The sequence below is a fragment of the Lutjanus erythropterus genome, chromosome 19 (genome assembly GCF_056507025.1).
Source record: "Lutjanus erythropterus isolate fLutEry1 chromosome 19, fLutEry1.hap2, whole genome shotgun sequence".
Taxonomy (NCBI): domain Eukaryota; kingdom Metazoa; phylum Chordata; class Actinopteri; order Lutjaniformes; family Lutjanidae; genus Lutjanus; species Lutjanus erythropterus.
The window spans coordinates 5,169,471-5,313,649 of record NC_139335.1 but is presented as its reverse complement, the minus strand read 5'-3'; the positions used below and the strand labels follow the sequence as shown (position 1 = coordinate 5,313,649).

Genomic DNA, 144,179 nt, shown 5'->3' with positions numbered 1-144,179 from the left:
GGAGGATGGTGCGGATGAACTCTTTGTTCTACATTTAGTTCTACCTATTTTGGCCTTAGGCGGTTATACTGACTGCACAGAAGTTGTCGCTATTATATTGTTACTTTTTTGCATGAGTTAGAGATGCATCTTGGTGGTTTAGCAGCTGTCACTGGCCCTGTCAGTGAGACTTTGCAAGTGGTCTTACATTCATTTGCCTACATTAAAATAAAAATTATCAGACTGAATTGTCCTAGAGCAGACCTGGGCCAAATTTGGCACAGAGGCTGGATGCGCCCCGTTGAAATGTGTCATGTGGCCCGCGAGGCCATCATGGACATGCCAAAAATACTGTCTTGCAAAGACAGTCAGTTGCATTTTGCTTACTATTAAACTGTTATCAGACCTTTATTTTGAAAGGCATCAGTGCTGTGTTCACTGGTAATGATAACAACCTGCATCTTTTATATTAAACTGTAACTTTATTCACTCAGTGCTGCACATCCATGTTGTTTATGTTGTTGTTCTTCTACTTTTGCTGCTACTATTCTTGCAGCCTGTATGCAGCATGCATGGTACACTGTAAAACATCAAGTTTTGGACATTTTCTACAAAATATTAGCCCATAATTCATAACATAGCAACTCAGAAGAGGTGACCAACAGTAGAAGTGCCCTTTATAGAGCACTTCTGACCATTCCATTATTAGAGATCTGGCCATTATTAAGACCTTATATCATTTTTGTCTGGCCCACGGCGGCCTGATCACTTTGTCATGTGGCACCCCATGAAAAATAATTACCCACCACTGTTTTAGAGTATTTTAAGAATTTTGAACATAAATTAGGGGAGACTGGGGATGGCTGTGACACTTTTTGTCCCAACACCTATAACTCCTTGAATTTACTTTAGTACTTTACCATTTTTACTAATTTCTAGCCTTGAATATTGATTCAATATTGATTCCTGATTGTTATTATTCTACAGAAAAGCACTTTGGATATATGCAATCTTTATGGTTTACTTTATGCAATGATATGCATATTGATAAATATATAATTAAAAGTTACAAAATTTTGTGTTTTTTGATTTTTTAACAGAATAGATGCATTAATCTCTCGGGTTCAAGAATATACAGTATTATTGTTTGTCAAACTTAACCTTAATTTCATTGACTGTATATGGATACATATTTGATATGTATGTGAACTCCAAACTCTCAGTGTCTACAGTTGCTCATACTGAAGCACACTGACTGTTTTCATAACTTAAACCAGTGAAAGACCAACCTTTGACCTGCAGCAATATAATGTAATTACTGCTTCATAATTAAAGTGTAATGTGGTGTGTTTTCCCCTTTTCTTTTTAAACTGGCACTAATTTATACACTGAGGCACATATTGTGCAAAGAGCCATTGTGTTAGCCATGCCTATACGCCCACACATAGTTCATTCATAATTAGGCTGCATATCTTAATAGCTCCAGTTGAATTGTCTCACTTTTCTATGTGGATTTCTTTACTGGGGGGAGGTGGAGGTTGAGTGGGTCTTCCTTTATGCTTCATCAATATTTGCATGTTTGATGACTTACTGTGGTAGCGGATGAAAAATTAAGCTGCTAGGCTGATAGATTTAAGAAAATGTGCATTTTATAATATAAAATAAATCATTTTATCCAAAACAAGAGCTGTCATGAAATCTTCCTCCTGTCAGTGGAACATAGACGGCTGTTAAATAAATCAAGGTGTTTTCCTGCCTGGTGCTCTGGGTGCTGTGCGGCGCTTTAAAACAAAACCTCCATTGTAAACTTGAGATGTTTGAGACCTCCCACTTCATTCCCCGGTCTGCTTAAAAATTTATCCAACGCTTGTGCAACTACCTGCAAAGTCACACCACAGAGGCTCTTTCCCAGCCCAGACGTAGCGGCAGCCCTGTGCATGAATACTATGAATGAAGTTGGGACGGGATAATAGTGTAGGAGGACGGAAGCGGCCTCTGGGCCTCATCCCGGCATCCATCTCTCTGCTATCAGTCTGAGAAGGCTGCCCTTCAAAGCTCTCAGAGGGTGAAGCTGAGAAGACATGCCGCTGGATAAAGCCGGCGGCTCTATTGCGCCTGTCATCTGACGCCCATCACCGCATGCTTCCTGGAGCAGCGATAAAGATGGATGAGCTTGCCGCGCAAGATCCCAGCCAGCCATATCACAAGTCGGAGTGACGCTGATGGAGAGCTTGTTGAAGAAGATAGGAGTGCTGCCTGTATCATACAGGTGTGTTTACTCCCTCTGTTCTCCATATGGATCTTTTACCAGGCTGACATCAGTATGTAGCTGCTCTTTGATGCAAAAGGTCTAAATGTTGGGTGTGCTGGTAAATTGGCACTTCGTTTACCACAGTGGCCACCAGTAATATGATGTAATTTAGTCCCTTTTTAAGGATTTTTAGGCACTAAAGGCTCATAAGGCGAATCTCCATCATCTCAATGCAGAAAATGAGAGCTACCTCCCTGATGCAGCTCCAATTTGAGCATAATTTCACATAAACATCTGGCCTATTGCAGCTGTAATTGAACACACTATTTTCATAGGTGGCTTGCTTTTTAAAAGTGCTTTTTGTCCCTCCAGCTATGATATGTAACTCAAGTTGCAGAGACAAAATGAGCTATCTATTACAATGAACCAAGGAATCTAAAAAGGGAGGAAGAGTCATTACATCACCATAGAACATTTTGTGCTGCAGACTTTGGTACCGGCTCTATTGAAGCTTATGGGAGATGCGATGTCAATGATGCTATGTGGAGACCTGCAGCAAATAAACAAATGTGCACATTAGGTAATATCAATCAGTATGTTGTTCTCTTTCCTGTTTTAGAGGCATTTCTTCATCGAAGTTTGCACAGTGTAGATATGTTGGGCTTTAGTTTACTTCTCCAGGCATCTCCCACAGGCTTCATTAGAACTGGCACCAAAATCTGGCACCAAGCAGAGCATGAAATGATCTATAGCAGGAGTGTTCAATTAATTTTTAAAAGGGCCAGATTTGGAAAACACAAAACAAAAAAACAAACAAAAAAACTAACAAGAGGCCAGACATTTAAATTTACTATGTCTGGCCTGTAAAGTTAGGAATTTAATTGTGTATAACCCTGTTTCTTTTTTCTAAAATTTTATTAGTTATTGCAATTGGAAAAGAAACAAGAAGAAAGAAGAAAAAACAATGCACCTTTGTAGATGATAGTAGGTTGTTGTTTTAATAGAGGCAATGTTGCATTTTTCATTCTAAGATGTTAACTGCAACACTGACTTTATTAAAATAACAAACTACTATTATTTAACATATTTTTCATTCTAAGATGTAACATATTTCCTTAATGTCTGATGACATATTAGGTCTATGATTTAGTACAATAAATATATTACATATTTCTCCTTCAAGCATTACTTAAGTGTTACGTTTATTTTATTTAACATGGACATAACATAAGTATCAGAGCAGCAACATGCAATCATGCACAAGCACCAGATGCAGTGTATTTAGTGTTTGTAGTGAAACACTAATTTACAACACCTGCCCACAGGAGGCTTATATGATTTGTACAGTAGCCTATATGATTTGTACTCTCATTACAAAGTGTTACCAATTATTCATCTCACTTTGTTATGACAAAAGCAATCATCCACAATGACCCGAGCAGCTGTTTTCTGTGAATTGAGAAGTAAAGTTTGCTAATTGGATTTAGATGATTTATCAAAGGTGTTTATTTTTTTTAAATAAATACTGTACAAGTGGTGGAGATGATTTAATCGTTTTCAGGGACATATAAACCGAACAATACTTGACGAGCTGGCTTGCTGTGAATGGCTTTGTATACGTGTGTATCTGTGCGTATACAACACATTCCAGGCTAATAATGAGAATACAACAGTATTGATAAGCTGCTTTCTGTCCACAGAACATCTGGCCCGACCTTGTATTGCAGAGCCAACTAAATAAGACTGAATGATAATGATGTTTTTACTGGCCCCAGTGCCCACATTAATCTCTATGAGCAGGTGCTCACACAGGCAGGTCTGTGTTTACCTTTGGTTTGTTAGCATTGTGCTAGTCATCTAACTGCTGTCTTAGGGGAGCAATGTTTATTCTCCTCACATAATGCACTGTGTATACTGCACTGTGGCACTCTGGAGCAAGCAGAATTACAGACCAGTACTTGAGACACACAAGAAAAGGGACCAGTGAAATGTTGCTAGTTTTGGTCTCCTCTGCAGGAATGTAGTACGTTAGAGCATGTAGTATATTTAAGTGCAGAGAAGCTTGATTTAAACCTCAGATCAGGAGTTAATTTTACCTTAAAACAAACTTTGTACATATGATCTTACAAATGGAAAAAAAAATAGGTCCACCTGTAGTACTTCATGACATTAGTTAAGAAGGCTGCAGTTGCACAATGTGTAGTACTGTGGCCTTCAGACAATGTTGTATTTACTGTGTTTGTAAGTGATGATGCACAGCAAAGGTTTTCAGACTATAACACACTTGAACAGTAAGCAAGGTCGGTCTGATGGAGAAGCTGAATCCTTGAACAGCTAAACATTGTTTTTTGGTTTGACTTGTTTTGATACTTAAAAAAAATTTAATATTTGTGCTTCATGTCTGAGCATTATTTAGCAATAATGCATTTAATAAACACCCATGCTTTAATAATATAAATGGATACAGAGCTGAGCCAACAACCTTTTTTTATTTTTAACAAAGGTCTATCTTAAAAAGAAGGGCTATGGTTTTCTGAGCTACATCAGCTCTCGCACTACAATCATATAATATGGAGCGCAGGTTGAGTCTGCTGGAACAGAATCAACAATGCAAGCACCCATCGTTCTGGTAGTGTGTGATTGTTCAGCGACAAAGAAAGTTCAGTGGTAAAGTCTGTAGTCTTTGGAGTCCAAAGTGAACATGCAAAAAAAAAAAAACCAAAAAACAGATCAAATCCCAGCTCGATTAAACATAGAAATACCTTCTCTGTTAATCCTAGTACAAACCCTTGTCTTGTTGAACTTTGAACAACTAGTAGCACTAAATCTAATTAGAGTGGACTTAATAAATAGAATCAAGCAAACAACCTTTCTGTGACCAACCCTGATTATTAATGAGCTGAGTTATCATGGCACTCAGAGCTACAGCAGCTTTCACACAATCATTTTATATGGAGTCTAGTTGAGAACATCCCCTGGATTAGAATTAACAATTAAACCACTGTCTGTCAGTTTCTTTTTAAAAAAAAAACTGACTAGTCAAGAGACAAAATAACTAACACCAGTTAACCAGTTGAGGCATCAGGGCATTTCGAGCTACCTCAGCTCTCTGTTCTCTGTTATAATTTAATATAGCAATAATCATATGATTGTGTATTTACAGAAGATTTTTTGTCAATAAAACATTGATTGACATTACAATATGCAGAGTTTTATCTTTTCCAGCTCTTTCGGTGACACATCATTTAATGTTTCTCTACATCCGATCACACAGTACAGATTGTAGATATTCATGAGCTGCATACATCCAAAAGTATTGCAAATTTTAACCCAATTTTGAATAAATCAGTGTGCTTGTTTACATCCCTACCATTATGTGATTATAAGGAGTTGGTTCATCGAGATAAGCAGTTGGTGGCACCAGTTCTCCAGTCATAAAACAATTAAACTATTGCAGAAAAAGACAGTATTATAGAGTCATGGGAGTGATTATGACACTGTTAGATGTTAACTGCATTGACTCTTTTTCAAAAGAGAGTTTTTTATTTTAATTTTGCTGTTTCAATCAACCTTATAATGAGATACTTAAACCTCTACAAACTGGGTAAAAGAATTTAATACTGATGCCTCTATTTGACCCACATAAGCAAAACCAGGTGATCTGCAAGAAGATTGGTTATTTCTATTTATTCTTAATTCATGCCACTGGGTCACATTCTCCATGAAATTAGACAAAACAAGCCTATGTTTACATTTTCTCAGGGAAGTTACAGTGAGTAGTATATTAACCTGTTAAAATTAATTCAGCGGGAGGAGATTTTAATTTGGCTACTTCTATGATGTTATATTTTGTGGTTATGGTGGTGGAAACATGACCACTTTTGTCCACAGGAGCCTCCAAAATTAACCAAATATTAAAGTTCCCTGTAGTAGCTTTATAAACGTGTCGATAAAACTCTGTTTGTGTTGTCATGGTGACTGCGGAACCATAAAACCATACATTTCCAATCAATGGAGAGGGGAGGGCGGGGTGGAACTCTGTGCCTGTCCTGGTTCTGCCAGCTCACTGTGACAAGGAGCCACATTAATCAACCCCATCCAGCAGACAAGGGGAGAGTCCAAAATTAACATGTCACCAAATTTAGCCCACTTTCCCCTCCGCAGGAATACCCTGTCCCAAATATCCCTCTCTGTCTCTGTGAAGAAGTGAAGAAATCCTTCAGTAATGTGAAAGGTTAAGGTAATATAAAGAATAATTTGACTCTGGCACTAGAATTGAAATATATTGCTGAGCATGTACTAATTTAGTAAGGTCATATTAATTTATTATGAAAAGCTAATTAAACAGACATTAATCTATTATAGCTCCTTGTTTGACTGGCTGATCGCTGCAGGCACATGAGGCCCAGACACCTCTGCAGAAAACAGCCTCTTTTCACACAGGGAGACAAAGGAGCTTGCTGTATTGATTTGGTATTGCTTCAAGACACAGAAAGATCTCCCCCCTTAGTACTCTTTTTTTTGAGGGGAGAGCATTGCAGCAAATCACATAACATTGTTAGAGAGTGAGACGAAAGGATTACCCCGTTAGGATGCGGTAGGGGAGGATTTTGCACTGGCGATGCTGTGATTTGGCTCTCATCTGCAGGCCACCGCTCTCATCCCACTGGCCGATACAAGATGTAATTTTGTCACACCAGATTGAGCACCTCTCCGTCGACCCGATGGGCGGCCGGCACTCTGTTAGTTATGGTGACAGAGAGTGCGGCAATTTATCAGTCCAGGCGATTTCTTAAATGAGGACATATTGGCAGGTGGCCAAGCAGCATGAGACGGGATGGGATGAGGGCTTCACGTCTGCTGCAGCCAAGAGTGCTGAGGTGATAGCGGACATCTTCTCTGGTTTTAAAGCCAGCCAAGAGCATCCTTTTTTCATGCACTAGTCAATTTTGACATTTGAGTCTATTTTGTTTCCATTGCCCATCCCTCTTTCATACTAGCTGAAAGAAAACATCCAAAATACACATTTAGGTGTTTGTTTTACTACCCTTTCCACCATAAGTATTAAATAATGCCCCATTTGCATATTTAAACGTAAAAAAAAAAAAAAAAAAAAAAAAAGTGTAATGTAAGTAATCAGCAAAAACAGGGGGGTTTCATCATCATGTCTATTACTTAAAATCTTTTCACATGTAATGCCTCGCAAAATATGTGGGATTTTACAATATACATGTTTCGATTTGAGTTTTTCTTTATAGCACTTTAAAACACCAAATGTCCCAATTTTATTCCCATTCCTCTATTCTGGAGATTATGCAGAGGGATTTAATTATATATCAATCATAGCCATTTTATTTCATATGAGGGTCAACTTTCTTGTCTCACATACAATCACACAGAATTATTACACAATCAGAGTGAGTCTCTGCATTTAACTTATCCTGGAATCAGGAGCAGTGGGCAGTTTGATAATCACAATATTCAATTAGATAATGCATCATTTGCATATTTGTCGTAAGTAATCAACTGGGGAAGTTTGATGTTGATATATTACATCTCCACTTCAGTAGCACTTGTACACCAGACTTAACACTTTTTGCAGAGTAGTTTACTTTCATATCATTCATACTAATTTCTTCCTTAAAAATATGGCAAAAACTGATTTTTCTTATGGCTGTTGACAGTATTTTCTGATTTATGGAGCAATGAAAAGAGATTTCTAAAATTCCCTCTGTGAAGAACTTTGACTCTAATATGTCAGCCAAATTTAAATGCATGAAAATTACTGTAAATTTAAAGGTAAAGATCAACTTCAACTACAATCATACGGAGTACAGTCACACAGTGAGATTTAGTCTCTGCATTTAACCCATCCTGGAATCAGGAGCAGCGGGCAGTTAGTTAATCTGAATTTTTCAGTTAGATTATGCATCATTTGAGTATTTAAACTTTAAATTAAAACAACAACAACAACAACAACTTGTAATACAAAAAAAAAACAACTCATAAAGTAAGTAATCAACTGGGGAATTTTTATGATGATATTTATTAGTTAAAATCTTTTACCATAATCACCTGTAGTGTCATGCAAAATGTGTTTGATTTTGCAAGACATATTTCAAAATGAGTTTTTATAGTTTTTATTGTCTGAGCCAGAAATCTCCAGTACTTTAGCACTTATACACCCCAAACTTTCCAGTTTTGTTCCTGTCTATATGCTGGAGGTTTCTACAGAGGGATTTATTTATGATGACAGTCTCGTATTTGTGGAGTGATAAAAAGAGATTTTCAAAATCCCCTCTGTTAAAACCTTTGACTCTGATATGATGACAAAATGAACCAAAAATGTTGAACCTGGCTTCATCCAGATTCCTGCTCTGAAAATGTATGTAAATTAGCACTAATTTGAGGGTAAAGGCCAACTTTATTGTCACATAATCACTTTGTACTATTATACAATGAGATTCAACCCATTAGGGGCAGTGGGCACTCAGATAATCAGAATATATCATTGCATATTCAAACATACATCTCACTGTCTTCAGTACAATTTCATGTCTTAATGTAAGTTATTGTGATCTTTATTAGTTCAAATCTTTTACCTTGATCACCTGCAGTGTTTCCCCTAAATGTGGGAAACAGGTTCAGAGTTGGTGGGGAAAAGATGTGAAGTCAGTAAATGTAGTCTATGTTTGCAGACATTTGCATTCACTGCATTGTCGCTAAACTGCACGCTGGATGCATTTCAATTAGAAACAAAAACAAGGCCCTGAAAAACAGCCACTGTAGAAATACAAATGATAAACAAGGACTGTCATGTAGAAATATTCCTGTTCAAATATGATAACAAGACATTTTTCCTGTATAAATCAATAAAGTTGGCCTGTTATCAATTATAATTCTTTTTGCTAAGGATGCAGTATAGCTGCAGTCAAACAACCCCGCCTCGGCCACATAATGAGAGATGGGACAAGCTCACTGATTAATTTATAACAAAAGAGTCAACAAAGGAAAGAGCACTGTATATCACCAGGTGCAGACAAGATAAGTACAGGGTCTAAATTATATTTGTTGCGATACAAACGTAGATGGATTACCTCTCTTCCCAAACAGTAAATTAAAATGCAGCATATTCACCTCAGCAGGCGCCTCCTCCTGCTGCAAAAACTTTTTTTCCCCTTTAATTTATTTGCTTATTTATTTATTTATTTTCTCATTTAAGCAGGCAGCAGGATGGAATAATAAATCGTCCTCTTTGGTGGTTTGTTAAGACTCATTAAAAATCTCTATAAAGCTTTGGTGCCAGTTGAGACTGTGTACCATGTGAATAGCCTGCAAAATAAATATTGTGCCTCAGCCATAGTTTCTTTCAGGGATTTACATTAATAAGATAGTGGGTGTGCAGTAATCAGCTAATGGCAAAGCCTGGCCAAGGAGGGCTAATAGCGGCGAGGTTGTGCTACAATTAGCTGGTGATTGCAGGCAACAGCTGAGAGACACTGGGTTTCTTCAGAGGAGGATTGAGACTTTTGCTTTATGAGAAAATATTTTTAAAGACTGTTTTGTTCAAAATGCAATGCTCTCCCCAATTTGAAAGCAAATACAGCCCAAGGTAGAATTTGCTAATAGTACATCTGTGATCTCTTTTGTCTGGATTTCTCTATATGAACAACTTTGATGCCTAGAAACAAGATCATTTTATAGAATACAAGCAGAGGTGGCAAGTAACTAAAATACTTTGTTACACACTTAATTAGATCTTTTTAGGTATCTGTACTTTACTTGAGTATTTAATTTTCTTACTTTTACACAAATATACTCTCTACTCCTTGTTTCTTGGGAATTTATTGATTAATCTTATTTTGCATCATTGCACACAACCTACCCAACACTGAGATTTCAACCTAAATGGATGGAACAGTAACAATGACACGATTCCTTGGTCTATTCATCACGACAGCTGTAACAAGACAAAAACGAAAAGACGCAACATGACAAAATAACATAAAAGACATAACATGACAAAAACAACATAACAACACATATTAAGATGAAAACTATGTAACAAGACGAAGACAAAATTGACCCAAAAAGTTGAAAATGACAAAAATGACGTAACAAGACAAAGCTGACATAAGGTGAAAATGACGTACCACAAAGTAGCACGACTTAACACAACATACTGGGTCGTAACACATCGAAAACAATGTCAGAGACATAACAAGACAATGACATAAGATGTAGTAAGATAAAAATGATGTAATGGGACAAAAATTACATAAGAAAGTGAAAACGACATGAAAGACATATGTTGAAAATGATGTACTCTCAACTCTTTTGGTTGAGTAAAGAAGTTGAGGCAGTACTTCCACTTTGACCAGAGTCTTCTACTTTAGTAAAGAATGTGTGTACTTTTGTCTCCTCTGAATACAACAGCCAGCCAACAAAGGCTGCACACTAAGTGCACTATGATCTCAAGTTTGTTTTGTTTGTGTGTGTATAGCAATAAAGAAATGGCTGTTCATTTCCAGACCTGTCACATAATTCTCGCCCATCGAGCCCTTTTAATGCAGCAGTTAAACAAAGAACCTGACTGTGAGCAGAGGACCTGACCTCTATTCAAAAGGACATCATGTAAGCCCTTGCAATAGAACAGCGTGTAAAAATAGCAGCCTCCTGGAGGTTTTTTTTTTTGAAGTCATCCTAGCTCATCCCACATTACTGCACTTCTTCAACATTTCTGTACGAGTTCCACACAAGTTCCGTTTGATGAGTGACGGAGAAAAAGAATAAAATGTTCAGGGAAGTGGAGAAGTTGCTCTGAGCCCGGTTGTTCAATGCACTGTAAACATTTAGAATCAGAAATAGAAAGATTTTTTATTTAGAGATTTTATTTCTATAGAGTATGGAAGAAATGTGCCCATTGCTCTATAATCACATCTCCATGGCAGCGGCAGGATGCAGATGCTGTGGCTGTTAGCTCCTTCAAATTATGCAACATTTTTGTTTTGAACTGTTATTTTTTCTGTTGTATTGCTGAAACATGTTACGTGCAGTAAATTTTTGAACGTTTTAAATAAAAATTCTGATATACAACATCCTTAATGTCATGTTTTTCAGCAGTAATAACTTTTTCGCTAATGCGGGTCATACCAAGAACTACCTGTGAATGTATATATCAGTTTTGGGCAAGTTACTGAAACTTAGTAATTAGTTATAGACAGTTATAGTTACTAATTACGTGGGAAAGTAACTTTTGCATTCTGATTTTATTGTCTTTATCAATGCAAACAAAGCTATATGATTTTATTGTAAGTGTATTATTTTAGTGTAGCTATATTATATCTTTTTTATCAATCAATTAAAAGTTATTAATTCTCCCAACCACCAGAGAATAGCAACAACTAGCATCTGTTAGTAAGCCCCCTGTTATTGCTTTTGGGTTAGACCACAGCATAAATTAGTAGAAGACCCACAGGAAACTGGATATGTTAACTGACCGTTGCTACAGAAGTTAATAATTAAATGATGAACAGCTGTTTGTCTGCTACGTTTGCTGTCCGCCACAGTTTCAGGCAAGACAAAAGTAATGAGCAATGAGTCCAAAAGTGGTGGAACTACAGCCAACACTGATAAATTTGCTGGTTCTGCTGCATTAACCTCATTTCTCCTTCACACCAATAAAATTTATTTCCTGAAGAAACTTCTGTTTTTTAATGCCTTCAAGTCTCTTGGTTTATGCGAGCTTGTACTGTATGTGTTTGTTTATTAAGAACCCCAGTGGCTTGTAACACCTACACTTCCAAACATAAATAAACAGTATGTGAATAAAATCAGGACCTGCAAGTGAGTGAAGAAGAGAAACTGAGGGAAAGGACACACCAGGTTAAAAGAGAAAACATGAGCAAGAAAAAGAAATAGGAATCCATCTGTTTCAGCTGCTTTTTCTTCCTTTTTTAAATCAAAGTTGGAGGGCAGACGGGTGTCGCAGCAGGCAGCTACCTCCCTGTCAGCAGGGAAGGAAACTGAATCCCCTCTTCTCAAACCTTCAGCGTGGCTTTTAAGACCTTTTGGACCTGACCTCCTCAGACCCCCCGCATTAATGCTGATCATGAAGATTGCTTAAAAAACCTTTTCAGGTAGGTGGTCACGCTTTCGATTTAGCCATTAATACAATGAGTGCATAAGAGCGTGTCTTAATGACAATCTGGGCCAACAGAGTTATAGATTATACAAATTTATAACCTGGGCATCTGTGTCACTTCGGCTCTGATTGGGTGATCTTTATTCTCCACGGTAATTGAGGGCAAGACAAAGTCATTTAATGCCAGACCTCTAACTCACCAGAGTCGAGGCTGGAGGGGAATTAAATCTATTAGCTTTGCATACATAAATTATTAAATGGTTAAGTTCACTTTGTAGTTGGTTACTTTGCATCACATATTTTTTATGTTTTTCTCCTTTAAAGGAGAAATCTGTAATATATTTGCTGTAATTTAATATAAAATGATCAACTCCAGAGTGTGTATTTTCAGAGGAATGGGCTTTTGTATGCAGGATAATGCACTTTAACTTTCAATTGACGGAAACTTGACATTTATAAACAGCTGATCAATTTACAGACTCGTCATCACTTGTCTTGTGCTCCTGCAGGACCAGGACAGTTCATCCAAAAAATCAAAAATACATATTTTTGCCCTGGCCTGTTGTGCTATTTATTCATTCAGATTTTTTTGGTATGAGTTGCAGAGTTTTGGAGATATCAGTTGTAGATGAGTCTACCTTGTCTCCAATATAATAATAATCTAACAATCTAATCTGCAGTAGAATCTACTGGAACTACTTTCTTTTCTATTAGAAAAGCGCAAAATTCTGCAACTCACACGCAAAAAATCTGGTTAATAGCGCTATAGACCAAGGATTTGGGGTGAACTGTCCTCTTATATAGGAATCCAACCAGTTGCTACATGTTGCTCCTTGAACAGCAAATACATCTCAGTTACAAATGAGATCACCAGTGAGAGTTGAGTTGATGTGCAAGAGAAGTCTACACTGCCGCATTTGATTTTCCTGTGATGAATGAGGAGAAAAGCAGGGTCAGGACCCGCTAACACCCAGCTGAGTTTCGCCTTTGCCCTCTCCTGGAGAGCCATCCAGGACATTTCAAAGACGTTACTTTTTGTTTTGCATCTCTACTCTCTGTTCTTCTGAGCTTCTCTCCACTTTCTCTCCATCTCCAGAGGGCCATACCGAGGTGGCAGAGGTACGAGCTGCGGTGCCGTACACACGCCTCACATTAAAAGACAGCGAGACGATGCCTTTCCTCCCCCAGCCCCTTTATGGTGGATTAATGATTTATTGCTCCAACTTCTCGCTCTTCTCATCTTACGTGGAGGGGGGGCAGTTTAACAAGCGCACTCGTTTTCTTCCCCCGGCCTCCATATAGTCCTCTCTCACAGAGAAATGTGCCATGGTGCCACTGTGTGCAGCACAGCTGTGACCCAGTTCAGAGACTTTTTCACCACAACGGCCTCAGCGGGGGGCACAGAAATCCTGCAAGGAAACCGAAGCCGCCGGGCAAGGCTCACACCGCCCTGCTACTCCAGAACCTCGGTCCTGCTTCTCCGCTAGGACTAGCATGCTGATGCTCACATCGGGCACACAAAATAATGTGAACGCTTCATGAAAAAGGGGTCATTTGAGGTTGCATGGCATTACTGCCCCCGTTGTGTGACCTCAGCACTCCATATGTTACTCCGCAAAAACCTCAAGAGAAAAATCATTATTTTTCGTACATGTTATCAAGCAGCAGCGTGCATCTTCAGACAACCTCTGTGGTCCGATGGATGTCTGCCTGACCGGAATGATAAAATGTTTGCCATCACTGAAATCCAAAATTTTCACAGGCTCTTGCAGTCAGTGCCGCAGGAAGCCCAAAGCGAGGAGAGCAGACTCAAAAAGTCTCCAACAAAGACTGGTTGATGGGAAATCTGGATGAAATGATTTTCCAGACTTTACCCATTGTCATATTAAGTACTATTCAGTCATTTTTCAGGCTCGGGGCAGTGGGGACCCAGCAGGGAATGCTGGCAGGGAGTGGCGACTGAATAGGCACCAGACCAACGGACTCAAAAACAGGATACAGCCACTACAGACAACACATGTAAAGAAACCAGAGGAAAATCACAAGTTCTTACTTGCAGACTGTTGCTTTATGCATGAAATACCACGCTTGATTGATGCTTTAAATCTTCACCGATTAAGAGGACATTTAAGTCCACATCAGTAAACAAATTTTCTTTGCAGAACTGTTTTTGTACCACATGTACTCTTCATCAAATTAGGTATTTGTGTAACAGAAAAAACACTTACAACATGTATATGTATGTAATCTACTTAAAGGCACAGTTTACTCCAAAATCAAAAATACATACTAGAATTATTTGCCGAGATATCAACTAAATTGCACTCAACTGTATGCACTAAAAGCTGCAACATTTTAGCTCAAGATAAACTTTAGATCTTGTTCTGAACAGTTTCATGTAGGAACTTCTTTTTCTTTCTAATAGAAAAAAAAGTAGTTCTGGTAGTTTCTACAAAAAAAAAAAATAGTTCCTACAAACTTCTTACAACATTCTGAGGATTATCTTGAGTAATTGGGTCATTATTTCCATAAAGAGATGTTACTGCTGAGTTTTTCAAATGCACTTTTTATTTTTATCATTTCCAATTGTATTGGAGAGAAGGCAGAAATCTCCACGGCAGGTATCTCCAGAACTCCGCCCACACCAAAACAATCTAGATAGATAAATAGCACTACGGGCCGGAAGGGAAATAGCCTATGAATTTTTGATTTTGGGATGAACTGTGCCTTTAAAGATGATGGTGATGGGTCTGTCTTGGTTAAAATTTTTGGCAATTCATCCTCAAATAAATTAGTGACAGTCACGGTAAGTAAGAAATCAACTTGTTTCAATCTGTATTTTGATGCCCATCAGATTAAAAATTTAAACTTTTAAATATTTCATGTTTAATCATCATATTTAGAGGATTGTGTGACCTTTGGGGTGTGCACTCTCTGACTCCTCGCTAACCCAGATCTATACGACATTTACTTTAAACTTTATACTTAATGTTTACCACTTGGGAGAAAACTTTTCAAAGTGCACACAGACTTTAGCAGCCATTGTATTAAAGCTGCAATAACCTTCAGGACGTTCTCAGTGATTATGGGTGCTTTGGTGCTGCACCAACATCATAGCCATAATCCCAGGCAAGAACATCCTCCTGGGTATTTTTGCTAGGGGCAATAACAAACTCATAATCAATACAGTTTGAGTTTACACCACTTATTTGCCTGTCGGGCGCTAATAGAGGCAAAAAGAGTATGCATCTGCTCTTAGATATGGTGAATATATCTCTGTCTCACCTCTACTGCCAACTGTGCCATATTTATGCTTTGATATAATCGGTGCACAGCATCCACATGTTATATTCCCATTCTTTACACTTTAACAAACTAGAATTTCACTGGAGAGGCAGCAATCACCTGTGAAGTGACAGGTGAACATGACATTTGCATGAATTTGAAAACAGTATTCATATAAAACAATGTTTTCGTAGTTATCACACACTTTATTCTACACATTTATAATTTACCAAACATTTTAAAGGTGGATTTTATGACAGCAGCTGATAGCCATCTTAATCTTTTACTATCATAAGATCTAAATCAATTAGTTCTAAACGAACCGCCCTCTGTGCCTTTCCAAAGCAGTGAGTTGTTTTAATCTCCTGGATGTTTCACTCTCGGTTTCTTTCTCCCACTGCACATACAGATGGTTTTTCCGTCACTAATTTATGGTCTGCGGTATTACAGTCTCTGAAATAGCTGTGAAATAACTTTTTATGAACTCATTTTATTCACAGTTCAATCTATTCAACCTGCACAATAACCTTCAATCTCCGCTGACTGTAACCACCACACATCCAGGAAGCAACACAGGCAGTTAAACAAGTTTTTATCAACTCTCGAGTCTCATTTCAAGCACAGACTCTAAAGCAGTGCTCTCCGACCTTTCATCGACCAGTTTCATAATACCTTTTAATGACACTTTTTCACCAACGAAAGCAAGACTAACTAAAACTATGTTGAAATCGACTGACATTTGCATGAAAAAGTAAAATCAAGATGAAAATTTTAAGGAGGAGCGAGTGGGGAAGAGATCCAGTCTCTGACTGAACTGCACACTCAGGAGACTCTGGTTCTTTCTCTTGTGTCCCTCTATTCTCTCTTCTTTTCCCTCTCCTTCTCTGCACATCTGTGTGCAGGAGCTCCTGGCTTCGTCCTGGACGAGCACCCGCACCTGCGTCAGCAGCAGAAGGTAGAGGCTTCTGGGATGGAGCTGCTGGTGTTGCTGCCTCTCAGCATGGGATTGTTTTTGTTCCTGTAAACCTGTTTTGCTATGTGCATTTCTGCTTGTCTTACTTCAGCATCATCTTGATTTCGTATCTTTGTTATTTGCACTTCATGTGAATAAATCCCACATATTTGGTCATTTTGGGTCAGTGTCAGAGTGTTGTTTGCCCCTACAGGACCGCCTACGGGTGGAGTGTGATAAATTAGGATTAATCTGGGAGAAAATGTCCATGAGGTGAGAGGCTTTTGTTTGAATGATGGTCATCTTACTTGTGGTTGCTGCTGTTTGTTTAGCTGTCTTTGACTGTGTAACTGTTTCATAGGTAGTAGTTTCAGTTTTGAGTACACTGATTAGGTCGTTACTAGAAACTCGGGAAGAGCCTGACACTTTCTTGTTTTGTCTTTCCTATTTTTGGTGGTGATCCTGCATGGATGCACATTTCAGTGTATTGCATTTGGCTACACTTTTGGTTTTCTGTGACTTGTCGTTTGTGACCTTTGTGTTGTGGTAACTGCAGTTGTACTTGCGCAAGTGAAGTACATCGGATCAGAGCAGAATCCGATATGAGCTAGTTATTTTGGAGTCTCATTTTGGTGCTTTTTAAAATGTCCAGTAGCTAAATAGGATTGGGCTACTAGCACTAGCTACAGGACGACCATTAAAAAAAGGCACACTGACTCCCACTGTAAATTTACGGAAAAAAGGGGCCAAAAAAATGACTTTTTTTAATTTTTAATATTATGCAGTAGTTACTGTGTGGTGACCTGTCATTCATTTGAAAAGAAGGACTGCAAAAACACATGAAAGGGGTATGTGGGAGGGGCATGACCCCGGTAAGTCCTCCCTACCGACGCTTTATTGCGCTTCCCTGTGGACAACAGCGCCCATCTCTCTGCCAGCCCCTCTCTTACCAGATCTCAACATTATGTTGGGTTCTTTTTTTGTTCTGGTTATTGATGACAACTTTAAGTATCTATGACTCAAAGCTCCAAACTTTTTTCCATGTTTTAAAATACTAGGAATGATTTTAAAATGATGAATGTTATAGTGAAATGCAGAATGGGTGCTCTGGGGCACTAAAAATTAATAAATGTTTATGACTAATTTTAGAAAAGTAATGAGATATAATAAAACAAAGCCATGAGGTTTAAATGATGTGGTATTCTTCATCTATCTGATCTAATTTAACAGGTGTTGCTCCGTATTTGGTGACCTGTTACATCTTATATCTTGTCTTTGGTCTCTTTGGTCTCTTGTGTTGATGAGAGTTGTGATTAAAGGTGTGGGGGAGCCTCAGAAGATTTTCAGATTTCAGATTGGGACCGTGGCGTTCCTAAGTTTGGGAGCGGCTGGTCTAGAGGGTTAATATAGAAGTCAGGTGTTTTGGCTAGCCCTGCCTGAGCAGTTTGTTGGTCTGGTGATTTACCACCAGGGCTGTTAGCTCAGCTGAACCAAGCTGGTCAAACACAGAGGGAAAAAAATCCCTCCCCCTGCTGACAGACCTGTTTATGAGATTGTCACACGTAGCCAGCCCACCTGGGAGCGATGCCATCAGCGTGGGATGTCCTGGTTAGGATTCTTGTTCAATCACTGCTCTTGGCTGCTGCTCGTGTTGCCTGTGGCATTTTGATTGAATGTTTTCTATTCACACATAGAACTCCCCTTAATGGCCCTTTTCATGTGACAGTGATCTATATGCAGGTAATTACAATTGGCTATGATGGATAGTGCTGTCCGATTTACCATGATTATCCTGAGATTAAACATGTTTCAGAAATTCCAAATGTCAAAAACTATTACAAGGTCACCGGAAGAGTTGGTTCTCCGCTTCTTCACATTATAATTTATTTGAAATGATACAACTGCAGTCCTAACCAGGAGCATATGAATTTAAAGATCAGCAATGTTCAACTTGTGGCTCAAGGACCAAATCTGGTCCCCGATAGGGTGCCGCTTGGCCCTGTGACCATTTTCTAATTCACAGAGAAAACAAATTGATTCCCACTGTTTTTGGTTTTTTTTCCAAGGAAGGGGAGACAGATATGTCAGTTTTGTGTAATGGAATAAATGAGGCTGTTTGTAACAGAGAAAAGGTTGATCTTCGTGTGATGGGCTCTCAAGCTGAGCAAAGTGCAGGAGGATTAGACAGTGAGCTCTGCAGGAGAAGACAAGTATTAGCTGAAGAAAAACAAAATTAACACAGAAATTCAGATAATTCTGATCCCATAAATGTGTATATCATTTATGAACTTGATGAGTTTGTTTATGGTTTGTGTTTCCATTATTTCAGTAATTGCATGATGACAGAGGTGCAACTATTAAATGCTGTAAAATATCTGATGTATAAGTAAATACTTGTACCAAGTTAATTTAGTGACTGAGCCATTTCATTTCAAATTCCAATATAGATATATCAGCCAATATTCTTTGTGCAGAATAGACAGAATATAAAATCTAAATATAAACACACATTTTTGCAATGATGCATTTACTAATATGTGTAATAATTAGAAGAAACTATGAATAAAGAACACAAATCGAGCAAAATATATGTACCTACTAACACCAAGTTGTTGCAGGAATGTACTTGACCCGTAACTTCTGCGATATGTAGCAACCTACCAAATGAAATCAAGCGAGTGTCATTGCTACCTCATCATGTTAAATGTTGCCGGTATGTCGCCCCAATGTTTCCACGACTTTTTAGAGATGTTGTAATGTTTTATCAGCGCTGCAGCAGCATCATTATATAAAGAACCGGAAACATCATGCAAAGGACATCAAAAAAGATATTACAAAAGTACCAGGATTCCTGTTGTGTTGTAACATTTCAACAATGTAACAGCAACATAACTGTAATGTTGCAGTCACATCGATACTTCACAAATGATACGTAACAATCGCAACTTTGCAGGGACTTGCTGTGTTTGTAGGGATTAAAGGTAAATTAAGAATCACCAGTTTAAGAAACATCTGCATTATGTTCTGTTAAAGAAAGAAGTTTTCATATTTGCACATGTTGAACTGCATATAGGCCGATACAGCTGTGACATCAAGCCAATAATATCAGTTGGGCATTACTTTTAATTTTTATCCATTTTATCTGATAAGTAACATTATTGTTGCTGTTTGTTTATTAACTGTGTGTCCTCCAGGCAAAGCAAGTTGAGTATCCTTGATCTAGATCACGTGATGTTTGTTAACAGTATTGTTCCATGTGCCATGAAATCGGACAGTGTGTACTTTATAAACCATGTGCGCCTTGTTTATGATGATTAAATCTCTAAGCATGGCTGTCACACCGCAGAGTGTGAAAATACACTCATCCGATGTTTAGTCAGGCAGGTTTCACATGCGGGCTTATCTGACTGACTGAAGCCTGCCAGAGCCGTGACGGATGCTTTAGAGACATGATGACAAACCCAGTGATGTGGAGTCATCTGTCATTGTCTATGAAGGAAACAAAATGGAGAAAAGCGATGAAGAATTGCAGAATGCAGTTATTTAATTATCTTCTTGGCATACACCTCTGTTGTTTGTTGTCTCTTTTGTTTTAACCCAAGTCCTCTTCTAGACCCCCGAGAGAAATTTATCTCAACTGTCATCCTGAGTAACAATTTGTTCTTAATTGACCTCCATTGTTAAATAAAGGTTATGCAGAATATAAAAAGAAAATAAAGCTCAAGGTTGTTCTCTGAAAGCTTGGCTGGGCCTGTGCCAGCCATGCAGGAGGAAGCCAAAGAGATTCCTGAACTAAGAGGACAACCGGCAGAAAGACAAGGCCTTAAAGTCTAATTGGTCTGATTAGAGGGACTCCTAAGCCAGCACTTCTGATTAAGTGGAGTGATGGAGGTGATAAAGGCCGACTGGCAGGTGGTGTTGGACCATTAAGTGGGCAAAATGAAGCAAAGTTCACTCCAGGCTGGACGGGGATCCCGTCTTATATTTTGTCCTCTACGAGCACTGAGATGTGACCATATCAGTCATCATCTTCTGCCAGATCCGGCTCCGTGCATCTTCCTGCTGCAGCAGTTCATGGACTGAAACATGCTGCGAGTGTGAACAAAAGCAAGGGCAGAGGCAGGAACGTTTCTGCTTCAAGGGTTTCACATTTTCATCATGTTAACTTGCTCAAGCAATACTATGCCCGTGACCAGAGGTAGCAAAAGTCCACACATCCTTTACTCAAGTAGAAGTACATATACTTGTGTAAAAAAAAAAGCCTGGTAAAAGTAGAAACACTGACTCAACTTCTTTGCTCAAATAAAAGTACAGTCTCTGAAATGTCTGGAGGACATTTCTACTGGCTGTTTCTGCACAAAGCTAACTGAACCTCACCTTTTCTCTGTGGTCAAGACTCTTTCTATTTAGTCCTGTTATGTCTTTAACGTAATTTTTGTCTTATTTTTTCTCTCATCCTGTTATGTCTTTTTCATCCTGTTACATCTTGTTGTGTCATTTTTCGTCTTGTTACACTATTTTAATTGAGCCATTACTTCATTTTTCCTTTAGTTATGTTGCTTTTCATCTTGTTACGTCTTTTTCATCATTACATCCTTTTAGTCATGTTACATCTGTCGTGCCTGATAAGTGTTTAACTCTATAAGGTCTACCAAGGAAATATTTTGTATATATGTTATTCTCATCCACTTAGGTTGAAACTGGTCTTTGTGTCGGGAAGGCAGTGTTTGAAAATGTAAGGATGAGAAACTACAGATATTTGTGTTAATATGTAGTAAGCAGAAGTAAAAAGTCGCCGGAAAAATAAATAGTCAAATAAAGGCTCAGGTTTGTGCTTATTTACTGCCAACTCCGTCTCATAACAGAGTTGTTGGAACCGCCTCTGTGGCTCAGGAAGTGAATGTTGGCTCCGCATTGACGATTGATTCTATGCTATCAGATCTTGGTGTCCCAGAGGTGGGGTTGGACGGTGTGAGAGATGTTAAAGTGCCACATGATCTTGTCGTGTGCGGCAGGCTAAAAAATTGTAAGTCCTTGGGTTGGTTGGTTGGAGAGTTTGCTAAGTCATCTGTTTGCTTCACAGAGAACTCAGCTTGGCAGGGAAGTTTCCGCTGCCGTTTGGTGATGTGCCTCTGCGCTCAAATCTCATCAGGGACGATATTGACATAGGGGACAGAATCACACCTAAGCAGCGTTTTTTTTGTGTCGAACTGCCCCTTTTTGCATTTTTGTTCATTTAGTTTATTTGTTGAATACCAAGTTTAATCAGCAAACTCAAGTGAAAAAGTCTATTTATCTGACTACATCAAACTAAAAAAAGCAGAGGAAAACAGTTGATCACTATATACTCACTGACTGACTGGAAAGATGTGCAGGAATCATGGATGTGGCCTTAAGATTCTTCAGATCCTACCTATACCTAATAGATGTTCCCCCATCATTATGGCCGGCTCACTTTTATCTCCCACACACCTGCTATGGTGTCCTCCAGGGTTCAATTCTGGGTCAACTTTGATTCTCCGTCTAGTTGTTCTCTCTCAGTGATATCATTCACAAACAGAAAGCCAATAATGTCAATATAATGATTCACTGTTATGCTGATGACGCTCAGCTCTACACTCAAGTCAGACCTGGCCACCAGTCCAAAATAGCAGTTCTACACAAGTGCTTTGTTGCAATAAAATACTGAATGTCAAATACTTTTCACCAACAAAACCTCACAGAATTAAACAGCATTGTACTTGGTCACACAATCTGCAAAGAGGAATCCAATCATGGCAAACCGAGGTTCAGCTAAATTCGTCAGAAAATTTGTCTTATTAAAGGGGCACTGGCACTGGAATATACAGTTCTAAGTTTCGGTCTCTGCAGTGTGCCTGCAACATTTCAGTGGCTTACAAATTTGGTGGTAGCAGGTCTTCAGGAGTGATGGAGGTGATAAAGGCCGACTGGCAGGTGGGGCTGGATCATTAAGCGGGCAAAATGAAGCAAAGTTCACTCCAGGCTGGATGCATATCCCGTCTTATATTTTGTCCTCTGTGGGCACTGAGATGTGACCATATCAGTCATCATCTCATGCCAGCGCCGGCTCCATGCATCTTCCTGCTGCAGCCATTCATAGACTGACACATGCTGCAAGTGTGAACAAAAGCAAGGGCAGAGGCAGGAACATTTCTGCTTCAAGAGTTTCACATTTTCTCCCCCAGACAATGCTTAATCATCTCATTCTTTTTCATTCTCTTGTGTTTGTGCTGCTGGACCCAAATATTGTCCCTGCACCTTTACCCACAATATGCACAATTACTGTATAATAAGCTGATTAGATTTCATTTTCCTTCGGAGGCACACCAACAAGTTACAATTTAGTTTAAAAACAATAACTTGGGAAAGGAAAGAGCAAAGGCGCCATGTAGCTCTGCAGGGCGTGTGCTGTAAATGAATTTACAAACCACAGAAAAAGAAGATTTTTTTTCTTTCAGTTCTGGTGATGTTTGGCTGTTTTGTGTTCTTTAGCTCTGAGAGATGTGTCCCAACATCCCAAAAAACTCTGCAGATACACAAAAAAGCAAATATGCACACTGTTAAGCACAAGGGACATATTTTGGTTAAAGGCTCATGCCTGAGCACTGTCAGCCTTTCTGTGTAATTTTGGGACATTAGTCTTGATAAGGAATTAGGTCATTTGCACTGAGTAAGGAGGAGGCATCGTGTGCCTGGAAAAGAGAACACCATAACTGCAGAGAAATTTAATGCTAATCCTCACCCTTCAACTGCATAAAACTGGATTTGTCGGTAAAGACAAGTGGAAATGACACTTGAACAGTGAGCATCATGTTAAATCAGAATAAGGATGCTTTTTTTCCATTCAGCTCATTTGTTGAATATTGAGTTTAGTCGGCAAACTCATGTGAAAAAGTTTATTAAGTGAAGAGAAACTCACACAGCAGAGACTCGGGAACGGAAACAGAAAACGCGACGTGAGCAGCAGCGGTGTCAGCAGCCAGTGTTTGCAGTGGTGTTAAAGCAGAACTTGCAAATAAGAGGCGGAGCAGAAGGACAGAAGGACCAAACAGTGAGCGCTGACCATCACAGTGACTCACAGGTTGTATATTTGTTGAACAGTCCACAAAACATCTATGATTCATATCAATATGATATGATGCAGAATACACAGACCTCACTGCAGGAGACGACAAGCCAGAAAATATTTTCTCCTTAGAATATGATCCAGTTTCACCAAAACCGGTGCATAAACTCATAAAATTGTTTGCTTGTGTACAGTAATCAGTTATACCCGGCCACCAGAAACTCTCTGCTCCGGCTGCGTCTGACAGACAGCAAATTAATCAAATTCAGTGCCTGTATCTCTATGCTAAGATGATGCTCAGCGGCACTGGGAGATGTAGTCTTACATAGCCAGTCTCTGAGCTAACTAGCCCACTTGTGGCTGAAGTAGCCACTAGTCAAACTGTCTGTCTATCAGAAAACCAGAGGACATCACAGGGAAGACCAGTAATTTTCTCCATAATCCATAAAATTGTTGTGCTGCAAGCGGTTTCTGAATGCACAGATTTGATAGCCGCTGCTCTCCTCTCAGCAGAGTAAATAAAAATTATGTCATATTGAATTTCTGCTGAGTGACTGGATGTGTTTGCATAACAAATTTGAAGGTATTTAAAACGTAGCCCACCACTTCATAAACCAGCCTTAATTCTGGCCACTCACCTGAGCCCATTTTAACCTGCACAATGCAACCCAAAAACAGCCCAACTGGGCGGAAAACTGCCCAATCTGGCAGCACTGCAGTGTCTGTCGTTGCGGTGATCACAAGCTCTGAGTGCCGCCCCTCGACAGGCCTCTGGGAAGTCTCTAAAAGATTATTAATGATTTCTTATAACTCATAAACAGACAGCAACTCATTCTGCGACATTCATTTGAACCCAGTGTAAAACTAGTAAACTAAAATTGCTATTCTGGCGTAGAATAGAAATTTAAAAGGGTGATTCCTCAGCTGTAGCACTGTTGTCAGAGAAGTGAGTATTTCAGCTTGTTTCTTTAATCTCTAATCAGACATCACGGTGATTTTATGATAAATGGCTGTAAATATATTACAGACTTCACCTGTGAAGACAAAAATTAAGAAGCTCCTTGTGATCTGAGTTAGTGGGGATGACGACAGGAGAAAAAATCATCAAAATTTAACCGGCAGGTCTGTCGTCTGCCTGCATCTAGACTCACATTATGGTGAGACAATATCCTAAAAACCAAGTTACACAGCTCCAGTGTTTTGCAGCCTGAGCCTGGATACAATATCTCTGAATGAAGTCAAAGCAGCGGCTCCAATCTTGTTTCTCTTCCTCTCTCTCTTTTTTTTTTAACAAACGCTGTCCACTAACCATGCGAGGAGAGAGAAGGCTTGAGAGAATCCTCTTCTCATAATACACGTCAAGTCCTTATTGCCTCCGGGTTATTAAAAGTAAACGTGATATTGACATTTCAATCACTCAGCCTTATTGCTTTCTTCAAGACGCTGACAGTGACCGCTTGTATCTGATGAAATTTCCTTCGGACTTCTGTTTTCACTTACATGCAAAGCTTATGTTGCCAGAGCAAAGGTCATCTATACTGTAGAGTCTCTGAATGCTTTCGTAGGCTGCGTTCACTCTGCATAATTAGATTTTCATGATAACTTATAGAACCAACACTTTAGAGTCTCCGGGGAAAATAATCTGCGGTGGATTTTTTTTTTCCATTTCCTATTTTCTGCCTTCGCACAACACATGCAAGAAAAGATGATAGTTAAATTGGAAATATGTCTGTTTGTGTGTTTATGAAACCCTCAGCATGTATTCCATCCTTAATAAACCACTGGTTCCTCTCAGTCTCTGCCCAGTGACAGTTTCCAAAGCTGTGACATTTATATCCAAATGGTAATTGATTCAGAGGAGGCTGTTAGTATGCAGCTACAATTTAACAACTCTCCTCTTGGGGGGGAGGAGGAGAGATCAAGCCCTGCAAAGGAGACAAGTCTTTTTTTTGTGTGTTGTTGTTTTCAGTGTTTAAGGCAGACCCCCCCTCGAGATGGGAGAAAAGATTGGAAAAAAAGAGGTGGCTTGTTTTCCACGTTTTGCTCCCCAGCACACACACAGACACACACACACACACACACACACACACACACACACACACACATGCAGTGGGATGCCGCTGAGGCTGTTATTGATTGGATGCCACTGACTGAATGGACTTTGTCACAGCCAGTACTCTCCGCTCAGGCTGCCGCGGGCTGTGTTTACTGGTGCGTCTTACCTGCTAAGCCGAGGCACCGACACCGCCGCAGACGGCGGCGACAACAACAACAACAGCAACAACAACAACAACAACAACAACAACAACAACATCATGAGGGGCCGAGAAGCTGCGGTAATCCTCCCCAGATACCGTCAGGCCTGCTGAACAAAAATAATGGCATCACATCCAACGTGCTGACTGCATGCTCGGCCCGCAAAATTGCCAGAGTTGTCACTCATGATTAGCGCTCGTGAGCACTGGCCATGGACCGTTACAATTATGACACACTTAAGGAGAACAAATGAAGCGATGATTGGCCGTATAATGTGACCTCTAGCGACTGCCGACAGGGTTCATTGTACGTCCGTAATGTGTGTTTTCTTTCAACAGCTGCTAACACCGATGAAGGTAATCACTTATCATGAAAGCCGCTATTAACAAAAAACACACCAAAAAAAAAAAGAAAAAGAGCAATCGCACCGCCGGAGGATTACTCCGTTCATTACAGCAATCCACAGCTTCTCTGGAAAAACAAACAATCACCCCGGCATTCAATTTGAAGTTGAGGCCGGAGCAGAGGTGAAACGAGTTTAGCGCCGCAGTCTTAGCTAAACAAGACAAATGCACTGTGTTCTGTGGTTTACACCCTCCTATCTAGTGCCCCCCCCCCCCCAATCATTAGTGTTGCACATTCGATGAAAAGGAGGAAATCATCAGCTCTCTCAGCTGTAAGGCCTCTGTTTCCTCTGGCATCTTTCATTACACTCCAATCTCTCTGGGAATCATGCAATCCAGCATGATAGAGATGAACAATCATGACAGCTCTTACCAAGAATCATCTTTTCTGTACACATACAAGGAATTTAACACTGGTTGTTCATTGCTCTCAATGTTCTTACACAGAAATAGACACGCAGGCTGCAACTAACAATTATTTTCACTGTTGATTAAGCTGTCGATTATTTTCTTGGTTAATCGATAAATTATTTGTTCTAAAAGTGGAGAAAATGTTCTGTCCACAACTTAAAGATATTCAGTTTACTGTCACAGAAGACTAAAGAAAGCAGAAAATATTCACATTTAAGAAGATGAAATCAGAAACTTTTAAGTTTACTTTCTTAAAAATGTACCCAAACCAATTAGGTTATCAAAATAGTTGGATACTAATTTGACAGTTGACCAGTAATCAGTTAATTGTGCTCATGATGGCCAAGGCCACACAAATGGACAGTTGAGGGTAAAACCATGCACACACTCACCTCACTTCTTTGTTCAATGCACAGGTTAGTTTAATTTGCAGTCAACCACACCCCAAACAATTCAGGTCCACACTACAGTTTATTTGAGTTATAATTTCCTTTTTTTCCTTTAGCTTTACACTGTTTAAATGGAGTGCACACATTTTCACACTGTAAGGTTAAATTTAGTAATTTTCTGTTTTGTTTCTGTATTAATCATTTTTCTTTGTCTTCTTTTGAGTTACCATGCTGGTGGGGGTGGTTTCCTCCTAGACAGATAAAAAGGTGTGGCCAAGGGGTGCAACCTGTTAAATCCTGTGGCCAGCTCATCGGGCCATACCATCTCCAGCCATGTCAGAGGGGGGTTTTGGGTTTAGTTAGTTTTTCCTGTGTATTAGTTTTAGTGGATACCCATTTTGTTTCCCCTTTTGTGTTAGTTGGTTTGGCCAAGCCAGTATATATGTTCCCTCATGTTTCATTTTGTTAGGTCAGTTTGTTCAGTTAACACCTTGTTTTGTTGCTGTCATTTTGAGTCTAGTTACATTCTGTTGACCTCTTTTATACGCCTAGTTATTAAGTTCTTGGTTTGTATTGTTTGGCATTTTTTGGGGTAAATAAAAACCCTCTTTTTTCAACAAATTCCTGTTCTCCTCTTTGCCTCACTGCTTGGTCCCTGACAGTGCTTAAATTGATATACAGCTAAGATGGAGAAGGTAAAACATGTAAAAAAAAAAATAATAATAAGCACAATATACACAATAGCAGAGTGCAGATATCTGCCAGGCAACACAAACACAACATCTGGCTGTAACCCCTTCGTAATCATCAATATTATGATTAGTAACTGCAATTTAATTACAGGTTTTTACATGTACATACAACATATATTATAGATCTACTGTATGTGTGAGTAGTTACTATTATTTGTTATTGTATGAATTCTTGGGTTATGGCCAAAAATGTGTTTGGTTAGGTAACAGTGACCTTTGACCTTTAAGAAACACGTGAAGCAGGTGTGTAAAACTGTAAAATTCAACTTAAGGGACTTCAGGTATATTCGAAATCAGCTCCCCTTAGATGCAACAAAACTACACATGCATTCAATGATTTTTTTTTTTTCACAAATCTCACACATCGCAAGCTGGAAAAACAACACTTGCCCCGCTGCAAACGCAAAAAAAACCCATCACGTTATCACCACTGTAGCATCACTCAAAGGCGTAACCTCCTGACCTTTAACAGCTTTGCGTGTCTCGCTAATGTTAGTGATTAATGATCTGGCTGCTCCTCCATGAATAGAGTTCATACAACTACGTTCAGACACCGGGAGGACAACTAGGACAACAGAGGTCAGTGTGCAGCACAACACAGAACTACTGAGTTTGGCAGATAAGTCTTCTCTGTTAGAGCTCAACCCAAAATCTTGTTGTATCTTAATGATGTAGCTGTTGTTTTTTTTTGCCATGCGGTGAAATTGTATTTCTGTTGTTGTTATTGTTGTGGTGTCTTGATGCTGTGTGGTCTTGTATCATGAATATGTCCTGTCTTGTAATTGTGTTTTTATATAATAGCATCTTTTAGCATAGAAGTTATTATCTGTTTCCTGCTCAGGGACCACAGAAAATGAAAATGAGCTTATTGCTAACTCTGGTGCAGCTAAGTAGCTGTGCGTTGTCCCTGTTAAATAAATTACTTAATTAAAAAAAAAAAAAGTATTATAGCAAACTACACATGAAGTATCAGAAGATACTACAACATAATTAATAGTCTTCAAATCAAGTGTTTTGGAAGTAACTTGTGCACAATGCAAATAGTGCGTGAAATAAATTATTAATTTTAAATACTTTTCATTTTGCATGGAGAGCAGAAATATTTCAGTTTGCTATAACGTCCCTCTTACTGAGTGGAGTGTTTGCTCTTAAAACTGCACTTTATTTTCCCACCAAGTCTGACGGCCAGATGTCTTCTCATAAATGCGTGTTTGTTCGTCACAAAACACCTGTGATGGTGTGATGCACTCAAACTCACACACACACTCAAACACACACACACACACACACACACACAGTCTGCTCCTCGACTTTCTGTTTTGATATTTACTTTGCAATCACTGCTCTCCTCTGAGAAAATCTCTGCAGGTTTTCTGCACTGCCTCCCTCCTGCGCTGTGCTTCTGTACGTTAAGTTCATGCCCTGTTTTAGTGTAACATCTCAATTACACACATTTAAGCAAACAAAGATGCTGGAAGTTTTAATTTCCCCTGACCCTTCTTTGCATTTTTTCCCCACAAATTCATCAAGTATTCTTTAAGGTGCGATTCATCCAACCACTTAGGTCCAAAATAGAAGTGTAAGTGCAGTTTATAATCCTCCTCCTATGCATCAAAGAGCAGTGAGGCGTGTCAAATAGAAATTACAGGAATGAACACAACAACAGGTCTCTGTGGCTGCTCGGGTTTATCAAGTTTGACTAAAAGAAAGAGACGGGCTTCTGAAACTTTTGACATTCATTCATCATACAGTAACAGGGCCTTTTAACATTTTATCAACCACTGTTCCACCCACAGGACACTATTGCTAGGTATGACATTCACACACTGCGAGTACTACAACAAATACTATGAAAATGGATTGTAATTAGAGATTACACCCTTGTCATGTTGGCCCTGCATGCTCTGCCTCCTTCATGCCATCTTTGGACCAAACCACAGCGGCTGATTCTCTCAAGTTTGAATGAAGCTGACAATAATCACGTTAGAATTACAGTTTTGCAAAGGGAGTCTGGTTAGTTTGGGGAAACCAATAAAATGGCTGTTTCTGGTTGAACCAAATGTATCTGACTCTTTAAACTTTCACTTTAGTGAGCCTTTCCTTTCCACAAGGATTTTTTTTTAATAAGCATGCCAGTTTATACAAAATATATATTTATGGGGCACAACTGCAGCTCAGTTTATAGAGTGTGCGCCCCATGTACCGAGGCTATCAGTCCTCTGCAGCGGCTGCCGGTTCGACTCCTGCAAGTGGGCCTTTGCTGCATGTCATCCCCTCTCACTTCATCTGTCTCTGTCAAATCAAGCTCCAAAAATCACTCCTGTAACTGTGAAAGGGGAAAAAACAACTGCCCGACTGGAAGAATCTCATCAACTGAGAGGTCTCTGACTAATGATTAGGATCTTTGACTTTCAAGAAGCAGCCCTAGAATATACAGTATTGCATGAGATGCAATCCACATTTGTCTCTGCACTGTGCTACAGTTGGGTTAGATCCTTGCTTGTGTTGCATGAGGTCTTAGATGTATGTCACTTTGGATAAAAGCGTCTGCTAAATGAAACTGTAAATGCTAAACTGCAAATTGCAAACTTGCAGCCCAGCTTACCAGAATCATACTGTAAACTAAAACGTATAGTTGATATTGCAACAATGTTAGGGTTCTGAGACACAAATTTCCATATTTTAGCAAAACTGACAGCATTTGCACAGATAGGTTAAATGAGAAAACCTACAGTTATAGAATGTTTACACTGTTTTTCCGAGGATATAATGATAAAATCAGTGCACAAATATGATTCAGTACATGATCAACCAAAGATGCTCAGATTTCATTAGAAATATTGGCTTCATCCTCTCTGTTCTCCATGCTGCTTCATTTTCCCCCAACACAGTAGATGTCAGCTGGGGTCTTGTTTTGTAATCTCCGACACCTGACTGGAGTCTTGTGCAAACAGGACTGAAAAAGTGTGGACAGGTGAGATGTGAGTGAGACCAAGTATTAATTGGGATGTGGCATTTTGAAGTCTTTTCCAGGTGAACAGTGTTTGCAAAAATGCGATTTACAAATTTGTACCTGAGTGAAAACAAAGGGTTTGTGCTTGGAGTTTTGCTTTTCATACATGAGCTTCAGGTTTTCAGACTTGTGTGTGTGTGGTTCCATCACTTGTGTGTGTGTGTGTGTGTGTGTGTGCACTGAAGAACAACTGTATAACTGACTGTAAAAAAAACACAGTTTACAACAGGCTGTAGTGTAACACAGAAAAGGCAAAGAGGCCGACTGATAAGATCATCACAGCCGTGCTTTCGGCTCATGTTTTTCATTAAGCACATCAGTGTTGGTCGGACAGTTCTCAAATGTCTCATTTGGTGCTGTTTGTGTTTCACTTGAAGGCAACATTTCAGTTTGAGAAGACGTACAATTGCTGGCTTTGAATGCAGTGTTTGCTTTTGCAGGATATTTGTGGAGGTATGGGATTGGTGTGTCTGTGTTAAGAGTTTTGAGAAAATGAGCCATGCTTTCAGAAAACATGTGTAAGCAGTTGAAAAAAATGTATATTTACTATTAAAAAACTTGACTGTCTCAAACGTTTACTCTTTTTTTCTTATTACTGTACTAATATTTAGTACACTATGTAGTTCACCAAAGTAAAAACTAATTGGAAACAAATATAAACGGTTAATTTATGTGTTTATATGGCATATATACCAGCAACACCAAGAAAACTTCTCTTTGTGTAACTTGTTTTGGTTCAGTTTCCTCATATTGACATATTCCCAGCAGGGTGTGAGGAGCAGTCTCCATGAAAAAAGGGGAGACTAAGATTTTCATCATTAACATAATATTTTGTAAATAATTCATCAGATCATCAGGATCTCTTCCACATGGGAATAAAAGTCTTGGTGACAGGTGGGTTGGCAGACTAGAACAAGCTCAGTCAGAGTGCACCGGCACCCTGTCATCACATAAAATATTATCCATTAACTGTAATGTTTTCTTCTGCCTCAAGAGAGTCTTCTAATTAATAAATAACATTTTGCAAGCAAAATTGTCAATCAAAACTTTTCTTTTCTCACCGCTGAGTAAGACCCTGGTTTATTATTTGTGCAAATTTCATGATAGAAGCCATCGCTGACTTAAAATGTGTCTCTGCTTCCTTTTTATAGAATAAAAGTGTTCATGAAATAAAGAAACATATGAATAAATTGTTTTAAAAAATGAACAAACATTTTGTGAAATGATTAAAGAAATCATTTCCTCAGATCATTTTTATGGAATTTTACTGTATTTTATGATTTGGATTGCATAGATTCATTTTTATTTTAAAAAAGTATGTTTTTATTTCAGTGTCATCTTTAATGGTGTTGTCTCCGCCCTCTGACGTTTCAGTTAATCACCCACCCCCTTCATCAGCGCTGTTATGTTTATATAAAACTAATTTGCAAATACATTTTGAGGGAACGTAAAACTGACCAAAATATGTATATGTATGTAATAGGGGATCATGTGATTGCTTGTGTATGTGCGTGTGTGAGTGTGTGTGATCATCGGACCTGCAGCTAATCTTTTTTGTGTGTACAATCAGAGGAGTTTGCTATAGGACCTCTGTGATTCACAATTTTTCACAAACCTTGAAAACTTTATTTTTTATGGTATGTTTTCAGGTTATCTCATTCTCGTGAAGGCGCTATCTCCAGAATGCTTAGAGGGAATTTCTTCAAACTTGGTACAAATGTTCACTTTGACTCAAAGATGAACTGATAAGATTTTGGTGGTTAATGGTCAAAGGTCACTATGACCTCATGTCTTCACTACAGACATTATATGAGTGTGGACAGACATGAATGTAAACTGTAACTTGACTGGTTGGTGGAGACAAACAACCGTGAGGCAGTAATTCTATTTTTTGACTGCTCTGTTTCATACGACCATTAACAGCTGACTTCTCGCTCGTCTTTACCGGCCACTAGGGGTCACAAGTGATCAGCAACTGCTTCAGTCTGAAATCCTGCTTGTGTTCATGTTAATGTTAGCAAAATTTTGCAAATCTTGATTTGATCTCTACTGGTCGCAGTCTGGCAGTTGTGGTGACATTGCAGTAGGTGCTTCATCATCTGCTGCCTGTTAGAGAGCTGCACTCTACTGAGTGACCTCTTCTAGTTAATTAATGTACCTCATAAAATAGCAAAAATATTGATACAGAACATCTTGCAATAAATCATCTTATGTTAGTGACTAGAGCATTATTCAAAAAGTCAGTAGAGCCTTGAAATACGAGATTTATTTATTTATATTTAACAGTAATGAAAATGTTTCTCAAACCTTTAGCAGAGTGGTTGGCAGAAAAGCACCAGGTTAGTCAATAATGGAATATGGCAGCAGTATGACAACACTAATGTCATGAAAAGTGATATTATGAAATATAAATTGGCATAAAATGATGCGTTACTGGGAATTAAAACTCACTTTTGAAAAGTGGATTCCGATTTTTTTTTCTATTAGTATAGAATTAAAATGATTTCCTATAAAAATGTTACACAATTTATGTATTTATTTACTTGATATTGAACACTTTGGGATCTATTTGTTCCAAAATGTATCTCACACTTACCATCCTCTTTGCTTGGTGGTCATATCTCATCATACACTTTATATGCTGATGACTTCAAAATGTTGGAGATCTCTGCAGGCCCCTGCACTTGATGCAACGTAAAGATTATAATGGCACCACTTAAAGTCGAGAGGCACAGTATGGAGGATCAAACACGCACAAGGTCGACAGGATACGAGCCACGTGGCCCCTTTAGCGATGCACAGTCATACCAAAATGGTGTTAAGATTCACTTTGCATCGAGTGTTGAGCTTTTGAAACATGTTGAGGCTGCCTGGCTCATTAACAAAGGCGACAGAGCGGACCCTTGAACAGGGCCGGTGTCAGAGGAGAGCAATTCCCCTCTGCACCAGAACTGGGGCAGACATTTTGGTTGGTGCTCTGAGCTAAACCAAATCAAGACCCACATAAAAATCCCTGATTGAAAGACAAAATATAGACCAACTAGATACTAGAGAGAGAATGTGGGGCAAATATCCGTGATACTAATCAACGTGACAATTACATGGCGAGTGCTTTCAAGAGCCTTCCCACTGCGGTGTAAAGAGCTGTATTACTTTCCCTGTGTGATTGTTTTGTGCTGTTGGCGTGGAAAGCCGACTCTGAGCCCCGGATCTCTTTGGTGTCATTCATTATTTCATTCTTCTGTGGAAATATGGTCTCATTATTCTTCAGCCAATGTCGACCCCGTCGTTACCTGTCAGTGCTTTTTGCTGAGGCCAGCTTCGCGCACTCGGAGCTGTTTAACACTAATGGACAATTCCTCTTCCCTTTGTGCTCAACATGCCATCTGATGTGCCATTTTGACTGACAGAAGAATGGAGGGCCAATTTGCAAATGCTGACTTCCAGAGCATCCAGTGTGGAAAGACATTCATCAAAAGCTCCATGCCCTTTTTCTTGTCTCCTTGTCATATTATCTGTACAGCGCTGTCTGGGGGCGCGGTGGAGTTGATCACACGTTATTTCTAAGGCCTGCATGAGGAGATCCAATGACTGGTGTAAAGTATGGGTGGGCAATTAAGGTCCACTTCCTCCTCTGTCTGGAGTGTGAAATTAGCTATGTGAGATTAAGTATAACTGAAGTCTGGAAGTAAAAGTATGAATCCAACAGAAATCATCATTGAGATGTCTCTTGAATTCATCTGTGTGGTGCAAAGTGTGCAGAAACCTGTGATATGATGTGTTTTACAGACCCACTCAAGAATCTGTAATGTCTAAAATATTTCACTACCAGAGGTGGCAGAAGTACACACATCATATACTTGAGTAAAAGCACAGATACTCCCCTCCTGGTTGACGCCTGGCAGGGATAACAATCGATTATTATTAGACGGTTGTAAAGGCCTCTTTGAATGAAAAATGTTTGTGGCTTTCTCCTGCAGCATTCAACCGTATTTGTACATGATATCTGGTGTTGTGAAGGGCCTCGTGTTGCTTTTTCCAGGCAAATACTTTCCAATATTTTGATTGGGTTGTTTTCAAAAGTGTCCAGTCTTCTTCCAGAGCTGTTCGTGCCAGTTCTGTTTTCCATTTCCTTTTGGTGCTTTCCACAAAATTACCTTTGTCTCCTGTAGGATCTTACACAATTTTGAGAAATTACTGTTTTCACTGTTTCTGTTTTTGCTTATATATTCCAGTTTCTATCTTGTCCACTGAAGCAACAGGAGACCTGTTTGTGGACAAGCCATCAACTCTAAAAACATTACTTTAAATTTAAGTGCAGCTCCGATTCACACTGAAAGCATCTGGACATTTTCTAGATTTTTTATGTCTCATTTTAGACACATTATCCCCAGAGTCTCACTTACAGAGAGAAACTACATGTATGTTCTATGAATGTGTTCAGATGACAAACACAGATTTAACTGTTTTCTGAATTCATTTACAAATGGGTTTGAGGTCCAGGAAGAAAAGTTATTCTTCTGTTTCATACAACATAATATTGACTTCTGTAATTGTTATTGCTTTTTGTCTTGTAGAAAGTGTAACATCTTAAAATTTGAGCAGATAAACCCTTGGCTTATTTTACTCATGACAGCTTTGATGAGGTAACTGTAAGGTTTACGGTTCAATTCTTAGGATTAGGGGGAAAAAAACAAAGTTTAAGAGATCAAACACATAAAAGAAGTGGTAAAAACAGTGTTGTGTGGAGCCTAACAGGCCGTGCTGAATAATAAAGTGAATACTTTGATAAAGACTGGTGGTTTGTGGCTATTTAGGACCAGTGTAATAACTTCAGTGTAGTTAAATGTTGCAGAGGGCTCAGATGAATATAATCACCTGGCCCCACTGGGGGCTTCATGGAGCCTCTCTGCTATAAAGGTAATAACAGCAGACCTTGGTCAAACAGCATTCACCTTGATCAAATAGCACTCAAGCTGGCTAAGACAAATAAATCCTGGCAGTGGTTTTAGTCTGCACACCAGATGGATGAGCTTTGACACGTCGGATAATAACTGAGTGAATGAGGACGATGGAGTTCAGGCAATGACAGCAAAGTATTTGAAAGTCAATTTGATATGATTTCCTTTCGGTGTCAGATCACCTGTCTGGGATGTTTTTAATGTGGTCAATTTCACCATCTGGTACAACCAGATTTTACCAGACTGAAACACATTTGTGAATATGATTATTTCTCCTTGTAATGCCTTTGTGGAGATGGACTGTTGCATTATTGAGAGCACAGAAAAATTGATCTGTAAATGAATTCGGCATAGGTTCAAAATGCTGTTGATCCTGGACGAAAGAAGAGAAGAAACCCAACCTGTGGAAAAAGATGGAATCACAGACGGATGACTCCTGCAATCAGACTTGGTTTGATAAAGTTTGACTTTCCAGGTGTGAAAAAGTTTCTGAGACTATAACATCTTAAAACAAAATTATTGTTCCTATATTGAATTTACATTAAAAATGAAAATTCTCGATTTTGAGAGAAAGATGAATTAAAGATAACAGATGATCAATTCAGAATTTTAAAGTCAAATTTCAGGCTAAAAGTTCCAGCTGCTCTTCATTTAATTGATTCATTTGATTTAAAGTTTAATTACTTTTTGTGTGTGTGCACAGTCATGACTGTATGCTGACTCAGATTTAAAAAAAAAAAAAAAAAGAACCTGAAAAACCTTTTTCTTTGCTTCCATTCTGGCAACAGCTGTGATCGCAGACGTTGTGTTTTGGGGTCATCACTTTCTTGTGAATGCAATATCTCAAGAATACCTTCAAAGAATTAAGTCAAACTTGGCACAAATGATCACTTGGACTGATTGAATTTGTTGGTCTGAGTTCACTGTGATCTCACAAAACACATCTGTGGCCATAACTCAAGAATTCATTCATTAATTATGACAAAATTTAACACAAATGTCTACTAGGATACTAGTAATGCTGAAGAGTAACTACTTATAGCATTCTAGTTACATGTATTTCAATTATAAAATAAATGTGGATTGTAATCTGATACAGTTTAAAATATGTAACTAAATTACAGTTACAAATCCAAGTGTTGGTGATGTGATTATAAATTCAAGCCTGATTTAGATTTGCACTCTATTCACTGACCTCCTCTAGTTTACTGGTCTTCCCAACAGACCAATTTCAGCCTAAATGCCTGGAGGACAACACAGAGACAATATGTTTTTCTTTGTGTGTCCAACGCTGCATATCATCCACAAAAAAACAAAAATGATCAAAAAGATGAAACAGGACAAAAATGACAAAAACAATGCAAAAAGATGTGATAAGATGAAAAGAAAAAAACGGTGTCCAGGATGTAAAAAGGCAAATAAGACAAAAAGGCTGAAAATGACTTAAAAGACAAGATGAAAACAACTTAAAGGTGCAACAAGACAAAAATGACAAAGACATGACAAGAAACTGATATAAAAGATGGAACAAGATGAGAACTACATAAGACGTAATAAGATGAATACAACTACAATGATGTAAAACATGTAACAAGATGAAAATTACGAAAATTATTTAGAAGACATAAGTTCAGAAATGAAGTAAAAGACAAGACAAGATGAAAACGACTTCAATGTGTAATGAGACAAAAGTGATGTAAAAGACAAAACAAGACAAAAATGACCAAAAAAAAGTTGTAACAAGAAGAGAATGATGAAAATGACGTATAAGACAAAACAAGATGAAACTGAAATGCTGAGGAAAGGTGAGGTTCAGTTAGCTCTGCACAGACACAGCAAGTAGAAATATCCTTCACAGAGAGACTTTTTTCAGCGAAGAAGTTGAATCAGTATTTCTACTTTTATCAGAGTCGTTTTTCTCACAAGTATCTGTATTTCTACTTGAATAAATAACGTGTGTACTTTTGGCACCTCTGCCCACTTGGTACCAGACAGCATCCAAATCCTTTCCACCTCCAACCTCCCTCCTGCTCTGGCATTTGATTTATAATTCCAAAGTAAACCAGCTCGGGCATATTTTCACATTTGCCTGCACACACACACACACACACACACACACACACACACACACACACACACACACAGGCAGGACGTGATTGGTGACTTGTGAGTGGATGCAGCTTGTGTGCGCACTGATGCGTGAATGTACACCAACAGCAGCGCCTCGCCTCTTACACACACTTTCTAATACAGTTATCTTTCTGTTTTTTTTTTCTCTCCACCTCCGCGAGTTATCCAGTGAAGCCTGGAGGCGTATGACCGCAGCGGTGTGGGGGGGAGATGCCGATTGATAATTAACTGAGGTACCTGAATCGGTGACGTGGGTGGAGGGGTTGGGGGGAGGGGGAGGGAGAGAGAGAGAGAGAGTGAGGAGAAGAGAGGGAGGCGGGCCGGAGAGGAGAGGAGAGAGAGGTCTTGCCTCTTGTCTTGCTGAGGCTCTTTGATTCAGTGGCAGTGGCTGAGACAACCCCGTTACCGGCCACCATAAACCCGGTAAGTCCTCACCACCATCTACTCTCTCTTTCTTTTTTAAAACCAAGTCTTTTCAATTTCCTCTCTCCCCAGAAAAAAAGATAAGTGAATGCTCCGTCTCCACTCAGGAAGTCGTATGAAAGAAAGTTTATATGCGTAAAATTGAGGCGAGTTTTCTTTGAAATTTGAAAACCTGTGCAGCTCAGAAAAACCGATTCTTCAGTTAAATATCACAATTTGTTTGTTTTAAGTGCAATTAAAATACAAAAAAAAAGTCAAATTTGTTCACTTTTTGCTGCTGAAAAGCTCCAAATAGCTAAATGGAAACTTGGGCGCTGTCCGTGGTGCTGAAAGTGTTCTCAGCTGTCCAATCAGTACAGTTTTCACCAATTGTCGATCTGAACACTTTCTTTTATACTACATGCTTATGGTTATAAAGTCCCATTTTACCAATTAAATGCCGCTCCTTTTCACAGTGTAAGCTTCAGCATACTCTGGATCAGCTGCTCATGGTAAAGAAAAGACAGATTTCCCTGGAGGACATCGGGTCTTTTCGCACGTCTCTGCAGAAGAAATCAAAGAGGAGCGAACTTTTATGAGAAAACGCGCTCTGTATCGGAAGACAACAAAGTCAGAAGATGCGCTGTGAGTGTGATGAGCGCAAAATCTGCCAAAAGTCCGTGAGTGAGAGCTTGGCACATGAAGGAGTACCTGCGATGAAGAAAGGCGCAAGAGGCTCCACTCGGTAAAGAAGAGTGACACCCGGAGAGAAAGAGAAGACAGAAGAGAGTGGAGGCCAAAGAACAAACACCAGCGCGTCCTCAAATGATGGGGATAAAGCACCTTCTGCTTCTTTTGATTTACTTAGACCCGCTGAATGTCCTGTGCGCCGCCACCCCCAATAAAAAGAACAAAACCCCGCCGCGGAGGAACCAAAGGGTGAAGGAGGTCAACGGCAGCACCACTGCGGTCCCGCTGGCCGCGGTCGTCCCGGGGAGGATCACCCAGGTCCAGGCTCCCTCCTCGGTGCAGCACGACACCTGCCTGGGCTACTACGACGTGAGCGGCCAGTACGACAAAGAGTTCGCGTGCAACAACACCGACCACCGCTTCTGCTGCGGCAGCTGCTTCCTGCGCTTCTGCTGCGCGGACCGGGGGAAGCGGCTGGAGCAGAAGACCTGCACCAACTACAACACGCCGGACTGGATCAAAACGCAGCCCCCGTCACCGGCGCCAACAGGTGATACGTACGACCCGGAGCTGGACCAGACCAACACCACCGTGTACATCAGCTGCGGGGTCGTGGCGCTCATCATCGCCATTGGGATTTCTGCTAAAGTTGCCTATGATAAAGCCACCAAGCCGCCTCAGGAAATGAATGTGCACAGGTAAGAGTTTGCTTACATTTTTTCATAGAGGATGAGCAGTCAAAAAGCTGAAAAAACATTTTAGAATAAGTAGGGGAGAGCAGGGGCCAAATATAAATGGGACCGTTGCAACATGGACCATTTCTTTTGTAACATGGATGTGAAAATTGTCCCAGTCAGATCAGTTTTAAACTAGAAAAACTGATTTTTCACGTGTGAAGTAAAACATACAAAACGGAAATGTTTTCTGTTTTTAAAGGGACAGTTCACCCCAAAATCTAATTATTTTACATCTTATGTGTAGTGCTCTTTATCCATCTAGATCTTTTTTGATGTGAGTTAAGAAGTTTTGGAGATATCGGCCGAACAGATGTCTGCCTGATGGGACTAAATGGCACTTGCCATGTGGTCCTCAAAGTGCCAAAACTATATTATAAAAATCAACAACAATGTCCCTTTCCAGAAATCATGACATCCACAGACGTTGTCGTGAACAGTTTCATGCAGAAACCATTTTCTTTTCACTGGTCAACTCTACTTGAACTACTTTCTTTCTGAAGTACAATCTACTGGAACTACTTTCTTTTGACTAGACAGAAAGTAGTTCCTACAAGGGACTGCTCACAGCAAGGACTGCGGAGTATCTTGAGTCACCGGGTCATAATTTCTGGAAAGAAATATTGCTGGTGAGTTTTTCTAATGCATTATTTTGGTGCTTTGAGCACCACAAGCCGAGTTCCATTTAGCCCCATTATACTGGAGAGAAGACAGACATCTCTATGGTCGATATCTCTAAAGCTCAGCAACTCACACTAAAACAATCTAAATGGATAAATAGCACTACAAGTAGGCAGTAAAATATGTATTTTGATTTTGGGGTGAACCGTCCCTTTAAGGTAATTTTTGATCAGCTGAGGACTGCAAATATATATCATCCATAGACCTTTCCGTAGGCTAAGTATCAGTGACGGTTTAATTTATCATGCTAAGCTATCATTGCAGCTCAGGTAAAGCTGACAGAGACCTGGGAGGGATGAAAATAACAGGGTGTGACTTTTGTCCTGCTGTTATATTTCTTTGCTGGAAATGAGCAGGGTTAGGCTGTGGTGAAGACCAGGCGAGGTCTCACCACTCTATATGTGTGTGCTGGAGCACGTCAGGCTGTTTTATGTGAGGCACAGCTCCTTCAGAGGTGATGCTGTTAGGTGAGTTTGACGCATTGGACATTGGACAGACAAATGCAACTTTTAAAAGGTAGAATCAGTGGGGTTTGTCCGAGGTGTTAATTCGTAAACACACCAGAAGGATAGTTTATTGTTGAGTCTCATTAACAGGATGTCTAATACCCACATTTTGGTTTTGTAAAGTGTCCAGAGCACAGACAAATAATGAGAAATCCAGTCAAAGGGCAGGGTCTCTGCAGATACAGACACACTTCTAGTGGGTCTGAGTCTATACACTGGAAAATGTTGCATATAATGCCTTTAATATAATGAACTGATTTGAGAGTAATATTATCTGCTTGACGGCATAACTAAAGCATTATTGAGCATTATAGGGCGGAAATATTAAGTACTTACATGTGTTGTGGTTAATTATCTGACCATTACTTTTGTCCCTACAAAGAGAGACAAAAGTAACAGTGCACAATGTCAGTTTTTGGTCTTATTGTGTCCAACTCATTCATCCAAAATTCTAGAAAAGGGTTGGTATTGGTAGAGAACATATGTATGTTGTTCACCATGAAATGCAGTTACGCTAAATAAATGCATCTGTGTGCAAAAGAGTAAAAAACCAAAAAAAAAAAGTAATACCCTAGTCCCTGCTCTCCCCTGCAGAGCACCATAAAGGTTCCAGCCTCAAGTGGGTAAATGGGATTTGGGGCTACACCTACCCATGTATCACTTGAGGTGTGTTTCTGGTGTGCTCGCTGCATTACTGGCTTATCATTTTAGTGAAGACACATGTTGAATTAATGTTGAATTTCACTTTAAATCAGACTGCTTTAAACTGGAGAGAAAGAGCTCATGCCGTCACATAACGCTGCACATATCTACTGTTTTCGTGCTCCTTTGAGCCCAAAATAAGAGTGTTCCAGTACATTTGGACCTATTTTCCAAATCTTTTCTGTGTCACTTACCTCCATTAGTCTTAAAGGGGCAGTTCACCCCAAAATCAAAAGTATGTATCTTTCCACTGACCTTTGGTTTTATTTATCCATCTAGATCTTTTTGGTGAGAATTGCAGAGTTTTGGAGATATTGGTCATAGAGATGACCGCCTTCCTTCCAATATAATAAAACTAGATGATACTCAACAACAGTGTCTCTGTCCAGAAATCATGAGCCAGACACTCAAGATAACCCACAGAACTTGTTGTGAGCAGTTTGATGTAGGGATGGGGGAAAAAAAATTAGATGAACTAACTGGTGAAATGTAACGTGTGACGTAAGTGTTTAAGTTCTGAACTAGGCTAGCTGGCTGAGCAACTTCAGTTGGATGCAATCTCTTTGGCACCCCATGGCTTAAAAGCGAGGCTGTGGAAGTACTTGAATAAGAGCCACACTGTATGCAAGTTGTGTCTAACTAGATTAAACTTACTAACATTTTATTAATGAACGTTGACAGAAACAAATTCGTCATTTTTTAAAATTAGAATAATTGCAAATAGCCTATACTATGCTTTAAAAGTAGTCAGTAGTCAGAGGGATAAAAAAATCAATCACGTACATCAGCGATGTCAAAAATATCAACATATCAATACATTTGATTCTGAATATTTGAAATGCTTTCAATACTCATTTTCCTCAGTATTGATCCACTGGTAACAGCCACGCTTTGTTGTTCTCACTGACAGCAAGTTCACACACACACGCTTCAGTGCCCACATAGCCCCGCCTCCTCTGGCTATGGTCAGAAGTAAAGTAACTTAGATACTTTTGTGATCAACACAGCACTATTAACTTAACTCGATTTATTAATTATAGAATTTTGATATAGTGTTCGACTGATAAAATCAGCCCGATATCGGCCTGTCACAGATATATCTGTCTACAACATTACTGGCGTATGTGTTGTCCAGTATGCGCTTTTGTCGCAATTTTGAAGGATCGCTGCAAAAAATGCATTTATGTATAAATTCTATGTTCTGTTCAAAGACTATTTGCTAATATATCAATATCGTAATGTTTTTTCTACTCCCTAAAATTGGCACCGGCCACAAAAATCCAGCATTTGTCGGGCCAACCGCCAACCATATCATTGTGCGGAATGAAGCATGCATCGACTCATGGATGATCTAGATAGCATGGTGAATCATTTGGTGGATGTAGATCGGTAGAAATAAAATAGTTCCTTTGATGCTTTGAGCACCACAAGCTGAGTGTCATGTAGTTTCATTATACTGGATAAAAGACAGACAACTCTAAAGCCAATATCTCCAAAACTCAGCAACTCAAACAAAACTATTTAGATGGAAAAACGGCACTACAGGTAAGGGGAAAAATATGCATTTTTATGGTACTGTCCCTTTAAAATGAAAATGTGGTGACTCAGCTGTCTTATAGCAGCCTACATAACTTACAGCCTCAATATCACGGGTTCAATCAAGCTCATGCCCTTTAACACATGCCATTACTCTTGTCCCCAGAGTCCCCCTGTCAAAGAATGTCAGCTCTGTATACCTTTCTATGGTACACATCCCACTCCGCGTCAGTCTCAGGAGGGGGGAGTGGGTGGTATTTTGTGTCCGGTCAACCCCAGGGGGGATGAAGTAAATGCCACTGAAAGCCATTATGAGTGATCACGTTCACCCTGACGGGAGTGGTCTCTTCTACAGTGACAATATTTCTAAATCCTCAAGGCACCGATAGTGGTCACTGAGTTGCTCAATGAGCATGAGAGCGGACATAAAAACATATCCTGTGGCCATTCCAGCTGAACAAATTGCTGTCCAGGGATGTAACAGACTTAAAGAAACATTTTTCTCATCATCAGACCACCCAATGGTTTTTTAATGTCTCCAATTAATACTTTTTTCGTAATGGTTTCATACAAGGAGCTGTTGTTATTTTCACTTGTGTCCTGAAACAAACCTACACACTGACTTCATGCCACAAAAACTGAATTGACCTTGTGATAATCCTAGATTTTCTCAGGTCAGAATGTGTGAAAAAGGAAAAACACGCCCATATTTACACATCATGCACCCCCAAAGGCTGACAAGGTCTATGAAGCCAGTTCCTGCCCGAGTCATAAGGGACGAAGTGCCTGCTAACCCAGCCCCCATGTCCACCAGTGGGCCTCAAAGAGAGCTTAACATTGGTATTTTTGTGACGTACTATTGTCAATTACAAACACAAGATCATACTAACAGACTGGCTAACTAATACTACTGGTTTATTTAATCCCAGCTGCCTGTGTCAGAGCTTCAACTGCGTTCATGCACACTGTAAAGGCCTATTATTTTGAATGTTTAAGTGCAAAATAACAATTTATAGTTGTTATAGGAGGCACAATATTTAACAATAAATATCATCATCCAAAATTATATCAGGGCACTTAAACAGTGAACTTGTAAAACTGGTATTTTAAATATTTATAAATAACTACAAATGGAAAAAAATACAAGTAGAGCAAAATATATATCCATATTAAACCTGAATTGAGAAAAAATATAAATATACATAAAATTCTGCCTATAAAGTTAATAAATACAAACAATCTGCATAATGATCTGTTGAAAAAGAAAGATCGAGAGCTGTGATATCAGGCCAATAAAATTGGTCAAACAATATATGGGTCAGGATCTGTGTGAATGATCATGCAGTAACAACAGCCAAGGCACTAGGGCAGTGCGGGCCCCCAAATCAAACTCTGCCAAGGGCCCCATAAAGGCTTGGGCTGCCCCTGTCTATCTTATATATAAACATTATATCGGATAGAATCTTAATTGCTTATGTTCAAAACATATTTTATTAAATTTAAATTCACGTATAGAAAAATGGGAGCAACAGCGGTGTATAAAAAGTAAGCTAGATCAAACTCAACATTTTTACAAACATGATGTGTCAGGATCTATACAACACACACATACACACACAATATATTTAACTTGATTCTATTTTCAAATATTTTGATCTGAGAGAGATCCAAGTGAGATCAAAATGTTGTAAAACTTTTGTCGTGTGGAATAAGTGAGCAGACATTTTTCGTTCCGTTGTCTGACAGTCTTGCACCTACGTGATGTGCATCTAATGATAGATAGATTTACGCTGCGTCTGCTCTGTTGCCCCCTTCATAGCTTCAGAGTGACATAAACTGAGTGGGTATTAAGCGTCAAGTGTGTTAAGGTCAGGGGTCTCCAACCTTTTCTAATCTGACAGCCAATTTGACAAAATGAAAGTGGCCGTGAGCTGCTCATGTTTTATATTATTAATACATTTATTCACGCAACTGATCCTCACCTAAAGCAGCTGAATAAGCTTCTTTTGTGGGAACATTCGCACAATGTCAATATCCAATTTTGTATCAGATATCTTAAATTCAACAGCATGTGCGTGTTTTTTCTGTAATGTCACATAAAACAAAACAGGGTTATTGCTTATTTTTCTTGTCCTTATCTTCTGTCTGTCCACAAGTCTCTGCATCACGACACTTCCCTTCACATTCTCCTCATCATCTGTGCTTCAGATGCATCTAGTTTTTTCCACAGTTAGTGAGATGACAGATGAACTGGCGCTGCATGGAGTCAACAAGAGAGCAACGTGATCTCAGGGGATGGTGTGTTAATATCATGCCACTTTTTGCGTGTTATGTAACGCCGTTTAGTCTGATGGATTTTCGTTTTGGATGCAGTAACAATAGCCACGTGACCTTCGTCGTCATGGTGATCTTGATCCCAGTTTGATGCTACTTGTTAAGGTTTAGAAAAAGATTAAGTTTGCATTAAATATGTATGTCAGATACATAAGTTGTGTACGTCAAACCTTTTGTAACTTAAGGCCAACTTCTGATGAGGACCACCTCACATTTTGTGTCACTACATCTGAGGAAATGTTAGCTAGCTTACATGCTTGTCTCTACCAGATGGAGACACAAACTGTGGCCTCCTGGGTGAAAACACCTGCGTTTGCTTGACTCATCCATCCACCCAGACCTCCTGCATGCACAGAGTTTGTCGCTCTTTATACTTTATCGCTTGATTTTTTTTCTTTTCTCTCTGACTTTCACATGTAAAATGAGACGCTGTCTCTGCATAACAATGTGCAGACTACGTGGCGTGAAATGATAACATGAAAAGAAAAAAGGCGTTATAACACAGTAAATGACTTCTGACATAGATGTATTATTCATATGCCATTTGATGCTTTGCTTCACAAAGGTATGTAGATCCAAACAAAGCAGACATTTTCAGAGCTGCTTGGTGAAGGAGGAGGATTTGAACTACACATCATTTTGAGGGTTTTCAACCTCCATCTCCAACAAGTTCTCACTCCCAACTCTGACTGTGACTAAACTATGACCTCTAGCATCTGTTTTACATCTGGTTGGTCTTTCAAAATAAAACTTGCTGAGAAGCACTGACCATGGGAGTCCCCAGGATGAAAGTCCTGTGTTTGACTGGGCTGCTTTCTCCTCCATACAGTCACTCCTTATAGTCCATCGCTTGACAGTTTCATGCCATGGCCAGAGCCGTAATGTTTTTGGGTTGTATGTCCATCCATCTGTCCCATGCTTGTGAATGCAATACCTCAAGAACGCCTTGACGGGACTTTTAAATTTGGCACAAACGTTCGCTTGGACTCAAGGATGAACTGATTTGATTTTGGTGGACAAAGGTCACCGTGACCTGTGTGCAGTTACACTTTCAAAATCAAGCTTGCTGAGAAACATAAACCATGTTTAACATTGTGTCTTGTACTTTGGTTAGGTTTAGGCACTAAACCTACTTGGTTATGTTTAGAAAAAGATTGTGGTTTGAGTTGAAATAAGTAGTTAAATAAAAGTCAAGCTGACTATTGGTTTCACATGGGTCACATGGGTCTATAGATGGCTTTTCTTCTTCTTCTCTCCGACAGCGTGTCAAAACATTTTGCTAGATGGGCGCCTCCAGAAATGACACTAGGGGTAACCTATAACATTGTGGTATGAAGCACAGGGGCCATGACCACGTTGGGAGTGAGAAGAGGTGGCCATCTTTCACTGAAATGAATCTCACCCATGTCCACATTCATGACAGGGTTGGCGATAAATATCACAAAGGGCTTACGTTTCTCAAAGTCACTGAATCTGTCTGCAAATTCCTGCCCCTGCTTGGAAATTAGTTTGCTGCCCCTGCGTGGCTTTCCATCATCTTTGAGGCTGACAGCGAGTGCTGCATCATTTACTTTTCACTTGCTGAATGGAAATGACAGTTTTGCTTTGAGCGCCTCAACAGCAACGATCATATCACATAAGTTTTTATCTTTACACTGCAACTGTAGGCTCAAGTGACTCAGAGTCTCAGCTACATCCGTCAGAAAAGCAAGATCAAGTAACAGGTTGTTTGCTTCTCTCTTGATTCCATGAAAGCCTTGATTTCACTCAGCAAGAGCTGGTGTATCTTACTCCTGCTTAGCTACTGGATTTCAGTTTGGAGAAGGAGATCCTTATAGTCAGCAGAACATTCCTCCAGGAACAGCTTTAAGATCCTATGCTGCCATGACAATCAAATCCCATAACCTTCAAGTATATGGCCTGATGATGAATGACATAATTGTGCACAAATTTAGGAAAGCCTGAGTTCACTTTGCAGTGGACAATAAATCTTGAGTTGCCACAGACACCAGCTTTTCAACATAGACACCCTAAATCTTACACACTGCCCCTTTAAATTCGTCATAATCTTAATTATTAATCTTAATCCTGATAACGGCTTCTTTAGGACTGTGTGGCTGAGGTCTGATCAGATCAGATTCATGTCTTTGCAACTGAGCCCCACCCACAAGAAATGTGTCATGTGTTGAACTGTTTGAACACCAGCGGTCCTTTGTTCCCAGACAGAAGCTAACTCAGAAAAATAAGTTATCAGGGTCCTTAAAGGTGGACGAATTGACTTGACGATTGATTAAGTGACAGGAACTTAATCTGAACTATTCTAGTAATCAACCAGTTGTAATTTTTACCAGAAGTCCTACTTTTTCTCCCTTACCTTGGCTTTCATTACAGTAAACAGAAAGTCTCTGAGTATTTGGGCTCAAACCAAGCAATCTGAAGATGTCAGGCTGGGTGAGTCTGTTATGGGCACAGTTCTTTTCAGATCTTATAGAGCAAATGATTGATATTAAAAATAATTGCTGGCTGCAATGTTCTTTGCATAAGGTCAAGGTTAGTGTACTGTGTGAAAAACCTTCGGCAGGATATAAGTTTGTTTTTTACCCTTATTTTTTAGATTTAGGAGAGACTGAGTCTCTCTCTCTCATTTTCGGGGTGGCTCAGTTGTTGGATGCATAATTTTGTCCTGCTCAGTTGGGGTTCCTCCCACAGTTCAAAGCCATGAAGTCTCTTAAGTCAGTCTGCATACAATTATCATGATTTTATACTTTGAATTAGTGTGCCATGCTCACACCAAAGTCAGGCTTTGTGTGCAGGTGATTCACCAGTCCTTCCCAATAACTAACAGATGCATCCAAATAACACAGATAAAATGTGATGTAGTAGGGTGGAGGTTGGGGTTGATGGATTAAACAAACACAGGAGGTCAGTGTGGATTGGTAGAGCTTGGATCTCATGTGTAGTCAGTGTTGACTGTATCAAGAAGGTCGTTATTTTAACCCAAATCTCCATCTTTGCCAAACCCAAACCAAGCAGTTGTGCCACTTGTGTCACTTGATATCTCAGCAAGTTTTATTTTGAAAGTAGGGAACGGAATAGAACACAATCAAAACAGTTGTTTTCCTAAACCTAACAAAGTTGTGTTGTTGCCTAAACCAAACCATTTCACAACCTTAATGCCTTTATATTTGTTACTACAACAATGAAGGTCACCTGACTTTAGATTTGCTCTCCACGAGGAAACACGGAATTGAATGTGTAACAAGACTGGAATATAAATGCCAAAAGTGTCTTCTGTGTGATGCATGCTGGGATACTCCCCATCCTGGCTGACACAGGTATTGAAAATCCATAAAAGGATAAATGGGTTTTTAATTGGGGTTAGGTCTCAATAAAATTGCATGTTTTCCACCCACTGGTAAAGACAAAATAATCGTCAGTTAATCACTGCTCTTACCCAAGAGGCACCTGAGTCACCTGCCATTACCCAGAGTCCATTGTGGCCAGAATAGAGGAGGACATCTTGCACTGATTTAAAGATATGAATATAATTGAGCATTGTTATGCCTTGGTCATTAAACTTTGGTGCCTGCTGCTTTGAAAATGTCAAGAGAGATTACTCAGCTTTCTTGCTCAGACAAACACACTGACACATTCCTGATGAAAAAAAAAAAGTCCAAATTCTAGCCCTGACAACAACACAAAGGAGCTCTTTCAGTAGATCAGTTATAGATTAAATTTAAGCTTCAGTGATCGCCGTAAGTGTCTTTTCGAAAGTTGGCACAGTCAGCTTTTTAATATCCATATGGACTCATGAGACTTTTTAATACAGCGTTTTATTTGAAACAACAGACACAAAAGGAACAACAAAAGCCCATGATGCAGCACTTTTTCCATCTCTGCTCTGAGAAATGAAGAGATGGTGAAGTTTATGTCTTCTTACTGCACTTCTATCCTAGCCATGGGGCGTACTTTCAAGTGGATCTGCTTAACACCACTACTTCAATATGAGCGGCTGCCGCGAGAGTTTAGAGAGAGGTCGATTAAATGAGGAGATGTGTCTTACTTGGTGCTCAATAGTGTTTTTTTTTTTCTTTTTATGATTATTTTCGCCGAACGTTTTGGCACATAGAGCTGTCGTAATGATGTCTGCTGGAATAGACCTCAGAAGCTGGCAGCAGGCATTCATGCCGACAGCCGTGACCAAAAAGAAGTGGTGGAACATGGGATTAGCCTTATATTTGGCAAGGGTCTGCTCCTAAAAAGTGGGAGCCTCTCCGATAATTTCCGGTGCCTCTCTAATGTAATTTATACTCCTACCTCTGCGACTGAGGGAGGACTGTGAGCAGAATACTGAGCTGTTGGCAGACCTTTGCTGTTCGGTCGGTGACCTTCACCGAAACACAAGAAATGCAGAGCGAGAGCTAAAGCCAGTGGTTTGAACAGGCTGTATTGATCAACCCTCTGCAGAGCAAACCAAGATGCAATTTATGCCGGCTAGGTGGTGAGAATAATGCTCTTGTTCTCCGATTGCAAGACCGAGAAACTGAGTTAAAAGGCAAGACGACTGTGAATGGGCAAAAATAGCAGCAGAATAGCTTAAAGTTCAATGTGAAAGGGACAGAAAAAGCCCAAAGTTTGGATAAGAAGTCTGCTCTTCAGGTTTGGAGCCAATATTATCAGCCAGATTTAACTCGTCACAGAAATACTGATACCATAGATACAGAAAGGTAGAAACCTCATTGGCTGCTGCTGAACATCGTTCATGGTTCATCCATACACCCCAAGACCAGGGGCGTAGTGTGGGATAAACTCAAGTAAACTCTTAGGTTTAGGTTTATCCACCTCTTTGAAATGAAGCAAAGTGTTTGTCAATTTTCATTTTCATTTATTCACTGTAACATTATAACACTTGATCTTGCCTGTTCAGAGGTCGGAGCCTGCATGTCCCAGTGGAAGTTGTGGTCGTTCATGAAGGTTCATGTTTTGGCATATAAATGAACTGATTAGCTCACCTCCAGTAATTGATTCAAACAAGTAAGAATGTTACATTCGATTTTGCAGTGAAATCTGCATCTTGTATTGTTTATTAGGGAATCTTGACCCCGCCCCCAATATGGCAGACAGGCAGATGCATGTCAAATCGTGAACTGAGTATCTGCATATCTATATCAATGATTCTGATCACTGTTTTCTCCTGCAACATCTAGAAAGTCCGCCTCATTTTAAATAATAAAGCTGGTGTTGTTCAATTTTGTTACTGTCAATAAATCCTATGATAAGAACCAGACCTATAATGTATAAGTCTGTTTTTCAATATTTTGACTTCCATACCCTGTCTGCAGTTTCATTTTTTATTTAATTTTTTTTACTAGCAGTGTGCTTTAGTTTTTAGCAAATCTTGAACAGGAGGAAATAGTGCATGGACGACAATGGAGTTTTGTGGAACAGACTTAAAATACATATCAGGCTCTAGATACACAGACAAACAGCTGATTTTATTGCTGACTTTTGTATTTTCATGGGATTTGTTCACAGGATGAAAAATATGGAACATCACCTACTTACTATTCGCCCACATCAATTTAACTGTGGCGTTCCCCAAGGATCAATTCTTGGCCCATCATTGTTTTCACTTTATGCTCCCCTGCAGCCTCTTCATACCTCTTTGGTTTTGCATTAATTTTAAAATCTTATTGCTGAAGTAGATGTAGCTCATCTGCTTATTCGTAGTGTCGAGTCATGACACTAGGATGACCAAAAGTTTGAAACCAGAGCCTCCAGACTTATTATGTCAGACCTGTTGATATCAAACTGGCTCCGCCTTCAACCTAATTTAAACTGAGGAAACTGAAATTCTCAACTGAAAAAGTATCCATATCAGTACATAGCTTTGCATATAGTCACAATTTGCACAATTCTTTAATAATTGAATTTATACAATACACATTATAGGTTTTAGGATAAAAAGTGTGTTAAAAATGAGCACTGGCCGATGTGTTTTTGACCCAAAAAATACAATATAGATTGGGCTCTTTTAGGATCAGTCTGTGACAAATGCTTTTGCAGTTTCCATATGACTTGATGATCAAAAGTCTTTTGTACTTCTGTGGTTTCATTTCCAAGGCAAAATGCTGTTCTTTCTTGTAACAACAAATGTTAAAAGTGGGGCCTGTTCCTGCAAACTACTGTAGCTCCTGCAGCACACGACGTATCCGCCAACTGGGACAATGCAAAATCAGGTCGCCTCTGTCTGCGAAAAAGAAGCGGCTAAAGTGTGCTCATCCTGGAAGGGAAATGCTATTAATATACCGTATATCTCCCAAAGTCACGGAGTTATGGAAAAGTGGACTGTGTGGTTGCTGTAGGTTGACATTGACACAATTAAGTTGCCCTTTCATTTCCTTTAAGAAAACACAGCGCCGGCAGTCGGTCTCACAGAATGTCACTGTTCCTCCAAAAGATTGAATTGGAGAAATATTGCTTTTATTTTGTGGCTTCAAAGAGGAGACACTGACTTAACTCTTAATAAATAGGCCTTGAGCTTGAGTCCGGCACACATAATAGGACTTGTCTGTACCTTGTGTACCGTGCTATTGAAACTCCCTTGTGACTCTGGGTGTAATTAGGATTTCCTGTCTGCTTTCCTCTAAACCTCTATGATTCAAATGGGAGCTGTAGCTAAATACATTAGGAAGACCTTCAGGAGGAATAGCGAGGAGAAAAAAAATTAGAAAATGTTTGTAAATGGGAAAAAGGGAAACCTATCAGTTTAAGCATTTCTTTTTTAAAATTGTGCTTTTCAGAGCCCTGGCAGACATTCTGAGGCAACAAGGACCCGTTCCGATATCTCAGTACGAACACGAAAACATCGCAGCGATTGATGGGTCGCCCAAAGATGAAACACCGGTCAGAACCTCAAAGAATCATTACACACCTGTTCACGCCAAGGCATCAAATCACGGTAGGTGACGCTGCAATGCTTTTAGATGGATGAATAGCATATGTGAAGGCCAAATAAATTATGTGTTGCTTTCTGTGCATGTCCATTTAAAAATCCAACTTGATATATCTTAATACGATGGTGTGAAGCTTAAGTGTTGTAAAGAAAGACCCCCTACGCTTTCCTAAATCTGCCTCCTTTGATTGACATCCACTGAAATAGATGGACGGGCTGTGAATCTTAAGCTTTTCCCCTCAATCTTTCTTAAAAGGGAACATATAAGGGAACGTATAGCGAATGAAATGCAAGGCCCTGGCTGAGTTCTCATCTCCCTCACGCTGCTGTCCCATAAGCCTACTCAGCACTGGCTCAAAATTGAGATGCAAATTATCATCTTCTGCGGGAGACGCAAGCTTTTTGTCCAGAGATAATTCTGTCGTGCAACGCTGTTCCTCCTACTTTTATCCGGTCGGTCTCCAGATCCCTGCTCCAGGGATCAGCTCGTTTGCTAAGTGCCCTAGTATGGTGTCCCAGATTCAACAGTGTTATGTTTCACTCTCGTGTCACCCTGCCTCCACCCGTCTCTCCACCACCACCACCACCACCCAACATGGAGGGAACGTGTCAGAGGAGAGCTGATACAGACTGTTCTGAGCTGCAGGATGGGAGCTGCTTTTCTCACTTCTGTGCAGCAGAATGACTTTTTAAATTAATATATTCTGTAAGTTCCTGTTCTGCAAAAGAAAATTAGGCTACACTGCACGTGGTCACCAATCTGGATGGTCACAGAATTTTGTCTCTTGTCTTACGTTTGAAGTATTTTAAGTATCATAATTTTCATATTCAATTATGTACCCTTTTCTACTCTCTATTATCCTGTTTCACACCAAAAAAATAAGCAATTGACCATTTCTCCATTGCTAGTAGACAGTAAAGTTTGCCTTTCATTCATTTTTTCCTGATGTGAGTTGAGATAGGGCCAAAAACACATTTTGTGAGGTCAGAATGACCTTTGACCCTTGAATTCCAAAATCTAGTTGGTTCATCCTTCAGTCCAAGTTGACTTTTGTACCATATTTGATGATATTTCCAAGCATTTCTGAGATATTCAGAAGAATGGGATGACCCAGAAACATAACGCCTGTGGCCATGGATTTCAGCAGCATGGGGGCATGAAATATGTTTTTGAGGTTTTTCAAAAGTTGTGAATCACAGAGGTCTGTCAGCATACAGTCGTGCATATGCACGAAAAAAATTAGGCTGATGGGTCCGGTAGTATGAGACGTTAGCTGTGGACAAGCCTCAGGTCTGTTAGTCACTCACTCACTCATGCACACGCAAGCAAGCAATCACATCATCCCCTGGCTTGTGTAAAAAGTGATCACATCTCCTATTTAGCTTGTTAAGTCATTTTTGATAAACAAGCAAAAACACCTAAAGAGAGAGTTATTGAGTTTAAGAAATTGAGAATTTAAAAATACATGCAGTTTCCATCAACCTTTTCTGATGTGATGCTTCAAAATGCGTGCAAAATGCATTAATGGAAACAGTTAATGTCGCCATATTGGCCAAACTGATCAATAGTCAGTCATTTGGAAAAGTAGCCCATGAACACCAAAGCAAAATCAGTACCAGCACCAAATTAAATGCCACAGTTTGTAAATTCCACCCTTTCAGCCACATGAAACCCAAATTTGCCCTCCAGAAAAATGTCTGACTCATGAACACAACAGGTTTCCTCATTCAAACTTATTACATGGCCTTTTGTAAACAGCACTTTCACAAGAAGACAACTGAAAAATGTAACAGTCGAAGCTAATAAGAGTTTGGCTTTGTGCTAATCGCTGCGCACTCATTCTTCAACACACAGTGCACACTGTAGGCTACGGTGCTTCTGTCTGTAAGTGCAAACATGGAGCAAAGATTATTCCTCTGTGTGATTCACAAAGCCACACATTGGTATTTTGTTCATTATATGATAACGCCCACAGAAAAGATGTCCTAATTGTCCATCCTGTGTCATATTGGCCTCCTATTGTTTCGGTGGATGAACAGTATCACAACATCACGTTGCGAGGGGGGAATGCTTTTGAATGGAGACGGCTTCAAAGAGCAGGGTGGAGGGAGTCCAAGCAGGGATGGAGGCTCTCCAGGGAAGACATGACTCAGATTTTATGACCAACACTGATGTGAATTTAGAAAACAAGAAAAATTATATTTTTAGAATATAATTAGATTTATCTGGACATTATATTAGAGATGCACGTAAGTCATTTTTTGCAAGTTAAGTCTCAGGTCTTTGAGCTGGAGCCCAAATCAAGTTTCAAGTCTCTTATGGTTGTAGTGAGCGTTCTATCATTTGCTGCATGTCCTCCAGTCTGATTACAACTAACTGCGGAATTCAAAGCATGAACTGCTTTATCATCACTCCTTTATTTATGAGCATGCAAGATCAGCATTGATTAGTTGACTTGTTTATATCAAGCTTCTTTTCTGAGTATAAGAGCGGTAGCTAAATAAATGGATATAGGCTACTGTGACTCAGGACAACAGAGAACTAGTGCTTACATCATTAGTAGGGATGGGAGAAAAATCAATTCTTATTTTCTTCTTTTCTTCTGATTCCTGAATTGATGTTTTGATTGCTGAATCATTCTTTTTTAAAATAACTAGCACTTAGTCTTTCAGCTTGATGCTAACACACAATGGGAATTCCTATTACCATGATAACAGAAATTAGCACTGGGTCGAGCAGAAACAGAGAAGTTTACTTCAAAGAGTATTTTATTTTCCACTCTTATATGCAGTATAGAAGCTATGCTGCAGAAATAAAACTGAAAGACAGACTGACATGTGATGTTTTTGGAAATATGACACAGTCTCTATCAGGCACCCAAAAAACCCAACCAAAAAGAAACTTATAAAGTTTGATGTGGTCAATCCAGCATCCTTTATTTTGATACAGCAGATGTTGTATTTGCCCGCTGCAGCCATGAGCTCTGCTTTATGTATGATAATAAGGGAGGGAAAAAAAAGACAAAAGATTACTCATGAGAAATCTTGAGTGTGAGTGGAGTCTCAAGTCTTTTGAGGAGTGTCAAGTCAAACCTGCTCCCCTATTTCTGACATATACACATGCATTTGAAATCAGGCATGCCACTTTGTTTGTGTCTATGTTGTGCTTTTATGAGTACAAATTAGATTTTAGACCTCGAGAACATTCTTTGGATGTTTTTTTTTCTTAAGAGGGCTGATTTAGGGTTAAAACTTGTAAGTTTATAATTAGATTTAGGTTAAGTCAAGGGTTCATGACAAAAGAAAAATAGCTTCCAGTAAGGTTTTTGTCATTTGAGAGCTTTTTCATAAATCACCCTCCCTTGAAAATTACAATTTGCAGATGACATCTTTGTCTTTACATAAGTTCAGTTGAATACATAAATAGCAATTTAAGGGCTTTGTAATGGAGAACAACTGATGATCATTTAATTTTGGATTTATATCAGGCTGTCTTTATTTAAATACATGTAAGCTAGATGGTTGAGTTAGTACTGAGAAAAATAGACATGAACTTTTGTAATTTAAGGTTAATTTGAGTTTTCAGGCTTCAGTGTTTAATTTGCCCTTGAGGTCTTCAGTAAAAAAAAAAAAATATATTTACAGTCAATGCCGCCTGTCCAAGTCCCCTTTTGAAAGGTGCAGTTTGGGTATCTGGCAAAAGTGGATGTCTTTTTCTCGCAAATTCTTCTTTACGCCATTCTTTGACCTCATCATGTGTTCCACTGCGGTCAAGGATAAGTAGCTGGGAAAAGAAAATGGTCCACTTCAGGTTTATAAGACGGTCCTTATGAGGCCAGCGGCTGCGGCAGTTCTTTGGTTCAAATACGTCTCCAGGGTCAAATCTGAAAATAAAGATTTCAATAGATTTTTGTGGGACACTGATGTAACAGCGTGAAAGAGGCTAAAATATACTGGTGTAGCTCATTTCTTTCAGTCTTTTCATCACTTCTTTAACTGTGTATGTGATCAAAACTGACATGAAAATAAGAATTCTTTAAGCCAAAGAGAGCACTCTTTTACCATAAAAGTGTAGCTGGCCTATACATCGTCTAGAGCAGGGGCGTCAAACTCATCTTCATCCAGGGTCACATCAGAATTATGGTTGCCCTCTTGGCGCCGGCTGTAAATGCATCTACTTGGTATCATATTACATAACTGCCTCTGCATGATTGTTATTTTATTGTTCATCAAGTGAACGATCTCCAGATCAGTTTATTTGTTCATAGTTCCCTAAAAAAGAATCACTCTTTTATTCATGACATGATTGCATATAATTATCAATTTCATAATTATTCCACATGCAGTTCTTGTCGTCTCAGACCCCCTCATTCCCGTACTTCACTATCTCAGATTAGTGTTTTGTAACAAGGTCCAAAATATGGATTTTTTTCAACCATCATATTTTGTGAATGTGTCTCCACAGAAGATTAAACAAGCCCTGAAATCACTTCTTCTAACCAATCAATATTTTCCATACAGACTGCCTATAAAAGCTGCATCCTAATGATATTTTCTTTGGCCTTACCAGCCTAACAGTCTACTATAAGTATAGCTAGATTTTTCTTTTCTTATGCTTGTCCTTGTGTCAATTTCACATAAACTCTAAGTCATCTCACATGAGCGTATGTTAATGATAGGGTTGGTGGATACTTGCCTCTCAGGCCACATAAAGTCTAACACATACAGTATAGAGCAACAATAAAAAGAAGATGATGATATCCCGAAGTGGTGAATTTCTGGATTTAAACGCGAAGCACCGGCACCTATATGGTGTGAACTCATACCACTCGATGTTCCAGGAGAGATATTATACCTGGATGTGATGCTGATGAAGTGTGTCTTGGCGGTGTGGATAGCACTTCTCCAGCATTTTTCCCAGAATGAGCATTATCGCTTCAATTTCCCAGAGTTCTGTTCTTTTGTCTCATTTCGTGCTCTAAAGTTTGGATGGTGCTGTGAAAAGAGGCGACAAATGTCTTCCACACTTTGCAGACAGAATGAAATCATCTCTGTCTCTCACGGCGACTGGGCTCAGTTTGACTTTTAAAAGGCTGCAGAAGTCAACAACAAAAAAAAATGACATGAGACCAAGCTTGAAGTGATGTTTTCAGGGGATGACGTTGTGTTGCTTATAATAATGAGCCTGGATGTGTCAGCTGGGCCTGTAGATTAGAGGCTGTTTGTGTGAAAGCTGTAAATGTGCTCCATTGCTTTCCTGACACTGAGAATTCACTCTATATGGCCATAAGTATGCAGACACCAACCGTTATACACATACGCAATTGCTGAACATGTCAATCCAAAACAAAGTGCATTAATCTGCTGGTATAACAGCCTCCACTCTTTCCACTTTCCACCGGTCTCTGGGACCTGACTGAGGGGATTTGCACTCATTCAGCCACAAGAGCATGAGTCAGGTCTGACACTGATGTTGGGAGATAAGGTCTGGCTCAGGGGGAGGCAAGATCTGGCTCGCAGTCGGCGTTCTACTTCATCTCAAAGGTGCCGGATCAGGTTAAGGTCAGGGCTCTGTGCAGACCGGTTAAAAAGGAAAAGGGACAAACACGAGCTGTTGCCATAAAGTTGGGAGAGCACGACTGTCTAATCGTGTAGCCTACAATAATATTTAATAATATAGTATTACAGGAAGAAGATCAATACCACTTTCATGTCCGTAGGGTAAATATGAAGCTACAGACAGGAGTGACAAAATCTGCTCACCACATCTAAAGCTCACCAATGAACATGCTGTGTCCCATTTATCATCGGAAAGAAAGTCCCTGCTTCTGTCCTACAACCAGTCTCACACATAAAACCAAAACATGTCAGTTACACAGTTTTCACACAGATAGAAAAGTGGCACAAGTCAATATGAAGTCAATGGAAAGATCGTGTGATGCTGGCACAAACTTAAGATTCACATTCAGAGGTGCTGGTAGGTGGATTTTGTTACCATTGGACTATTTTGTTACCATCAGACTTTGTGCGCTTGTAGTCCAAATAGCATAGACTAATTGACATTTGACACATTTGACCAGGTCTTGGTTGAAACAGTTTGTACGGAGAGCACAAGAGGTTAAATGCGTTGTTTGAATGCAACTCTCAGAACCCAGCGGCTATCATCTGATGAATTTCCTTTTTATTATCTGCTTGCGTATGCAAATATCTGCTCATAGGGATTAGTCTCTGAGTACATTTTCGTGTCTCAATAAGGCAATAAAACTATTACGTATGTCTTGTGGCAAAAGTGACGTCACTCATGTGGTGGAGGTGATGTGACGGACATCACGTCCATAACCAGTCTGCCAGTTGAAAGTCCTGTGCTTGTTTTAAACCATTCGCCCCACTTCCTCCACATTTGGACTTTGTCACTCCTTGTACTTCTCCCATCATGAGGCAACGCCCGAAAGTAAACTGACATATCAGTCAGAATAAGCTGCTTGCATATTTGACCATGTTTGTCTGGTGAGGACAGACTGGTTATCCGTTAGACAGATTGTTCAACATTTCCCCAGAAGACATGAGAGATCATTCACTTCACCCCTTATTCTGCATGACTGGAGTGCAGAGATGTGCACGCTTGAGGCACTAATTTGATGACTGTTTACCCTAAAAGGTCAGATCAAATATTAAAAAAAAAAAACTTATCAGGAGATTTGGGTTTTCATCTCTGAACTAAACCAGTTTGTCCTTCATTCATGAATGTATGATGGTTATTCTAAAAGACAGGTTAGATCTTGTTTCATTATCCGGTGTAGATAAGGCAATTTTGAGGAACATTTCCAGAGATAATAAGGGGCTATAGGTTTGTGCTGCCACATGGGAGCAATTTATATCACAGTCAGCATCTCCGGCTCCCTGATTTCGGCTCCACGGTGTCGTCCTTGGAGCATGTGGAGGTTATGAATCATCAGCGTTTCACCCTGGGAGACATCACACAGATATACTCGACTGTATCGTCTACATAGATACAGCACTGCGCTGTTGAAACAAAAGTCACTAGGTGCAGGGAATTATGTGAAATCCTTTTCTTTGGATGCTTACGGATTTCTTCAAAGGTCCCAAATTAACAGGGACGGTCAGAGTGCGTCAGTAATCAGTTTATAGTCCTCCTCTGGGCTTGATAAAAAGAAACTAACGAGCTGTGTTGCTGATGCTCGAGTGCCAAACTTCGGTGTGATGAAGACCAGGCCTAATGGTCCCAGGTGTTTCTTCTCATTATGATAATTTGAAATGCTGTTCGATCTCGGCTTCCCGAGGCCCAGAGGTCTGAGTGATGTTATTGACTTTGAAGTGGATCCTTGGAGAAAGAGGCATTTAACTGTTCGCTGGTTAATGTAGAGAGGGACTAACAGAAAGAGAGTGGGGAGGAAAGAAAGGAGAAGTGGTTTGATAAACCGACTCTCCAGATTTAGGATTTTTTGTTCTTTTTCCCTTTTTTGTCAATACTACATTCCTTTATTTCTTTGTAAGACTTGTCTGTGATTGACGGGACAATTGAACGTTGTCAGGGTGCTAGCAGGCACCTTGTCTTGCTCCTTTGTGCTCAGGCCACAGTCTCAATTACAGCACTGGTTCGGAGCAGAGTTAACAGTGATGTGGTACAAATTGCATTACGGAGCGATCTTTTAAGAGAAGGAAAATCCAAAAGGGTGTGTACCTGTTGTGCGCCGGCGTCCTCAGAGAAGTAGGCTTCAATCTACTCTAAAATCAAGCGTATCAAACCCCAATCGTCTCTCTTCTGAGGAGCCAAGAGTATTTTCCAATTAGATTTAATATTTCACTTTCTGTGCGGAAAGAGAAGATGTGTTTGATAAGTGGCTGATATGAAAGCCCCGAAACCTGCAGATTGCATCTCTGGCATCCTTAAGCGATACTTATTGACGAGCTGATCCCACCTGACAGTCAGTTTTGTCAGTTATGCCATTTTAGTCCTGTTTAGTATTCTTGTCATCTGTGGCAACTCCTTTATAAAAGACAGGCGATGACTGGGGAATTGAGTCTCCTCAGTATTAAGGGCCGGAATTTAAAATGCTGAAATTTGGCAGTGAATGCATCTCAGTGAAACAGCCACGATCAGTGGATTTGATCAACAGCACAGTGCCTTGACAGTGGGCCTTTTCACACCTCAAAGTCCGAACTAAGGTTAATATTTTTGTTGCATTTTATACTGAAAATTTGATCCAGTTTCACATTATTTATGCATTATGTTGCAGGCCTTACACTACAGGAGTTTAGAGCTGATTTACATCAAATTCAACCTCTCACAAGAATCGAGGAGAGGACAAATCTGGGCTGAATACGGTATAGCGTTGTCATGATATTGGAATTTCTAATCTCGTTACAATACCCTGAAAAATATTGATATTCGATATATTACGGGGAAAACTTGACTCAACATCGAGGGCATAAAGTTTTAGATTTTTATTAAGTTAATGAGTGAGAGGAGGCGGGACTATGTCAATTCGCTGTCAGAGGGAAGAAAGAGCAAGAAAGTGCAGATGGTACCAGAATATTGATGCAAAAAATGAGTATTGAAAGTCTTTCAAATAGTTTTTGGCAACACTAATACATGACCGCCTGAAATCTGGCCCAGTAATTTGAAGAATTTACAGATGCAATCTTAACCCCTGCAAACGGCTCCTACAATAACTGAGGCTGCCCTGATAATCCTCAAACATGTTTTATATTTACGAGTCATAATCTAGATTATTATGTCAGTACGGAGGTGAAAGAGGTGTTGCCAAGCAACGATAAAGATTTTAGTCCTTTTCATTATGAGGATATGTGTTATGAGCATATTCAGTATTGAAATAAAGCATCTTTGGAAAGTTTACGCCCCCAAATGCCTTTGTTTTTCAGACCATCTGGGGGAAAGTGAGAAATATACACAAATCTGTTATATTTTAATTTACTCCCATGAATGCTGTAATCTCAGTCAGCGCTCCTCTTGCAGCAGCAGCAGTGAGCTTTTGAGCTGGTGGAGACTCTCTGTGTCTCTTTTGCTCTGAAACTGCCTGTGACAACAGGCAACAGAAGAACAGGCAGAGAACACAGACGGAGAACAGGGTCGGGCCTTAGAGATCATACTGCAGTTGAAGCAGATTTTGTAATGGTTAGAAAGTAACCAGTTCATTACATTTACATTTGTCAGCAGTGAACCAACTAGTAGACTAGTCTAGAAATGTTCCTCACGACTAATTTTCCTGTTGCGTAAGTATAAATTCAAATTTAGTCTCTAAGCCTCTAGAACCACTGATTTTGCAAGGACACATATCAGTGTGATAACAACAAACTCCATTCCCCTCAAATATTTATCATCTGCGATTCTTTTTGTCCCACCAGGGCACTATGGGAAAGAAAACCTGCGGAGCGGAGGCCAAGACATGCACAACTTCATCTCCTCTGGGTTTGTGACACTCGGACGAAGCCACTTGAAAGGTAAAGTCCATCCTCATTATCGGTTTTTGCTCTGCACTGCACCCTGAAAACCAGGATCAGAATAATAATCATTTCACCCACAAAGCTACTGTGTCATGCTGTCGTTCTCCCTCTGCCAAGAAATCAAATAATGCGACTGTGACTTTTGTTTCAGCTCAGTGGAAGTTGGGCATTACGAGACATAATGGCTTGAAGTGACATCTTGCAAAGTCCGCACACACAGACACACACATTTATTATCTGTGATTAAATCCACACTTCCAATGACAAAGTAACACTTTCGCACTTGGTAGGCAGCCAGAGCGAGTGCAGCATGGCACAGCAGTAGATTTCCCCTCTATTGTCTTCCTTTGGAGTTTGAATAAATCAGAAGCCGTGTTGGAGTGAGAATGAGCTGTAAACAAGAGGCCTGTTGTTGTGTTTTTACAGCGCAGCACTCCATAGACGAATCGGGGCAGATGTCCTGGCAGGGTGATCTGGACATGCCCATCTCCTACGGTACGTCCTCCGAAAGTTCTGCCACACGGCCTCCTTTCTGCGCGCACCTGATAAGAAAAGTCCCTCGCACTTCACACGCACACACACACGGGCCAGTCGAGTGCACTTGGCCGATAATCACAGCGGAGTCATTCGGTGCAGAGTGCCAGAGTTGTAATATTTGATTTATTTTTTTGTTTCTGAGCCAAAACATTTCTACTGGTGGTTTGAATAAATGCGATGGCTGCGCTGTTGAGGTTTATTATGTGACTTGATGGACAGGTGAGAGTGTCAGACGTTAACATGGCTGCTGTGAGCCCAGAGAGCTGATAAACACTTGTTAGGTGTCTGCAAGGTAAGTGAAAGTCTTTTAAAGACAGTGAAGTTGTGGTGTTTTTCTCTGATGGGGGGCGACCATCTGATTGAATTTTATTTATTCGTTTACGGTGGCTTTTGCTCTGGATTATGCATTAAGTTTGAAGTCTGTTTCCTTGATGATATTTGAGCTTATATCTCTTCTGTTTAGTCATGGTGTCACTGCTGCTTATGCTCACCACTGAACCCTCCTGTTTGTTGTCTCCTCTGGGGTTGCAGTTAGAAAACATTTTATGGAATCTGACATGACAGCTGAAATTGTCATGATGCAATGATCTGATCAGTTTTCTAGAGGAGATTCATCGCTCTGTACAACTACAAAAACCAGCGGTGGCGTCTCGAGCCATGCAGCTTCACTTGAATTGCAGATTTATTTGCAAATTAGTGTTAAAAGACTTTACTTGACTCTGAACTGGTATTCATGAATCAAGACTTGACTTAGACCTTAGACAGATGGCATGAAGGGACTAGACTTTTTTTAATTAAGCATTTGCATTTTTGCATTTTGTTTTTGAATCATGATTTAATAATTTTCAGTGCAATGTGCACAATCCCTTCAACCTGTTGCAGTCAGACAGACAGACTTGTAAATCTACTCTTAAAAGTACAAGTACCCCATTCAAAAAACTACTTAATTACAGTAATTTGAGTATTTGTAATTAGTTACCTCCACCCCTGCATACTGCCCACTCCTCAACACACAGGGCAGCTGTCATGGAGGAGGCCAATCCAAAAATAGCCGATTTTGGATTCAAAGATTATGTTGTTAATTTTGGTAAGAAGAAGCTAATTTGTATTGCAGTGCCTAGTTACGGTTGCTAGTCTGTGATTAGACAGTAGATGTTTGGAGGAGGGGCTTGGGGTCAGTCGATGAGAAGCCACACAATACTTCTGACCTGTTCTGACTTCTCTCTGGTGTCTTTTTCAAAAGTTTTTGTCTAGCTTCCGTTTCGGATCCGGTCAACTATTTTGGCCCCCTGAAAAACATCTAGTTTGTTGGACACAATCCACTGAAGTGATGCTGCTATAAGTGACATAAATATCCAGAGAACGCTGAGCCAAAAGCTTTTTCTCCGTAGGAAAATGTTGTGGCAGGCTGCGTATTTTATTGCACTGATGACTGTAACCTGACAGCTTTATTTTAGAGACTTCGTAATATAGAGCCACGATTGTGAGCAGAAGTTTTGCAGTAGAAATGGGTTTGCCAGATCATAAAATATGTCTGATGTTACTGAAAAGGAAAAGATTTGAGCCTTTCTCCAGTCTCCAATCAGTGATCTGTACCATCACCTATAACCTATTTGAGATTGCTTTTGTGTTCTTTCCATTTATTTATTCATTTTTAACAGGTGAGAACACCATTAAACTTTCTGTAAATTTAGATTAGATTTGGATGAAATTAAGCTATTTAGATCCAAAAACACATAACCATTCAACAGCATTTCAGTTACCAAAATGCATATGTGTTAAGAGTTAACAAAGGACATGCCACAAACTTTTATTTTTACTTTTATTGTTTGTGACAGGTGAAAATGACTCAACTCAAACAACTATGGTACACTGAAGAAGGCATAACTGAAACATCTACGTATTTTATTCCCAAAATAAAACACACAGTAACTCAAATAAAACATTTTCTGCTGGATTAATCCCAAGAATTAATAAAACAAAATATACGACTTGGAAAGGCAGCAAGGAACACACACCCACACTCATCCACACGCACACCTAACTTTTGACACAACAGCTGGAAGCAAATACTCAACAGCTGGTTTGAAAACAGCACTTGTCTACTTTCATGAACTGTACCATGACTCACTCTTGTATTATTTTAGAGAAGTAGTAGGAGAAGGAAGCAGCACATATTACTGTATTTTGGGTAATTACATTGTTACTGTAGTCCTGGAATTTCAGAGATTTATTTGCTTCAACTTTCTATTTTTGCTCAAGTGAATTACTCTGCAAACATACAGAAAGAACAGAGAACACTGAAGCAAATAACTGCATTTCAGATTCACACACACTTTAGTACAGTCAATAAAGTTTTTAAAGTATTCTTCAATAATGAAACACTGAATTATCTGAGAAATCATTCAAAGTTCAAAGATAGAAATTCATCATTTATGTAACGCTCCCTGCTGTTAGTGTTTGTGCTTTCTGAGACTTGCTGCAGTGCTTTGGTCAAATAAGTATTATTATTATTATTCTGAGATGTGTTTTGGTGGTTTTAGTGTGTATATGGAGGTGATTTAAGCTGTTTGGCCAAGATGCATGTTGTAAATGCCAGGGTTCAGTCAGATTTATTTCCCATGTAGTTAGTCTTTGGCAATCTTTTGGATTACCTCAAAATCATGCATTGAAAATATTGCACTTTTAAAATTGGACACAGCCTATTTCAGTTGCACCAATATTCTTTTTTTTTTCTCTTTAAACACCTCAAAAACTTTTACATTTTCAAATAACATTAATTTTTGCACCACAGAGTGGAGCACTTGTCTCCTGAATGTCAGACACACTTTTCAGAGCATCATGACAAAAACTTCCATAAATTTGAATTACTTTTTTCAAATGTAATCCAGACTGATACTTATTTTTGTAATCTGATTATGTAACCTTAATTACATGATGTACTGCATTACTACAAAACCCTGGTAATGCAGACTGTATGAATCATTTTGAGAAGTTGCCTGAAAGCAACTGAAAAAAGAAAAACCGTAATCATTCACATTTGGCTGTGTGTTTAATAACACATTTCTGTGGTGTGATAAACTCAGAACATATTTGTTATTTCTTTACACAGACTTTCAACAGCTTCAGAAGACTAATATTTTAAAAGGTGTCTGAGGCAGCGACCCTCCCCTGACTGCACCCATCACCCTCTCCCCACACCTATTAGGTGACACGCTTTAGCGGCCTGATGGCGGTAGCTGTCACTTCAAAGAGGAGGTCCTGTCAGCCGCCGTCGTACATGTCTTAGTTTAACAGCTGGCTGTCGGCAGGCTCTCCCCCCTCCCCTCCAGACCTCCTGTCAGGAGGCGGCAGACTGACAGATGTGCACTGTCTCACCGCTGACTGCATCCTGCCCCCGCTGCTGTACAAACACCTCATATCTCATTCCTGTAGGAGATAACATCTATAGCTAACATATCTGTACAGGTCAGCTGATTCACCTGTCCCCCCGGGTTTATAACCAGGGTTTGATGTGAAGAGGAGGTACCTTTACTCAAGTACTGTGCTGTAGTTAGGCAGGTACTTATACTTGAGTATTTTCAGTTTTGGGCAAATATTTGTTCTGCACTTCTCTAAAATCATAATATAATGTAATATAAAGGAATTTTCTTTTCCTGTTTGTCTTCCTTCATCTTGTCTTTCCTCTTTTTTCCCCTTCTTTTTTTGTCCTTTAGTCTTTTAAATATTTACACCTTACTCTCGACTACATTCATGTGATGGCTGACAACTTTTATCTTTACGTCTTTCTTTTTTGCTTCACCTTTTCTTTATTTCTTCTCTATTTCCTTGTTCCTTCCCCTTTCTTTTGCATTCTAGTACCTTCCTTTCTTCTTTCATTGCTTCCCTTTTCCTTTATTTTATATTTAATTTTGTCTTTTGCTCCCTTCCCTTTTCCTTTGTGCTCTGCATCCTTCTTTCCTTCCTTCACTTTTCCTTTGTTTTCTCCTTTCCTTCATGTCCAGCCTTTCTTCCTTCATTTTAAATTAGCAATTTTCCTATTTGTTATGTATTCCTACCTTTCCCTACTTCTCTTCATCCTTTCTCCCTCCTTTCTTTGCTTCTGTCGTTTCTGCTTTCCTCATTTTCTTCTCTTTTTCTTTTATTTATTAAACAAACAAAAAGTAGAAACAGACTGCACTCTTGATAAACAGTACTTGAACACTGGGTACAAGAGCACATTTTACTGCTGGTATTTGTTGATTAAATATTTGAATTCATGACTTGAGTTTGTAAAGGAGTCTTTTTATATTGTGGCACATTTACTTACAGCCTCTTCTGGCTGCTTTTATTTGCATTTCAAATGCTTGGTGCTTTGGACAAACAAAATGTTTACAATAATTCATTCAAAACCCACTGCTTTCTAAGACAAACCACGTCTGAGCATGAACTCATCTGTGTGTGTAACATTTCATTGTTTGCGTGGGCACGTCATAGTGAAAGGAACAGTACAAACAGTGCAAATACAAATGTACGTCAGGGCTAACAAGCTGCTAAACAAAGCTCAGAGTAATGTTGTCATTAATATTCATGCAGCCGTGATGTAACACAACACAGACGCATGGGCACCGCTGGTCTACCTGCCTGAGGTTTTTGACTCGCGTAGTAAAGTGAGTGTGTGAAGCTAATGCCAAGGCTATGAGAGATGGATTTCTGATGTCAGTGAGTGCTGAGGAAGAGTGGTGCGTTCACTGGCCCTGTCTGTCCATCTCTCCTCCGTCTGATGGATTGTGGCCACTTAACAGCTCTGAACCGCAGCGAGTTTATTCTGAAGGGAGGCGAGCAGCTGTCACACAGGAGATGTTCAAACTGAATGAAAAACTACATTTATTAAAAATGTTTGAGATGTTTTAAGTTAGAGATCAGCCTGGACTCATTCTGTATTTTTTCTTACTGGCAACAAATCAAAGTATGAGACAAAAACCAACAAGTGTAGTTCAGTTTAGTGATTACAGCTCTTCCTTCCTCTTTTTTTCTTTTTTTATTCTTTGTTTATTCAGGGGAGTTTCACAGACAGCAACGCTCTCTTTTTTAGGATCACCCTGATTCACACATTCACAAAATCAGAGCTGGAAGCTGCTCGGTACTGTCTTATCTGTCGGCCACTGAGCAGCTCCGCTGGAGCGCTCAGGGTTAAAGGCCATGCTCAAAGGCTCTTCAGGGGTGGCAAGGAGGGAGGGGCAAGTGCTGCTCTGTCACTTTCCTGACCCAGATTTATTGCACCGATTGAGGGACTGAACCAGCGATCTCACTGTCACAAGCTTGCTTTTCAAACCTTTAGGCCACTGCTGCTCTTTTTTTTTTTAGGATGCTGGGGTTACTAGATTTATCTGCAAAATAATCTAGGATAACAATGTGCAAGATTCACTTATATATAAATCTATATATTTTGCATGTGTGGATGAGGTTTAGCAGCTTAGCTTTAGCAGACCTTAGTTTGATTTACTATATCATGTCTAATTGGTTATAATAGCTCATGATAGATGGTGATAGATGATTTATCTGATCATCAAAGTGTTTTAGAAAACAATTTCCAAGGATGACTTCTCAGATGGTTCTGTGTAAAAAACCATGCAATGCCATGTTGGAGCTCAGAGCAAGAAGAAGTGGGATTTAGGAAAGGTCAGTCATAAAATGCATCACAACTACCCAGTCTCAAACGTGACATTTTCTCATAAACCTATCCTTCATTTGCAAATACCTTATTTAGAGAGGTTTAACTTTGGTGGACTTTTATGAGCTCACATTGATCTGCAACTCAGGTTGTTTAATCTGATTTCAAGGAGACTCCAGCCTGGTGGCTGAATAGAAATAGTCGATCTTCTTGCAGATGGTCTCATTTGCTTATGTAGGTCATATAGAAGGATCGGTATTAACTTGAGACGTTCATAACCAGTTCAAAGCTTCTTCTAAATCAACTAAAATCACGTTTGTCTTTGGACGTGTCAGTTCATCTCTTAAATAAGAGATTGTTTTCTGACCAACAATCTAAAATGTTCCAATTTACAATCAGATTCTCACACACGACGTTGGTGCCAGTTGTTGATTCATAGAGCGAAAACTTTTTCGTCATCTTAATCACCACTTTTCATATTTTTTAAAAACAAACACGCCATATGCCCACAAACGTCCGAGGTTAAATGATCCTGTTCTGTATGTTTAGCGAACGGCTCCCAGATATCTTGTGTACAAACATTCCCCTCGTCCTCGGGGCTTATTCATCTCTCTCCTTGCCTTCTCCGCCTGTGGCATCCACTGATGTGCATCCTGCTTAATTACTTTTTCATGAGTTGCTCCCTGTTTTCATCCCGAGGGAATTGCTCTCCCCCCTCATCCCAATCCACTTAAGGTGACCTTGTCTTATTGGGACGCGCTGCTGCAGCACTCCCACCTCCCCGCGCTGTAATCCCTCCAGGCCTACAGTGTGTCTGTGCATGGGTATGTGCCCGGCTGTGTAGCTGAGTGTGAGTGCAAATGGAGGGGAGTTGTAGTGTGCCAAGTAGGTATCACTTGCCCAGTTTGCCTCCATTACCGAGTCCTTATGTCTCCGTCTTTAAAGCTGTTAGTGGCTCTGAACCGGAGCAGGCGGTAACCGAAAACTTTGAACTTGAGAATCACAGATCGATAAATCATGTAATGTGACATCATCAACCCGCTGCACACTCATGTTTACCAGCCTGACTATGATGCTTTATATTGATTCAAAGAGATCGAGCGGTAATGGTGAGTCAAGCTTTTTGTGGATCGAGTGCTCGTTCACTGCTGCTGCTGCTTCAAATCCACTCGAAAGTTTCAGTGTGTAACTGTGTGTGGACTCAGAAGTATCTGCTAACAAGTCCTTTTCTGTTGCAGCAGCTCTTCATAATCTGAGCTGACTTTTAATATCTGATTTCGCACAGATTCCTTGTGCATTCACTGGGCGTCGTGCATGCATTCTTTTTTACCGTTATTTTTTGGCCTATAGATATGCATGGAGCGATGTAAGAATGAAAGGGCTGCCACAGAAGATGAACTGGCACCTCTTCATGCTCCAGTCCACACCCTGTATGGCAGTCTGTGCTGGGCTTGGACCAGCCATCCTCTGGTTTCTAAGCCAAGTCCGTATAGACTGAGCTACTGCCACATTAAAGCCGCGAGGAAAATAAGAAAATCCTACGTGGGATTCATGAAACGTGCGCTGAAAGCAAAGTCTGTTCTCACTAACTGAGTATGTTGATGAATTGCATTTGGTCTTCAATTGAACGTGCGTGCCAGGAACTCTGCAATCAGCACATAGGAACGCCCCAATAAATCTATAAAAGGGGAGCAGAGTTAAGTGCCGTGTGCAAACCACAAAGTAATGGGCAGCTAACATTTGACAGGTGACAAACTCAGAAAAGAAAGCAAAGGAAATGCCACCTAAGGACAGGAAACAAAACAAAACAGAAACTTTTCAGACATGGCTGAGCACATTCTCTCTCAGGGGTGCAGCAGGTGCAGCCAGGTCAAGATTCTGTGCAATACACATAATTTGGATGTTTATTTAATGGATTTTTACCTTTTGAGAAAGGGCAACAGATGTGGAGATGGTGTCTTGATGTTCACATGATTTCTTACAATACAAAACAACCTACACATTTTTCTGCATCTCCAAACCACAGCCCAGACATTACATTAATTCCACCTGTGCATTATTTCACACTTACTCGATGGATAGTATGTTCTCCAGTGGGTAAAGTTGATTGGTTGACTGGCTAATGAATGTAGATGGACTTAATGTGAGTTAAGATTCATCTTGAGTTGATTCATTGATTCTTTTGAGGATACAATATTTGCTGACACAAAATGTCATGATACAGTTTCCATTTAACTCAGGGAGGTGATATTGATATCACAAATAAAAATCTTGAAATAGAGACCTGATACTCATTCCTCTTTAGAGTTGTGACTCACTTTCTGTGGAAAAAAAAATGGTCAAAGCTGGCTAGCAGGCAGTGTCTGACATATTAACGCGAGCACAAGAATCAAGGTGTCTGGCCGGGTTTGTTGTGTTTGAGTATTTTATCTTTATCTCAAGGGCATTGTTTGCATATGGTGCTTTGTCTGATGACCCGTCTTTTCTCTGAAATGCAAAATAATTCCACACTGCTGATTTACTCTCAAGAGGGAAGTATATATCCTTTTAGTCTTTTTGTTGGCTGCTTGCCATTATTTGCCTGACATTAGCACTGTTTTAATCTTGTCGTCTAGGGCTGCTTCTTGCTGTGTCCATTTTGCATCTCAACATTTCTGTCCAGTACCAGTGCAGGAGGTAGAGTGCCTCAGAGATCAGAGGTGATGGATGGGTGTGTAGGAGTGTAGACTTTCGTGCAGGTGACCAGAATTTGCATCAAATCACAGACCTACAATTAACATTTGCCATTTTGTATACTGCAATGATCAAAGTTTATTAATTTCCCAGTGCCCAAAGTGACGCCATAAATTGCTTCTTTTGTCCAAACAGTCCAAAACATGACATGAAATGTTCCAGGCAGAACAAGAACTGAGGTGATTGCGGTTCACTGATGCTTGAACTCGTGCCTCTTTTCCATCCTTTGCCCTGTGACTCCATGCAAACAAACACTCTTTAAATCCAATCCTGTATTTCAATAAAAATACTACAGAAAATCTATTGGTGAGGCAGAAAAATCTGCTGTATTGAAAACAAATCCTGCTGCTGTCATTTTGTTCTGAACGGTTTTTGTCTTCCACGTTTTTCTCTGCTGCACTGTCACTACTTACAAAACCACACAGCTGATCTCACAGCCGGCCACACCCATACAGCACAAACCAGAACACTCAGGAAAATAGCAGACTTGGACAGAAAACCGCAGCTTTAAGTTGAGACGATCAAAGCTGTGACTGAAAAGACAACACATCAGATCGAGTGAAAGCTTTACCCCTGCAGCTTCCTGTCACAGAGCTGTGAACTTTTCATCCTGGAGATTTGTGTGGCGGTAGGAGCTCGTCACGGCCCACGCTAGCGCCAGATCCGAGCCCAGACGTACAGAAGTCGTGTAAAACTGAGCATTTTGACCGAATGACTTACCTCTCAACTCTCAGATGTAACTACAGAAACAGAAAGGGTGAAAAACAAGGAGCCGACACTGAAATATTTATAAAGTTGTCGGGGTCGCGCAGCATTTGGAGGAGCCATTTGTGCAGCTGTTTGCAGAGATTAAAGGAGCAGGTGACGACAAGGTTAAATGAGACACTTTGTGCATTTTTTGCCACTGCACATAAATGTATATTTATTCCAAACAGTAATTGGTTTATTTGCATAAAGCTGGAATAACATTTTCTCAGAAAATCCGGTTTTAAAAGATGAACCCATTAAAAACGTTTGTCTCTAAGCAAAACTTGCTCCTTTCCTCCACCCTGCCAAAATATTGCTAGAAACAGCTTTGAACAGTGAATTATGTTTCCTCTGATAAACACCACACTTAATGAATAAATGCATCTCTTTGCTGCAGTTAAGTGTTGGAAAAAGGAATGAAAAATTAATCAGGGGTCGAATTCGGGTCAAGAATAATTGAAAGCCAGAAAGTCATGTTTATGTAGACGTTAATGATACTGCTGAAACTAACTTGTGGAGAGCATTTGTTAGCTCAGAGCCCCTGCCCATAAAGTGTTCTGTCGCAATACCTGAGTAAATTTCAAACTGCACCTTTAGACATTTAATCATGGAAAGATACTTTGGTTTAAAGACAAATTTCAATTAGTGCTACATGACCAGAGAAAACAAAGAAAAAGAGCTGTGGTATTCCCTTGTGCTCAAGTTATCCTGAAGCATGTCTCAAGCGCACTTCCTGTAGTGATGAAATGATTAATCATAAAAATGATATAGCACTGTGACATTCTTGAGTGTTAGTATTACTGTTTCTAATTCTTTTATTAATAGAAACCTCACTGTAAACACTGTCTCGCACCATTAGAGTGAGCCACAGTCTTGCAAACGCACAGTAGTATGTTTTGGTTTTTATAAAAGCACTGAGGGAAACGTTTTGGAAGAAAGCCACCGAGGACAGAGACACCATGACGTCACCCAGTGGTTTGTGGACTACCATTCTGAAGCCATTACTGGGTCGCCATCTCTTTTTTTTGAAACCGCAACTTGTGCAGTACTGACGACTTTGGGCGGGGCTCGGTTTTGGCTCGTCCATTCAGCAGGAAATTTAAGCTTTTCAATTAAGCCACTTCTCCTTCAGACAAATAAATGTTATCTTACCCCACAGCCAAACTTACTTGTCCAAATTGGAAAATGTAGGCCTATAAAAACGTAGATTAAAATCAACAGGGATTTGGACGGTTATCTACACTTACATGATTTTACCGGCTGAGCCTTCCCTTTAAGGATGGTCGGCTTGTGGTCTACTGGGTTTTGTTGCAAATGTGACCTGATGTCCAAGACAATATGAGAAAGTGTCCCCTAGATCAGTCATTCCCAGAGACTGGGTCATGTCCCACGGGTGGATCATGGGAGATTCTATTTAGGTCCCCAAGTAAATGAAGGGCTATTTAAGATTTAAGGTTTGTATCTGCTGCACACCTTTTCTTCCAGTAGAAAACATGATATCACAACTTTTGGCCCACTGGCCTTTATTTTTTTACCCCTGCCTCTGAGTCCACACTGCCTCCAGTGATATAATTTATGCTTCATGTAAACTCAGAGGTTCAACATCCCTGAGACTCAAAACAAGCAATAAGTTTAACCCGATGTGTGAAAATCCATGCAAACCTTCATTCTGTCACTGAGCAGCATCGAGAGTCTGACTGGTCTTCATCAGGTCATTTCAAGTCAGCGCTGCGACCACTGAACCAGTAATTTCCGCTTCTTTCTCAATGAGCGTGATTCAGAACAGCGGGGAGACGGTTCTCTCTCACAGTGCACAGATCTGCCACCGCCAAAAGCACAATATGAATTGATTCCTCTCCTTATGTAGCCTGTCCATTAAATAGGAGGCTAATGACCCTGATTAGGTTGGTGAGATGAAACTCACACTCTGAGAGTCCGACAAGCATTCCTACAACATGGCCAAGAGTGAACATTGAGATTCACACACACACACACACACACACACACACACACACACACACACACACACAGATAGGCTCTTAACACCTCTTCTGATCCAGCCTCTTCTCATGCATTATGTAGTGCATGTTTGTACACTGAAGTCAAATCTCAAGAGCTGACCAGACGTCAACCTGCGCTATCTCGCATTAAAGCACCGCTTACCTCATCCAAACAGCCTTTATCTCAAATTGGAAATATATATTGTCCCCGTTCCATTTTCATATCAAGGCTGACACATATCTGACTGTATATATTTGTGTCAGGCATTTCAGAATATTTCTGTTAATTCAAAAGTCAAGGTTAGATCTGATAGGTCAGCATTTTTATTTATGGAAGTGATGTGACTCCAGAATGAACCAGAAGAAGCCCTCTCAGCCAGTGATGTAGAAATTTCTTGAATGTCAGTGTTGGTCTGCAAGATCCTTGTGTGTGTTTTACTGCAGAGTTCGCTTCTTAGTCTGGCCAGAACTGTCTTCATCCTCATATTTTGAAGCTGTAATTGACTAATGTTACATTAGATTGTATTTTACCCTTCAATGAACCAGCATCTTGCTGACACAGCTTAAAAAAACAAATACAAAACAGAAAAAGCAAAGTCCATTTATTGATATTGCACAATTCAAACACAAAGCAGTTTCAAGTGTTTTACATACATGTAAATGAATTGGACGATGCAAAGGAAAATCGATCAGTTTTTTAAACTCAGCCCTATTGTAGATTCTTGGACGGGGTCCAAACTCAGTGATGATGGTAAAGATAGTCAAATGAAGCAATAAAGTCCTCAGTGCGTGCTTTATTATCCAACAAATCTGAGTCCTTCTACAAGCAGTACCAGGATGCATTGCGCCCATGTTAACATGTATCACCACCCTAACCTGTAGTCATGAAGCTCAGCGTAAGTTCAATCAGGAAGACCTTCTATTACGCTGCCTTCATTTATAACTTTCCTTTACTCTGTCTCTCTCTTCCTATTCCCTCTAATCAGCTGTTTGTGGGCGTTCACCTTCATCTTCTTGGTAGAACTCCCTGTGTAGTTTCTAGATTGAACGGTTAGAATGCATTATAAAGGGGTTTCTGGTAGGTGGAATTGCAATATAAAATGGTTTGTGATGGAACCAGTGGGGTGGGTTCTAGATAAAATCCTTGGAATACAAAAGGGTTTGCGGTAAAACCCCCTGGGTGGATTCTTATTAGCGCCCTTAGAAAGTGGAAAAGTTCTGGATAGAACCCCCAGAGAGGATTCTGGATGGAACCATTGTATCATAGAAAGGTTCTCCTTTAAGAACCTCTCATAGGGCCCTTTTCCAACAACATGGAATCAGTCCTGTTCCAGTTTAGGCATGTCATCTTGAATTGTTCAGAGAATTTCTGCCAAATAGAAACTCATTCAGAACCTAAGAAGCTGGTTCTGAACTGGAACCAAAAAAAAATAAAATAACAGGGTTTCCTTGAGAATTAAAGTGGGCGTGTCACATTGTATCTTGTGCAGCGCCCCCTCTTGATGACATTCTTGATTACAATGGTTCTACTCAGAACTGATGGAAGTACAGGCTGGTTTACTAGGTAGCACCAAGGTTCCAGTGATTTTGAACGGAACCAGTTCAAGAACCAGAGCATATTTGGTGGAAAAATGCCCATAAGGGATGCTGCACAGAATTCTTCATGTTGGGCTCTAGGTAGAACTTTCTGAAAGGTTGCAGAGTGGAACTTTTATAAAAGGTTGTACCAGGAACGAGAAAGGGTTCTCCAATGGGGACGAGCCAAAGATCTCTTTAGGGTTATAATTAGCAGCTTGATTTCTAAGAGTGCATATCATGATGTATGTTAATGGGACAATGTGCCATGTGCCGAGTCTAACAGGCATTAGTTCACCTGCTCAGCCACAACTCAGACAGCAGACCTGTAAATGAATCGGGCTCCACTTCCACGTCCCCCCCTCTGAAGACCAGGGGCTGTGCCACCGTGAAATACTATTAGCAGCATAACAAAAGTTGTGAATTGAAAGCGGCAGCGATGAGGAAGCACTATATGACACGTGAAATCCTGTTAGGATGCAGATTAGCGTTATCTGCGCCGCACCTGTCAATATCTATTATGGGTGGAGGGCAAGGACAGGCCAGTGCTGGACATGGAAACGCTTCTGTCAGCACAGCGGCCACCACCAAATACCAACGCTTAAAAGAGGACGGCTCGTATTGGTATGCAAAGAATTAGCTCTGATACAGTGGGCAGGCCAGCCCGAGACAGCGTTGTTTTATCACAGGGAAATTATTTTCCCTTTACAATGAGGAGGGACTGCATTCAAACCAGGAGGCTGCCAGGACGATAGAATAATTCAAGAAAAAAAAAAAGCTGACAACCAAGGACGGAAAAAAGCCTTGGTGTGATGAGAAGAGGCTGAGTGTTAACGGCTGTGTGCTGAAGGACAATGTCCTCATTTGGAAAACAAATCAACAGACTTGCACTCTCTTGAATACACAACCGGAAGACTTACTCACACACACACACACACACACACACACACACACACACACACACACTAAAATTTTACCCATAGAATTTATTCTTAAAATCTAAATCCGGTTAGAATACATCCAAACAGAAAAAAAATAATAATAATTTTTAAAAGTAAACTTAACATACCTTGAATACACATGCTTCTCTAACACCACCACCACCACAACTGCTGACACTACCACCCCGCTTTCTCTCTTAGACTCTCAGACTGTTAAAAATGAGAGTTAAATACATGTATGTTAACCACAGGGCATCACGGGGCAGACAGAGGACTGGGTGGATTCCAATAGCACTTGATTCCAATATTGGATTGGTCCCATCTCTATTTCTTATTGGGATTAAACCTTTCTCCAGCATGAACTGTCTGTAGATGAATAGGGTATTAATAGGATACTGCTGTAGTTTAAAATCAGTATACTGGTGGCCTATTTTTTTTTTTCTGACAATCTTGTGAGTTCTTAAAAATTATTTGTCACAGAGCTTAAAAAAAAACAAACAAAAAAAACAGCTGTGTTTCTATTTCACAGTGACAAAAAGTGACTTTTGTTGACTGCGGTGTGTATACAAAGACAATGATCCAATCTGGAGAGCTCAAACGTCTACGTTCAGAATCCACTCATCACACAAAGGACTTGGTGAAAGCACAATGAGCTCATCAGAGAGACAGAAAACCACCGTACAAACAAATTAGTGCCCAGTTGGGTAGAGATGTGATTTTTGTTCCACATCAAACCTCCCACTCTCTGCCACTCCTCTCCGCACAGTGCTGCTGCTGCTCGAGTGTCAAATTGCGAGTGGCGGTGAGCTCTCACGGCGGGCACAAATGGCTGGTGATTGTATGTAAAATGGCACCAGAAATTACAACTGCGACTCATCTGCAGGTTGACGACACCACCAGAGTTTTCTCCCGTAAATGCTTCGTGAGTCACTGCCTCTGGCTGTTTTCTGTGAATGGGAGAAGCCGAGCGCTCCTCAGCCAGCCGCCGCCCACCAGTTTCCTGTTGACCCGTCGGGCAGACCCGCAGTCGCTCGAGTGATGCATCACACACACACACACACACACACACACACACACACACACACACACACACACACACACACACACACACACACACCAGGCTTCATTCATAAATCTGCTGCTTTAAACAAAAACCACAGATGTGAAGGAGCCCTCACCTTAAACAAATATGAAAAATTCAGCATTTGTGCAGCACCACGTTGCGACGACTCACGACTAAAATCTTTGGATCCAGTAACACACAGGTGTAAGAGTGAGTAGCAGTGATAGGCTTGTGATTAGCACCTTCCCTTGTGTGTTGTCCTGGAAAAGCAACCACCTGGCACTGCCCTGCCTGACGGAGTGGCAAAGAGAGGATGAGGAACAGAAAGGAACGAATGCTGCAGGGCCAGCAGGTTCAATTCTGAGGTTTGGATATTCTTATGGGGCCCTTTTTAGCCGTAATGTGAAACATCTATCAGAGGTGTTTCAACAAGCTGTGTGGCCACTTTTCTTTAGCGCTCATTAAGAGTCGACACCAGCTGCGTGCCTGCAGGAATGCATGATGGTTCATTATAATATTTACCCATTTTGCTCTCATTCATCATTGGGTGTAATGTGGTTTGCAGAGAGCCATCAGCATTAGGTGTTATTATAAGTGCGTACCACTGAGCTCGGTGCTGCGCAGTATAAAAGGTCCTGGAGTGAAATATCGGTGTTCCTTCTGGGCTTCCTCTGGGTGCTTTATATTACTTCCATAGCCCAAATGCAGAAAATTATTGCATTAGAGCATGTTAACACCTGGAGTTAACATATGTCTTTACATACGTAATGTGTGATCAGATCTAGAGATGAAACGTTATGAAAATGTCATGATAATAGAATCATCATAGTTATTATTGTCAAAATGTGCTGAAAATGTTCAAAAAATAATGATGTATGCAGTGGAACTTTTTCCATCAAGTTTTATATTGAAAACCTCTCAACGATTTGCAGCCCTTTGCCAAAGAAACAAACCCACATTGCAACAGACAGTGTCTGTTGTGAGATTTTCAAAGACGTCTCTCATAATAAATGAAACCAATTAATAGTGCATTTTTGATGTATGCATATAGAGCAGGGAAATGAGATCTGATTAGGAATGAAATGTCATTTTTAACTGATGGCCAAACAGTTGTAGCCAGCACTCTGGGCCACAATGAAACACATAACTTAATGCAGCCGTTGCCAAATTTTCAGAATGCCGTAGCTGAATTTGAAATATGAAAATCTTTTGTGGCCCAACAAAACATTTAATCACAATTCTGATCAATACGCGAGACTAATCGTTCCAGTGACAAGATCTAAGATACATTCTAATGTTAAACTAGGTCACAAAAATGAAGAATAAGTCATTTTAGTCCCATGGCTTTGCTTTATTAGTTCTGATACCTTTTTTAATAATTCATCATAAATATTTTATGATAATTTCAACCTAACAAATCCATCCCAGCCCACTAGGGGGCTACAATGGACTAAGAATTTGTCCTAGATGGTGTTTCACAAAGTTTATAAAGTCACTTCTAACACAAGAACTCACAAAGTCAGACATTTTTTAATGGAAGTCTGGGGACTTTCTCCACAAGTGGCAAGTAAATACCCTATAATGGTTATTGGTAACCGTGTTTAAAAACATGTGGTCGCATATTTACTGCCAAAAAATGTTTTTAACAAGTAAAGTAACAACCTAATGAATCTCATTTAATGCTAAATTTACAATCAGGCATAAATAAGAATTTGCTGTTGCTGTATTTCACAAAGATTAAGTGTCTTTTAAGAGTTCTCAAATTGCATGATTTGTAAGAGGGTCTGGACCAAATGGTGGACTTTGAAGATGTCAGTTGAGTAGGTGGTCCTTTAATGCGGTCTGAGTGATCTTGGTCTCTTGTGTCTTGGGTGCATCTTCATATCTTGTCCGCTTGTGATTGGATGACCCATGCTGATACCAGGTGTAAACCGCCTCTTAGAGACTCAGCCTCTTGTCCCGGGAGTCTTATCCAGGGTGTATCCTGCCTCTCACCCAATGCATACTAGGACAGCAGAATAGAAAATGAAAAGATGGATGATTACAGACAGCAGAAGTTTTGAGGCCATATCTACATTTTCCCCGAGCAGCAGTAAAAGGTATGCAGAGCAGAAGTGGAACCAGGTCACCCTTGGAACAAAGTCAGTCTCAAGTCGAAGGCTTGCAGCAAAGAAGGTCAAGAGACTGAACATTTATATAATATAATCTGGGCCTAACAGCCAGGAATCTGACGAGTTTAGATTGCGATCGAGCTCATAGGCATCCACAATCTACTGTTCAGGCAAATTTTAGCAACTGTGGTTTTTAATGACCTCATAACTTTCCAAAAGTTTCCAAACTTCACGTAACCTCATCGACCGCCCCACTGAACAAACCAATGACGTGATGTGGCCAACTAGATCGAATTACTGATTGGATGAATGAATTCACACAGCTCTTCCTTGGGTGACATATAGTAAACAATGTAATTGAGTTGTGAGTACTAGAAATGTTATTTTATGATTATCTTTTGGCTTCTGTTCACAACTTGTTGCCAGATGGTGGGAATTATTAGGGTGTGAAACGTCAAACGCCCTGATTGATTGATACCTTATCTTTTTCCCCACCAGCACTGCAGGAACTCTGCCTCTGATTGGCTAGAACTCATTGCCTCTGTTGGTTGTGGATGCTATTTGGGATGGTTATGAATATGGTTCTTGAGACTTTGGCTTGTCCTTTAGTGTGAGATTTATGATTATGATTTTTTAAGGGTCTAAACAGTCACCAGTCGAGGTCTTTTGTTTTACATATCTGTCTGTCGCCTTTCCAGTCTTCAGCTGATCACACACTTGCTAATGTTTTTTGCAGAGTATTAGTGCTGATACATAGACAGTGATTACATATGCAGTTTGAATATTTGGACGATTCTAGTCGTGGTTTCTCGTTCAAAGATGTTTGTCTTCCAACAAGTCGGTAATGTTGCTACATTTGTGCCACATCTTGCCAGAGCATATGTGTCTGGAGTTCTAAAATCTGTGGCTGTCAGATCTGAGTAAAAAAAAAAGAGGAAAAAGACTGATGGGTTGGTAGAAATTGAGGTGAGGTGTCAGTGCTTGATAAATGATCCACTGTAAAGAATATTAGCCACCAGTTTCTGCTATTAAAGTCATCAAATACATGACCTTATCTGACTACTTTATCCCCGTGGATGGAAAAACTGGACAAAAAAAAGCATCCTACAACATGCAGCATGTTTTCCTCATGCATATAAAAAAAATACAACTTGATTTATACATTAACATCACATAAAATGTGATTGAGAGGTGCAAAAAATCCTCAGAGGTCTACCTAAATCCATTAGAAACGATCAGAAACAGAAGACAAAAGAAAGGTAAAAGGATAAGATTGCACACACTAGCAGATGTTCATATATGAAAGCATTTAAAGTAATTAAATAGAATTAGAATGACTAATTATTAGAGGGCTGTCTGTAAAGGATAACATTGGAGATAAAAACAAGAATTTTAACAGTGTTCTTAAAATGTTAAAGTTTAAAAAAATGACATGGGAGAGCCTTTCATATCACTGAACCTCAGTAAATTAAAGCACATTGTAACTGAGATGTTTGTCAGATACGAGGCTTGATTTACTTTGAGTGGAATAATTATGGGATTGATGATTGGAAGAAAACAGATGATGAAAATAAGAGTCCTGTGCAAAGCAGTGTAAAATATTAATCCAATTTGTACTTGGTTGACTTGATTTACAGTGATGATGCCTAACCTATTCATGTACACAAACATACATGACACACAGTACCAACATTTTTTCCAATTTTAGAACAGTACTAATTCATTTCTTTTTTTCCCCTCTCTCTTTTCTCCAAGATAAGGACTCATCCAATTGTGCACCAGGAAATCATGTTGCCCACACTAAAACTGTTGTTAATTTTTTTATTTATAGAGACTGGACAACATTCCCTGGCTGTACACCAAAAACAATATACTTTTTTTTTTAAGCTAAACTACTTATCTTAGATTTAGAGCTTTAAATATTTTGAGGGCCTTCAAGAGACTAAAATACAGTTGTTTCATCTGCAAATAATATTTTAGAGCATTTGTTAAAAACGAAATCATTAACAATTTACTAATAGTAGCCCAAGGATTGATCCTTGAGGTATCAAAAGTGATCTGACTAAAAGAAAAATTTATATCATTGTAAGGGACAAACTGTTTTCTGTAATTAAGGTAACTCGAAAACCAGAGCAATGCAGATCTTTTAAACTCCCATTCCCAGTAGCATAAACTGTGTAAAAAAAAAAAAAAAAAAAAAAAAAAGCCTCTTATACTTCTAAAGGTATGCATATATTATATTTGAAGTGTCCATAGAGAAAAAAATAGTTTAATGATAAAAGGCACTTGCACTCTTTATATTCAAAAGGCGTCTCTGAATTCAATCGATCGTTGTAAGTCTGTATCCCCTCTACAGACCCAGAGATAGCTGCCTATTCACCACATGATAACAGTCTTAAGAGTATTGTTTGCAGAAATACATCAGCCTGCAAAAATAAAATGAAAGCTGAGGCCAAGTATTGAGTTGTTTTGGGCCGTTGGTGTGCTGCTATTCCAGTTTGTGTTGAAATGTTCATATCACAAGTCAGTATTAAACTCAGTGAAATGGAAAGCCAATGTCCAGGGAATATGTTCCACATTCTACTCAGTCAAGTGGAGCTGAATTTGACTTCAGGTCATGTCTGAAAAGCTTACTGTTTTATTTATTTGCATTCGAGATTACGTCCGACTGATAGGATTGATCTGCAGACTGTCAATTAACTCAACTCTTTAATGAGCTGCGTTTCAGATAAAATTCTAAACATTTTCTGTTGAATGGGATGGAAAAGCGATGTCTTTATGGAGCCGTAATGATGCATGCGGCCGTCTCGTCTCTCCCTTATCGTCATGATGTGAGCTTTAATGTGCTGCAGAGCCGCGGCCCTATCAGATCACATGTGGCTCCGGGCGAGTGGAGCCTTCATGGGTGGAGGGGATGGAGGCGATGGAGGAGGAGGAGGAGGAGGGGAGAAGAGGCTGAGCGGCTCGGGGTGCATCATATTCTTCCCATTTCTCTCCAGCTCCAGACAACAGGCCCTGGTGAAATGACTGTGGGTGCCGCCAACTGTGAAATTAATTGAACTTGTGATCCGAGGGGTAGAGACCAGCATCCGGCCTGAGGAGGCGAGTGTGCATCCGCGCTTACATTCGCTCATGACAGAAGAACAGCAGAGCCCAGAGGCGCCGACCGGATCCGTGGTCAGTTTCCTCGACAAGATGTCTCCGGACGTGGCTGAGCTTCACTTGACTTGCGTGACATTGCTGCAGAGTGTGCGAGACATGCTGTCATGCTGTTGGCTCTTGTTAGAGGCGTTATTTTGGAAAGAAATCGGATTTGTCCACAAAATCCATCTTGTCAAACTGATGATGGGTCCAAAGATAATGATCCCGTGCTCAGGACAGGTTTTCTGGCCAGGGCTTAAGGCCAGTTAGCCAAGATCCAGAATGGGTTTTAAAAAATAGGGGCCATAATTATTTCAATAAGCAATTCTCCCAGTATTTTCTCTCAACCCCTGACTTCTTGCAGCATCTGGAGTCTATCATAAATAGAAAAAAAACTTGCCAGCCGTTATCACACCTGATACCATATAGACAAGTGTTTTTGAAACTTTGTATCCAAGCCACACCAAAGGGCAAGTCAAAATCTTAAGGCACATACAGTATGCCTTTATATCCAAGCAAAATAGCCTCTAAACTAACCAACCTAAACAATGGAGGCAACCAGTTTCCTACTCAAACACTACTACTGCAACAATCAGAGGCAGAGTTCCTGGAGTGTGAGTAGGGAAACAAAGGCATCAATCAGGGTCATTATTAGGGTGTGATGTGTTTCAAGTTTTCACCGGGTTGCAGTCTAAATCCTCACCACTAGATGGCATTAAATCCTATACACTTGGTCCTTACTTTAAGCCATCATTTATGTCTGTAATGATTTAAAAAAAAAAGCACTGACATTGCCGAAAAGAAGTCAGGAGAGAAACAGAAGCAGTCAGACAAGTTACAAAATTCCATACTTCATGCTTTAACTTTAATCTACCAGACTTGGCATAGTTGTGTGCAGTTTTCCTATGCAATGAGTATTCATACTCAATACCTGGCATCAACCAAAATAACTACATACCAGGTACTTCTTCTGTCAAAAAATACCTGCATTCAATCAGTTTTGTACTCAGATTTAGAAAAAAAGACTATTTGTATAGTTTTGCTTGTAGCCAGTCACAGCATGTTGTTTAATGATTTAAGGGCACAGGCGATTGGCCCACTACTGCTGCAGCTACAACCAGTGTGCGTGTTGTGTGCTGAAATGTCACCAAAACATTATAAAAGTATTGCTATATTTCATGCATGTGATGTTTGGTAAAAATTAATGCATAAAATGGGGTAGAATTATTTTAGGAATGCTTTCATTCACATGATAAAGTACTTTATCAAAGTTTTTTTTTCATATCAGGTGTGTACACTTTAGATTTCACCTCCACAAAAGTGGTTCAGATAATCTAGATGAAGCTGCAATAAAAAGAGATTCATCCTTTAAACAGGAACTAGAATGGACTTCATGTAGTTTGGTACAGACTGCAGTATGCTACAAAACAAAGTGCTCGCTGGATCTCTTCGGAGCAGCTAAAATCCCCTGTCTGACCGGATTTGGAGAGGCTGCTGCAGAATATTTTTTGCCTTTAGATGTGATTGTATGACCTGACACATCTGAAACATACTGAAGGCCTTCAGTTTATCCCTTATCTTCATTTATGTGATCTGATTTCCTCAATGAAGATCAGAGATCGAAATCGAGGCTTGAATGAAACCCTCCTAGGAGACAGGTTTAACTTCAGATTAACGTCGTCTGCCAGAGGAATCAACATGAATTATTTGGACTATTTTAATGAAGACTTCACAAAAACACCAGCAGAAGCCATAAGCGCCTGGTAAAAGCCACAGCTTCCACACACTCAAGGAAAATGTAAATGAGATAATTTCACTGCTGCGAGTGCATACGTGCATTGCTGTTGCAAATTATGTAAAGGGTTTTTAATGGTGTTGTTTTTCTGTTCTTTCTCCCCTAATTCCAACAAATGATTGGGCTCCAGCTCTTATGAGCAGCCTCAGGGTCAGTGCCATGTGCACATAATCAGGACCAACACAGGTGGAGCAAATTATTCTCGTTAAACTTAGTTCAGGACTCCAGACTCTAAAAAAGTAACTTAGAAATGAATGATGTTTCTCTAAAGGCCACTACTGAGTCAGGATTAACTATTAAAGCCTGATTTAATTTGCTCCCAATAGCAATCTTTGCCAAAGGGGTGAAGTAAATTGGTGGAAATGTGAAAATATGCAGGTCAAGAAACATACGCCTTAAGGGTGGGACAATACACTTATCTCTCAATTCTTGATCAAATACTTGGGTGCTGATTTGATATGTACTGTAATTCGATGTTACAATTTATTGCAGTTTTTGTTTCCTTTTTTAACACCAGACCTTGGGGAAAAATTTAATCGTAAAATAAGGAATACCAATATTTAAAGGTAGAATCAGCAGGATTTGTCTGAGCTGTTCATAAATGCATCAGGGGACAAAATCCCAACATTTTGGGTTGGTGACGCTTCCTGAGCGCAGGAAAATAATGAGAAAAATACGGAAATACAGGCAGAGAGCAGGGTCTCTGCAGATAAAGCCCCCACCACACACTTCTAGTCAGTCATAAGTGATGATTAAAAGGAAATATATTTCAGTCTATAGATTGTTTTTAAAGAAAATGTTGCCTATTATACCTTAAATAACAGAATCAATTTATTCCTCCCACCCATAATGTGCCTCCATGCTCCAAACTGTTATCATCTACCAGTCTTTGTCTGATGAAATTTAATCAGTAGGGAGCAAAAGAATCAATTACATTCTCTAATTTTCCTTTTGGCCTCCGACCAGAGGCAGAGCTGAACAGACTGGAGGCTCTTGGAGAGAGGAGGAGAGTAGGCCATCTCTGCTTTGAGCAGTTTGTGTCCCTGAAGTTTCCTCAGCCCGGCGCTCCCCGGCCCCGTGGATACAATGCAATCTGCGCTGCCCCACATTAGATGAGTATCCTCCAGCTCTCATCCAGGTCACATTGCACCGCAGAGTGCAGCAGGGCCTCCAAGACTCCACTGCTGCTGCTGCTGCTGCTGCTCAGGTGGAGGAAAACACGGAGTACGTGACAAAGAGCCTGTTGGTCAAAGTGTTTCAGTCCAGTCAAGTCTCCACTTCTGTCTAGCAAAGTCCAACTCTAGTCAATTTGTCATAAGAACATTACAAGTATTTTTTTCCAAGTCTTTTGGGATCCTGAATGCTGACCATTAAATAACAGCATTTGAACATTTTACTTTTAAAGTAACACACACAAAGCCAAGACTGCAAGTCCATTCAATCCAAAGGCTTCATACTTAAGTGTAGTCCAAATTGAATCAAACCTCGTGACAATCAAGTCTCAAACTTTTGCTTTTGTGACTAAAGTCTGGCTTGATTTCAAGTCTCGAGTCTTCAGGTCTACAACTCAGAAATCCACAAATGGTGTGAATACAGGAAAAACAGGTTTTGGATGAAAACATCATGATTACAGAAAGTCACACAAAGAGGTTAGAAATCTTGTGTAACAAAAACTGTAAGGGGAGGTATTTAATGCATCTTACAAATGTTTTGAGCTTTCGGCTAAAAGCCACAAATCTTCCACAGTTTGATATCAAAAGCTGTTTTAAAATCCTAATATAGCTGCTGCATTGATCAAACACGGATAGAACAACATGTAACCGTTTGCTTTTCATGGCTGAACTTCAGCATGACATTCATTTATTTATAGAAGTCAAAGTAAAGTGATATTTAATTAGAACTCTTTGAATATGCAGTTCAAATATCACAACCTTTAAGAAAACAGCCCCCTTTGTTACCGAGCGCCATGGCTGCCTGCCTGCCTTAATCAATTAAACGTGTAAGCTTTTAAGCTCATTCCTCTTGATATCTGTGATATGCATAATAATGACCTCATTACTGGAGGCGTCGGCATTGTGTTTGGGAGATTGGATGCAAAAAAACCCACTTTTATCATTTGTAATTTATCCTTTAGAGGGGCTGGAGTGAGGAGGAAACAAATGGCGAGAGGAGACTGGGAGGCTGCAACGGAGAAATCAGACACTGTGTGAAACTGAAACCAGTCTGAGTCATTCCAGGCATGAACACACATCCAACCATATGTGGCATCTGCGCTATCTGCCCATGGTCGGCTGCAAGGTGTATGAAAAGTCACATGTCCTTCCTCTGCATAGAAAACATCTTCTGCTACCTTTTGACAAAGCCAGGTGTCAAAAGGAAAAAGAAAAAATGACCTTTTTTCAAAGGCCTCAGACGTGTTCTTTTTCAACCTGTGCTGTTTTCTTTCAAGGTTTCTCTTTGCCGTCAAGGTTTCAGTGTGAGGTTTATCTGTTAATGGGAAGTGGTCCTGTTTTTATTTGATAATTGGATGTCTCTCTGGCTTGTGCCAAGCCTTGAAAAAAGGTGCAGCTCAGAGTCTTGGCTTGTTTTTTTCCCCCCTCAAATGTCTGTCCAGATTTCAGCACGATAATGCTGCTGACAAAAATATATCTTAAGAATGATGAGCTGCATGTGTCATAAAATAATTACTCTTTCTGAAATCTATTCAGGATGCCTTGGATTTGGAGGCTTTTTACAGGCAAACGATTCATGCTTTTTGTAATTTTCTCGTGCCAACAGACAGTCTGAATGTCAAACAGAGGTGTGAAAAGCACTGAGAACACAGAGGATTTAAAAGAGAGAGAAAAAAACGCAGCTCTGTATTCAGTCCAGTCCTCTGTCATCCTAAAGAGCCAGTTAGTTCTGGTCTAAGACTAAAGTGCCCTTTAAAACCAGATTAATTCAAACCCATTTTCACAGACATGCCGCAGTTCTAGTATAGTGTTAAATTATGTGATGTTGGAGTTACTTCAAGACTAAATGACGGCTCAAACTCAGCACTGCCAAGGAGGATTTAAATAATGTTGTCTGTCAGAGGAGAAATGTGAATTATTTGCACAATTAAATTTAAGAGAAACAAACATTCAGAATTTGGATGATCCAGACTTTTACATGCGTCAAAAACTAAAGCACACACCAGAAATGAATCAATGAAAACTTCCAGTGCCGGAGCTCAGATTTACTGTTGTTTTGATCCCATTTTTTGTTTAATAATTAACATTTAGATGCATTTGAAATGATGCAAATCCTGAATATTTTGAGGGAAATGCAATGGCATGAATATTGAACATATCTGCACAGACCTCATGTTAAACACATTGCAAAAAATCCCTCCCAACATGTGCAGGGCTGTACTAAATATTCTTTTTCACAGTCAAAGCTTCCACTGAGGTTTGTAAAATGAAAAAAATCGTGATTCATCACAATTTTTTCAATGAAAAAAATCGTGATTCATCAACTAAGATGAACCGAAGCTGAATATTTTGTTAGACAAAAACATGTGAATTTTGGAAATGGTTGCATCAATAAATCCTGACTTTTGGACTTTACAAACACCTTGAGTTAGTGGAAATGTTTGGATCACATTAGTGCTTTTGAGTTTAGTGGCAGTAAATGTTGCTGTTGCTAACTGGTCACACATGAGCATGATTTAGGGTAAGGTTTGAATGAACATTTTGGTTCTACTTCTTTGTTTCTATGTGTGACAGCAGGGTCAGGACGGAGCAGTGTGTTCCTGCTTTCACTAACGAGGACCAAGGCAGGTGTTTGAGATTGAGCTCGTTTAAGTTAGTTCAGAACTGCTGTGTCAAGACAAGTTTATTTATACAACCTGAAGCCACACGTTTACTCCAGAGGGTTTCAATGTGTCGGCATGATGACGTCTCACAATGTTACTCAGGAGAAAAAATAATGTAAAGTTCCACTTGAAGCAGAGCTTTGCAAGTCACCAATAACTTCACAGTGGAAGAAGTTGGACCTACAGCAAAGTTACTCTCAGAAGAAATCCAGCTTGCTTAATTAAAACTACTTCACTGTAAAAACAAAAAAGCTGACAAAACTAGAAAATTCAGTGCAACTTAATATAGATTTTTGCATCTTGAGCTCAGCTCAAACTCTTAAGTGTTGCAAAAGTTTTACCAGCTAATACTGTTTCATTGCCTTAAGGGTAAACTTGAACCTTTGAGGTTTAAAAACCCACCAAAAGCACTTCAATTTTTTTTTCAGTTGCAGCCCTTTCATTTAACACACCCAAATAAGGACAAACCAAGTTCACAGATCACTGTGAACAATTTTACATTTTTCAGGGAGGAATCTCAAACTCAAAGATTCAAGTTTATCTAAAGAAGATACTGACATGACATGCATGTTGGTGGTGGGGGAAACTTGGAGGAGCACCTGGAGGAAAACCTCACAAGCAGGGGGAGACCATGCAGACTGTGGTGCTAAACTTCTAACAAAATATAAAGTCACATGCCAGTAAATGTTCCACTCAGTTAAGTTTAATGCAAAAAGGACCCACTTGTTCACAAGTCATACATAAAGACAAACATAAAATATCCCACTAGTCATGAGAAAGTGCAGGAATGCCAATTTTGGATTAGTATATTACATGTCCATCAGTCAGTGGAGGTATGGTAAAATAAAATTGTTTGAATCATTATGTAAATATGACTGTAGATGAACTTCCAGCAAGCTACTGCAAAATGTTGTTAAACAGTTTAAAGGGAAAATATGCATCATTTTCCTAGAAAACAGTCTATAGACTCATAAATATCCCTTTCAATCATCACTTATGACCCACTAGAAGTGTATTTCCTCATTTTTTTATCTGTGCTCATCAAGGCAAAACATCAGTATTTGACATCCTGGGAATGATGCAATAAACTTTTGTGCTGCATTTATGAACTGCTCGGATATATTCTACTGAGTCTAGCTTTTTAATAATTACATCTACAGTAGTTCATGACTCCCCTGCGGAAACAGACATGGATTTATGCAACTAAGCACTGAAAAATAAAGGAAGCCTTATAGATGCCAGATGTGGAATTTTGCAGAAAAACATTTAAATGCAAGAAGTGTGAAAGTGTATGAGATGAAGACTTTTGATCAAAGAAAAGTCAACGAGCAAGTATCCATAAGTAAGATGCGTTTCCACACATCAGCTAACAAAACCATCAGCTAATATTTAAATTCCTTTTAAAATGCTGCTTTTCTGAACTGAACATAATCTTTACTGCCTTCGCTGTTGGCCTTTATTGACAACCAGCAGGATATGAGACTTTGTGGACGGGTTTCTGGCACGTCCCTGTGGACTGTTTGCACATTCAGGACGCAGATCGAAGCCAGAAGGTGGAACCTTGGTGGCCTCTGGTCACAGAGGGGTACAGCGTCAGAGCGTCGACACGTTAACAGCTTAAAGCTCATCAAGTTTCCCCACTGAGATTGTTAGCAAGCTGCCACTCCACACAGCGGCAATAACTCACCCTCAGAGGGGTTTCACCTCGTCGCAGCCCTTTAATCAACAAGAGACTGACCTGAGAAATGTTTGAACCGGAATCTGACAGGATGTTTGGAACCTGAACCGTCTGTGGTTATTGGGTGGACGGCTCTATTAAATGCTCAAGCTACGACTTGAACTGAGATTTGGTGGTTTTTGTCACATGATGAGGTGAGCACAGCTGAACCAAACCAACCAAACTTTATTTTCAACCCTGTTCGGGGAGAAGCTGTGTGCTGCTTTTTGTTTAATCCCTCAATCAGAAATCTGCACAATCTGTCAAACATGTAATCAGGGCATGGCATTATTGCACTAAGGGCATAGTATGCAACATTCTCCCTAAAAACAACATATAAAATCCATTTCAATCATCACTTATGACCCACTAGAAGCGTGTGGCAGAGACCCTCTGCCTGAATATCTCATTATTTTGCTGTGCTCTCAGCGCTTTGCCAACCAACAATCATCTATCCTTCTGGGGCGTTTATGAACAGATTGGACAGATCCTCCTGATTCTACCTTTTAATCTGGTTTGTGCTTTGAAAAATGCCTTCTGTATTTATTTTCTTCCTGTGTTTGTGGTGCAAAATTTCAGATAGTTTGACTTATGGAAATTTTCATGACTGTCATGAATTGTTGAACAAGATGTTTGATTTTAAATGGCTTTGTTGCTAAGAGTACCGTTTGGAAATTTATTTATTCAAAATGGGATGGTGTATAAATGCCATTCCACTTTTCAGGACAGTTTGCATGACATGTCTATGCATGTCAAGCATTTTGCATGTTAGGTAATCTTTGTCGCCATGGTGATCTTTGTTTGTGGTTAATGTTGTGATATGGTCAAGGTTCAGTTAGGTTTAAGAAACAAAACTACTCAGTCAGGTTTAGGAAAACATTGTGATTTGGGTTAAAATAAGTATGTTAATCTGAGTTAAAATAATCAGCACTGACTTCTGGTTTCACACAGGACCTGAACTGGTGTCTCGTGGGTATAAGTCCTGTTTGTTTGACCTGTCCATCCACACCATCTCCTCCAAATGCACACTTTCTCACTCTTTTCTTCTTTCTCTTCTACAATGCGTCACCTACATTTTTGTCCACACACCATCCCTGCATAAGTTGGTACTACTGACATAAATAATGTCACGTTGACTGATGGATCCTGTGCATCCACTTCCCCCCACTGTACTAAATTGAAGCTAAAATATCCCAGATGCGAGCGCTGCCAGAGTCTGTTCAGCAGTGATCAGAGTTGGAGCTGCGGTTTGAGGTCAGTTGTGGAGCTCAGCTGCCAATCATGACATGAAAACAGCTTTTTATAGAATCAAATAACTAATCAAAACCAGTTTTAGTTTTAGTTTAGTTTAGTTTGACACGTCCCGTCTACCAAAATGGAGGAGGTGTGGTTCATAACCTATACTGCAGCCAGCCAACTGGGTGTGTTTGAGATGTTTTGGCTTCACTTTTGGGGGGCTGTCATGTTGTCCATTTCTATATATAGCCTTTGTGCATTATTCATACGCCATTTGGTGAGACTGCGCTCTTTGGTGACAAAGACAACATGCCATCACTTTTAATTACTGTGCATTAATTCAAAATTTTCTGTTACAAAAAGGCACAACCTGCAACTGTGTTTTTTTTTTCCTAACACAGACACTGTTGTAACACGAAGATAAAACACTGTTACGTGCTCTGTTGTGGTTAAAGAATCTAAATGTAATCCTGACAGTCTCTCTGAACGTTGCAGCAGGTTCTTACAGGCTGTTGTGCACAGATGGCGTTTCCTCTCTGACACCATCGGGGATTTTTGTTGGCTTGAAAAACAGGTGTTTTTGTTTGATGGCTGAAAATATACGTCCCACCTTTTCTCTCTGCTGCAGCCTGGCTGGTTGGATGCAGACAAACACTGTGGCTCCTTTATTAACCTCGGGTATTAAATTCTCTTTGGTCATGAAGGGGGAGAAAACTGGGCTGATGAGGGGCAGCACACTGGCTAATGAGTGTTTTTAAAAGAAGCATGAAGTGATTTTATAAACTTTTCTGGTGGCGTGTAGGAACTTGAGTGACGAGATAAAGTTCAACTGGTTGCGAACACTGAGAGCTGAAAACTAAGCAGCGCACAAGAAAAACCCAAAGTCTTTTCACAGCTTAGATGTATGACGTCAGTGTTTTGTCAATTCAATTCCTCTCCTTCACTTTTCTTGGAAAATAATTGAAAAGTGAAGGAATTTGTGAAAGTTTTTCCAACTGACTCCTAATAAATCAAATGTCAATTAAACACTGATGACTTCTCTCCCCATGTGCGTCCGCAGCTCATTTTGCTTTGTTGTGTTGTCTTTCCTTTTTTCCAGTTCTGCCAAGAACCTGTCGTAACTTCCTTTCCACACCAGAAACAAACTGAACTATGGTTTAATTTGATCCTGACTGAGACCATCTGCTTTACCCAGAGCAAGGTTCAGTTGTTTGGTTTCACATCTGTAATTTTGGTTTGGATCAAACTGAAAAGTCCTGAAGTCCAGAAAAAAGATTTTAGACTTAAAACAATTTTAACTCAATGATTCTATCAATCTTGTTGAAACTGTCAAAAAGTGAGCATGATTTTTAGGGAAAATAGGGTTCATGTTCACGCTTGAAGCCCCCAACACATTGAAACCCCAAGAAAATTAATTGCCGCATCCTTTGATCGCCACAAGATGGCGACTGACACACAAGCTGCAAGAATATACACCACCCCTCTGAACTTTTTTTGTACCACTCTGAACTTACTGATACTTTGCATCACATAAGCATCATCTCACATCATGTTCGCCACTCAACTCGCTACTTCAGGCTGCGGCTAGTCTCACATAGCCAAACCTATTGCCACACTTCGTTGTAGCGTTGTGAGCGGCCAACAGTCAACTGTCATTTGTTTTGTGAAAATCTTCACTGTTAGATTACATTTACTGTTTGTTAATGGCACACAGTGTGATCAACTTTGAATCCCGCTAGCATAACGTTTTTGGCTTTCTTAGCTGAGTTCAATGAGCTGAGAGGACTAGAAATATCTCTCGCTTGTCAAGTCTCATCTAATCCTCTAGGATGGTAATGATTGTTCCAGGTATTAGTCAAACCCTCAGGCATTAGCAGGAAAACAAATTTTTTGGCTTGTGAAAAAGCCATCGATTCTGATTGCAGAAGCATGAAAATATAAATTGTTAACGGGATAATGCCTTTAGGTGTCCACAGTCAGAATGTAATGGACTCCAGAGGCAACACGTTGTCTATTAATTCCTAATAGACACAGGAGTGGATTTTCATTCCTTTCCTGTCCCAGTCCTAGAAGAATGATTCCCGTCCTGTTCCTGTCAGTCCACACTTCATAGTACAAGTACATAAGTTACATATGAAAGCATGTAAGGTTTTATAATCATCAGTTGCAACTTTAAAATTTCCATTCAAACAATATTTATAGACGATTAACAAACTCTAATGATTTCTTCAAGGTTTAACAGTAAAATAACATTAACTTAAGTTTAATTAACTTCATCTTACCATTTATTAATGATGGTTATTATACACAAAATTATAGCTCCACACAGGTAGGAGAAAAGAAACAAACAACAGATGGAGAGACACAAGAGGAGAGGCTCCATTATCCCGATTTTACACTGAGGAAATTATTTTCCAGTAATGCAATAGATGAGATAATTGAAAAAGCAGCAGAATGATGCATTAAGGCTTTGATTCTCACAGTCTTCAGAGTGTGATTACTTTCTGTCAGGTATGTTACTCTCTACAGGAGCTGATGAAGGTTCAGTTTTCCCAGCAGCCATCTGAACAGGAGTTTCTCCTCTTAAGGCCCAATCAATCATCATAAATGCTATTTGAATGTATGTGTTTGTGATTATTACACTTGAGAGAATTGAACATTTCCTCTGCTTTGTTTTCTTCTCAGTAGTTGTAGTGGGACTGTGTGTGGTATGTTTGCTCATTTCTTTCATTTAAAGGTTGTCATAATTACTTTGATCAAGGGAACACTACTCTCACCATGTGCGTCACATGGCTTTGACTCAAGTTAAAAATTGACTGATACTCGGTGACTTCACTTGGACTTTTGCCCGTAGACTTGGAATGACTTGATATATTTACCAAAGATTAAAAATTATCAGCCCCTCAATTTCACGCCAGCCGATAAGTCTGACAAAGGCCAATCACGTTCAAATTTAAAGACGTGTCACCAGAAATCTTATGAATGGAATTTTATCACAAGAAGATTTTCAGATTGACTCTTACTAGGGCTTAAAGGGATAGTGCACCCAAAAATGAAAATTCAGTCATTATCTACTCACACTCATGGTGAGTAGATAAGGTCTGGTTTAGTTGCAGCTTTTCCCAAACAGTGTAAACAGCTGATTCCACCGAGCACGGCACATCTGCCCCATTGTTCTGATCTGTTCTCCGCTCAGCAGCGTTTCAGAGGCGTTTCAGCTTCAAAGCATTTTGCCCACCTGATTATGTTTACTTGCTCAGATTTTGTTGATGAGGTCCTTTTTCTTTGCTCTTAATGCTTCTACCACAAATAAGCAAGCTATGTGGTTAAATCGTTTCTGTCTGTCTTTATGATCACAATTGGATGGCCATTTTTGCAGAGATGCACACAAGTCATTTTTTGCAAGTCCAAGTCAAGACTTAGGACTAAAGGCTTGAGACAAGTCTCAAGTCTTAAATGGCTGTAATGAGCATTCAGTCACTTCCTGCATGCCGTCCAGTCTGCTTAGAATACTGCATACGCATAAGGAATTGAAGCATGTGCTGCATTAACATCGCTCTATTCACATATGGGAACAGCCCTGATTAATTCTTTGGTGTATGATGACTTTTAACAGTCTATAAAATGTCAGAAAAGAAAAGACAAAATGAGATGTCTCATTTTGTCAGCCTAAAATCAAAAGATATTCAGTTTAGTATGATAAGAAATTAAGAAGAGCAGGGAATCTCCATATTTGAGAGGCTGAAAACGGCATTTCCAGAGGTTTACTTAACCTGGACACTCATGTCACTCCAAAAGATTTCCAGTATTGTAGGAGATGTGTTTCCATGGAGGGAAATGCAATTAACTGTGCAGTCAGCAGGGATCTCAAATGAAAAGTCAGTTTCTGATGAGTTCATTAGATTTCAGGGGAACGCGTCGCGATGACAGAGGAACCCGTCTGCAAACAACTGGCGTACATGGAGCTTAACAAAACAAAACTGGCACTGAGTGATTAAAACACATTTGACGAGGGATTAGAGCAGGTTAACAGATGCTCTGCTGGGTTTTCCAGGATCAGCCCGACACTTCGTTCTGTATTAGAGACTCACATGTTGTCAGGAAGAAAAATGTCCTCCATGTGCAGCTTTTAACTGGCCTCCTTATTTCAATCCCCCACTGTTTGACGATAAACCCTCCGCTGCTGTAACGTCACCACTCATTCATATTTTGTTTACAGACCTCTTTGATGTTCTTGCGTCATGATTAAAATGACTTATGATGATCTTCTGATGTTGCACTGGCAATATTTTCACACAGCAGCTCTTGCAGCAATTAAAATGTCACAGAAAGAGAGAGGGGGGGAAAAAAAGACTTCAGCAGATCAGAGAGAGGAAGAGAGGAAATGAAATTCAGTCTGAAAGGCGGCATATTTAACACTTGACCCCATTATGGAGAGTGGGCACAGAGGTGTGTCTCTGCTTTATTGGCCTTTGCACTGACGATGTTCATTTCAGAAAATTACATGATCTTTGGTCGGGATTCATGGCCTACTTTCTGCTGTGATATCCACACTGTCGAGATCAGACGCTGAATTAATAACTCGAATACTTATTATATCGCTACTCTCCAACTCTCCGCCTTCTCCTATATTAAATCTTTCTTTTCCAGTGTTATATTCCTTTCTGTTTCATAATGTGCCCTCAACTCCAGGGTAAAAGTATAAACTCGCTGATCACCTGAGCAGGAGAGATATTTTTTAAAAATATAAAGAAAAAAAATCATGAACATTAGTTAAAATATCTTCCCTTCTTTATGAAAAATAATCAGTCACAGTTCATAAAATTGAAACTAAGCTTTTAATAAGGTTTTGAAAACTAAAATTAGGACTTGGAAGTTTTAAAACTAAGACTTGAATGTTTAAAGTTTAACACAGAGGTTTTATAAGTGGGAGGAGGGCCTTCCTATGCATGAGGACTTCAAACAGTTCAGGGGAGGCTCAATGAAAAAAAAGTTTGCATCTGAAGGAGATCACATGGATAAAATAATTAACTAATTGTGTGTGATTTGGTTAAAGTTTGCTGTTTTTCCCAGAATCAGAAACTAATAAATGCCTTTAGCTGGACTATTTTCATGTTTTGGTGTAGTCTGAAATTATGTAAAACTTGCAATATCAGGCTATTTCGGCTGCCTGGAGGCCACTTGTGCAAAATGACAGGCAGACAGGGGCTGATTAATGCACAAACATTAATAATATTTAACAACAATATGACAAAAAATAAATAAAAGGCCAAATTAACTGACACATTAATTTAACCTAAATAAATTAACTTGGTACAAGGATTGACATTCTGCCTGTATGGCTGATAAATCAGATAATTTGCTGCAATTATTAATAGGGGGTCAATAACAATACAGGGAAGTAAAATAGATGCAGATAGATATATTTGATGGGATTCTTTATTTATATATAAAATCTAAAATGTTATCAGGGTACTGAAACAACAAAGTTTCACTGGCACTAATGATTATAAAAACCTAAACAGAACAATTTAAATAAAGAGAAAGGGCTAAATATACATAAAATATGGCCTATAAAACTAAAAAAGAGGAAATGGGACAACTTATACACCAATACTAATATGGCTGTGCTAATATCAGGCCAATGAAATCCAGCTAACCGATTTGTATCTGGCTCTAATAAAAAGCTGGAATCTCTTCCATCATGCAGTCACTCAGATGCTGGATTAATAAACATAAACCAGAAACTCCTCCTACCAGGGCATATTTAAGCTCTTTTAGCATGTGTAGGCTAATATGCAGCTTCCAAAGTAAGAGCCGAGGGTCAAACAAAAAAATAAAAAAACAACTAGTGTGAATCAATTTATTTTCATCATGAATTCAAAAATAATTGAAGGGACGCACCCTATCAGGGACCAGATTTGACCCTTTCAGTTGCTTTCCTCTTCAAACCTTTGCAAACATGTTTTTTATGCCATGAATGTGCATGAATTGTTTTTTGGTCTTTGTTCAGTCATTCCTATGAATATCAGTTGTGCATACTGTGGCACTGAATGTCTAGGATGGTTTCTTTCAGGTGTGTGTTTTCAGAGGAGATGGTGTTGAGAGTGTGTTGAATGTCAGTCTTAGCCCCCTGTTTTCTAGCTGTAGTGTTTCGATCTGTGATTGGCTGTACTCAAGACTTCCCGTAAGATCTTTCATGTCCTCGTGAAGTTGTTCCAGAATTGACAGTTGGTTGTTTATTGATTCGAGTACACTGACCTCAGTGGTGGTGACTCTGTCGTCTGCTTCTTCAGTCTCGCCTTGGTTGTTTCTGTGGAGGGAAATGATACACAGTCTGTTAAAGTAGTTGTCTTCCAAAGTTTTGAGGGTGTAATCCAGGAAAATGATAGTTCAGTTTGTTTGATCACTGTTTTGGGAGTTTGAGAAGTAGTTTAATGGTTTGTATTGTCGATCAAATAAATGGGGAATGCTGAGAGAAGGCTAAGTGGCAAAATGAATAGAAACTGTTCCTCTTGACAGAAATAGGCAGCGTGCAATCAGTCCATTTTGTGCATGAGAGATAAAAGATGCGTCAGTCGCCCTTTTTTTTATGGGAAAACACACAGCCTGATGAAGAAAACCTGGTTATCAAACAAAGTTAATAATCACCGTTGTGATACCTGACTCTGACTGGTGTTTGAGGTTTTGTTGAGCTGGCTGACTCAAAGAAATCCCAACATGCTTTGCTGTGCAACCATCTGAGATAAAGTCAATATTCATATTCATGATAAAGTCAATATTCATTCTCCTTTTAGCTTAGTTTTGGAACAGAGAAATGCCAGACCAGCGGGACTTTATACCACTGGAAACCAATAGCAATATTAATTCTCCTTTTAGCTCTGTTTTGGTCTCAACCAACTCCTGTCTTTACAGCAGGTGAATCCCTCATTATGCTCAGCAGCTGGTTGCTAACGTTCTCTGTTGACCACAGTCTTGCTGGGCAAGATACATGAGTGCGGGGAAAGTTAACCAAAACAGAAGAGACAGGGGCTGTAAAACCAAAACACTGAGCTAAAAGAAACTAAACCACTCCCTCGAGTTGAAGGGAACTGCAGAGTCAGGAGGTAATTTCATGAAACTTGGTGGAAGAGTGTAGCATGGCTCAAGAGAAGGGACACTGATTATTTTTCACTTCATTAACATTGCGAGATAGATCATGTGACCTGGGGGAGGTTTGCAGTCATTTTATCTTTTGTTAATTGAAAAATATTGTGAAGTTAAGCTTTAAAAATATCTGTCAAATGTGTGCAGAAGAATGAATGTGCAACACAAGAACTGTTATGTCAAAAATCAAATGCAGCTCTACACTTCAAGCGATGGGCTGTCATGCCAGTCTGTATGTGGTAACCATGGCAACCCACCTTTTTGTAAATGGAGTAGCCTGTAGTGTGTAGGACCGGAGGGAGGTTAGATATGATGCACACACATGGTGTGATGTGGACATAAGCCTCGGACTCTCTGTGCATGCTAATGTCCGACCAGGGCTGCAGATGCTAAGCAGCCCCGAGGCGTTTCTCTTCTTCAGCGTGTTGACAAGCTTCTTGTCAGGAGTGGCTGTCAGAGTCTTATGAAGCCGAAGGATTCAAGTGTGGGAAGGAAAAGGGAGGTGGGGAGGCGAGGACAGCTCCCTTAACACCGCTGGAGAAAATAAAATGCTTTACGGTCAGGTGGTTTTAGCTTGTTTGTGGCTGGATTTACCTGGTCAGGGAAGAAAAATCAAAGCATACAGTGCGAAACGCTGAGCAAGCTCTTGTTCTCTGAGGAGACTCTGGCTGGATAAAAGGGTTTAGAGTGTGAAAAATATTCTCATTATCTCTGGGTTAAAGGGGCATTAAATGATCTTGACTTTTCAATACCTGAATCTGCCACTTTGTTGCCAGACTCATGATAAATGACTAAAATCTCCCCAAGTGCACTGATCTGAATCTGGGTGCCAAAAGTGGTCCAAACCTGCTGCTAATTGGAGCTGCTTTGAGCTACAAATTTGGTGATCCCATGCCAGAGAGCAGCCGCGTGGACCAACTTAACTGATTAACTGAAACCTTTGACCCGACTCTTTTGATACTCCTGTAATCTGAGAATGTTGTATGGTCAAGATCAAGTGTGTGGAGTTTTTGCTACAAAACAAAGGTGTATTTTACAAGCCAGATATGACAACATTTGCCCAAATAATACACGTCAACCTCCAAAAAGTTGCATTCATGGACCTCACAGAACTTTGTTTTAAATCAAATGGAGATCCCAGTGTTAGAACAAACGTAAATACCAGAGAAATGGTTTGTGTTGCACAAGATATCCAGAATATTTTCTGATATCTGATGGACTGGTACAACAATTTTGCATTTAAAATATCACAGTGTACAGCTTCAGTGAGGAGATAAGAGAGAAAGTAAGCTGATACACCCTGATAATGTCAGACAATATGTAGAAATATGTCCTCTATCACAGGGCTCTTCAAGCCCAACTGCACACCCAACATCCTCTGCTGCCATGGATTTAGTGAGGAGCATTGGGTTTTTTTTAGTCTGCATTTGCTAAAATCTTGGCAAATTAGCATAATTAAAAGTATTAGCAGCTTCTGTTTGTAGTTCAATCACAAGTGCTCTGGAATTATAAGAAGAGTCTTTTCTATGAATTCTAAGATGTTCTGGAGGTAATTTTTTTTAAAGCAAATCAGCAGCAATCAGCAGTCATTCCCTTAGCACTCCACATATTGGTCAAGCCCCCACTTTTGCACCATGAGAGTAAAAATTCTGGAGCCGGCCCTGGGAGGGATTGTCTCTTCACTCTGAGAATTAAGGTTACTATGTAACCAAATGTTTCCCCCCACTAAATCTGAAGAAAATTAACTGGCGAAATTTAAAGAGAAAATCAAAAGTTGAAGAAGTTAATTGAAGACGGAGCTAATAGACATGAAACCATCATTTGTTTTCCACTGGCTGAACAAGACTGCAGCTTTGGCAACGATTCAGTTACTGAGCAAGAACAATTCCATTTAAAGTCTCCCAATTAGTTTGAATTGATTCCATGTTAAGCTCAGTCACCAGAGACAACCAGCACAAATAGAAAAGGAGGTGATTTCGTCTTTTAATATTTGGGTCAGCCTCGGCTGAGAAAGAAAACTTAGCAACAACTCCGTTTGAGCACAAAAGCATCTTTTTGTTCTATTATTGCCTTCGTACTTTTATCCTCTCAAAATAATATTAATGCTTTAGTGGTGTGATGCATACAGCAGAGCATCAAAGGTGAAGCGGCAGAGAATAGCTGCTGTTGTATTGTATAATGCAGACCATTACCTGGGCCTATCAGAGCCACAGAGACTATCATGACTCACATTAGATTAGACCAGGCTTCTTTCATTGTTCCCCAGGGCCACATAAATCTTGTGGCAGTCACCAAATATTGACTGTAATGGTGACAAATGCAGCCTGCATAGTACAACACTTTACAGCTTATATTGTGCTCTCCTGTATAAGGCCAGTTCATTACTGGAATTCATTATATGTGCAGGACAGACTGGGTAATGCTGCAAGAATTGAAAGGCACCAATTTACTTTTAACAATATGCAAGGCTCCCCTTAATCCCTCGCTATAGACCTCATCAGTGGAACGAATGGCTGTGAATATGGAACCTATGAATCTTTAACCACCGCCGCTCCATTCGCTTGTTTTAAAACACCCCAGTTGCAGAAGTTGCTTCGCTTGCAGTGTTAAAATTCAAAAGTGGGAGCTCCGGAGTTAATACCCAAGTCTGTGTGCTGTACCTGCTCAGTCATCCGAGTCGCCGTGCAGCAGGTGAGATGATGACATTTCAATCCTGATCACTCGCAGGCCTTCACCACGCCTGTTTTGTTATCAGGAGCTCCAGTTAGCGGGATCCTGCGGTGTCTCGTGTTGCTTTATGTAACTCGTGTCTCCCCCCCCTGCGTGGACAGGTTTGCCATGCAGCGTGCTACACCCCGAGCCCCGTGTGCTGCCCTAGTTAAAGGGGTATTTTAAGAGTTCCCACACGGGTTCATTTGCCCTCGTCTCCTTCTGAAGTTCAGCCTTTTTCCTTCTGAAGCATCCTTCAGTGTCAAACCAGAGGCAGGAGCCCAAGACTATTGTTAAACCACCGTCTTGTTACCGTGAATTAAGCTCTGCATGGCAAAATGATATTAAATATATAAAAGATGGGTACCACTTTACAATAGCACTACTCTTATAAATTAATTATCAGTAGGTTATCAATTAGGTTACAAATTCTGGTTGGACAAGATCCAGGTACTGCTTTTAACTAATTAATCTTATTAAAAGAGCAAAATATAGCAACTGCGTGTGCAAAGATAATTATTGCAGTCCAAATAATGAGTTAGAGCCAGAGACTGCAGGTTGAAATCCTTTTTAATACAGTATCTATGGTTGAAGTGAGTCGTCTCCTCCCCAGACTCAGAGAAGCTCTGCAGGCTGCAGGAGATCTGCAGGACGTGCGCAGCATCATAAACTGACAATAACAAGTGACAACAAGTCCCTCATTGTAAGCTGATCAGCTATTTATAACTGTCAATTGTCTGTCAGTGTAAAGCTAAACTCATTTTCCTGACAACAAAAGCCCACTGCTCTGAAATACACACTCTGGACTTCGAGTTAAGTGGCTGCCTGTCTTACTGTCCGCCAGACTCCAATAACATATTGCTTGTTATAAATGTCTACGCCTTCTACAAGATTATTAATGATTTCTAATGACTCATAAACAGAAATTCACTCATTCGATGAACATTCTGCATTATTCAATGTTAAAGAGGGACAATCAAAATGCTGTGATTTCACTTTCGAGGAACTGTCATGTTGTCCATTTCTGCATGTCAGTGGTCTGGACCAAAGTGGTGAACCAACTGACCGCTGTCTCTGGAGTCATGGTGCTAAAAACACCTTGGGTAAGTTTGTGGGAGGATCACAGTCGTGTTGAAAAGGTCGTTAGGTGGTGGGATGCTGTGGCTACAGCTATTTATAACACAAAAATTCATGGACTGATTCACATTAACCTGTAAACTATCGCTAAGAGTGATGCTGAATCTGTCTTATTGCCATTAAAAGTTAGGAGGAGCATCTATTCAGTTTATTGTTCTGATATTAAAAGAGACTTGACAAAGTGCTTCACAATAATAGATAAAATGATTACAGAGGAAATTATGAAACAAAGGAAAGGCCAAAAGCAGAATACATAAAACGGATAATAAAACTGAGCACACAATTGCCCATAAAAACCACTTTACTCTGCACATTTGACAACTATAATTTCAATTGCTACACTGCAAAAATCACTGGGAGGACTAACGGCCCAAAAGAGAAACAGCACATTTGGTCTCTGGCCAGTTTTTCAGCTTTTCAGATAGTTCTACCTAGAACCCAACATTACGAGTTCTACCTAAAAAAACACCTGTGAAAGGTTTCACAATGATCCCCCCATGAGAGGTTCTACAAAGAGCCCTTCTATGGTGGGGATTCTGTTGAGAATCATTTTACATTCCAAGGGTTTTAACTAGATCCCACCCAGGGAGTTCTGCTGAGAACATTTTTAGATCCTAAGCATTCTGTTTAGAAATTACCCACGGGGTTCTATCAAGAACCCTCTTATATTTCCCAGGTTTAATATAGAGCATACTCACGGATTTCTTCCAGGAAAGTTTTTACATTTCAAGGTGTTCTCTAGAACCTACCCAGGGGGTTTTACTGAGAACCCTGTTATATTATGGTACAAAGAGTCCTTGAAAAAAAAAGTGTTCTTCAGAAGCAAATTGTTCTGGGTAGAACCTTAGTCTTTCAGGAAGAACCCTTTTGAAATCCTTATTTTTACTACTGTCTACTACTATTTCTCTCTACTGTGGATCATCTGTGTTTCTGGTAAATGTATTTGTGATTGTATCGTGTGAAGTTGTGTGTGAGGGCTTTATGAACAGGCACCTATGGACACAACATCTCTTAGACCGTATAATGTGTGAAAAGTGTTACCTTCAGTTCTGTGGAGGAGAACAGTGGAACATTAAGTTAATGATGTGACCCAGCAGTGGCTCATAGTTATTTCTTTTCTCTTATCACCATTTTTATCTTTTGATGTGCTTCAGATGAATGCAATTTCAATAATGCTCCACTCAAACTGCACTGGAGTTATTTTAATGGCTTTTGCCCGACTTTTGGAGAAATTTAATTAGCAGGATATTGTTTGAAATCGTCTTTCCCGCTGCGCTTTGTTATTTGTGCTTCTATCTATGACCCGACGAGGACTCCTTCCTCAGACTGGCTTCTCTCAAGCGACTATCACCAGTCTGGTTTCATTCATCAAACTCTGCACACCGGAAATGAATTATGAATTTGAAATGTTTGTGCTCGATTGTTTTAATCTGCCAACGTGATGATAGGTTTCTAACAGTGTCAGCAGGAACGGAGGTGCCCGCCAGTTCATAACGGAGCCTCATTACTTCACACAACTCCTGATCAGCGTTTCTGGGAAGTTGGTGGAGACGTTTTGTAATTGGATTTAAATCTCCTCCTCCTTCAATTATTTGAAGAGCTTCAATCTTGATGATTTGTCAACTAGATCAATTTAAAGTTAATCTGTGACCTCCATCGACCTCTACAATTACTAATTACAGCATCTCTGACACAGCCACCTGATAGAAATGCAGCACAGATCCAACAGTAGAGAATAAAAAAAAAAACTAAAGCATGTGTCAGTGTCGTTTTGCCTCGCCTAGGAGTCAAAAGTATGAAGGTGCAGTACCAGCAGGGGGCGATAATGACAGGAGGAAAGGACGAAAGTAGCATACGAGCAACAAAGTCTGCTTGGGGCAGAAGTCAAACACAGACTTTGATAGTGTTTTTCTGCATGTACAAGGATAAGAAGGAAACTGCCAACCAATGCAAAAGACTGTAGACATACAGAGATACACAGATGGCCATTTAGCAGCAGCTCTTTTGGTTGTATATAGTTTGTCTTTATGGTTGAAATAGAGCAGCATTCTTCTCACTCGTAGCACTGCCATTCATCAGTGACCATTTAAAAATGTTGGCAGGGGATCATTAGAATCAGACTTCCAACCGCAGTTCCAAAAAAAATGTTTATCAAACTGGTGAACTTTATTACTTTATTTTATGTCTGCAGCACGTTCCAAAAAAGTTAACAGCAGCATGTTTATCAATGTGATACATCACCTTTTCTTTTAACAACACTCAGTCAGTGTTTGTGAGCGGAGGACACTGATTGTTGAAGTTTTGAAAGTGAAATTCTTTCTCATTCTTGCCTGATATACGACTTCAGGTGCTCAACAGTCCGGGGTCTCTGTTGTCGTATTTTGTGCTTCATAATGCACCACACATTTTCAGTTGGAGGCTGACCTGCCTGCAGCCCAGACCTATCTAGTACCTGAACTCTGTTGGAACATGCAGAACGTGTCTCACTGAAAGAAGCAGGGACATCCTGAGAAAGATTTGTCTGGATGGCAGCATATGTCACTCCAAATCCTGTATTTACCTTTCAGCATTAGTTGGGCCTTCACAGATGTGACAGTCTCCCGTGATGCCATGGGCACTAGCACACTTGCCTTTGCAAATCTATCTGGATTTTTTGTTGAGTTTTCTTGTAGCTGTCTCAACGTGTTGCAGACATCAAATTCACAATGAGTGCATATTTACAAAAAACTAAAACATTTGAACTGCATGTTTGTCCTTCTAATGTACTCAATTGAATATAGGTTGAGAAGGATTTGCAGGACATTTCATTCAGTTTTTATTTACGGTTTAAACAATGTAAACTTTTTTTGGAATTGGGGTTGCATTTGTGTCTATATATTTTGTTCTGCAGTGCAGTTCACTGGTACCTCCTGTCCAATTTAGAAGCACTAGCTTGCTCATCTTCAGCTACTGTTTGCTGTCGTCAAAAGCCCCTGTTTTGACATCATGTTGTCTTGTCAGGAGCAACAGCCGACACAGACAGCAGCCTGAATCACTACATGGATTCCAGTCATACAATGTCCACTAGGATTTCATCTCCAAGCAGTTGCAACCCCTGCGAATCCACAGACTGATGTGTCTGGCACCCGAAATGAACAGAAACAGCGAGAGGTGGAAAAACGAGCCACTCCGAGGGCTTGTTAGTGCGTCACTCTGTCTTGTGAGAAGTGTCTGGATGTTGTTTGTTCCCTAAGTCACAGAGGTGTGTTTTTTAACTCCCTTCCACCCCGATTCCTCCTGCCTTTTCATCTCTCACTTTTGCCAGGCTCAGTTTTTATTTAGTTTTCATCTATCAGGGTCGTAAAAGTGCAATATCCTGTTTTTTTTAATATATATATAAAGTGCTGTCTGTGTGATTGTCAGTGTAATAGCCACAGGCCCATATTTGCAGTAAACACACTGAGAATTCTTGCCCCGGTTAATGCAATCTCCTTTCAGATTGAATAATGTATTTTAGGTTCAAATCTAAAAAAAAAAAAAAAAAAAAGACCATGCGCACGAAGAGTGAAGCAGCCTCTTCCTGGATCTAATTAAAAAGCGAAATATGTTTGGTTAGAGGGGGAGAAAGGAGTAAGAGACATGAAAGCAGAGATCAAAATGTGACTGGTGGTGGCTCGGTGACAGCAGGAGTCTTCAGATGGAAGACAAGAGGTAGCAGGAACTTCATTTACTCTACCATGTGAGACACTTGAAGGCACGACGCGGCTCCGAGCAAATCAATCTCTCAAATTGTTGTTTGATTTCTCTTCTTCATCTCCAACTGTAAATGAACGCCCTGAGGTCTCCCAGTGTACATCCTCTATATACCGAGGAATGCAAATCATGAGCAGCTCTATTCCTGTCTTTGCTTTTCGTGCAGCTTTTGTCAGAATGTGAGGCTTTAGTGTGACTGTATGATGCCTGCAGGATGTCTGATCTCGTGCAGCGATAGCTGGGGATATCCACAGTGTTTTCACTGCTTTTTAAGGCTGAAACTTCAATATTGACTCCACGCATCAGATATTTAAATTCGAGAAAGAAAGCAGCTTTTCTAAGGTGAGAGGAGTGAAGGTAGCAGGACTTGGTAATGGCATTACAAATGTCATTACAGCAGGAGGTGTAAATGTTATTCACTACTGCTCAGGAAACCTTCACAGAGGTGCTTTATTGATTTTATGCACAATGTCGGAGTGACTAAAAGTGGAAATTTTATTGAGACAGTTAAAAGAAACCACACTTTGTTTTGATTTTTTGCATTTGTTGGTGAATAAAGCAAATAAAAAGCAGCCTGTATTATAATGTTAAGTTCTGAGTTAACACAGGTGGCCTTTTGAGGGAGTTGGGTCAAAAAAACTATGAAATAGAATATCAGTTTTGTACAGAAAATGAGCACAGCCATGCTTGCAAAAACCTGTGTACCTTTCAGCACTAGTGCCTTCATAAGTGTGCAAGTTACCCATGATGCCACGGGCACACACACATCCTTATACCATCACAGATGCTTCCTTATGAACTTTGCACTGGTAACAATCTGGATGGTCCTTTTTCTCTTTAGCCTGGAGGACAAAATGTCCATGACTTCTGAAAACAATTTGAAATGTGGACTCATCGGACTGCAGTGCACTTCTCGATGCTCCATCAGTCCATCTTAGGTGAGCTCATGCTCAGAGAGGTTGGTTGTGTGTTTCTGCATGATGTTGATATATGGTTTTCCTTTTGAATGGAAGAGTCTTAAATTGAATTCATAGAGGCAGAAATGAACTCTGTTGACCAACAACAGCTTTCCACACATTTAGTAATATCATCATATGGGTTTTAGCGCAATACCATCTGAGAGGTCTGTCGGTCTTTTAATGATATTAGGGATTATAGATGGTGAAATCTCTAAATTCCTGCAGTTTTGTCTTGAACGGTTGTTCTTAAGCTGCTGGACTACTTAGAGTTTTTCACAAAGTGGTGAACCTCACACCATCCGTGCTTGTGTATGACCGAGCCTTACGTTTAAAGTGAAGCATTGTTAATGTTACGCCAGCGATGCCTTGGTCACTGGCCACCATTGTCTGTTATGTTGTTGTAGTCCCTTACTGCATCACATTGTGAAATATTGATGCTGGTGAAGTGTCCAGTACTTGTATACTGTAATATTCCCCCAGAAATACTATGCACCTCATGCACTATTGATTTCATACTAAGGTTTTGGATATACTATTAAATCTCACACGCTACCGTTTTAGCATACTAAATAGCATGTTAATATGGAATTTTGCCTGAGATTGTCTCATTTCTCTACAGACAGTTATTGTTCTGAAGCTTCTAAGATGCTAAATAGAGATCAAATCTCTGCATGAAGTGGCTGTAATGGTAACCAGTGAGTATCAACTGGGATTTCAACACTGATTTAGTTGAAAACTGGTTGATAATCATCTAAGACCTCTCTTTTGACCCTCTTTTAAAGTGAATGTGTCACAAAACACAAAATTCTTTAATAATTTTGATAATTTGAAGAAATGTCTTCACACTAATCAGTATCACCTCTTTCTTACCCACATCTGAATTTGTTTCATATAAAATGTCAAAAAAATGAACAATATAGGCTGTGTGCTGCCAAGAAGAGGCTTTTAGGACACTGTAGAGGAGAAAATCTCAATGTATAATAAAGAAACTGTGCTTCATGCTGTAGCGTTATAAGCATGCGCCAGTGCATAGGTGTGGATAGACACTTTAATTACAGGAAGAAGTAGTGGTTGACTTTCACCCTGATGACAAGGGCATGAGATCTGTATTGCAAATATTTTTTTCTGGCTTTTAAATTTGTAATTGTGATGTAGTTCTTAAAAAAAAAAAAAAGCGATGATCGACATTCATTTGCACATTGTAAAAGATGCAAAATGTCACTATTGCAAATCCTAGTAAAATATGGTCTGAACATGAACATAAAATCAACAACTTTAAAAAGTTCATGAAGAAACTTTCACTTTTGAATCTATCTTGAACATCAGTAACTATACTCATCTTTTCAATGTTTTTTCAATGTAAAAGCTGCTCGCTGGGTACAGTAGGTTTAGAAAGTAAGACATGACTTATGAATCACACGGACTACGACATGCTTCAGAAGCCAAGACCTCATCTTATAGAACAGGTTTGTCTTTCGCTCTTTCTTGCTCTTCATCATCTTCACCCCTTTGATGTTGCCTAGGTCAGAAAATGTCTGGCATCCCTTGGAGGGTTGCATCTATCCTCTACTCTCACCTGTGCTTCTCATTCTCTTTGTTTCGCAGGGTGGGATTTCTTCACCTGCGCCTATGACAGACCACCTATTCTGCCCTTATCTGTTCACTGACCTCTTCTTTTGTACAAACCAGACAGCTCTTCAAAAGCTCCGATACAAAAGCCCGACAATCACTTCACTGTTTCATACACATTCATTCTCTTTCAGTTCTCTCTTTCATCTCCCGCCTCTCACCTGCTCCTTATCTCCCTCTTGTTTCCTTTGCTTCCTATCTGATCCCAACCATTCAGATTTTGGAAGCAAAGTATTTTCTTGATTCCTCGTGTAGCCTCCAAAACATTTGCTCACTTGTATTCATAAAAAAATAAATCCTTTCTCCTGTTGCGATAATCTGATTTCACGTCACCTCTTTGTCGGTAAGCTACATGAAACAACACAGCATCAGGTCGGGATTCATCTCTTTCATATCTTCCGCGCCCACCTGCCTCAAGTCAATATCATATTTTAAGCAAGAGAAAAACAACTCAAAGCATTTTTAAAAAGTACATTTTCCAATTTATACCGAGTGTGTTACCTTTTCACAGCGTGCCTCCCTGCTGTTGTATAATTAGTAATCACTCCTGCAGTCAGGACCATGGGGGGTGCTTTGAGCTCCGGGTAGACAACCAACAACTGTGGACACACGGCGAGTACAAAAAGACCTCCCTGAGAAACAAGTCAATTAACTTGCTTCCTAAAAGGACTGCTGTGTATTTGCATGCAAGTTAAGTCCGTGTGTAATGGCATTGTAATGAGAGTTTCACTGGGAGAAATGCTGGGACATTTAGGAGCTGAGTTGCAACACACCTGACTGGTTGGCGGGCGTTGCATCATATGATGCCCATAACTGACATGTCAATCAAGCAAGTGAATGCCATAAAATTGCTGCTATTGTGGATGTGTGTTGATGCTGGGAGGTAAAACCCTGGTGCATGTAGTGTGATGATCTGTTTCTAAATGCCATCTTGGGAAACAATGGGTGCAGATGTTCCTAACAATAATAAATGTAATACTGATGCCTCTATATGACCTATATAAGCAAACAAAATAATTCAACAGGAGAATGGTTATTTTTCTAAATATTCTTATTGGCTGGTTGGTTGGATTCTCCTTGAATCAGATGGAACAAGCCTGTATGCAGTGTTGTTAGCAGTGTTAGCACTAGCCGCCTGCTCTCCTTGCAGGTTAGCATCCACATGTCTGTGCTGAATGTAAGTGCAACCTCTTTCATTTTATAGCTCAAAATACTGCCAACCTGCACTCATTTTACTCCCTTTATCCCACTTTTCACCTCACCGGTTTACATCCGAGCATTAGCGCCTCCCAGAGCTGTGACCTTGGCCAGTGACAGGTGGCTCCATAACAGCTTAGATGCAAATCTGAGATTGTTAAACCTGAGATGAGGGCAATTCTGCGCTTTCTGTTTCAAAAAGAGAGAGAAGTTGAACTCTGGGTCAGTAACCATGGCAACTAACTCCGTGAGGTTTCCTTCAACAAACTCGGCATTTCTCTCTGACTCCTCCCTTCCTGCGGAGCCTGACGGAGCTCTCTGATATCGAATGAGGAAGTTTAATGATGTGTCAAAGCGCCTATCAGAGCGCATTAATTTGCAGACGTTTACATCTTTAGAAACATTAAAATCCTGGTTATTAGTCATTATGTTTAACTTGAGTGCTTTTACAATCAATCTGTCATCGGCGTAAGGACAGAGACGGTGATCTGTGGACATTGTGGATTCATCTTTCAGCTCAGATTAAAATCTATACATTGTCCTTCTTTATAACACGATGACTCTGTAGACATGAAGATATCTGCCAGGTGTAATCCAGTTCCCCTGAACAGAAACATTATCCGTACTTTACTGAAATAATTTCTTACATTGTAATTGATCACACTGATGGACTCATGTTGGAGATAAGAGTGAGGATGACTGTGGTGTTGGGTAGATGATGAATTATACTGAATAAAATGTAATAGTGTTAACTTACTGACTCCTTTTTCCACTAAGGATAATAAAAATTAAACAAGAGGGTGATAGAAAGGCCTTTAACAGCGTGAAGGGAACTAACCCCTGCAGGACAGCAGGTGTCCACCTCCTGTTAGAATAGTGTTACTGGACCCACTGTGGGGTTGATGTCCAACCCAGTTCATCAGAAGTGAGGAGAAGGTCATTACTTCTTAAACTAGGACAGCGTCTGTGTGATGCTCTTGTTTTCAGATGTTTAGTTGCTGCTGCAGCTGCACTCAGGAAGATGACAGCATTCATTTAAAAACCAAATTCATTTTCCTGACAAGCAACCTCTTTGGGTTGTGCGACATCGTTATATAATGTGACTTTTTCACTAAAGAGTGTTGGCCACTTGGCGTGCACTGCTAGAAGCCATCACCGGTTTGTTTAAACCAGGTCATCTTTCACTGACCTTGAACAAGGTGCTTAAACAAACCTCAGTCTTAAAGTTGGCACATGAGAAAATGATCAGATTTATTAAACGGCCATATGGCTCATTTTGGAAGACCTTGACAGACTACAGGTTTTATTGGCCTTGTTGAAATTCATATATATATATATATATATATATATATATATATATATATATATATATATATATATATATATATATATATATTATGTTATTTCTATAGTCTTTTGCACACCACTTCAAATAAAGTACAAAAATAATGTCACCATGCAATACTGTCACCTAGAAATTATGTTTCTATGCTACTTGGCAACAGCAAATACATTTTAGAGGAAACATAATGCAGACTGGACTACATTTAATATCAACAAACAGCAAGTGTGTAAGAGAAACTACAGTGGCTGCAAAAAAATGTGAGAGGACCTTTCCGGAGCCAGTGTTTGGTTTGTCTATTCTGGGCTACTGTAGAATCATGGCAGTTCAACATTAGGGGTGTAGGAAAATAACGATACACATAAGTATCACAATATTATGTTTTGTGATACTGTATCGATTCTCCAAAATACTGTATTGTGATGTCATGATAAGGATTTATGGCAGTACTTCATTGTGAGTTTAAAACCCTGACCATTAGCATTTTTTGTCATCCATCTTTACGGTTCTGATTGCATAAAGAAGCAAACTTTTTTTAAACCAAGATTTTATGCATGTGGTGGCATGTTCTTTATACTATGATTTTTCCTAAAATTAGACATAAAAATAGTGATTTTCTTGATTTAGAAATCATTTTATATCCCATTCTTCATAGCAACAGTCTGCTATAAAGAAATAGAAATAGAAAAATAAATAGAATTTAGAAAAAGACCAATCAGAATTGAGTATTTAACAAAGCCATGTAATAATGCTGACTTAATAAACATTCGGTTGGTTTGTTTTCTTGAATTAACTTTATGAACAATTCTTATGGCTCTTTTCTGAAATCTAAACAATGTCTTAATGTTGCTCATGTATGCGTTGCCCCACGCTTCCAGTCAGTAACCGAAATATGGTAAAATGAGTGAATGGCTGCCTTTGTCAACACATCATAAGTGGGAAAACAGGAACACACAAAGGTAATTTCTCTGAGACAGTGTTGCAGCGTGACATGCTGCACTTCTTGAAAGGTTGTGCTGTCACGCCACATGGAACAGGTGTGAGTCAAAGTTCCCAAGTGCGGCAGGATTATTACAGTATGTCAAAGGAAATGGAGGCACAGCCTGACCCGGGGTCAAACCTAAAACCACAAACCTCTTGGCAAACACTTTGCACCTGCAGCCCACCAGCAAGCTCCGGTTCAAAAGAAGCCAGAGGCTCTTTGGGCTTGAAGCCAAAGTTTTAATAAGCAGTCAGAGCGTGTACCTGTTGAGGTGCAACCTGACTGCAGGGCATGTTTGACACGAGGCTACACAGGGTGAGCAAATGTTCTTAACACCTTCACCCAGGAGCTTCAGGCAGGGTACATAAAAATTAAATAGCACAGCAGGGCAAAGCAACAGAAACTTGATTATATCTTAGATTTTTAAACACATAATCAAGACATTGTTGCTGGTTGTTATGAAAATGGAATTTGTGGCATCTATTTAAAAAGGTCCTCCTGTTTTAGAACCGTTTGGGTTCGCCTTGACATTTCCAAAAGTCCCACTGTGCTCAGATTTTAACGAGTGCTGGCATTATCACTCGAGTGCTCATTTGAGATTCTTATGAGGGCGGTCGATATTCTGGATGACAGCACCTAATCAATTAGGCCTGCGGCCTCTTTCTCAGACAGTGTGCGGTGCCGCTGTCGCTCCATCTCTGCTACTGAAGAATAACAGATCTCACTCCATCTCTTCATGAACTTGTATCAATCATAACTCTCCTAATAAACACCATTAGGCGAATGCAATAGTAGCATCTCTACATGTACAGGCTCACAGTGTTCAGCCACCATTAATTAGCATCATCATCCCCAATTGTTTACTTGTCGCGAATGATCATTTAATTAGGTAACTTCAGATGGAGGATCCAAATATTATGGATAGATTATAACAAGATCAGTGGCAAACGGCTCCTGCAGCGGCTTAAGAAAGCTTAACTCCGTAGGACAAGTATCAATCACATTTATATGTAAATAGATGCAATTATCTGGTCTAATCATCACACATTACTCATGAGGCAGGGAAGAGAAGGGCGCTTGTTGCTTTTAATTCTGTGAAAGTGGCAGAAGTGTGAAGGAGACAAAGCCACTCAAAGACATGCAGCACCGAGCCAAGAAATGCTCCACTGACGGAAACGGCTGTAAAATAACACCCGCTCGCTCCAAGGCTTCCTGATAAAAGATTCTCTGAGTAGTCAGTAAATGGCGAGACACTGATGCTATTTCTTTCTTGTGTCTCTCTAGGAGCACCAAGGTTAGGTTAGCCAGATGTGGGAAGAAAACTCACACATCTGCATAGAAAAAGCGTCCTGCTATGGATTCATAGGACTCAGTCAGCAGCTTCAACGTTAATGAAACAAATCTGAGGTTTCGGGTATTTTGTCAACAGCACTGCCATTTTTCTTAAAGGAGCAATGTGTAACAATTGCATGTCCAAAAAATGAGTACAGCTCAAGAAAGGTCAGGCAAGTTGCACAAACAATGCAGGAGTGCAAGACAAGTGCAACATCATAACAATAACAAGAAAAAAAAAAAAGTCCTCCACTGTAAGTTGATCAGCTGTTTATTAACAGTCAGTCAATGTAAAGCCAAGCAGGTAATCCTGAAAACAAAATCCCACCGCTCCAAAAATACACACAGTGGAGTTGAGTTTAGTGACTGTCTGTCTCACTGCCTGCCAGCCTCTATTAACTTGTTGCTCAATTTAACTGTTATAAACATCTGCTCCTTCTAAAGGATTCCTTACAGCTTATAAACAGACACTTCAGTGAATATTCGGCATTATTTTAAACCCAAATTACTGTGAAACGGACAAAAAATAACGTAAGTTACAGGCTGGAAGTCTACCTTGCATTTGGTGTTTTAAGGCATATTCTGATATGTTCTGGCACTCAATCTTTAAAGCAACATTGGACAAGAATTGATAGTTTTTGCGATATTTTTGTGCACCTACAATTTCTTAGCATCTCCTGCCTACATTCCCCATAACCCCATGTAGCCAACATTTGGTGGTTATAGACACAAACCATACATGAATATATTAAAATAAAAAGAATTACGTTGCATTGATCAATATTTTTACATTAACAGTGAAATGGCTCGAAGTGATGAACCCTCTGCTCTCTCATCAAGCTTGTTTCCAGCAGCAACAGGCGCCTGTTTTCAGCAAAAAGGCTCTCAAAACCCACCGCATATGACTTGCTCAGCCACAAACAGCAGAACATCAGATCACCATTAAAGACCTGAACAAGATGAATTTCCCAAATATGAAGCAGGAGAGTAAAAACTTTTCTAGGATTTAATAAAGATTTGATAAGAAGTTACAGTTACAGAAGTTGCAAAACACACCTCCCAGCACTCTAAGAAAGGTCTCCAAAAGGTTTCCTTTCAATTTACTTTTTTCATTTTCCAATATTAAAGTTCAATGGTGTTTTAAAATGGAGATGCAAGAACAGTTTCCTTATTCACTGATGCCCAGGTTACTAAAACCCACAGATTACAAAATACAAAGGTCCTGTTGGTAATTGCAGCTCTGGATGATGTGGAGATTTTTCACAGTGGATATTTCCCAAAAACACGTCTTTGTTTCCTTTCCCCTCTCTGCTCATTTATCGCTGCCCATTTGACCTGCATGTCCTGGACAGCTCAAGAGTTCGTCTGTGGGAATTTCGTATTTTGTTAAGTCACAAGGTCAGCCTGAGGGGGCAAAAACAACAAGCTGTGCCTTCTCTTGACTGGAAAAAGCATGTCAGGAGCACATGATGTGCCCAGGAGCTGTGACACACAATCCCTAATCGATAAAGGAGAAACAAAGATCCTTGGCCTCAGGGGCCCCGAGTGGGAAGTCGTCATGTGTAATGCCAAGCCGGTCGCCTCGGTTGTCCTGTCTCTGTTCTTTTTGAGAGGCCTGTCTGAACCGCACAGACACACTGATCTGTCAGAATTATAGATGATGGATTGAAAGAATAGCAAAAAAATGGTGACAGACACAAATAGAGCACTTGGATTGTCCTCAATGTCGGCAGTGTTGACGTGCACATCGGAAGCTAAACAAGGAGTATTCTTCATTTGTTCAGGGTGAATTTCTAGTTCAGTATGAATTTTACATGATGCACGACTGCGCAATCGTGTCTGATCAAAGTGTGAACTGGCGTGAACTCAAATTAGCTGCGTCTCAAGTGAAACGCTTTCACAAATTGAAGCGAAAGATGTAAACATTTAGAATTAGCATTCTGTACACTCTCTGTTAAATGCCAACAAGCATCCAAGCTTGGCTCATAATTGCAAAGTCATTAAAAGATCTCAGCTGTAATTTTCCAGTTTGTGGTGCCCTCACAAAGAGTGTCTTTTCTCCTTTATTTAATCTTTTCATCATGCAGCTTATCAACAGTTGCTTTGTGCCAAAATACCAATATAATTACAGGAAACACGGAGCGTAATTATGGAAAATAACTTACTGGATAATTCATTTTTGGAATACTCTGCTGCCTTTCCTTTACAACAGGAATGATAAGAAAGTTTGAAAATGCTTGGTGTGTCTTCACTTAATTACTTCTGCTATATGTGCTTTTGTATTTGTTCCATGAGTCTTATTAAATTCTGCTTTTCAGCTTTGAGCTATCAAAGTTTCATCATGAAACTGTTTCCAACCAGAACTGTATTCTGTAGATGTTCAAGAAGAACAGATGAACTAAAAACTAATTTCATTCTTTGTCATAAGTGTTCAACAAAAAGAAAAGAAGACAAGTTTTCTTTAACTACTTCATAACACGCTGATACAGTGGGTTGTTATGATTTTTTTTTTTTTTTTTTCGTCACATGGATTAAATGAAGTTTGTCGCTTTCTTTTTACTTAAAATTTCCCACTGGACTGCATAACACAGTGTCATCCCAGCCCTCAATGCTGCTTTGTCACTGATACTGATGCCCAAAGTATCCTTTGGTGGCTGCAAGATGCCGCCAAAAAGCTGAACACGTGATCAACATTGTGAAATGGTCGCAGGTTGGTTAGCTTTAGGGAACGATGATGGTTTGAAATAAAATAACACTTTTCAAAAAAGGAAAAGGACAACGCTAGAAGATGCTAGAAGTAACTGGTCAGTAAATGAGGCAAGCAGTTTAAAATCTTTTCTGTTTGTTTTAGAAGTAGTTTTTTGTCACAGGTCAGATTTCTCTCTTGAGACATCATTCAGCCTCAGCTGTGAACTTGGATCCTTCAGTTTCTTACTTCATGGAGTCCAATTATCCACGGCAAGGATAACGGCAGCTTTGTGTGATGTTACTTCTGACATATCGAAGAAGACATCAGATAAATCTGTGCTTATCCTTGTTAGTAATTCACAGACTCCAAGAAGCTCCTCGAGATGCCGTCGGTCAAGCTCGTGACGCTGCACGGGTAAGGCTGAGAGACTTTGTGTGGACCGATGCTTTCTGTTGTGCTAATGTAAGAAAATGCTTTCCCAGCAGTAAAATAAGCAGCACAGAGTAACTGTGTTTCCAGTGCTGCAGCTTGTGAAATGGAAAATTAACTGATTTGTCATCAGCAGAGGATGTTCCCCAGTTTTGTTTTGTTTTTTTGATGATTTCGGGAAGACGAGCTTCACTTGTAGACAGAGTTGAGATTCATCCATGTGCAGAGAGAAATACCATAATTGAGTTGAGTGCATAAAGTGGAAAAGGCAACTGGGAAAGTGTCAATTTTTAAATACACATTACACTGAGATGTGCCATTAAGAGGCTCAAGGCTTTTTTTCATTGAAGAAAAGATGCAGATGAGGCGTCAACAAGAAGCCAACGAGTCATAAAGGATGAATGCAGGCCAATAGATTAAATTATCATCCGCACGCATGACATATTTTCACTTTTCGTTATTTCGCTTTAGGAGTGCAGCTCTTTGCTACTTGATGTCTAAAACAAACATAAAACATGCACAAAATTGCCACTTATGCACTTGGTCTTGCTTGTAGCAATTATTAGCCATTTGTAGGGAATTTCTTTTTAATTATTAAGTACATTTCCAGCTCCTAATTGCGTTGTATTTGATGCTTGGGTCCAGCTTATGTTTTTTTTAATCAGGTAGACCTAACATTATAATTGTCACCACTTTGCACACAAGCATCTCACTTTTCTGGTATTTTTACATTTCCTTCTACCCCAATAACGTCATAATCTGACTGAGTTGCTTTTTGTTTCATTTCAAGTGGAGTTGGACATGTCCTAAATGCACTTGAGACCATTGGCCATGGTTTGTCTAAATGGGGCCAAATTGTGAATATATGTCACTTTCACAGATCCCCTAGTATTGTCTTCTTTAAAATCTTTTGCTTTTCTTTTCAACATATGCAAGCCTCGCACAGAGCATACAATTACAGGAAACAGGAAAGGAGAAAATTGACCCGGTACCAAGCCTGCTGAACTGTCATCATTGGAGCACTGATCAAACACTGGACTTAGAATTAAAATATATACTATTACAATATCGCAATATTAAATCGTCGTAAAAAATGCTGCGATAGAAAATGTCATCTATGTCACCCAACCCATGGCGAGTTGTTTCTCCAGCTGGGAAAAAACAGCCATCAAGAGCAACAGACCGTATGAGCTGCTGAAACAAATGCAGCAGTTTAGAGGTATTGGAATGAGCTGGAATAACCTCTTCTCTCAAACATCCAAGAGCAACACAATGACTGAGACCCCATTATAGCACATGAAGAGACAAAAACAAACAAAACTGTGCATATGATCTCTTCAGTTCGGTCTGATTTGTTTAATCCTCACCGCTCTGCAGATGCAGTGGGAGTTCAAAAACAAACACATCGGAGGAACTTTTAATTTCATGAGTAAGCCCTGACTTAGTCTCTGAGGGTCAGTTTGTTCAAATAAATGTGCTTGGGTCTAAAAAAAGGTTTTGGGTGAGGCGTCACTTCACTGTAATGATGATAAATTGTAGCTGTTGCCAACTGCACTGAATCTGAACAGATTAAACTGCCTATTTGTCAGATAACGATGTCATTTCCTCAGATCATCAGATTGTAAATTGTTTTGATTCCACTGCAACTTCCTCAGATTTTGCAGTTTCAGTTGTTCACGTCCCCGCTGAGGTTTGCTGCCTATCACAGCTCCATTAAAGTCCTGAGTAGTTTGAAGGTGACAGACGCAAGCTCTCATCTTTCTCTTTTGGTATTACTTTGCCTCTCCATCACACACATCCATATGCACAAGGGCAAAACGAGGTGATCTGTCCCACCAGGTCCACATGGTACTTCACACTCTGCCAGCATAATGACATAGCATGGGCCCTCGCCGTAGCCAGCGTCTGTCCATCAGCTTCCCCAGAGCGAGGCGTTTAAAATGGATCTGGGTCACAGTGGGATCCCCTCTGTCCACCCGCTGGAACCTGGAAGCATTCGATTCATTTGTGACAGAGCCGCCTGCATTACTACAGCCAATCCATGTGACACACTTTACTGTCAGTGAGAGCTGCTGCATTATGTATTAACACTTAGCAGGTATGTTATCTCCCATATAGCTCACAGTGCTGAGCTCTGTGTCAGCTGGATTCAGGATGTCAACGCCTCAGTGTGAATCATAAAACTGATATTTAGAAGAATTCCCCTGACATTTGCTCCACTTTCTCGGTCCGTTCTGGTTTTACAGCAACAGTTTAAACCTTTAACATCAGCCGCTGTGAAGAAAGTCAGGGACTTTAGCTCCAGACATCTTTTTTTTACATTCAGTGTAGCACTTTAACTGTGTTATAGGACACCCAGTATATAAAGAAAATCTTGTTCAGCAGCGACAGCTTGGCCATCATTCCTTGTACACTCTTCTGATGAATCCTTTTTAGAAAATAGGGTTTGTCAATGGTTCTTTGGATGAAAAGGGCTCTTAATGGAACCCTTAGTCTCACAAAGAACCCTATTTGGAAGAAAGAGTTCTTCAGAATTTGTTGAAATCTTTCATTAATGGTCCTTTGTACCATCATATAAAAGGGTTTTCGGTAGAACTCTTCCCTTGGAATATAAAACGGTTCTCTGTAGAACCCCTTGAAGGGTCTCCAGATAAAACCCTTGGAATATAAATTGTTTTTGGTTGTACCCCAGGGGGAGGTTTTTGTTAGTACCCTTAGAAGCTGGGAAGGTTGTGCATAGAACCTCAGAGCCTACAGTGCCTACATGTACCAGGATGCATGTTGTTGTGCATAGCTATTACTCTGTTGGCCCAAACATAGCATAACAAAAGTACCCATCTAGCATGCCCCAAGGCTACAAACAGGCGGACACTTAGAAATCTCAGAAATAGCTTGTAGTTCTTCCTGCATGCGGTGACATCACTATGACATCACTGGATTCAGGAAAAACTACAGACGGTGACTATTCCTGTTAATCCTGCAGAATACCATGTTCCATGTTATTTTGACAATTCTGTGCTTCCAACTTTGTTGTCTGGTGAACATCCTTACCTGTGTCAACATGACACAAAACCAGGCACACAAAGAAATGTTTCTTTTTTTTTTGTTCGTTTTTTTTTTTTTGTTACAAGTCATACTCTTCTCTCTCGCCTTGTTCCTGTCTGTCCTCTCTGCTGAAAATGCCCCAAAAATAATGTTTAAAAAAAGTGAAGAAATAGTTTGGAATGGAAGAACTTGTCTGACCTGCGACAGAGCCCTTATCTCAACCCCATCCAACACCTTTGGGATGAACTGGAACACCGACTGTGAGCCAGACCTTATCATCCAACATCAATTTTGGATCTCACCAAGGGGCTGTGTCCACCAAAGCACTTCTTTTTCCTGAGGCCACCTAATTTTTTTTTTTTTTGAATTGTTTGCAGATGCAGCACCATGTATTTACACCCTGCTTCAAACACCAGTAGTGTGACGAGGCACCGAGTGTCTGTTCTGTGCTGAGCGCTGCATGTTTGGCATTTTTTTTCTCGTTGCAGACAATTGAAAAATGTCCAACTTTGAACAAAATGCTGCGCTTGTCACTGTTGCTGTTTACTCAGCCATCCTGTCTGTGTGTAATTCGCGTTTCTCAAAAACTATTCATCCGATCTTCCTCACTCTTAGCAGGTTTGTTGCAGAAGACCCACTGGACCAAATGATGGTGCTATAACAACAATCTACGTTTAGGCCTGTAACCTATGAACTACTAAGAACCAAAATTCTTTTTCTCTTGAATTTTGTGGATCAAGATAAGTCTATCCAAATAACAACTACAACCATTTTTAATTTTATCCAATTCTGTAATTTTGTTTGTTTGTGTTTTTGCTTCTCTACCTGCAAATTTTCAGCATTTGTCACCAACTCTTGTACAGAGCGTCCCTGGGCCAAGTCAAAAAAGTAACTTTTTTGGTTTTTTGTAACTCCATGCATTTTTACTGTAGCTTGCTCTCAATGTTTATATTACAAAAATGTAATATTTCCTGCACACACTGTGCTATTGCAGCCACATTTGTGGTGCCATTTGATCAAAAGGTGCTAACAATTTTTACGTTCAGTATTTGTTGGTATCACAAACTATCTGCAGAATAATATAGGAAATTCTGTATCACAGCAACCAAAGCATCTCAGTTTGGAAGAAGCACAGTCCCTAATGCTACTGTGGCTGAATGAGAGAAAATCCCTGCATTCAGGTTTAAATGTGACGGAAAGCTTGGAACCAGGAGAGTGGAGGCAGATTAATGGTTTTGAAATGTTCAACAATCTCATCTGGGTGTAATGTTCACATCCTCTTTTATACACATACAGGTTATTATGTTCCTACGTGGTTTTCATATAAGGGATTTTTCATATCTATATGTTTTAAATACACTCAGACAAACAGTAAGCTCTGTCAGATTACCTGAACATGTCAAGTCTTTGCAGAGGCTGCAAATGCAAATGAGTGACAAACAACGGAAAGAAACTCAATTCGCCCGCTGCTGCTGCAACAGACTGTGGTTTATTGCAACAGCAGTGGACTCATTTCATCGACTAACCTGTCATCCTGCTCAGTTTGAGTTTGTGGTGGGAGAGGATGTCTAAACAAATCAGAATCTGTGGCCTGCACTGAAAAAAAGAGAATTATTAGACCAACTTTAAACATTTGCCCCAATTGGTAATGCCACTGAAAAAAGTTATTTCAAATCAAGTTGACAATTTGTATGGACACAATTGCTTTAAATCTGATGTACTTAATCTAATTGCTTTTAAATCAACAGTTTGCATGAATGCAAACTAAATTCAAGGCGCAACAACTTAAACGCTTGCATTATTCCTACTCAATTATTTGCTTTACAATCTTTTTTGAGGTCTTAAACTCCTTCTCTTCTCTTTGATTACAGTTAAATTAAAGTTATTCATTAATCCGATATTTTCCATAAATGCACCACTAAAATTCAACTGAATTATTTAAGCATAAAAACCCATTATTTCATATTCAGTAAAGTTCATATTAGTCAAAATTATGACTAAATTATGAGTTTAATAAACACAAAGACAGAAAAATCTACTGGCACCTGACGTTTTTTAATTAGTAGAACTTTAGCAGTTTTCACTACATTGATTTAACCTGTTCAGGTAGACTGTTTTATATATAACACAATACATTATTCGTCCTACATTAGACTTATCTTCTTTCTGAATTACCGAGAGAAAATAGCAGCTTAACTGCAGGGAGAAAAATCTAGAACAGACATGGACCTAATGATGTCAGACGTACATTACTAAGAGAAACCTTACTAATGTGCTTTTACTGAAATAAGCAGAGCAGGTTGAAGGGATGAAACATAATTTCAAGTTGTTCAAGTCCACAAAATTAGACATCAGTAAATCAGAAAGCTGATTGGGAGTCATTCAAAATGCTGCCTTACTTCAACTACCTTGGTACTTACAAGAACAAACAAAGAAATCTGAATATGAGTATCAGACTGCCCTGAAATCATTTCTAAACATTGATCTCCACGCGCATGTGCTGTTGTGGGGTCTTGTTCAGATCATTGCAGCACAAACTCACATTTTCAGCCATCTTGCTGCAGTTTCTCTGGTTGAACTTGTCCTGCACTGACCGAGCTGAACCGGAGGAGCGAACACTCCCGCCTCAGAAATAACTGTGTTCGGTGTGAATGTGTTCCCTCCGACTGCTCTGTGTTGCTCACTTTCCCTAAGCCGATTCATGCTTCACTACATCACAGAGTGCTGGGGCAAGATCCTTCTGTGAAATTTACCCTCATAAACAAACACTATATTTCTTTTTTGTCCTTTTTTTTATAATGTGTGCTCAGTTTGAGTAGCTGCACAATTCCAGCAATAACAGTCAGATATCTCACATAAAGGGGCTAATTGGATCAGACGAATGTAAGCCCTGAACCGGAGATTACCTCAATGAAAAACCATCCTTGCAGGGTGATAAACTTTTGAACCTTGGTTAAACAGTCGTGGTATGTTTTAATGTGTGATATTTATGAGGCAGTTGGTTTCTCTGCTGTGGAGGGGGGAAAAACCCACAGATTCTGCAATTACACAGATAGTAAAAGGTTGTTATTTATTTGGTGCAAAACTGCCTCCATTTCAAGTTCATGGCAGGGTAATTTAGCTGAGCTTTCTGTTGCTGTTATAATTGGTCCCTTGATCAAACCTGTGTGATTGGAGAGCAGAGTACAGCTGCAGGCAGAACGGACCAAATACAGCTTGTTTTCTAATTATGGTACACAGCTACTTAAAACCACTTAACTGGGAGCCTTTATATTCCTTCTTTTCCTGAACTGAATATCAATTTCCGTTGAGATAAGCAAGAAATTCCAACACCACGTTTAAATCTGTGCAATTAATCTCTATACTTGCTTAGATCTCAGCTGAAGCCAAATAACATTTGTCAGAAATGTCACATCCGCCTGCTGGGAAAAGCATTATGATTCAAATACAGACACTGATCTTTAACAAAAGCAGAATGCAACCCCCCCTGTCATCAGTTCAGAGCGTTCTAAAGAGCTCATATGTAGTTTTACGTCTTAAGCACTCTCATAAGATGATAGATGAACATATTTAAATGCAAATAAGGCACAACTATCACATATCCATGTTTTGTATGCTCTGCTGTTCAAAAACAGCCGATGTAATTGAATAAAGGCAATATTTTCACTCTGAAATTATTTGAACTCGTATTGCTGCTCGGTGATGGAGGTCTCAGATGATTCTGCTTTGTACTTTAACTGCTCAAACAACACATAACGATATTAGTGCAACATCAAACAACTCACTCACAGCGAAGATGGATCACCTTGAGGTGTAGCGGCTTCCAGGTTCCCGCATAAAGAGGCCGTAATCAATCATTTTGGCAAAGCAGTGGCAACACTGTGGATTCGTCAAATGGGAGAAACACTCACAGTCCCGTAACTGAGCTGTGACAGTTTACTGCTCACTCGAGACACACTGAACAAATCAAAGATCTCATATCTGGAGAAACAGCAAACAACGACTGGACTGGATGGAAAAGCTGACTGACTGTCTGTCGAACAGAGTTGTGCTTGTTGTGCTCAACTCGCAAAGGGACTTTCTTTAAAAAGTCACTTTATCACATCCGAAAACACATTTTTCACTCACTTGCCCACGTTGACACAGTAGATGATCCACAGGGTGTGAGGATTGTTAAGGCAAGACAAGCATATTTACAGTGTTGGGCAACATTACTTTAAAAGTAACTTGTTACATACAACGTGAGAAAAGTAACTGTCTGCAGCCATGCTTTCTTAGCAGGTTTAAAGTAGGGTAGATGATGGATACATTTAAATACAGGATCATTGATACATATTTATTTGATGGATTTATGATGCAGAAACACCCACAAGGTGACTCTCCTGTGTTGCATCGCCACTGAGACAATGAGGTATTTATCTTAATCCTTTCTGAACAAATTGCATGCATCTTTTACACAGTTCTATGGTGAAAATTATAAGCCAGATGCATAAAAATAGACATTAGCAGCATGCAGCTTCGGTGATCAAGGTAGCATCCTCAGTTTATCATAATGGATACACTCTGCTGCAGGAGTGTTGCACCTGATGTGGCATGCTCTGTCCCTGCACCATCTATTTAGGACAGAAACACAAAATCAAGTGTCTATAGCCTGCAGTACACCATGTATCAACATGGAACTAATGCACCAGTTAGTGTCTCAAAACACATATCTACATACAAATTATAAAAGTGACTCACCCAACCCATGTTAGTAGAAGAAAAATGTGGAAGCAAAGGTGAATATTTGACAAAGAACATGTCCTTGCTGGAGCTACAAGCACAAAGGGATGTAGGTTTGGGTTGGACTTTGGGGTTGGGGTTCATTACTTCTTAATCACTACAAAGTCTGCTGAAACTACATGTTCTCTGCCACCCGACCTTGTTCTCCTTCTGTGTTGTCTCTCTGTTCTTCTGTTGCCTGTTGATGCAAAGCGTCAGAGCGACGGAGACACACAGTGTCCCCATATCCACTGTAGAGGCTCATTCCTTCCCAGCGTAAGGTGTGAGGGGAGACGCTGTGCTGCTGCCAGACGAGTGCTGACTGAGAGTACAGCATGCATGCAAATAAATTACTATTTAAGAGGTTTGTGTATATTTTTGGGAATGGCATTTGGTTTCTGGTTCCTCTCCACAGGTGCACTGGATGGTTTTAGCATAATAGATTTGATCATGGGGAATTTGTCAAATACATCCATCTCGAGACCCGATTTGAGATACTCCATGATTTCATTGTCTGCCAAGACTGTAGACCACGTCTGTCCTCTGTCTCGCAATGCAAACAAAGTCAGCTTCATGGTATATTCAGACTACAGGCATCACAACAACAGGATACAAGTCATTTTCACTGGAAGCTGGCAACATGAAGCCAGAAATTGACGTCCACCAATTATTACTGTGGGCCACAAATCAAAGTTGAGTCCAGCTCAACTTTGATTTGTGGTGATGTGTCAGCTTATCATATGTATTATGATAAGCCAAAGAACCCCTTATGGTTCTAGTTAGCACTTTTATCTCTAAGAGTGTACCGTGTTGAAATGACCTCAGTGTTTTTCTTCCAATAGGAAACCACCACCATGACTACCAGCACAGCCACCTGGATTTGACCGCGCTCACACCTAAACTGGGTAAGAAAACACAGTAATGCCGCTTAGTCCTTAGCTGACATAAGATGTGGTGCAAAAACAGTTAATCAAAATGTATATTTGGTATGCATGCAAGAAAAATAACAAAAGTCTCAGTGTCTTTTCAATGCTGAAATAAAGTTCTACTGTATGTAGGTTACTCTGACTTTAAACAAGATAACTGACCTGACTTGACTTTCCAAAATGATCTGCTCCATTATCTGTCTCTAAATGAAAGTAAGCCAAACAAATCTTGTGATAGACTATTTCCAATTTCAAGGACAAAAGTATATCTTTCACGGGGAAATTAAAATCTGAGGAGCCGATAAAGAAGTCCTCAGAGAAAATGAAAAGCAAGAAGTGTATGATAATCAAAAGATCATCCGTGCAGTTTGCTGAAGTTATTGAAAGCCCAATTACTGTTATTGCATCCCATCTATTTCACTAAACGTGATTTTCTGTGAAAGAGGAGCAGCTTTTAGTGTGGAATTACTGAAAGCTCCTGTGTCTTAACGGCAATGAAATGAAACACTGTGTAATTAAAGAGAATCAGGCCTTGTACTTGGTACTAAAAACTCCCCCCATGATGTTCTAAAAACTGTTGAGATCGATGTTTTGTGTCAGTGTTTTCTAGCAAAAGCTAAGCGATCGTCATTGAGTCATTACACAAACTTCGCCACCGTTAATGGAGCGCCGCAGTCCACATTCTGCCCGTGCTTGTCTACCTCTTTCACAGGACGGCCTTTTCAATGGCAAAATGGGTTTCAAAAGTACTTTCAGCACCAAATAAAACTCTTCAAACAGCGCTTTTGAAGTCTATTTAGCTTCCGACGAGAATCGTAGCCGCTCTGAATAATTCAAGAGTTTCTGGTTTTGGACTTTGTGTTAACACTCGACAACATTCTTGCAAGCTTTGAACAAGGGCAACCTCTAGTATGAGAGGTGTGGTTGAAACATTCTGTGCACATTGATTGTTATTGATCCTTTCTTTCTCGCTTGGATTTGTTAGCCCACAGACAAATGAGATATGGTAAGTAATACACATACACATGGTGTTTATGTGTATATTTTTCTTCACCTTTTCTTCCACAAATATCATGTAGAGATCAGATTTTTTTACCTGCACACTGGGGGTCATTTTGTATTCTCCTTTTTTTTTTTTTTTTCTTTTCTTAAGCGCTTGGTTATTTTTTGCAGTCACAAAACTTCACGCCGCTGCATTACAATCCATGACCTTTAGTCCAATCGTAAAATCTTCTCCTTCACACATTATTTTTTCTATTTCACTCCACCTAACCAGCTCTTTCTTGCCCCCCTGCGCACACACGCACATGCCGACACACTCTTTTTTCCAACTCAGTGAATGTCTCCCCTCTACACCATATGTTCCTCGGTGTTGTGTGTCCCTGTCCTCCTTGCTGCAGTAGTCGCCCCGTCCTATTTTTAAATCCAGCACCAGAGTCCCTGCCCGTATCCCGGCCCTCTCCCCACCCGCTGCGCCTCCTGACCCATGACTGGGCGTCCCAAATACTGAAGCCACAGGAGCTCAGCGCAGTGCAGGGAGCCTTAATGGTGTCACTCATATCAGTGATACCATGAACTGAACTGTTAAAGCCGAGGTGTTCCACAATGAACCAACTGCTTAGACAAAGTGAACAGATGCACGTAGTGCATTTTATTGATGCTACGACTTGTCAGCATTTCGGGGTGGAGTCACCAGATACCCTTCAAAAATCAGGAAGTTCACTGTAGTTTGCCTTTCCAGAGGAAACACTATATAAGCCGTGTTTCCACAAGTGGAAATTTTAGTCCCAGGAACTGCTTTTCAAGGATGTAGGAGTCTTTCCAGAGTAGTCTACACCTGTCCCTAAACTATGTAAATAAAGATGGACACTGTGGCTCCACCTCCTCCCGCTGTACAAAAATGAAGCCAAAATATCCCAGATACAAGTGCTGCCATCTTGTGCCGGTGATGCCATTTGGAGCCATTTGGAGCCATTTGGAGCCATTTGGAGTCTGTGCAGTAGTGATCAGGGTTGGGGCCGTGTTATCGAGGTTTGGCCCAATCTACTATTTGCTACCGAAAATGACAGCCACCAGCCACCAGGGGCCAATCAAGATGCTCTGACATGTACGAGATTTGCATGGGAGAATGCTGTGATTGGTGGAACTCACAGGAAGCTATGATGATTGGTCAAATTTGTGGAAAAGTTACAGCGATTGGATAAAAAATTGCAAGGTCTTGCAAAATTCAAAGGGATTGGTTGAATTTGTGTTAATTCTTGCAATTGCAAACTCTCAACTTCCTGGGGGGGGGGGGCTGTAAAGTGGCTCCCTGCCTGCAGCTGTGGCTTCAACACCCCAACACAGTATTATTCATAATGGAGAAAAACAGATCAAGTCAAATTAATCTCTACACCTTTTTAGTTGTTGTTTCCAAAAGGCTAAAAACCTCCAGCACCTCAGTCAACACTCACTACATCACACCTGCCCCCTCTTCTTTTAAAGACTCCCAGTGTATAAACCCTCTGTCTGATTGACTGTACACTGACTTCAGCGCACTGCTTCCTCCCTTGTCCCCTGTAGAGAGACCCCAGCGGATGAACAACATCCTGACCTCAGCCACGGAGCCCTACGACCTGTCACTCTCCAGATCCTTCCAGAACCTCAGCCATCTGCCGCCCTCCTACGAGCTGGCCCTCAAGTCTGACTTAAGTAAATACTCCTCCTCCCTCCACAGATTAAGTAGGTGTTCCTTCATTTGTCCTTCATCGCCGTGTTCTGCCTGATGCACTAAAAAAAGACGAGGAATGACGTCACCCTCATGCCCCGTGCATTACAGGGTCGCCACATTCACCACGTCTGGCCTGATGAAACATCTGAATGTCCATTACAGAGACATGCATCATGATAAGTATCTCCAGATGTTTGGTGGCTCATCATGCAGATAGTCCTCTCACTTTTTCACCTTTTTAGGGAAATAAACTTCAAAAAAATTAAAATGCATGACAACGCGCTAGAGCCTCCATACTCATTCTCATCAACTCATCTATCGGCCCATCGACTGACATCTAATTGGCGTGTAATTTGGCTCCATCTGCAGCCCATGTCATGTTGCTAATGTCTCTTAATGACATATTAAGAGCCGTTTTTTTTTTTCAGCTGAATGGCTTCTATACACCAACAAGATGGTGCTTTAATATCTCAGCAATTCTACAGTTCATTATCTTCGCTGTGACATTTTCAGCCCGAAGATTGAGGTGGATGTTGATGTTTCAACCTGATGACCACTGAATGCCGAGTTTTCTTTAGATTAGTGGCATGTTCCCTGTGTTTGTCCAGGTTTCGCTTTATTGATTAATCCTTTATGAAACCGGGGAGTCTCTTGAGATCCATGTTCTGTTATGCACTATAGTAACAATCACACTTTAATTAATTTACAACCTTGGGCGCAGATCCTGGGAGGGGACGGAGAGGACGAGTCCCCACCCAACTTCAGAAAAGCATTGCTACTCCCTTCCCAATAAATGATTTTTATGTAATTATTGTAATTTTAAATATGTAATTATTAGAAACCAACTCCACTTCGAAATACTTCTCACACAAGGCTTTGATTATGTTCCTGTTGTGTATTCTCCTCACCGGTCTGAACCGGATACCTCACTTTTCTGTAGTGGGCTAAAATCAAAGTGTTAGGCCAGTAAATATGTGTATGGCTGTGCATCTCCATCACAGGTTATCTAATGATGTTGTTGAGTAAATGAAATATGTGCCGATTGTGCCTGTAGACAGAAGTGAATCAGAAAAGAGCCATAGTGATGGTGTAACTGAAGTCTTCACTATGGAAAATTAAGGGTTTATCATAAAACACCTGCTTTTCGAATTTGGTTCAATAGTCTGTTCACTTGACAGACCACTGCGAGCAGAGGGTATTTTAATGTTAGTAATTCACATAAATCGTGCAGATACCCTCTTATAATGAACCTAAACAGCATAAAGTAACGATAGAAATGAGGCTAAGGCCGAGCATTTTTCCAATGTGCAGTCAAAATACAGACAGCGGCTCCACTGATCTGCGTCCATGTTTACAACATCCACATCCGTCCAAGACAGGACACCAGATGCATGGAAGAGAGCTGCACTTTTTTAAAATAGTTATATTCTTCAAAAAACATGTTTTGAATGCCTGATCAGAAAGCAGTGTTTCCAATTTAAGTTTATCATGTAAATTAATCCAAACCCAGGGCGTTCAGTATTAAAAATGTAGTTTTATCAAATTCAGAACAGACTCTGGGGACACTGAAGATTATACTTGTATACAGGACAAAGCGTTTTATGAAGTCAGATAAGACGTTCAACCAGAATGGCTTTCAAGATGACAAGATGCATATGAATCTTCCAAGATGAGGTCCACCCAAAGTTTTTTCTGTGTTTACAGGGTGCTATGCTCTATGCTAACTGCTAACCATATTCTGTGCAAGGCCTGGGCAATATGGTAGTGATATGTATCATTAATAGACACTTCATCAATAGCAATTGGAAAACTTTCAACAAGTTTATATCAAATCATATATGATTTGTGTAAATGATATATGCTGTAAAATGTACATTTCATGCTTTCTTACGTGATTACAGCCCTTTAAAATAAGTTATTCTCTGATGAATATACAATATTTGTCTATGAAAGGAAGGATCATCATGTAAGAACATTCACAAAGTAATGGTTGGACATTGGCTCATAATCAGAAATCAGAACTAGGAACTATGGATACAATGTTCCTAAATGTAGAAAAAATCAGAACAAAAAGTCTAATTTTAGGTTTAGAAATTCTTCACAAGGTTATCAACAAGAGTAGGAAATGTAATTTGTCATCCCTGCCAAGATATTTGCTGAAGTATCTGTTTTTTAAAGAGAAATGTTATCTAGTTTAGTCAAAGAAACCTGATCAGTCGACCTGATATTCTGTTATATCCTGCTTTGCAGTATAATGGAGAGAAAACATTTGGATTTAGAGTTACATCTATTTCTTTCATCTGAATGTTCTGTTTAGATAATACCAAGGTGGATATAAAGTAGAACTCTGAGTGTATTTATCTCTTTTCTGTTTCAAACTGATGTGGAGCTCCAGAGGATTGTGCAAACAAGGTTCAAACAGAAGCTTTAAAGTACAAAAAGGAACAAAAAAGTTTTATAAAATCTACCATTTTTAGTTGACTGCTTTCACTTGAGACCATCCATTTTTCATGCGTCGGTTTTTTAAATGAGGTGCTTTCAGATGAGCTTAAAATTTTGCATCATAGAGCGATGAGATCATCGGAGAGGGACGCAGACGGACTCCTCTCGTCTGTGTAGAGGAGTAGTGGAGTTCGCCCCAAAATCAAAGACACATGTGAGTTCCAGAGTTTTCAGCCGTAGAGATGTCTGCCTTCTCTCCAATAATGGAACTGAATGGCACTCAGCTTGTGATGCTCAAAGCGTCAAATAAATACACCTGGAAAATTCAAAAGTAGTGTCCCTTTACAAATATCATGACCCAGTTACTCAAGATAATCCAGACTTTGTTGAGCAGTTTCATGTAGGAACTAATTTCTGTCTGCAGTTGAACTTCTTCTTTTCTACAGGAAAGAAAATATTTCCTACATGAAACTTTTTTAAGGGTGACGCTGTGCCTAGTTTCCAACACACAGGGACTAAATGCTACTCGGCTTGTGGTGCAACTCACACCAAAAAATCCAGATGGATAAGTAGCACTTCAGGCCAGGGGGGAAAAATAAGTATTTTCGATTTTGGTGTGAACTGTCCCTTTAAAACAGTGTACAAATGGAACAACACATATTTCTCACACAGTTTTTACCTTCAGACACTCAACAGTGTGAACAGACACTGAATATGTGCTGCTCAGTGTGTCGTCATGTTGTCAGTCGAGTGAAACTGAAAACACACTCTGTGCTTGCAAGACTATTATGTTGCGAGTTATCATGTTTAACAGATTTGCTGGCAGTAAATCTTTTCTACAAACATTTCCTTCAGGTTCAAAGAACTATTCTGAGTTTACATTGATTTATCAGGGAAAACACTGTGGAGTACTTGTGCTGTACTTCTTCTTCAAATCATTATTTACAGGAAAGAATTCGATGCATAAATTGCAATGCACATGAATGCACCATTCACCGTCCTTGACTCTTAAGAACATGTGCACACTGAGAAAAAAAAGCCGTTTAAATGTGTCATTGCTTGCGTGATAGAAAAACATGCATCAGTGCAATCTCCTTTCAGCGCATCCAACATTCTTCTTTTATACGTTTGCCTTTTCTCTCCCTTATCAACTCGGGGCTTTGCTCTTATCTCGCTGGAGCCTTGTACACACACAGAAAATCACAGAGATGAATCACGGCGAACTACAAAGAGGCTTTTCGAATTTGAGACAGGAGCCCTGCGGAATTTGTCAAACGAGCAAGCAAAGTCGTCCCCTTCCACTCAAAAAAAAAAAAAAAAAAAAATTAAATTACAGGTTCAAGCATGAGTGAGGTCTTTGGAAACAAGCCGAAAAGTAATATAATTAGTTGCTGTTTTAATTAAACCATCTGGAGAGATGATGATGATTAAATTAAATTAGTATGGTTTATTTGCAATTTTAAATGATCGTGTGTGTGTGTGTGTATACAGTGTGTGTGTGTGTGTGTGTGTGTTAGTGTGTGTGTGTGGTGACTCCTCTTCCATCTTTCCTGCCGTCCTTCAGTGATGTCAGCGAGGCAGAGATTGAGGACGCTGCCCTAAAGTAACCCGCTCACCTCCCCCAAGGAGGCTGCGAAAAGGAGGAGAAACAAATCTTATTTGGCTCCGTTGTCTTTCACCTTAATCGCCCTAAAAGGGATCAGGAGAACAAACAAGAAACCATTAATCTTTGCCAAAAAGAGAAAAAAATGAAATGGTATTGCTGTATTTACCCCCTTAATTTCACCACTCTTGCTCCAAACCTCTCCAAAGATCACTTTATAATTGATGTTCCACCAGTTTCACGGGTTTTAGTGCATTATATGATTACAGGCTTCTGTGATCAATAGCTGACACATAAATATACTGGCTATATTGAATCTAATCTAGCAGAGTGGGAGCTGGGGTTTAATTAGCTGTTGTTAGCAATTTCCTCTGTTTGTAGCTCCGCTCCACGTTTGGGACCCTTCAGCCCCTCGCAATCATGTTAATTGTAAAGTGCTGCATTTTATCAGCGCCGCAGAGATGAGATCGAGCAATATGCATCGCCCTGTTAAATCATTTCAGTCACTTAAAGTGTAAACAGTGTAACAAGTGTACACTCATAAAAAGCAGGTCTTAAATCAAAGGCAGGGCACTACAAATGCACTTCCTCTGAAACTCATCACCATACAAGGGAGCCAAGAAAACCCCTGTAGAAATTAATATTACAGTGAATTCTCTTATCTTACTGTTAGAGAGAACCTACTTTACCCTGATTGATATATAGTATATTATATAGTATATTTTACTATATTTTAGTAAGAAGCCTCCTTGTTTTCTTTCTGATTTCTTGAAAACTTAACACTGCTTCCATATCATAAGGCTGTCAAATGTAATGAATGACTGATACATTTTTTATCCTGTTTAAAAAAATGTCTGTGATGATAACTGCATCAATGCATTACCACAACACTGCAGTCACATGATACCTTCTGTAGAATAGCGCTCATTAATGTCATCACTGAAAATTTTATATTGAAGGGTCAACCTCAGACTCAACACAGGGCATCTTGGGATTGCCAGTGGGAAATAAGACAAAACTTTTCTTGGTCTTGAGAAGCTTTATTTTAAGTTTATTAACTGACAAACTGTAACATGAACTGTACATTTACTGCCAGGTTGACAACTTCCTGCTTGCAGCAGCACTGCAGGTTGATGATTTTAAACAAGAAAAAAAATAAAAGATTCTACTTTGTGTGCCTGGAACCTTTTAATCCTTTTTGCAGTGATAAAGCAGGTAACAAGTATCAAAGTTTAAAATTCTGGTGGTTCCTAAACCTTTTAGACGATGCACCCCATTCTACATCCCAACCAGGTTGACACATCCTTAATCCCCACCATTGCCATCGCCATGGTGACAGCAGGGCGTTCAGATGATATTAAAGATATTGCAGCAATCAGAATTGAATTCCAATAAAGTTGCACACAATCTGTCATGTAAAGAACAAGGAGAAGACTGACACTCAGAGAGACAAATTTAGTCAGCTCTCCCACTGGTTGGAGACATCCAGGAACCCAAGCAGTGACAATAAGAATATCAAAATTAAACCATTACACTGCCATTACATTTTACTCCCTAGAGGCAGCTGGCGAACCCTGCTCTATGTCATAATAAATTCAGAATATTAGACATTTACACAGCTTTATTTCTATTAGTGCAGCAGAGTCATGTCATACCAGTCTAAGGCTATAGTTTCTCATTTAACAGAAATACAGTTTTCATTCATTAATTACTTCCAGTCGCTTGTATTTCACTGTTTCTCACTTGCTGTAAAGCTGCAAACAATATCTGCACAAATGTTTTACATCAAACAAATTCCAGCAGCTCAATAAGCACAATGCCTCCTGCTCCTGGTAGGCTTTTTTTTTGAAGGATGAGAAGTTGTCTGCACACTGAGGTGAGAATTAACAAAATTATTGCACAGCTCTTGTAGCCAATAAACCTGCACAAAAAGGACAAACAGAAAACGACTAATTCTTTCAAAAACTGAAATGTTCCCCTGACCGTGCCAAACAAACAGCATCTAAGTGCTGTTGCTATTTGCATACATTTAAATTTAGCAATATGCATACATTTGGTGCAAAATTGGCCCCTTTCTATGCAAATGAACCTCATTGCAAAAAATTCCAATTCACAAACAGCAGCGCTAATAGCTGTACGCAGTTAGAGTGAAAATTATTAGCAGCTTCAGAGAGTTGATGGAAACTGAAACCCAGCGACTATAGCCAGGAGAAGCAACAGCACATCCCAGCACATCATATGCTCACAGATGGCAGTACAATATTCACCATGAGGGAATGAAACGGGAAAACGCCATAAAACCCACTGCTGTGAGAAACAGGGATAATGGTTGCACGCCGTAAAGTCCAGAACAGACCAGAACAGGAGAGGTAACAGCTTTTCATGTGCCCAGAGACATGAAGGAGAACATACAGCAACACCACAAACCACAATCAGTCTGACAAAAAAAACTTCATACAGGGTGAGTCTACCATTTGTGATGTGCAACTTCAGTATAGCTTCAGTAAGCTACTACAAGGAAGTTTTATTTAGTCATGAACGAGTCTCAGTTTATTACTGATGCCTCTATGTGACCCACATAAAATAACAAGACCATCCATAGGAAGATCAGCTGTTTCTGTGTTCTCAATGCCTGCAGCCGGATTGTCCTTGAAATCAGATGAAATGAGCCTGTTTATGTTTTTCACTGGCAAAGTTACAGTGAGTAGTTAGCAAGTTAGCTAGTTTAACAGAAGCAGGAGGAAATTTTTTATTTAGATCAGTTCTATTTTTCATGATATATTTTGTGGTTATTACCCTGGAAACACTCACTTTTGTCCAGAGGGACCTCCAAAATCAACACAATATAAAAGTTCCTTGTCGTAGTATTAAGAACAAATATTTCTGGGACCACTACAGAAAATTGGACATGAACATTTAACAGATGTCAAACAAGGGGAATTTCACTCAGCTGCAAAACATTACAGGCAGGTTTGCACTGTAATATCGTTAGTGCCATATCTTTTGTGAATTGGGCATTGACATGGGGCACATGGTGGTTGCAAGTGATGCAAAATCCAGCAGAGATTAAGTATCAGTGGCCTAAATCCATTCTTTGTTGTTTGAATTCACCCCTCAGCTTTGCAAGCTCCCAATTATTTCATGACATCTGTATGAGCCGAACACCAATATGAACAAAAAGCAGGTGCACAAAAAAAGCACAAAAGTGAGGCAAGATGTTGAGGAAGGGGTTGTGCTGGGCTGCAGGCGGTGGAGCGAGACTGATCACTGCTCAGCTACAATTGTAGTCAGAAGTAACCAGTCACTACAAGCACTTTGGTGGCCCTTTAAAAAAAATGCTAGCAGCTCAGAGAGGCTACTCTCTCCAGTTTGTGTGTGTCTGCAAGTATCAGTCCACTGTAGCTCTGCTGTTGCCGTCCACTGGTGCTTCTTCAGTCATCAAAAGTGGCAAAATGTAAAAATACTAAGTAGAGGGTTAGCAAAAAATAATGAAAACTCCTGTGAATGATGAGTATCGATCTGCATATGTTTGAAAATGAGCTGCCATGGGAGCAGGGTGGGGTTTTAGTCATTTTCAACCCAGGATATGCAGTTTTTGAAATTGATTTATCAAAAAACATCCTAAATAACACCAGCATCGATGTGTGTCATCACAGTAATTTAATTTTGTTTACATCTCTAAAAACAGGTTTGAGTGTGCTGTACCTCCTCTATTTGAAACATTTGCAGGAAGGTTTGACATTTTAACTTAACTTTAACATTTTCAAGACATTTAGTCTTCCATCAGTAAAACTCAAGAGTATAGAAGTGACATGACAAAGTTAGCAAATGAAAACATTATTTCAGTCAGAGCAACAGTGTTAATTATGACACAATCCACCCTCCCACTTTATTTTTTTTTTTACTTGGTTTTGATTTGTTTGTGTCAGCCACCCCACTGGTTATTTGAGAATTTACTATGTGTATTTTCTTATCTTAGCAGGACAAAATATTTTCTTGCCTTATTAAAGCAATTGAGTCTATAATCACTCCAGATCTCTTACAGTGACTGGATACTCCAGTTTGACTTATTAATGGAGCTACGGGCTGCGGCTTGTCGATTATCTGTATACTTCTAGCCTCTGGTTGAGTTTGGTTGACATTTTCTGCCATAATGTCATATCTAACCCAACCCCTCGGGGAAAAATGCTGGAGCAAAACGCTACAGGCCAAAGTTGGGCCTCCTTCATTAGGAATGCACAGAGCAGTGGACATGAAACCCCTCATGGAGGGACAATAAGGTGACCTTCTGTATCCAGGCATGACTTCTCTCCCAGAGAGCCGAGCATCCAGACAAACAATTCCCATCATCCCTCTTCTCTACGACTCGCTGAAGCGTGCTATGGTCCTAAAACGGCCATTCGACCTCTGTGTTCTGCAATAATTAACTACTGCAGAGGTAACGACCCCTCAGCCACAACAGTTAATCAGAGAGCTTCTGTGGTAGTGTCCCCCTGTGTGCCAGCGCTGCCAAAAACAGGTAGATAAAAGTCTGCTCAGAGCTGATTGCCGCCTGTGGTTAATACAGCTGTGAATGACTTCACCATTAGGAGCGTGTGTGCGCCTGCCGGATAGACCGACCTGCTTTCTGGCAGAGGTATTAAACAACTGTTCAGGCACAACCAGCTCATGAACTGTGGAGTATCGTGGCAGGCTGATGAGTTCTCTCCACGCTGAAGGGCAACTGCGCTGACGAGAATGTTGTTCTGTTTTTCATAGAGAAAGGGACAAAACAACTCAAAGCAGTTTGAATAGAGCTCTATAACTGCTGTGTTCATTACATGATCACCTCATCTCTTCAACAGCAGCCAGCAGGTTGTACGACAGATGTCATGAAGACTAATGTGTCAACAATAGGACTGTGCTGCCACTCTGGCAGTAAATATACAGTGGATTATAAATTCCACTGTGTCAGTTAATAAATGCTGCAGCTTCTCAAGACCATAAAAGTCTTGTCTGTTGTTTCCAACTGATCAAAAAGTTAAGCAGGAAAGGCGAATGTTAATGCTAATGCTACCACTAACACTAATGTTATACCTTTATAACATCAGCTCTGGTGCAGTTGTATTCCTTAAAAAGCTGAACTGCTTTAGTCCAGACATTTCTGTCTCATATAAAGTCCTAAGTCCAGAAAATTCAGTCCCAAATCGAGAACATTCAGTTCTCAAGTCAAGACTTGGGACGGAAAGACAAGTAAGTCCCAAATCAAGAAAATTTGGTCTAAAGTCAACACAATTCAGTCCCCAAGTCAAGTCCTACAGTTGTAAGTCAAGAATATTCAGTCCCAAGTTAAGTCAACAGAACATAAAAATCTGGCCAAAACCTTATGGTCCTAGGGCTTGTTTCATTAGTGATTTGTTAGCACTTTGTGAAATTACAAACAGTGGCAGCATCACTTTTAACAACTAATTGTTTCTAGCAAATTGGGGATGAATTTGCAAGTGCTATGTGGCTCTCGCATGATCGTGCATGAGTTGCAATAATTTTGTTTCCTTTGATTAGCAAATTAGTGCCAAAATTAACAGGGGATGAAATTATGTCATGCTGCAAATTGCAACTTTCATTTTGCAAATTTGGTTAAATGGGCCCTGGTCGGTTTATGGTTTTCTAACCCTCAGTTCAAAATATTTAGTGGTCTTGCGACCCACTTAGTTTTGTTGTAACTATGTCACTTTAGCACTCAATATTGTACAAGTATCCAAGGGTGCACTAATTCACAGCAAAGTCAGTAGTCTTGATACTGTTGTATCTCTCTTTGATTATCCTTCTCCTCTGACTCCTCAGGTGATAAGGACATTGATGAGTACTACACAAGGAAACATCTTCATCCTGACTTTGGCGGTCGGGGTCCAACCCACATGGTGAAGCTGAATCCAGATCCCCAGCAGCACCAGCAGCGGCAGCGTCCCCGCCGAGTCCAGAGGGCCATGTCCCAGGACCACGTCCTGTCTCCTCCCAGGACGCCACGTCGTGGGGATTACGGCTTATCTTCATATGGCGTGATGGCAGCCGCTGCGTACAGCAGCAGCCGCCACCTCTCAGAGGAGCAGCTACTGTCAGCAGACCGCCTCCACTCCCAGGATCCCTTGCTACTATCACCGGCGATGAGGCGCGACAAGTTCCGGGAGAAGGCCATGGCACGGGCAATGTCTCACGCCGACATGCTGATGCCCGTCACGCCTGTCATGGACCGCCACAAGATGACCAAGATGCACTCTCAGCCCAGTGCCTCTAACGACTCCTACAACACGTTGACGGTCAACCACCAAGTGACCACGTCTAAGAGGCAGGCGTTTGCCTCCCGACGAACACACACGGTGGACCACCTACAGTACATTCCCGGCCACCACCACACATACCGCACTGCCAGTAAGAACGAGGTAACTGTTTAACCGCAGAGTGGTCAGCTGAAGGATTCCTGAGACACACCACAGACATCAACAGAAATCTCCAAAATCAGCAAGTCTCCTCAGCAGAGATGTTCTGTCTTCTTATTAAAACAACCTCCTACATTAAAAACTCTTCCTGCTTTTTAGCACAAGCTTCCTGTGTCATCCAGATTTTGGGTAACTAGAATCAACCCCGGCAAAGACATTTCTCTCTTAGCATCATAAGGGCTTTGCGCGTTGACACAAAGAGGGATCCTTCATGTTAGACAATTGACAGCGTGAAGAAAATATTTTTTAAACTGGACATGGGACTGGAAGGGAGTCTTATCAACTTTATAAATATATAAATATATTATATTTACTATTTGTATTTTCAGTCCTTGTTATAGCTTTAGAGATTCTCATTGACTGATGTAAGCACTTCAAGTGGTGCCTCTTAAAATTGTCCCATTTCAACGATGAAGTGGATTTGTGGGTTAAAAAGCACAATTAATGAAATCCCTTTTTTTGTTTGGTTTATTTTCCTCTTCTTCTTTGGTAAATGGCCAGAACATATCAGCTTTTTAGTGAAAACAGAGGCTATTTCTGTTGCGTACAATAGATGATTGTAAATAGGCTACATTAGCAGCATTTAAACAAGAAAAGCTGGCCTTTTGGCATTATGTTATGTTTTGTTTTGTTTTCTCCCACCTGGAATCTATTGTGGATTCCTAATTAATAATTTTAATTTTAGATAAGGCAAAGATCCCACATTAATATTATTTCCACAGATTACAGTGGAGGTAATATGTATATGGGGAGTATTTTTTCTTTTTTTAAACTGTGCTTGTAGCATAGAATGATTGTGTATGAAACCACTGTCGATTGGCAGCTTCAGTCTACAGACGTGACTCCACAGGTGAAAATGGAGCCTGATGGTTGTTTGAATTAGCTTAATTTCATACATTTCCTTGCTTTGTCATCCACGAGGATGACCCGCCCCCGTCCACCCTGCTCGGGTAGTGATTGGCCAGCTGCTTCCATCTCTACATATCAGGTACTCTGTGTCAGAGCTGAGGACCGTGTAGGTCGAGTCATAGTTTTGTGTCGATGTGTTGACTGAAACAATCAGTACTAAAAAGGACGTCATAATCGCTAGTCAATCAAGCATCAATTAAAACTGTGAACTGTTTGTCCAGATGTTTTCATTAAAGCAATGCCTTATTGTATGGAATCCCATATGCTCTTGATTGAACAATCATGCTTTTGTCACATGTCTCGTTGTCTTTGCTTTATGTGCAATATTATTGATTATAATTTACCAGCAGTAAAAACCTGTACAGTGATAGATGATGCAGTACATATACCTCAAAAAGACTAAATTCAATCAAAGGAGTGTCAAACTTTAAAAGGAAGACAATAGATATTTCTATTCGAAATTTGTTACACCAATCACATTACCTGAATTAGCTTTGTTTAAGGTTTATGGGCTCATAAGTATGTATACAATGCTTTTGTTTTCAGCTATTCAGTCAAATGAACTGGAGAGTCAAGGTCTTCAAGGGTTCACTCAGACTGAATATAAATCCAGGACCCAGCCCAACTCTGGTCCTGGTTTGTATCTTGAACACTAGGTACTAACTGGGTCTGGCAGGGTCCCTCTGTCAAGTCTTAAACCTGAGTAGATCCAAATGGACTTTCTGTCAGCTCTGATCCAATGACGGGTCTAAATCATTGCAGGAGAAAAAAACATGTTTTTTAGGGTGGATGTATCCCTGCTCTTTTCAGCCGTCTTCTACTGTTATTCTTGGCTATAAATCTTGATTCAAGTTACAGGTCAAGACAGTTCAATCCCAAGTGAGTCCCAAGTCAAGTCCCAAGTAAAGACAATGTAGGCCCAGGTCAAGAATATGCAGTCCCAAGTTAAGTATCAAGTCAAGACAAATAAGTCTCAAGTCAAGAAAAGTTGGCCCCAAGTCAAGAAAATTAAGTCCCAAGTAAAGTACTAAGTAGTCCCAAGTTAAGAAAATTTGCACCCAAGTCAAGAATATTGTCACAAGTTAAGTCTCAAGTCAAGGAAGTCAGAAAAAGTGAGTCCCAAGTTTCAAGGTCAACATAATATGGTACCAAATCTAGACAGTTCAATCTCAAGCAAAGTCCTAACTCAGGAAAATTCATTTAGTCCAAAGTCAAAACAAATTTGGCCACAAGTAAAGAAAATTCAGCCCTAGGTAAAGTGTCAAATAAGTTCCAAGTACAGTCCACAGACAACAAAGACCATAATTTACACACAAAGAGAAGAATTGATCTGGTCTGAGTAGATTTTCCATCTGTCTCTTTCCAATCATGAAGAGTCCAATGGCCTTGATAATATATATCCTATCATGACTTGGATAATATTCATGTTTGTTGTCAAACAGCTTGAGGGTCAAAAACAAGATGAAAATCTGTGCATTTCCACAGGCATGCACTGTCCATTTCCAAAATGCCAAGAATTCTGAAATTGTGGGTATCTCTTAGTGATTACATTCACCAGATTACAACTTTACCTTATTGTACAGGTAAAACATCAGGAAATTAGCTATATCTGTTATCAAATATTTGAGTTGTACGCTACTGTATATAAGAACTTGAATACAATGTTTTTGTGATTGGAACTGTCTTTTTTTAATGGCAGGAAAGCAATGTCTCATTACACATAAATCCATGATTATGTTGAAATGTGCTGATGTCTTGTTGTTTTTCTAAAGTCGACTGTCTGACTGACTATTATTGTTTTTAATAATAATGAATTAATGATTGATGACCTTGTAGGGATGTGGAAAGTTGGCCAAATGAGTTCAATCAATTTATTTCTTTAAATTATTTTAAAATTGATGTGCTACTTTCCTTTTTTTTACGCCAGGTCTGTATTAAATGATGTCAGTTAGAGATCTTTTTTTCAAAATTATTGTCTTTGTACATATGATTTGTTTTTCTTTTCTTGGGGAGTGCTTGCAGGTTATGAAGTATATTTGATAGTTATTATATTTGATGGGTGGGGGGGTGTTAACTGTTCAGTAGACTGCTTCAGAAAGTTTCTGTATCCTTTCACCTTGCTCAACTAATCTTCACAAACGTCTGTTCCTTCTTTTCACTTAATTAATAATGATGTCATCCCGAGAGCCTTTTTATCTATGTGCAATATTTCCTATTCATGCGACATAACCCTATAGCCACTTACTCTTTTTAAAATGTTGTGAGGTTCATTTGCTGCCATAAAGGCATTGTTGTCCTTTTCATTTAGGACTGTTGTCTTTCATAGTCAAAGAGGAATTTCTTTTAATATAATACAGCTAAATGTGGTATGAATGAAAAAGGTGTCTGTGTAATTGCACAAATATCTGGAGACTAATTTAAAGGCTTCAAAACAAAATATGACTGTTCTTGTGCATTTTCTGTTTGTTTACAAACTATTAAAGCACATCATGTGTGTTGTATACATCGATTCAATCACTCATGCTCTTTCATATTTATGAAATAAGTATCACAAATAGACCTTTTGCCGCAAAACTTTGACGTTTGGTGGCGTAGAGTTCTTAGGGATAGTGGTTAGAGGTGCACAGAGACATGATTATCTATCTGTTCAACCAACAAAATGATCTGTCTATGTATCCGGGTAGAAGACCAAAAGTGGGCGTGGTTTATACTGGAAGTCACATTTGGATTTGGGTGCATCCCTAATAGTGATCATTGTGACTATGAAACTCCTTATGGAGATTTGTGTTAAGGTAACAGTAGGTGATGATGGTGCAGTTTTGCGGATGGTTTGAGCTTATGTTTTTATATGTTACCATCCCTGTAGCTCATTTAGTACTAAAGCTAATGACTAAATTCCTTTTCCCAACCATTTCACATGTGTTTGTCTACAAAAAACAATCAAATCAGCTAGCTTGTGAACTTACTATAGCCTAACTAAAATATGTTGCTACCTGCATGTGCTAAAGTAAGATAAAACAAGTTTGGGAGTTGTCAAAAATATATAAAATTATAATGTTAGCGTTATATTGTTCTCCAAACACAGAAGAGGTCCTGGTTAGTTTCTGAAAAACAAGCTGACTGGAGACCTACTTTTGTGAGGTAAGACCTAATTTTCTCAGCTGGCTTGTACTTATTATCTTTGTTCCACTTAATTATGATGTGTTAAAATGGCAAAGTGTTGTACAGTAGAAAATATGGAGGTTAAATGGCTTGGGAATGTTGCTTACTCCCAAAATATCCTTCTGGCTATGTCTTGTGATACTGGGACATGTTAGCATCAGCACTAGCACTGCCTAGCTAGCTATAGGCATTAATCAGCATCTTGGACCGATTTGACAAATCGGCCACACTCCTGCGTATTTCCCACGTAATGTCCTAAATCGTGCACCTGTGAAAATTGTTCAGTTTTGGGTCATAAATGCTGGCGATCATTTTTAAGCAGCTGAGACCGGTGGCAAGCATTGAACATTTCAGTGGTATTGAAATGATGAAACTAGATAGAAGAATTAAGAACTTGCACAATGATATTCTACTATTCACTATAGTTGATATTTTTCAGTACTTAAGTAAATAAGCTATCAGCAGTAGGCTCTAAACCTCGAGTTGTGGGCTCAAAGCCACAATATTATGTCTGAGTCAGCCTCAACTACTAGGTTCTGAAACTCCATACAGAATTAAACGTGTAGGTTTGAGTGGTATCTATTTTTCATTCTTTTCCAACATTTTACAAGGGTATTATGATAGTATTTGTGTAAAACAGCTCCACTCAACCATATTCAACTGCAGACGGTACTCTTTCAACACAGGCGGAGCTGACCATCATAGCGATGCTAGTCCATAGTTGGAGGAAAAACAGTCACTGAGGAGCATTTATTCTTGGACAAACGTACACTGTACATTTACTGCCAGACTGACAACTTCACTGCTCACTCTGTCCACCACTCACCGCACAATCACGTGACTCTTTACCACTATAGACAGTATAACTGGTCTCTCCCTCAGGCTCACTAAACATGTTATGCTACTCTGACGTTTCTGATGTTCAGAATACATCACATAAAGATCTCATAACAACTTTCATTCTGGCTCCACAGGGGACGTCTTTTGAATGTACATCAAGATGTTAGAAAAATGTCTTTTGGACATTTCTTTACTCGGTGTGATGATACTGGGCTGCCCTAATATGAAGCGAACAGCACAACAAACTGCAAAGAAAGGTCATAATTAAAAACAAAAAAGCTTCATTTTTACTTATTAGCATTGTTACAGAGTTAATGGGATCTTGAATGAGTTTTCTAACTTCTGGAACAGAACCCTGAAGTTTCAGTTTCACTTCAGCTCTCCTGTGTTCATTATACTTAATCGTTAAAATTAATTCATTGGGTTTTAAACTCCTTTAGCTCATGGAGGTTTATCCTTGTTGCAACAAATCAGTCTCTTTTCCTGATGCTCAACCTCTACCATCAGAGTTTTCTTTTTCATCTCACTGAAGAGAACACAACTTGTTGCAGGACTGTTTTACTGGTTCCACCCCTCTGCCTTTTCAAGTAGCTTTTCACTGTTCATTTAAAGCAAGGTACTTAACAATACCATAGTAAATTCTTTACAATTCTGGGGGAAGCATGCCCCAAAACACAGACCAAATAGAAAGCAGTGGCCAAGTTTTTAGTGTTGGTCTCAGGTTTCCACAATGTAATGGAAAGCGGTCCTTGAGAAATGGTGCTTTTCAGTTCTCACACAATCAAAAGGCTGACAGAGCTAAACCAATCCCAGAGTGTGATTGAACAACCATTTAGTTAAAGGCAGTCTTTGTAAGATTTTACCTTTAATCCAGTTTATCTCCTAATAGGTCAAAAGA

At 39.8% G+C, this 144,179-nt stretch overlaps 1 protein-coding gene across 1 annotated transcript; it reads left to right on the top strand.

Annotated features, from left to right (window-relative positions):
* The first annotated feature begins 38,341 nt into the window (after positions 1 to 38,341).
* On the top strand, positions 38,342 to 141,788 carry shisa6a (shisa family member 6a). The gene is made up of 9 exons (XM_084743679.1): positions 38,342 to 38,437; positions 38,893 to 39,804; positions 52,403 to 52,560; positions 61,942 to 62,037; positions 62,467 to 62,535; positions 125,056 to 125,118; positions 126,125 to 126,145; positions 127,702 to 127,830; positions 137,718 to 141,788. The coding sequence occupies exons 2-9, from the start codon at positions 39,242 to 39,244 to the stop codon at positions 138,323 to 138,325; spliced, it is 1,707 nt and encodes a 568-aa protein (XP_084599805.1). The 5' UTR covers positions 38,342 to 38,437; positions 38,893 to 39,241; the 3' UTR covers positions 138,326 to 141,788.
* The last annotated feature ends 2,391 nt before the right edge of the window (positions 141,789 to 144,179 follow it).

What these genes read in the sequence shown, in the direction of transcription:
- shisa6a (XM_084743679.1), top strand. Translation starts at nt 39,242, where the DNA reads ATGATGGGGATAAAGCACCTTCTGCTTCTTTTGATTTACTTAGACCCG. An exon ending in GGACATGCCCATCTCCTACG is followed by an intron (nt 62,536 to 125,055) that starts GTACGTCCTCCG and finishes TTCTTCCAATAG; the next exon opens with GAAACCACCACCATGACTAC. An exon ending in GGCCCTCAAGTCTGACTTAA is followed by an intron (nt 127,831 to 137,717) that starts GTAAATACTCCT and finishes CTGACTCCTCAG; the next exon opens with GTGATAAGGACATTGATGAG.